Below are 124,181 nucleotides of genomic sequence, written 5' to 3' on the forward strand. Positions count from 1 at the left end.
CTCTAGCTGGTTTAAGCAAAAGAGGTTTTTGTTTTGTTTTAATAGAGCAGTAAAAGGCTTACAGATTAATTGAGAAACAGTCTTGAGGTTGAGAAATTTCCAAAGCCACACCACACAACTGGGCCACCTGGGAGCAGGGCCACGATAGGAAGTCCGATTATGGCTGCTGACTACACACCCAGCACCTGCTACAACTGCGTCTTATGCCTCCCGCCCCATTTCCTTCAGTCCTGAATTCAAGTTTTTCATGAGTGCGTCTTTTTGGCACAACCTGAATCATAGCCAGAAAGCTGCTTTGGAGTCTGAAAAGTGTTACTTTTAGCTTTCCAGCCTCTGCAGTTTAGGAAGGAGGTTGAAAAGATTATTAAATAGTTAAAACCATAGTATCAGCCATAATAAGCAAAACAAAATGGGCAAAAGTCTCAAACTCACTTAAATCAACTTATGAAATTCTAGCTTTTGGCCCTTCAGGGAATGTCACCCTAATGACACACTAAATTACCCATTTGCCTAGGACCCATTCCCTCTAAACAGGCTTGGTTTTTCACCATCCGTTTTCATCCCTGTACCAGACCTACCTCCTAAGTCTCCTCACATCCTCGTGGCCTCATCTGTTCCCTACCTGAGTGCTGCTTGCCCTGATTCCTGATTAAGAGCAGGCCAGCAATGGCTGACTGGCTCATCCCATTCCAGTAGTTATAAAACCTTGAAGATTCACCATTTAACACTGGTTAACTCAGCCTCCACTGCAAATTCTGGGGAGAAAAGGCCAGGCTCTGATATGGCCTCCATCACTTTTATCATGGCAGAAACCACAGATGCTCCAGTAGCTGGTGGTCCAATTCTACCAGCTGTCCGGAGAGAAGATGGGAAAGTTAACACTGGCAAACCAGAGGTGAGAAACAGGATACAGAAAGAAGTCTGTAGATAGCCTGTTCACCCTTCTTTCCATGGAGGCCTGTTCTGAGACGCTGGGAATTCATGAGTTCTCTCTGGAGGTGTTCTGTATAACTGAGCAACCATTTGAATGTCCTATAACTAGATCTCCCTAACATGATTTTTAAAATTAATTTCTAGCCTGCCTTTTTGCCTTGCTCCCCTAGGACTGCACTCCACAAGAAAACATGTGCTCATGAGATGAACCTCAGACACTTTTCTCAGGAACCCAGGCTAAGATAACACCTTTGCATATAGCAGTCTCTCAGTATAGAAAGACATTTTCTTTTTGCTAACCACATCCAACTTCTTAAAATCTGGCTCAAAATATTCCCCTCTAGAGAAACCCATACTTCACTAATCATTTCATTACTTCCTTTTTTTTTTTTTTTTTGCCTTACACGGGCCTCTCACTGTTGTGGCCTCTCCCGTTGCAGAGCACAGGCTCCGGACGCGCAGGCTCAGCGCCCATGGCTCACGAGCCCAGCCGCTCCGCGGCATGTGGGATCTTCCCAGACCGGGGCACGAACCCGTGTCCCCTGCATCAGCAGGCGGACTCTCAACCCCTGCGCCACCAGGGAAGCCCCAATTCGTTACTTCTTATCCAACTTCATTTACTCTTAATTTTTTCCTGAATGTTTCCTATGATTATATTAATTTGTGCATATCTTCACTTCATTTGTATATACGGTCACCGGCAAAGCCCACTGGGGTCCCAGAAAAAAATAAGACAGAATCTCGGTGGTAAAGTCTAACCTCCTCTTTCACGCTTCGTCTAGTTTCACGTACAGAGGCCTCAAACTCGGCGCTTCATACCACAGTTTCTCACGAGAAATGACGAGCGGACACCTCAGCTCCTGGGTCCTGTGCGGAAGCGCTGTGCAGCGCACTGCAATTTAAGATGGCGGCGGCAGGCCGCGTGCAGAGAAGCTGCGCCCAGCACTTGTGATCTCGCGCAGCGAGCACAGCTGCGCCCACCTCTGAGAACTCCGCCCCCTCCCCCGCTGACAAGATCCCTGTAAAGCAGACCCACCCACCGTGGCCTGTCCCGGGGGGCATGTGTTCTAGGGGCAAGCTTGCACCTCTTCTTTCTTTGATCGAAGAGTAAAAAGCTTTTCTTTGCTCCTGATCCAAATCGGGTCTCGTTCTGTTGGCCCCAATGACACAGAGCAGGAGGACGCCTGTTGGAGGCAGACTTGGGAGGGTCAATAACAGTATTGGGTCTGATTTTCTCTTTTCCTCAAGCTAAGAGCATGGACTGTCACTTTCTTAAGATACATTTTCTCAGTAATGCTTAATACAAGGGCTCGGCCACTAAGTGTGCCCAGTGTAAACGTGGTTTGAGGTTTAGAGTGGAGGTGTCCGTCCACCCTCTGGTGCTTCCCTGCCTGCATCAGCATTTCTTCTAAGCCCACTTTGTCTTCCTAAGGCAGCCCCAGGCTTTCCAGGGCCAATCTGCTGCACCTCCCCTTGGGTCCGACCCTCCAATAGGAATTATCTTCCTCCTGCATGCAGTTCTCTGTCCACTGCTCAGCCTTGAAAAACAACAGACTTGGTCTGGGTCCCATTCTTGACTACTCGGCTGATTTATGCCAAGTCATTAATGACTAAAGGGAGGACACCTGAGGTGAATTCATGTCTTTAAGGATATACCGTAAACAGCTGCCTTAAATCGATGTGGACTTACTCTAAAAATGAAATTTAGACACTAAAGTAGCTTAATGAAGGAAAATTTTCTGAGCAAGATGATTTAAATTCAGTGATTGCAGTGTTGGATTGCAATATTCTAAAACTCCAGTATATCATGCTATTGATTGTTAAGAACCACTCTTTTAGTCGGTGATACCATTATTTCAGTAGTTAAAAAATCTGAAATCTGAATTATTTATGTCTTGAGAAGTACCTAGAGAGTTAAACCCAGCATTGAAAGGGAGGCTTTACGATTTCTCAAGGTGTCTGGGCTAGTGAGTGAAAAAGATCGGAAGTCTTAACACAGATTTTCCCAGATCAAATTCTTTCTAGTTCTACTTCTTGAAAGAAGCATTTTTAGAAATTATTTTTTAGCATTAACCTGAGTATATAAAGAAGGAGAGTCTCCCTAAAAGAGAATTATAAAGAACAAAGACTCAGTCTTACCCTCAAAATAGCTGCACTTCGAATGGGGTCAGGTTGATAGCAAAAACAGTCAGTGTTCAGTGGTGGAAACTCCTTATCTGTTTGATGGATTTGTTTTGTTTGTTTGAACAAAGGCTGTTTCATAGCAGAAATTAAGAACCAGGCAACTTGCAAATCGACCGCTGGGCCTTAGTAACAAAAACTACAGCTCACTGTCAATAAAAATATTGAAGTCTTCAATAAAAAATAAAAATTTCTAAAATATATTAGCACATAAAGATAAGATTACTTGTAGGTAAAAGATGAGAGAAAGAAATTTGGATTTAGTTTATATTCAATCTCTTAACTATTCCTCCAGCTAGTATAAAATATGAAAAATCATTCCTAGGGGCTAGAAAAATTTGCCCCAAAATAGGCTCACCATCAAAGATGTCACCATTGATACACATGGTTCTTAAGATCAGACCTGCAAAAAAAATCAAATAATTTAATTCATTTTCAATTTTCAGGATTTATTTTTTCACTTTTTGTAATGTTAGTTTATTTGGTATAAGTACTTTTTTATTGCATTTCCCCTGCTATTAATTCAAATTAGAATGGTAATGTATGTTTAATATTTATATTTTTGAAATTTAAGTTTCATTTAATGTTATATGTTTATACATTTTATAGGTGACATCTGCCAAATATTTAGTTTCAATGATTTTTTAAAAATTTTCTGAATTCTGAACAGTTTTTAAATAAACAACAGGTATTAATACCAGGTTATCAATACATTATGAAAGAGACTTCCCTGGTGGTACAGTGGTGAAGACTTTGTTTGCCAATGCAGGGGCTGCAGGTTTGATCCCTGGTCAGGGAGCTAAGATCCCACATGCCTTGCGGGCAAAAAAAAACCCAAAACATAAAACAGAAGCAATATTGTAACAAATTCAATAAAAGCTTTAAAAATTGTCCACATCAAAAAAAATCTTAAAAAAATACATTATGAAATAAACATGAAATATCAGTATGTCATTCTGCTCCAATAGTGTCATCATGATTTTCTGTGGCTCTTCTTATTAATGCCACTTAAATGACCACCAGTTCTAGTCGGCTGAATGTACAAGTGAATGTTCAGTGTATTTTTTCTGATACTCCTCTCCCCAATGCCTCTCTCTCCTCTGAACAACTCATTATTTCTTCTTCCCAGGGGTGTCTTCTGACCCTGCAAACTCGGAAAGGGGAAAACAGTTATTTCTTGAGCATCAACTCTGTGCCTAGCACTGTGTTCCATGCTTTCCATAATCATCTCATTTAATCATCACAATTACTCAGTGTGTTCCTTGTCAAAATCTCCATTTTATAGCTGAGGAAATGGACGCTAAGTGGTGTTGAATAGCACATGAGCTGTCACATTTCTGAGAAGTTGTCTGGCTCCTCTGTGCTGAGCCCAGTGTCCTCTTCCTTTTGCTTCACTACATCAGGACTCTCGGTCTCCGCTTTGTGTACTAAGTCTGCAGAAATTGCTTTATTGCACACCTACACAAGACACTTTGTTTTTAAAAACTTGAAGTACTTTTTCAATAATTAAATAGTATTTTATCTTCAACTAAGTTGGAGGTGGGAATAGATGGCCTTTGTGGTCTTCTCATTCCCTGAGGGGGTCTATGAAATGACAAAGAAGGCAAATGCCTAAAATAGCAAAAGGAATGTGGTGAAACAATCCAGAAAACATCCTGAGAAAGCCTTCATGAGGAAAACAGAAACTTGAAGACATAATGAACATATTATACTTTCTCCTAAAGCAAAAATACAAATTGAGCATCTTACTTGCTCTTCGATATTGAAACATGTAGAGATTTTCTTCATATTTATTCTCTTTAGGTGATTAGGATTAATGATATCTTCCATTTGTGAAGCACTGACTGTTTGCTAAGCACTTCAAATTTGTCAGCAGTTTACTGAACATTGTGAACTCAGCAGGATTCAAACTCCATAGGGTTTTATTTTTCTTCAATCACTGCTTTAAAACATGCTCCATCCAATCTCCCCTTCCCAAGACTTTATGGCGTCTCCGGCAGATGCCAGTTTTCTGAACTTTTCAGGTTGTAAAAGATATACTCCAGTGCCATCCACTTCCAAGGAGAGGGGGCATCTCTTGATGATCTCCCCCCTTCCCCACCCCACACATCTTCTGAGCCCTTTGCTGTGTTGAAGACAGGGAGACAGAATTCTCAAAGGGAGCGGAAATGTTTTTACTTACCGGTTGCCACTCTGCTCTCTCCCAGGGCAACCATCCGAATCTGTACCTCTTGGGAGACACCTGATGATTCTCTGGAAGGCTCTTCTGCCGCCTCTTCACTGAGTTGCCACCTCTCACGGGAAATTAGCTCCAGTGGACCTTTTCCAATCTCCCCCAGCTCCCATCCCTATAAATCCATTCTACAAGCTTTTGCTGCTGGGGTCTCTTCTTAGTCACACGTTCTGGTGGGGTTCCAGTAATTCAAGATTTCCATGGTATCCGCTTGACCTAGAGAAGTCTCATGCATCTTTTTCCTGCCAGATAATGGAAATATGCCCTATTCCCCTACTGCTCATTTTCCCTACCCTGAGTTTTTTCCCTAATTCTCTTTCCCGTTGCTTACGTAGGCACAAAGTGCAGTTTAGCAAGTCCATTCATTGCATAAGTAGGTATCCAACTGAAAAATGAGATTCCAGGCTCAACTTCTTGCCAGCACCCCTGTCCCCAATCTCTACAAATCATTCTCCTGGGGAAACCCGTTGGTTTATTTTAGAAGGAGCACCCTCCAAGGGTGGAAGGAAAAGACATGGAACTCTTTCTGAAGCTGGAGATTACAATTCAGTAGTTCCCTCAAGATTAGATTAGTGAGTAGAGAGTGATAACTGAGGCAGCAGAATGAATTTGCCTCTTAATAAATCTCAATCATCTCTTTGTCCTCTAATTATCATCTATTTTCCCCAAGTTTGGAGCCAAGATGCCAGTTCTGAGACAATAAGAAAAGTCCCACTCAGTACCTTATCACAAATGCAATGTATACGAACTCCACACAATTCTGAATGATAGGTATTATTATGACTTAGAGTGAAGCTCAAAAAATAATCAGTGTTATGCTGTGAGGGGAAGAGAATTTCCATCATCTCATACCATGCTTGGCACTAGGGCTCAATAAATACTTATTGAATAAATAAATAATGTGACTGAATAGCCAAGGTCATGCTTAGGAAGTGGAGAAATGACATTCAAACTCAGTTCTTTTTGACTATCAACATCTCCCTAAATAAAGTGTCATCCTCACACCAACACTGATCATAACCACAGTCCAGTGTTATAACATCTCCTTCTGTCTGACTCAGATGTATCTTTCAGAGAAATTATCTCATTTCTCTCCTCTTATTGGAATCTAGCCCCAGGAGGGTTCCATCTACATACATGTGAAACCAATTAGCAGGTCCTAAGAACAGAATGAGTTTATCCAGCCTGAGCTTGGCTTTCTACATTTTGCAGTTGCATATGGTTGGTGAAATCACTCCATGGCAGAATCTTTAACTTTCACACAGATCATTCTCCCCTGAGCTTTTCTGTTTTCAGTTGCTTAATAAGCAATAAGAACACACCATTGTAAAGCAATTATACCCCAATAAAGATGTTTAAAAAAAAAAGCAATAAGGATCTGTGTGATATTTATCATCTCTTAATTACTATAGGTTCTCAACTTCAGTGTCTTTATAAGGCTGGTGAGTTACTTATAGGGACTTTAAACTGAAAAAGTATGGGGTGGGTGAATGAGTGAATGGATGGATGGATGGATGAATTGGGTGAATGCCTACATTTCAGGTAGTTGACACCACGTAAATGTATCTGGATTAATCGGCATTCTGTAAACCAAAAAACAGCTGAATCTTAGAAACTTAGAGAACTATGCAAACAAGGAGCTATACCCTATACAAATATAGGAAATATATGAAAAACTCACTTTAAAATACTTACTCAAAAATTGACACTTGCCAATTATAGAGGAAAAAATAGTTTAAAATATTTGGTTATAGAGCTGAACCAAATGGAAACACTGAAGATTTGGCAAGAGTACCTCTGAAAGAAGATAAACGTTTTCTTATCACTTTACCAGCACTGGTTGAATTTCAAGTAATCTTTGTGTTCCTTGCCAAAGCTACAGCAGAGGGCTAGCTTGGGAGGGCAGCAACTCAAACCCTGCCTGTACCTGTATGAAATGGGACAGGTTGGTGGTTATTCTCCTCGGGCACTGCTTCTAAGGTCCAGGGCCCAAGGCTATGAGATGCAAAATGAATGAAAGTCCAAGGAATGTATTTGCATTTGGCTTTGAATAGCATGATTACGGTGGCCCAAAGGTATGTAGTGGTCTCTAACAATCATTTAAAAAACAGCAGAAACTAACACAACATCCTAAAGAAATTATACTCCAAAAAAGATGTTAAAAAAGATTTAAAAACCTAACCAAGGTGTTGAGAAGTGCAGGGAAACAGTTTGTAGGCTTGGTTTGGAAGGCTAGAGGATCAGGGAGGGGTGGTGGCCACCCAGCACCACACAGGATCCCCTTCTGAGAGGGGAGAGAAGCCTTGGTGTCTGTTCTTGGCATTGATCTGACTCTCTCATAAGTTTCTGGCAACCTCCCAGAGAGAACAGCGTGTTCCCTGCTGAGCGTATACAGCGCTTCAAAAACATGTTTGTGTGTGCAGCCCAGTAGGCAGGGCCTGGCTTAGTCACTCCTTGCCAACTACTGCCTCTCTGGACTGTCAGGAGGAAGACTTGGGCTCAGACCTGCTGTGCAAGTCCTGGTGTTTCTGAGATGCCCAAATAATCGTTGCAGAGATCAATTTTTAGGGAACCTGAATGTTCCTGTAGACCATGGTCCAATAAATATTCTGTTGCAAGGAGTAAATATAGACTGAGTTTCAGCTAACATCCTATTATGGTCACAAAGGCCTCCTTTGGATACTTGCACCTGTTTTCCAGGGTTAGATCTTCCCGCTCGGCATGATTACTCACCCTGTGGAGGCTAAGATAATGCAGATTAGTTCCATCCCTGGGTACTGCCAGCCTGAAGGGACTGACTCATTCCCTGCTCCTCACACGGCCTTTTCAGGAGAGTGAAATCTGAGCAGAAGAAGGGATTAGTCAGCCTGACCTAAGGGATCCCTGAGGGGGTGTTTGGGGTTTCCAGTAAACAGAAAAGGGGTTATCAGAATGACATTGGGCTCCTGGGCCCTGTGGGCAGACAACACAGGTCCACTTGTCTTGGACTCTTAACAGCAAACAGCAGCCAAAATATTGTGGAATATCTTAGGGACAAACTACTGCAGATCAAAAGACATCATTATTATAGACCTATTCTTTTTTTTTTTTTTTTTTCTTTTTGCGGTACGCGGGCCTGTCACTGCTGTGGCCTCTCCCGTTGCGGAGCACAGGCTCCGGACGCGCAGGCTCAGCGGCCATGGCTCACGGGCCCAGCCGTTCCGCGGCATGTGGGATCCTCCCGGACCGGGGCACGAACCCGTGTCCCCTGCATCGGCAGGCGGACTCTCAACCACTGCGCCACCAGGGAAGCCCTATAGACCTATTCTTGTAAACAAGGTAGGTCTATAAAAAAATGGGGGCCACCATAGAACTTTCTGAAATCAACTGCTGGAATTTCTTCATCTTTGAATATAGCCAGCACTTTCTTTAACTACTCCTAACACATCTTTCCTAGTATGGTCTTGCACTGTAGTTTACTGAACATCCAGTCTTACCACACTCCCCTCTTCCCCTTCCCCTGCCCCCACCTCCACCAGGAACTCTCTCCTAAGTGTCATGACTCTATTGGACTTCTCCATCCCGCTGTTTCATTAGCCCCTCAAATTCAACTTGTCCAAAATTATTCTTGTCGTAAGAAACAGTATAGTATAGTGGTTAGGAAGCAAAACAAATCATATAGGTATTGGTATGGGACCAACTGAACTCAAATCCTACCTCTACCTCTTAATTAGCTATGTGATCTTAGGTAACTGCATAACCTCTCTGTACTGCAGTTTAACTGTCTAAAATAAACACAGCAGTACTTTTGTCACAGGGTTGTAGTGAGAATTAAATAAGTTAAAACAAGTAAAATGATTAGCACCATTAACTTTGCCATATTAGATTTGCCATAAGTAATAGTTAAAAGAATCAATGAAGTAACACATTCAATGGTGAGTCCAATATTTAAATGCTCAAGGTATTAATAACAAAAAAAAGTCAAAAAGTGAAATTACAGAATTTGAGAAGCCCAGAGTGGAGCAGCGATTTTGACAGTTAGTAACCAGGTAATCTTGGTTAAGTCACATAACTTTTCTGATCCCCAATTCCACACATATAAAATAGGGATGGTACTAGCAGCTGACAAATGCTGGCTGCTGACTATGTGTCAGGCATTACTGAAGCACTTTAGAAGCATTATAAATAACTAGACAAAGATTTAATAATCATTTCAGAATAATCACTGATGATAGAGAATGTAACATTCTTCTCTTCATTCATTCAATAGTTATGTTAACTCCTACTAAACGCTAGGAGTTGAGATTCAAAAGGAACAAATTGCAAAATATTGGAACAGGCAGTCCACCAAAGAAGATACACAGCCAGTAAGCACGTGAGAAGCTGTTTAACATGATTAGCTCTCAGAGAAATGCAAATTAAAACTGCAAATACATATCACTGCACACCCATTGAAACAGCTAAAATTAAAAAGGCTGACACCACTAAATGTTGACAAGAATGTGCAGCAACTAGAGCTCTCATATATTGCTGATGGGAGTGAAAAAAATGTCCATCACTTTGGAAAACCGTTTGGCACTTTCTTATAAAGTTAAATATATGCCCACTGACTGACCTTTCGATTCCACTCCTAGATATTTACCCAAGGGAAATGGAAACATGTCCACAAAAAGACTTGAGCAAGAATGTTTACAGTAAGTTTGTCTATTGAGTTAGTCAAGGTTCCCCAGAGACACAGAACCACTAGGCTGTGTGTATATATACAGAGAGAGAAAGATTTATTTTAAGGAATTGGCTCATGTGACTATAGGGACTCTCGAGTCTGAAATCTGCAGGGCAGGCTGGAGACCCAGAGAAGAGTTAATGTTTCAGTCCTGAATCTGAAGGCAGTCTGGAAGCAGGATCCCTTCTTCCTCTGAGGACCTCCGTCTTTTTCTTGTAGGCCTTCAACTGACTGGATGAGGCCCACACATATTATGGAGGGTAATCTGCCTCCATAATATGGAGTAAAATGAGTTTGAGTACACTCAAAGTCTGATTTAAATGTTAATCACTTCTAAAAAACACCTTCACAGCACCATCTAGATTGGTGTTTGACCAAATATCTAGGTACCATAGTCTAACCAAGTTGACGCATATAATTAACCATCATCCATCATTACCCCAAACTGGAAATAACCCAAATGTCTGTCAACAGGAGAATGGATAAACATATGGTGGTACGTTCATACAATGGAATTATTACTAAGCAATAAAGTACTTCTGTACTAATAAAGAGGTACAAACTATTGATACATGGAAAAACATGGATGAATCTCCAAAATATTATGTTGAGAGAAAGAAGCCAGACCACAAAGAGCATGTACTATATAATTTTATTTCTATGAAGTTCAAAAGCATGTAAATCTAACCTCTGGTGATAGAAACAGCACAGTGTTGCTTTTGGGAGGTGAAGATTTACTGAAAAGAAGCAGAAAGGAACATTCTGGGGTAATACATGTGCTCTTTATCTTGATTAGAGTACTGATTACACAGGTAGATATGTTTATAAAAATTCATCCAGTTATATATTTAAAGATTGTGCATTTTGCTATATGTAAATTTTACCTTAATCTTTTGAAAAACTGAAGAGATTACAGTTCTTTCCTTTAAGAAGGTTATAGCCTAGTTGGGGAGACAGTAGGCAGACTGATGATACAACATGGCATGATGAATGAGGCACTTAACCTAATTAGCTTACTAAGGTTTTCAAAAGAGTCAGTGGGGAGTGAGCACAAGTATTTCTTAAAGTGCCCCATGAGGGCTTCCCTGGCGGCACAGTGGTTAAGAAACCACCTGCCAATGCAGGGGACACGGGTTCGAGCCCTGGTGTAGGAAGACCCCACATGCCGCAGAGCAACTAAGTCCATGCACAACAACTACTGAGCCTGCGGTCTAGAGCCCACGAGCCACAACTACTGAAGCCCGCGCACCACAACTACTCAGCCTGCACTCTATAGCCTGCACGCCACAACTACTGAAGCCTGCACGCCTAGAGCCCCACGCTCTGCAACAAGAGAAGCTACCGTGATGAGAAGCCAGTGCACAGCAATGAAGAGTAGCCTCCGCTCGCCGCAACTAGAGAAAGCCTGCGAGCAGCTACAAAGACCCAACGCAGCCAAAAATAAATAAATAAATAAGTTAAAAAATAATAATAATAATTAAAAAATAAAGTGCCCCATGAGGTCTGGGACTTTGACTACCATTATTCACCTTTGAATCTCCAGCACCTGGTACAGGATCCAGCTCAACAAATACTTGTTGAATAAATTCTATACTCACACACACACACACACACACACACAAATACACGCACACACACACAAATACACGCACACAAATGAAAAAAACAAACACCTGTGCCAGTAATTATCACCTGTTTTCTACTTCTTCCAGGTTTTATTTACATAATGTATGACCATGAATCTGTGAGAACCTTGAGAATAGAACCCAGAGATGACAAAAAGTTTCCCTTTGTCTATAAACTCAAAGCACTTGGCAGTGGCAGTCTACACACCATGTTGAGGAGGATTCAGAGGCTGAGTCTGGGTTAAACAGGAGAGAATAACTTGATTGGTTAGAATTTCCTGCCACAGATGTGAAAAGTGATATGCCACACTTTTGCCATCTCAAGAGAGCTCAGACTTAAGCACCATGTAATATCTAAATAAGAAAGGTAAACTATACATATAGAGGAAGAACATGTTCAGTGAATTAGCCCTGTCCCAAGGCAGAAAAAAAATGTAAGGACTACTGAAAACCAACTCAAATATCAACGCATTGCAAGAGGGCCTATCTTGACTTATTAAGTTGTGTCCTGTGTTTAGAAATGGGCAGATTTCCTCCTGTGGGCTGCAACCCATACTGATGGCATATTCTTGAATAGATATATTCATACATTCTATTCATTTCTGTTTGCTAGATGTGTGTGTGTGTGTGTGTGTGTAAACTTTTCCAGCATGTGTGGGGTCTGCGAGTTACTTATAAACATCTAGAATTCAGCTGGAAAAGGCAAGTAGGGTATGAGTATAATAATAATCACCATTTCTTAAAAGTTAACTATGTGGGCTTCCCTGGTGGCACAGTGGTTAAGAATCCGCCTGCCGATGCTGGGGACACGGGTTCGAGCTCTGATGTGGGAAGATCCCACATTCCACGGAGCAACAACTACTGAGCCTGCGCTCTAGAGCCCACGAGCCACAACTACTGAGCCTGCGTGCTGCAACTACTAAAGCCCGCGTGCCTAGAGCCCGTGCTCCACAACAAGGGAAGCCACCGCAATGAGAAGCCTGTGCACTGCAACGAAGAGTAGCCCCCGCTCACTGCAACTAGAGAAAGCCTGCGCACAGCAATGAAGACCCAACACAGCCAAAAGAAAAAAAAAAAAAAGTTAACCATGTGCCTGGCATTGTACTAAACATGCTCATTTTATTTACTTTCCCATCAACTCTACAATGAGGTAATTACTGCCCCTAGTTGCAAAGAGAGAAATTGTCTCAGAGGGAGTGGGTGGCAGAGGAATTCTAATCCAATGTGGATGACTTTGTTTGTTAGTCTGTGTGGCCAGCAATTCGGCTACATGATCTCCAGAAACAACTCCTGTGCTTTTCCAAAAGAGAGTATCTTGAGACCTCACTGGTAGAGTTGTCTGATACTGCAGCAATACGTGGGATGCTAGGAACCCAGATTGCGTGATCAGGCCCCCTCTCTGGCATTGCCAGGGCAGACGGACCAGAATTGTGCAGGTCTTGTTTTAGAAATTTTCTCATTACCTCTCTGGTAGTTTTTGCTTCTAGCTTGACCCTGATCTCTAACCTGTAATGTATTGTTAAAAAGAAAACAAATTCTTCCATAATTGTGGCTTTCAGACTGGGCACAAAAAATCAAAGAATGAGAGAGTGAGAAAGAAGTACAAATTGTCCGTTTCTGGATGACTTATGTGTCACTTTCATGCATCCAAAGCAAAGTTACAGAAGACACTGGTCTCATCATGGTTGACAGTCCCTAGGAATACACTAGCATGGCCTCTGCATGGCTCACACTGAGATCCTGGCCAAGCAGAGGCAAAAAATACACTCAAAAATGAGGAAGAGGGCTTCCCTGGTGGCGCAGTGGTTGAGAGTCCGCCTGCCGATGCAGGGGACACGGGTTCGTGCCCCGGTCCGGGAAGATCCCACATGCCGCGGAGCGACTGGGCCCGTGAGCCATGGCCGCTGAGCCTGCGCGTCCGGAGCCTGTGCTCCTCAACGGGAGAGGCCACAACAGTGAGAGGCCCGCGTACCGCAAAAAAGAAAAAAAAAAAAAAATGAGGAAGAGAGATAAGAAGGGAAGGGAGAAGAAGACAGGAAGGGAGAAAGAGAGAAAGGGAAGTAGGACAGAAAGAAATGAAATCAAATGAATGGAATTACTAATGGAACTGTCCGTTTCCTTGCTACACAGAGAGAAACTGCAATTTTATTTTTCTTCCAGGTTATGTAAACACAGGATAGAAACTGTGGTTCTAAGACCTCTTCCTGATTCCCAGGTCTCTCTCCTATGAAGGGCAGAGTAGGTTTGTTTGAAACTGTAACCAGGAGATTAATGAAAGTTGCCACAGACCTTTTTGTCTTCCTTGAGCTTTCCGGTTTAGTTTTCTTCAGAGCTGCATTTTTTTTAAATTTTACTTTTTTTAAATTGAAGTACAGTTGATTTATAATGTTGTGTTAGTTTTTGGTATAGAGGAAAGTGATTCAGTTATTCATATAAATATATTCTTTTTCAGATTCTTTTACATTATAGTTTATTGCAAGATATTGAATATAGTTCCCTGTGCTATACAGTAGGACCTTGTTGTTTATATATTTTATATATAGTAGTGTGTATCTGCTAATTCCAAACTCCTAATTTATCCCTCCTTACCTTTCCACTTTAGTAACCGTAAGTTCTTTTTCTATGTCTGTGAGTCCATTTCTGTTTTGTAAATATGTTCATTTGTAGCATTTTTTAAGATTCCACATATAAGTGATATCATGTGGTATTTGTCTTTTTCTGTCTGATTTACTTCACTTACTATGGTAATCTCTAGGTCCATCCATGTTGCTGCAAATGGCATTATTTCATTCTTTTTCATGGCTGAGTAGTATTCCATTGTGTGTGTGTGTGTGTGTGTGTGTGTGTGTGTGTGTATACACCACATCTTCTTTATCCATTCATCTGTCGACGGACACCTAGGTTGCTTCCATATCTTGGCTACTGTAAATAGTGCTGCTCTGAACATTGGTGTGCATGTATCTTTTCAAAATAGAGTTTTCTCTGGATATATGCCCAGGAGTAGGATTGTTGGATAGTATGTTAACTCTATTTTTAGTTTTTTAAGGAAACTTCACACTGTTCTCCATAGTGGCTGCACCAATTTACATTCCCACCAACAGTGTAGGAAGGTTCCCTTTTCTCCACATCCGCTCCAGCATTTATTATTTGTAGTCTTTTTGATGATGGCCATTCTGACTGGTGTGAAGTGATACCTCATCATAGTTTTGATTTGCATTTCTCTAATAATTAGCGACCCTGAGCATCTTTTCATGTGCCTGCTGGCCATCTGTATGTCTTCTTTGGAGAAATGTCTATTTAGGTCTTCTGTCCATTTTTTGATTTTTTTTTTTTTGATATCGAGCTGTTTGTATATTTTGGAAACTAATCCCTTGTTGGTTGCATCATTTATAAATATTTTCTCCCAGTCTGTAGGTTGTCTTTTTGTTTTGTTTATGGTTTCCTTTGCTGTACAAAAGTTTACAAGTTTGATTAGGTCCCATTTGTTTATTTTTGCTTTTATTTCTTTCATTTTGTGAGAGTGACCTAAGAACACATTGCTACAATTTACGTCAGAGAATATTTTGCCTATGTTCTCTCCTAGGAGTTTTATGGTGTCATGTCTTGTATTTAAGTCTTCAAGTCATTTTGAATTTATTTTTAGAATTGAGAGCTGCTGGTAGTTCCACTGCTCTGATTCATGGCAGGGAGAAAATTCTCCTACACTGCCTCCTTCAGGCCAAACTGCCAAGAGCAGAGGACCATTAACGAAGTCAGCCTGGAACAGTTTGCCTCAGAGAGTTGGTACCACAGGAAAAAAACATTGCAGTTAAAATGCAGTAAAAAGCCCGTGGTCCGTGCCATGCATGTCTTAGAAACTCTATATGTCCTCAGATGTATTCCACCCAATGTGTCCCACCCAGAAGATGCATGTACCATCTGAGCATTTATTAAGGCTCAGCTATACACAAGACACTTTAGATGCTTTACATGCATCATTTCATTTAGTTCCCAAATCAGGTAGTTAATCACTACTATCCAAATAAAGAAATTGACACGTGGGTTAAGAAACTGGCCCAAGGTCACACAGTTATTAAGTGGCACAATCAAGATTAAAACCCAACTACTGAATTCCAAAATTCAGATTTCCCCCCCCGTGTCACACTGTATTGCTAATGCACAGAAGCAAAACTTTGCAGTTTCTTTGTATGTATCTTTATCACAGAACCAGCCAAAGTTACTTAGAAACAACGCTGCTGCCTAAGCTTTTCTCTGATGGATCATCCTAAGAAGAGGCCTTTCATTGTCCCTCTGACTTCAGCAATCCTGGGAGCTCTGGGGCTCCTGAAGGACTGTAATTATGTCAATGCTTCTGTAAACAATTTATCACTTGAACACTGCTGTGGCGAGAATTATAAACGGCGCTCGAACTCCAAATGTTGCCTCTATCCCTTCATCCTCTTTTGCCCTGGAAGAAAGGTTTCCTCTTTTTTCTTTCATGCAATTAAAAAAATTCTTTAGCTTTTTGATATTAAAAAATGCAAGGCTATCATTCCTTTTTGCTCAAGTAAATTATTCCATTTGATTGGAGTGTTTTACATGGTAAGAAAAGGGATTATTCATCTTTTGTTTAGATTTTTTTCACATCTAAATCTTCAGAATTGTATATATATATTTTGCCATGGAAGGAGAGTTGAGGTTAATGGTAAAGGCAGTTATCTGCATTAAGCCTCATAAGATGCTCTGAAAATCATATCATATAAATGTTATGTAGTTGTATCATAATTATTATTACTATAAAAGTTATAGGGTTGCAAAAGAATAATTATGGTAATAATAATATTCCATTGGTTTCCCATGCTGCTTCCCCATGGCTCAAGATGTTTCATAATTTGATCCCACCCAGTCCTGCCAACCTTATTCTCTACTCTCTACAACAAATGTTCATCTTCTACTTGTGTCCAACTTGTCTACTCAGTGACAGTGAATGCTCATTGTATGTTATAGCGTTAACCCTTCACTGAGGCTACTCACCTTAAACTCCACCCCTTCCGCTGTGCTACTTTTACTCAAATTATTACCCAACCCCACCCTTCTTCAGTTCACAGCTCAAGTCCACCTGCCTGACCACTGGTCCACAGTGACCCCTCTCTTCCCTCAACACTGACAGCACTTACTATGACCACCAACTGAGCTCTCACTGACTTATCACAGTCTTATGTGTGTTTGTGCATTTGTCAAGATCCCTATAGGAAATAAACTGCTTACTCAATAGGGGTGATTGAAGAGAATTTCACCAAGGAATATTTATAGAAATGTAGATAGCAAGGAATGATGAAGCACCTGGGACAGAGGCAACAAGAGGAAGCCTTGACTACCCTAGGTCTGAAGGAAAAAAGTGGAGAACGGTAGCTTAGGAGAAGGGCTCATAACAGGAGCTGTGGCCTTGAGGAAGGAATTCAGCCACCATCAAGAGAAGGCTCAGCAGGGAAGGAGCCTGAAGTGTCCCCATCTCTGTCTCCTTCTGCTCTTCAGTCTCCAGCTGGTTTTCCCACTGAACCCACCAAGAAGCCAGGGGAAAGGAGTTCGGCTCATGCAGCCCATGAAAGTCGTCCTGCCAGGACCCTGAACAGGGGAGAGAGAGAGTTTGCGTTTTGAAAGGCAGCTATGTGTTTTTGTCTTTCTTCCTGAATTAAATTGATTATAATCTCCATTTGTTCCCACCTCTTCTCAATTAAACAGGTTCAGATTCCCTGAAATCTGATATGGGGCAGCGAATAAACGTCTTCCCTTGTGACTCTGGGCAATGTCTGGGCTCCTGGACCTTAGGAAGACCCCTGGTACCTAACTTCTACTTCAAAATCACCTTAAACGCCCCACGATGATAGTTCTGTTTTGTCAATTCTTCTGTGCTTGATTAAGCACTAAGAACGAATCCACTGGTGTCTTTAATTTAAAAAGCACAAGGTAGCATCATTATTACATTTCCTTGGCTGGATTAGCATATATTTGCATAGTTGTTATACAATATCATTGAGGCATACCTCTATCTGAGAAAACCAATTACTAAAGAAGAAATTTCAGCACACCTAATCTACTTAGTGTCACTAAAATTTAAAAGAAAGAAAGAAAAAGGAAAAAATAAGAAAAGAAAAAATAATCAACTGCCTCTTGAAGGATGTTTTTGCATATTTCATGCATTGATTCTCATCAGTGACAAGTGTGACCAAACATAGGAAGAAGGCAATTTATCAATGAAATATAAATTCTGAAAATCATTTCTAATCAACCATTTTATGGCAGGCTGACAGAAAAATAGCTCAGTTAGATAGCATCTAGTTTTAAAAACCCACTGTATACCTTTTTTTTAACATCTTTTTTGGAGTATGACTGCTTTACAATGTTGTGTTAGTTTCTGCTGTAAAACAAAGTGAATCAGCTATACATATACATATATCCCCATATCCCCTCCCTCTTGTGTCTCCCTACCACCCTCCCTAACCCACCCCTCTAGGTGGTCACAAAGCACCAAACTGATCTCCCTGTGCTATGCAGCTGCTTCCCACTAGCTATCTATTTTACATTTCATAGTGTATATATGTCCATGCCACTCTTTCACTTCGTCCCAGCTTACCCTTCTTCCTCCCTGTGTCCTCAAGTCCATTCTCTATGTCTGTGTCTTTATTCCTGTCTTGCCCCTAGGTTCTTCAGAACCATTTTTTTTTTTTTTTAGATTCCATACATATGTGTTAGCATATGGTATTTGTTTTTCTCTTTCTGACTTACTTCACTCTGTATGACAGACTCTAGGGTCCATCCACCTCACTACAAATAACTCAATTTCGTTTCTTTTTATGGCTGAGTAATATTCCATTGTATATATGTGCCACATCTTCTTTATCCATTCATCTGTCGATGGACACTTAGGTTGCCTCCATGTCCTGGCTATTGTAAATAGAGCTGCAATGAACATTTTGGTACATGACTCTTTTTGAATTATGGTTTTCTCAGGGTATATGCCCAGTAGTGGGATTGCTGGGTCATATGGTAGTTCTATTTGTAGTTTTTTAAGGAACCTCCATACTGTTCTCCATAGTAGCTGTATAAATTTACATTCCCACCAACAGTGCAAGAGGGTTCCCTTCTCTCCACACCCTATCCAGCATTTATTGTTTGTAGATTTTTTGATGATGGTCATTGTGACTGGTGTGAGGTGATACCTCATTGTAGTTTTGATTTGCATTTCTCTAATGATTAGTGATGTTGAGCATCCTTTCATGTGTTTGTTGGCAATCTGTATGTCTTCTTTGGAGAAATGTCTATTTAGCTCTTCTGCCCATTTTTGGGTTGGGTTGTTTGTGTTTTTGATATTGAGCTGCATGAGCTGCTTGTAAATTTTGGAGATTAATCCTTTGTCAGTTGCTTCATTTGCAAATATTTTCTCCCATTCTTGGGGTTGTCTTTTGGTCTTGTTTATGGTTTCCTTTGCTGTGCAAAAGCTTTTACGTTTCATTAGGTCCCATTTGTTTATTTTTGTTTTTATTTCCATTTCTCTAGGAGGTGGGTCAAAAAGGATCTTGCTGTAACTTATGTCAAAGAGTGTTCTTCCTGTGTTTTCCACTGTATACCTTTTATTCTTACTACATAGTAAACAACAAACAAGCGAACAAAAACTTTGAGCTACTGCAAGTGAATCTTGCAGTGAATTGGTACCAACACTCCCCTCTTCCTTCCACATTTCGCACAGAACCACACACATATTAGTACTGAATAAATTCTTGAAAGTGAAAGAATAATTAAATGAAATCCGCCAATCCTCCCTGTTCATTCATTCTGATATGCAGTAACCCTCACTGCTGGGAATCTCATTGCCAATCTATACTCCTCTGGCTACAAAGTTAACCTTCACCTACTCTTCCCTCCATGAAGATGGAAACAGCTGATCAACCCTCTTTATCCACAGGATACATTTTCAAGTGACTCCACAGCCTTCATTAAATAGTAAAAGGAGTGATTGCATCCTTGATAAACCCACTTACAAAAGGGCAAAGTTTCACAAATTAATCAATTTGCCTCTTTGCTAATCCTCCACATCAATGTTATTTCCGTCTCCATCCTCCACCTCAAAAAAGCCCAGGAAGGTCAGGGACCTGGTTTGCCTTGTTCCCCCTTTGATTCCCAGCAGCCAACAAAGCGCCTGGCACATAGAAGAAGCTCAAAAAGTATTTCCCAAAGTGAACAGAAATCTACCACACATCACCTTCAGCTGTAGCTTCACTCTAAGAAAATATTACTCACTGGTAGAAAGTTCTCCCTAAATAATAACGATTATGACAATAACAAAATTAAAACGCTAACTGGATGTCATGCTCTGTTCTGTGTGCTTTAATGTACTAACAATTTAACCCTCTGATGGGGCTCCAGACACACTGTTCCCATAGAAAGCACCTTGGCATAGTGTCTAATTTAAGCTGAAGGAGTTTAAGAAAACAGCAGAAGCAGGAAGATCACTCTGACCATCCCCTCCCCTTCTTCCCTGAAACAAATCATAAAACCCTCCTGTGGGAGGTGCCCTCCCTAAATCTGGAGGAAAGGAGCATCCTTATCTTCTAAGACAAAGGGACACCAAGAGGAATCCTAACGAACAGGTCCCGGTTTCCCCCAGTTTACCACACTGACCTCATCCTCCTTAACCTATCATATTGCTACACAACTGTCCACTCATCATCAAACCTCGCATAAAAATACTCAAGTCTGTTTCTTCAGGGTCTTCATTTCCTTATGAAGGCTCCCATGTCATGTGAAACTTACATTAAGTAAATTTGTATGCTTCCCTCCTGTTAATCTGTCTTTGACCCAGCCAAGGACCCTAAAAGAGTCAGGTTAAACTTTTTCCTCCCCTGCACCTCAAAACAATCATATAAAAGTTTTATGAAGTAGGTACCATTATCATTCCCAAAATGAGGAAATTGAGGCATGCAGCAAGCATGTCATTTTCTCTAGATAATGGGTCAAATAAGGATGAGAATCAGGATATAAACCCGGATAGACAGGCACCAGAGCCAAAATTCTTAACATCTAACTGTAATGAATCTGTTTATACTCCAAAGGAAGTGACAATGAATTCCTTCCATATATTAGCTATGGTGTCTGTGTTTCAAAGAAAATAAGTGAGTAACTGGATTTTTCAAAAATCCACACTTTTTGAAAGTGTGCCGTTCAAAATTTCAAGAGTTCTTCATAAACAATCAGATGTGTAACAAAAATATAAGGCTCAGCTGATTTTTCCAACATTGATAAGCCACTGCAAATGGTTTGTTACTTTTCTCATCCTTACAATCAGCTTTTTACTGCTGTGTTTTTTATTAGAAGCCGCTGGGTTCAGGATGGAAGGACAAAGTGACAATGTAACACTAGGTGATTAAAAAATAGAACTCAAGTGTGTCTACCTCCTGAAAAGGGAGAAAACTGGACGGGTGGTCTTTCCCTCATATCAAAGATTCTTCTTCCTATGTAATCTACAGTCATTAAGTGACTATTTACAAAAAGTAACAATGGTATCATCGGGATATAATTTCCTCTGTTTCTCCTGCCCATGGTTGCTTGAATGGTGAGAATGAAAAGAAATTAGAAACCCAGGAGGACAGAGATAGTGACAGATGGAAGAGTATGATTCAGTACAATTTATTATTATTAAAATACTCTTGTTCCTATAGCAATAGCCTGTGTTTTATTTGTGTTTACCCTTTACTTTCCTTTGAAAGTATTATTTATTTACAGGCACATTTCCTCATTCTCTTTTTCTTTCCCAATGTTGAATAAAGCAATGGATCATGTAGAGTTCTTCAGTCTAACTGCTGAAAAGTCAGCTAGGAAAACGTCTTATCGGCAAATAACTCACAAAGATGAAAGGAAAGAGAAGAGCTTTATTTAAGTCCTCTAAATGAAAGTTCAAAGATGAGGAGAAATAACTTTAAATCCACAAATAAACCATTCAAAGCAAGTAGTCCTGTATCATATGCTAGATTAACACAGAATGTTTAAGCACAGCAGGCCAACTGAGATATGTTACTTCCCCATGCAAGGAACATCCTCTCCCAGCACCTCTGACTGGCATTCTAGAATGTGTTCTAACACCACTTGCTGTAAGCAAACTGTTTTTTGAAGGATCATATTTTATATGAATTGTTCATACAAATACAGTATTCTATTCCATAATACAAATCTTATTTTAGTATAAAATATTTCTCCCAAAATATCTGAGTAGAACTGATACTTCAGAAAGATTATTGTATCCACTTATGATTTTTCCTACATGGCACCAGGAATATGCAAATCCCAGTATGCGAAGCAGAGTCTAGGTGTCAGGCTAGTGGAATATTTGACATCATCTCTACTGCAAACTCAAGCATCTAAGGTTAAACAAGATGGAGAACCACAAAAAAACAACCACCACCACAAAAACAACAACAACAACAACCAAAAAAAAAACCCTGCTCATAACTGGCAAATAGATTTGTTTGTGCTTAATTACTTCTGCTGTAACCTCTAAAAGGCAATGCTAAGAGTCAATGAGCTTATCTAAAAGTGATTAGCAAGAACAAAAAGTGACCTCATAAACCATGAGGTCCAGAGGTTAATCATCTACGTTTCTCTTTCTGCAAACTGCTAATAAACCTGATTAACACACTAGTCTTTCCAAGTTTCTCAAACTTTTACCATTTTCAAAGTCTTTCCATGTGCTTTCTGCAGCTGGCCATCGCCAGCAAAGTGCCCCTTATCTTCTAGCTAAAATGCTCTGAAATGTCAGTCTGTTACATAAAAAGACCAAAGTAATCAACCTAAGTCTTTCCCTTCGCACGTTTCCTTGCACACATTTTCCTAAACTTCCTTGTCACACACACATGGGAGCCACTGAGTGTGCAATATTTTCCCCAGGGAGTCTGGGAAAGCACTATGCATGAAATCATCCTAAAATAAAAATAAGTACATGTGCCTGGAAACTTAAAGTGAATCCATTTACATTTACACTCATAGCAGCCGGAGATCTCTCTACTACACACAATCCCTTCACTCTTTATCATCATGCTTCAAAGAAAACCGCACTTCATGTCAGAAACATGACTTTGAAAGGCAAGCATTAAGAATGAATCTGCACCTCTACTCTTGCCTCTGACATTTGACACTGCAGTTCCCTGCTTATATGTCCGGATCCTCTGCTCAATGGTGAGATCCTGGAGGGCAGGAGTCCTCGCTTCGGACTCATCTTTGCATCTCCAGTCTTTGGTTCAATGAGAGTGCTCAAATGTCCATTTTGACTTTCAAGTGGACTGATCTTTGTTTTTCATTTCTAATTTGACTCAAAGATTTCTTTGTTTTGAGTATGCTCGTGCTTTCTTCACTAAAAGTAAGTTGAGGAGCTTAGTATATGGAAAGGAGTTTGCAAAACTAGCCATAGTAATTTCTGCTAAGTGGGAGTGGGTGGAGGACACCAAGATTAAGAGGCCCATCCTAAAGCCTAACATTTTGCCAACTGAACGGTAATGTAAACTTATTACTGATAAGGGAGAGGATGAAATTGGTTGTAAGAAAACCTGGGTCCCATTTCAAATGAGATAACATATGAAAAATCTTATAAAATTATATAAAATTATAGCAGGCACCAAGTAAGAGCACTATACATATTATTATTGTTATGTCAGGACCTTCTGGATACGCTCTTGTTTTTGAGACTACCTTAACTTTACCTCTTGTTTATTTCCCCTCACCGTGATACTCTAGGATTAATGACATAGTGTTTGTAAAGTGTTTTTAAATCCCTGAAGTGTTATAATCAACCCAAGTACCATTTTATTTATGCAAACTACTCAGCGAGTCCACTTAAACATCTAGGATTGGGATCTTCTGTCTCATAAGGCTTAATAAATGATTCCCTCTGGCTCTAAAAGCAAGTACTTTTTCAATGACAATGGGAGGGAAAGCAAAGGAATTACTCTGTGACATCTGCTGTGCAACGTTCTTCGAATGGCACATCTTGATAAATGCATGAGAGTCCTTGGAGAGTTACTGCACACAGTGAAGAGAGAGTGGTAAAAATCCCAGTATCTCTGAAAAGGAAGGCAACACATGTTAAAGTCAGAAAAGCCTCAGAGTTTACGTCAATAGAAATCAATAGTGATGTGTTTAGTCCCTACTTTATACATAATGGCAGCTTTCCACGGTCTCTGATGGGGAGGCAAAATTAAACATGAATAATGAAGCTAAGGCAGGTTAAGTAACTTTTTAAAGCTAAGATAGCTAATAAGTAGCAGAATAAGATTGCATCTAAGCCATTAGCCTCTAGGCCCAGTGAGCTTTGTACTCTGTGCCCAACATCTCTCCCGTGCTGGGGACAGCCTGTGACAGCTAAAACCAAGAACATGAGGCTAGGTGGAAGGGCTGGTTCACAAAGGCAGCAAAGTCCACATGCAGCATGAGGACTCAGCTTTGCCAATGGCTTTCTGCATGACTCATCACAAAGTTGTTGATACTCTGTTACCTGCCTATTACAGACTTCAGGTTATTTAAAAGTGAATGAAATAATCTATATAATTAATTAATCTATATAATTATTAATATTAATTAATCTATATAAATAATAATAGAGCAATTTTTTAAAGTGAGTGACATAATCTACACAAACAATTTAAACTTCTGATAAAAATGCTATATGAACAATCCTAAATATTCTTCTTCTTATTATTAAATTCATCTAAATTGATGGGAAGAAAGTAAAACTGTCACCTTTATATAACTGTTCAACTTGCCCTTAGATGGAGAAACTCCCAAGATGCTCCTAAGCACTACCTACTTATTTATTTATTTATTTATTTATTTATTTATTTATTCTCACACCTGCATTTTATAACCCTTTGTCTTGCTGTATTTGTGTAGCATCCTCAAATTCTTAAAAGCATTCTCAAAACCCATTTTTTGAATTAGAATTTCCTGCACTCCCATTGCACTATGGAAGTACTTTAGAGCAAAACCCACAGGAAGTGAATTGATGCTTTACCTCCAAGTCATCATCAGGGATAGCTCTTTTCCACTTTACGTTCCACCTGATATGTTCATAGGCATTGACGACAACTTCGATTGCTTTGGGACAAGAATGGCAAGCCTGTATCACCTGCAGAGACACCACAGAGTTTCATCTGTTCGATGCACATATATGATTCATCTTTTCCACGCACAGAGACATCAAGACTTCATGGACCGATAAGCCTCTTTGGAGCCCTGAAATGCTTTTGAGAAGTCTCATGCCTTTAAGTATTCAAACACACTGTCAGCCCCCATTGTGGATGGGAGGATTAATAACATAAGACTAATTTCCTTCATCATCCAGGAGCAAGTGAAAAAGAGGTGCTAACAAAGAGGGTGGGGGCCTGACGAAATGCATCCCCTGCTCGTAAAAGCAATTTTGAGAGAGGCCGGTCCCAAAATACACTTCCAGCTGTCTAGGAAATTCTCCTAGTTCTACAGAAAATTTTATTAGCAAAAAGCTGAATGTTAGTAATCCAAGAACTCAAGCCTACTGGTGACTATGAGGTAAAACAAACTATAGAGTAACATGAAAGTTAACCAAAGCTGTCTTCCCAGTGCAGTGCTTGAAGAGGACTAATGTCACGTACCAAATCACCCTCACTGGTATTTTAGCCTTCATCAGCAATAAAAGATCACATGAAGATTAGTTATTTCATTAGCACACTCTGTTCAACAGTTGACCAACCAAATAAAACTGGAAAGCCGAGTCGAGGTGGCCAGCATTTCCATCAGGAGGCAGAAAGATTTAGCTTTAGGTTTTAGACTAAACTGGATATTTAGCCAACCTTTGATGTTACCATGAAATTTGGACATATCTGATTAATCAATCATGCAGCCTTTATTAAGTGACAATGGAGGAATATATGAGACATATCCCAAAGTAAAACACACTGGTTTCTGGTGAGAGGCTTACTGTAAGAATGAGAAGCAAAAACATGTAAATGAAACAAGAGAAGATCAATGGAGATGTATGGTTGGTTCACATACATAAGTGTTAGATTATAGGGTTTGAAAAAGAGGAATTATAGAAATTCCAAGAGAGAGAGCTGAGTGAGTTGCGCTAACCAGGAATGATTTCTTGGAGGAGATGAGTTCAACTGTAGATCCTAAATGGTAGAAAGGTGCATGCGTGTGTGTGTGTGTGTGTTGTGTGCCTGCCTGCATACACTTACAGGCCTGTCTACATGTGCAGTATCAGCAAATGTAACAGTCGTGTTGAAAGAGAGGTACTTCAAAGGGTAAAACAAAAACACAGCTTCATTATCGCTTTCTCCTGCTCACACAAACCCACTGCCTGGAACCCTTCTCCACTCCTGGCATGATACCTCAGGCAGGACTCACACCTGTTTCTACTTAATTTTTCTTCTTTCTTTTTCTTTTTGCTGTACTCGGGCCTCTCACTGTTGTGGCCTCTCCCGTTGCGGAGCACAGGCTCCGGACGCGCAGGCTCAGCGGCCATGGCTCACGGGCCCAGCCGCTCTGCGGCATGTGGGATCTTCCCGGACCGGGGCACGAACCCGTGTCCCCTGCATCGGCAGGCAGACTCTCAACCATTGCGCCACCAAGCAAGCCCTCTACTTAATTTTTAATAATAAAAAGTACTCCAGTCACTCTAGATAGGAGAAAAATGTCATTTCAGCAATAAAAATGTCCATTTTAGTTGAATAATTGAAACTCCAAATTTTATTTAAAAGTTTCTCCTCTCCCATAGCCTAGGCTTGTTTCAAGCTGCAGTTGGAAAGGAGGTATTTGTGGGTGTGGTATAATAAAAAATACATGTTTGGTCTTTGCCTCTGGTTCTTGACAAAGGGCTCCTTTCCACCATTTCAATTATGCTAATGAAGTGAGTCTTAATGGGGCTCCTAGAGAGCTTCATTAGGTGGACTGGTTACTGGAAAGACCAATCCTTCATTAGAGGATTGGAACTTTTACGCACCTTGTCTCCTACCTCCAGGGAAAGAGTTTGACTGAACTCAAACTCCAACATCCAGGGTGGTCTAGCATTGCATTTTTCAATGTGAGTGGTAAGTACCCAATGTCTTGGGACTTCAGGCAAAACTGAGACAGAAGGATGAGTATTTTAATACCCAGTTGTGTGTATGTGTGTGTGTGTGTGTACCAAGGTCACCTGAATGAAGGGCCCATGTCAGGAAAGAACTAAAGTTAAGAGCAGGTAAGATGGAGTCAGCTGACAGTACACCTGGAAGGCCAGTCTGAAGAGCTTGGGATTGACTTAATAGGCAATAGGAAGCTATTATGCATTCTTAATAAGAAAGGGTTATATTCAATCAATTCATTCCATTGGGAAACCTTTATTGAGCACTGTGTTTAGCACTGTGACAGTAATTCTGAGTTTATGCCCTGCTTCTGTCTTCAAGGAATTTACAACCCAGTTGAAGATAAAAGACATAGGTATTTCAGAGTTCAGAGCAATATAATTCAGTAAATAATAAGAGGCTAACTTAAAGATCATCAGTGTCCCTTGAGTACCATGAGCAAAAGCACAAAGGGAAAAACAAGGATATCAAGGGCAGGGAGCCCTGAGGAGGCTGAATGGGAGTGCACCAAACGGCTTCTCAGCTAGCTTCACCATTAGTCACGAGAACTGAAGCTGCGAGAAAGAATAAGTAGGGTTTAATGACTAATCAGATATAGGGAGTAAAGACTGCAACTCTGAAGCCTAAGATCAAGTACAAATAGGGGTACCACCGATGGAAGTGAGGAAATAGGAAGGGCATACTAATTTGAGGATGGTCAGATAATGAGCAGGAGGATATTTCCTATGTTATGTCCTAATGTCAGTTAAAAATGTGCATGATGGATGCTCTAATGAGAAGGTCAAGATGGAGAGGGAGATCTGTGCATCATCAAGGAATGTGCTGGTTAGGTCAATCATACGCTAAATGGATATAAACAGAAAAGGCAGAGAACCATGGTCTGAAGCTTGATGCATCCTAATAGGCAGGAGAGAGGATGAAGGAAAAAAATTACAGCTACCATTTTTTGAGGACTTATCATGTGCCAGGGCCTATGTTAAATCTTTGCATGTTTAGCTTGCTAAATCTTCAGACAACCTATGAGGTTAGTCCTATAATTATCTCCACTTTACAGATTTAAAATCAAAGGGTGAGAGAATTTAAACAAGGGTATTTAGCTAGTAAATGACAGAGATAGGATTCAAACTCAGGTCTGTGTGACTCCAAAAGTCAAAAACATGTTGAATAAAAATGGTGAGGGGCTTTCCTGGTGGCGCAGTGGTTAAGAAGCCACCTGCCAATGCAGGGGACACGGGTTTGAGCCCTGGTCCGGGAAGATCCCACATGCCGCGGAGCAACTAAGCCCATGCGCTACAACTACTGAGCCTGTGCTCTAGAGCCCACCAGCCACAACTACTGAAGCCCATGTGCCTAGCGCCCATGCTCCGCAACAAGAGAAGCCACCACAATGAGAAGCCCGCGCACCACAACAAAGAGTAGCCCCCGCTCGCCACAGCTAGAGAAAGCCCGCTCACAGCAACGAAGACCCAACACAGCCAAAAATAAATAAATAAATAAAATAAAATTTAAAAAAATGGTGAGAGTGGGCATCCTTCTCTTGTTCCTGATCTTATAGGAAATGCTTTCAGCTTTTTACTGTTGAGTATGATATTAGCTGTGGGCTTGCTGTATATGGCCTTTATTATGTTGTGGTATGTTCCCACTATGCCCTATTTCTGGAGAGTTTTTACCATAAATGGATGTTGAATTTTATCAAAGGGTTTTCCTGCATCTATTGAGATGATCATATGGCCTGGCCTCAGGAGGCATGGCCTCACCTGAGGACTGTGTCAGCCCCAACAAATAGAGCAACCAGAAGGGGCTCTACCGAATAGAGGTTTGAGTCAATGGTGTACTAGAAAATGTTCAACAACAGGCATTTTGTAAAACAAACAAACAAAAAAAGACTGTATGTATATATGTTTATAAGTTTATTATAAGTTTTGCTAATATAAAGAATGTGAAGCCCTCAATTTACAAATAATAAAATACCCAATATAATTTATTTCCTATTCCATATAGCCAGTTGGTACTCTAAGAATGCTATCACTGATTTTTATATCAATTTTGTATAGATATGAGTTGTACTCATAGCCAACCTGTGTCTGCAATTGAAGCGTGCATGTGGTTCCTATGTTTACGTTGGTTGACATTTTTATTACATTAAGGAGTAACTGTTTCACAAATGTGAAACAATGAAGACATATATTGGAAGCTCACTCACTCATCAATGACATAAGCCACTTCTATGTGGAAGCGCTTAATAGTTTTTTGAATATTGGAAGCATATTTCTCAATTTTTTGTACTATTCACAATGTAATAGCTACAGACACCACACACTACAAATTTTTAAGTTTAATCTACATTCGTAACATTCTCTCCATCAATTTCTGAAGTCTAGACATCGACAAAGCCATAAGTTATGGTCTGATTGGTAGCATTTGCTGATTTCTGTGGTGTAAACAGTTGCATCATGGCCTATTTGAGGTCCCTGAATGTATGGTGGGGAAGATATGTATAGTAACATCATTATATAGTGTTTCCACCATATAGATCCAATATAGGCAAATAATATCAGGAGCATAGATATGTAGAGTAAAATAATTGGCAGGTAGTGTGTTTTGAATATTTATTACCTTTGTTTTTAGTATACTTTGTTGTAGGTTTTTTTTTTTTTTTGTGGTACTCGGGCCTCTCACTGTTGTGGCCTCTCCCGTTGCGGAGCACAGGCTCCGGACACACAGGCTCAGCGGCCATGGCTCACGGCATGTGGGATCTTCCCAGACCGGGGCACGAACCCATGTCCCCTGCATCGGCAGGCGGACTCTCAACCACTGCACCACCAGGGAAGCCCCATGTTGTAGGTTTATATGACTTAATTTTTAAAAATCGTTGCATTTAACAATCAGCTCACAAAATTCCTGATAATTTAACAATCAGCTCTCGTGAGCTACAGTGAGCCAAACTCTAGCACACAACTCTTTTTAATTGTCCCCGAATTTAAAAAGTGCAGTCATAAGCCATTGCAGACTAATTGTGTATATGGAAGCTCCAAACCAGTGAAGGCATCAGAACCATCCTGCCCAGTGGCTAGGTCCAAATGGGCACAACATAAATACTTGTTTAATGAGACGATCCATTCACATACATAGTCTGGGTACAGTGCACAAAGCTGACCTGCTGACAATGGCTTTTTCAGCCAGGTCTACTTAAATAAAGAGTAATCCCTAAGGGGATAAACAGGTGGGCTGGAGTTAGACATCCATTGCTGTGGGACCTCTGAAGAGTTAGAGTCAGCATTTCTGAGTATATGGAAAGTATAACTAGAAGGATTTCTCCATGGGTACAAGATGGGCAGGTAATTTTTCTAGAACCTTGGTCTTGGGAAATTGAGGCAAATGGGGCTGCTCTTTTCTCTGCAGTTGGGATGAGGATGGCAGATATGTAGCTCTATGCAAAAGAGACAGACAAAACCTGAGGCTGACTAATTGCTTTGAACACTAGTTTATAAACTACCATAAGAGCATCATAGACTGTTAGAGTTGCAAAGGTCCCTAGGAATTATCTAATCCCCCTAACTTGGAGATGAGGAAATTGAAACCCAAAGAGGCACACAGTAAGAAAAAGCATGGTTTTAGGTCTTCATCTGAGTTTAGTGCTCTTTCAAATATATTCTGATGATCTTATTTTAATCCTTAAGTAAGGACCAGTGAAATGAATGGTTTAAAGACACAGATCCTATTGTACAGGTATTTAGAACAAGAAACACTCTTTACGAAGATATACAGATTGCCAACAAACACATGAAAGAATGCTCAACATCATTAATCATTAGAGAAATGCAAATCAAAACTACATTGAGATATCATCTCACACTGGTCAGAATGGCCATCGTCAAAAAATCTAGAAACAGGGGCTTCCCTGGTGGCGCAGTGGTTGAGAGTCCGCCTGCTGATGCAGGGGACGCAGGTTCGTGCCCCAGTCTGGGAGGATCCCACGTGCCGCAGAGCGGCTGGGCCCGTGAGCCATGGCCGCTGAGCCTGCGCGTCCGGAGCCTGTGCTCCACAACGGGAGAGGCCACAACAGTGAGAGGCCCGTGTACCAAAAAAAAAAAAAAAAAAATCTAGAAACAATAAATGCTGGAGAGGGTGTGGAGAAAAGGGAACACTCTTGCACTGTTGGTGGGAATGTAAATTGACACAGCCACTGTGGAGAACAGTATGGAGGTTCCTTAAAAAACTACAAATAGAACTACCATATGACCCAGCAATCCCACTACTGGGCGTATACCCTGAGAAAACCATAATTCAAAAAGAGTCATGTACCAAAATGTTCATTGCAGCACTATTTACAATAGCCAGGACATGGAAGCAACCTAACTGTCCATCAACAGATGAATGGATAAAGAAGATGTGGTACATATATACAATGAAATATTACTCAGCCATAAAAAGAAACGAAATTGAGTTATTTGTAGTGAGGTGGATGGACCTAGAGTCTGTCATACAGAGTGAAGTAAGTCAGAAAGAGAAAAACAAATACCGTATGCTAACACATATATATATGGAATCTAAGAAGAAAAAAAAAAAAGGTCATGAAGAACCTAGGGGTAAGACAGGAATAAAGACTCAGACCTACTAGAGCATGGACTTGAGGATACGGGGAGGGGGAAGGGTAAGCTGTGACAAAGTGAGAGAGTAGCATGGACATATATACACTACCAAACGTAAAATAGATAGCTAGTGGAAAGTAGCCACATAGCACAGGGAGATCAGCTAGGTGGTTTGTGACCACCTAGAGGGGTGTGATAAGGAGGGTGGGAGGGAGACACAAGAGGGAAGAGATATGGGAACATATGTATATGTATAACTGATTCACTTTGTTATAAAGCAGAAACTAACACACCATTGTAAAGCAATTATACTCCAATAAAGATGTTAAAAAAACCCCACTCTTTACTATTATCATTATAGTAATTATAGGCTGGATTTTGTTGAAAGTTCGAAATAATTTCCTTTCTAATGCAAAGATGTTGCTAATTGTATGAAAATAGCATCCATCAGACCTCTATACACATCCTTCTCTAAGGACCTCCAGATATATTCTTTCTAGAAGGATGAGCCATGTTGAAAAGTATGCTGGAAATCAGATGAGTAATCCAAAATGAAGATTTAAATTTAAGAGTTACCAGGACAGAGATGACAGCTGAAATTAATCCAAGGCCTGAATCAAGAATATACTTGTACTGGAATTTTGAAAACAGAGAGCATGGGGAAGTCAGAAGCTTGTAATGAGGCTCTGCACATGGTTTAAGTGTCCACTCAGAAAACTGACCTGTGCTCTGCATTAATTCCCGGGCTACACTCACTCTTCATGGAAACCACACTGGTTATGTTTAGAGACACACTGCCCACTTACCCAATACAGGTAATCTGTCCCTAGGTATTCCTTACCTCCCCCTTCCTGCCAAAACCTTGTACACAGAGGAGGTGTGGCTAAAAGTTACTCTCCTCCTGTAACACATTATTTACTTCTCAACTAGGGTTTCCAGGTTTAGCAAATAATAATAATGTAGGTTACCAGGTAAATTCGAATTTCAGACAGACAACAAATAATTTTTCGTATAAATATGGCCCCAATATTGCATGGGACATATTTATACTAAAAATTACTTATTAGTGATGCATTTCAAATTTAATAGAGCATCCATATTTTGTTTGGCAACCCTATTCCCAGCCCCTATTCAGAAACAGTTCAAACCAAGTTATGTATACAGGAATATAATTCATTCATAGTTCAGGAGCCCAACTTCACACATCTAGTGCTTCAATTTGCACCTGGCACACTCCCATATATCACCTGGAGATAACCTTTCATTAGGATAAAAAAAATTGAGTAGTTCTTAACCTTCAGTCTTTAGATGCATGAAGTCCAAAGCTCCCACTGCCACATTAGGTTTTGCTGACACTGACTAGCAAATTTTCTGCTGACAGAAGACAGTTCTCACAGCAGGAAAGGCTCCTTTTAGCCTGACGCTCCCAGCTCTCTTAACCGACACGCCTAGCTTCCAGAACGAAGACAGCTGATCATGCCTTCTTCAGGCCTCAGCAATTATTTCACCAGGCAACAACAAAAAGAGACCCTTAAGAGAGAGCAAACTCTAAATAATCACTCTATGATGACTCCCAGGAACCTTGACCATCAAATGAGGAAGGACTGGTGGACCCAGAAGGCAGAAGCTTCTGCTTCTTCTTTGTAAACCTGGGAAACAGAAAAGGCTCAATGACCTTCGCCTTCTGTGCGTCTCTGGGGTCTCTATTCTTCCTTCCTAGAAGAACAATTGGACAAAAGGTAGTGGTGGCAACTGGAGAGACCTTAAGACCCTTCCCCTCATCATCTGACCCCTAAAAACATAAATTAGAAAACAGATTCAAGATAAATCTCCCTGCCACCCTTCCAGTACAAGTGCCACCTGTAAGCCACTTCACCAGAGAAAATCTAAAGCTACCTCTGCCCTTTTATATTGAGATATTTGTGTGCAGAAAGGTACTTAATGATCAAAGAGACTGCTTATACCTTGGGCTTCATATACAGAACTGTTCAACGGCAGAAATCATCTTTACCTCCCCCAGACTTTCACATACCTTTCCCTCCCCTAGAAAAGTGTCTTTCTTGCCCTACAAGAAAACCCAATCTTGGCTCCCTGGGGTGTCACTTCCTTCTGAATTATGCTGAGAGAAAAAAAAAAAAAATGTCCTTTTGTACCTTGGAAAGCAATTGCAGACCCTATAATTCTTTTTTTCCCCTTATGTAATTTATACATCAGCTTTCAGTGAAATACACCCTCTACAAATTTGCTTTGTATTTGGAAGACAGCATCTTCAGCTCTGACCTTGTTCCTTGTAAATAAGGAAACTGAATTCCCCATCCACAAGAGAACAAATCACTTTACCTTCTGGATAAATGAGTCAGTCATTTACTTGTGTAAAGATGACTTTCTCATTGGAAAGTCGGGTTGTGAAGTAGCTGTTCTAAGTCACTTTATAGCATCTGCATAGTAAATTGAATAGTTTTTCTTTAGTTTTCCTTTGGAAGGAGGCCAGTTCTGTTATATAGTCTATTGTGTAGCAACAAAAATGTTTAAAGTACCAACCATCCACCAGTAGCCAACTGAATCTTAAATCTCTTTAGCATACAGCCAACCTAGAGGAGCTCAGAGGAGCAAAACAGAACTGAATAAGAAGATGGTAACTGTGGAGAGAGTGTTCCCTGGAACACGTAATTGTATACTATTCTACAGGAGAGTAGAGCCACCAAAGTAAGGCTGGTAGGAAAGACTCCTACAATGGACCAAGAGTACATTTTGGGAGGAGGAGGAAAGGAAATGATTTTGTTGAGCACCTACTAGTCTCAGTGATTTACATGTCTTACTCACTCCTCAGACAATCCTGAAAAGTTGATATTTTTCTCTTCATTTTCTCTTGGATCTGAGAGATTAAGGGACTTCAAAATCACACAGCAAGTAAATGGCCAAGCTAGAATTCAGATCCATGGCTACTAAGCCCCCGTTCCTACCCCTCCTCGCTGTTATCTCTCAGACAACTGCCTTTGTGAACAGGACCTGGGACCTTCCTCACATTTGCAAGACTTCTTGCAGGAGAACAGAAAATCCATTTAAAGGCCTATTGCCCCTAGTCTGGCACTTCTTTAAAAAGCACTAACTTCACTTTCAATGCAGTTTTTCATCATAATTGTCCTACAAACCTCAAGAACTTGCATCTCCAGGGGAGGGGTGTTCTGCTGCCCAGAGCCACAGGGAGGCCAGAATAGCTACCAATCCTTTATGTACAGTAAGCTGCAGGGGTTCACGAAGGCAATGTCTCTAGTTCAGTGCTTTTATGCAGTTACATTCCCCAGCTCCACAGATAACATGGTGATAGGATTTCTTTCTAAAAGTAAAGTTTTCAAATGCTTGTGCTCTCCAATCCCAGAAGGAAGTGCTTTCATTCTATTATACCAGAGGTATAGCCAAGTAAGTTTGGCAAGGAAGTGAAAGAAATCTTTAGGAATCAGGCAGAGGGCATGTCTTTGAAGAAGCAATTGTTTGAGGTTGGGAACTTTAAAGATCCTTCCTTATTGGTGAAGACCACGTTGACTCTAAAATTGACGAGGAAGAAACGATGAACACCCTTGGGAACGTCTTCGGAAGGGGAGGCAGGTGTGCTCTTAGCTTGACCACTGCTGCTCTCCAGGTCAGCAGCCCCATGCGGAGCCTTGTAGGAGCCACTTCCCTTCACCTGTGAGCCAGGAGGAAGCAATCCTCCAGGACCAGGCTTACCCTCCACAGTCCAGAGTCACCTGTGGCTCCACCCCACCAGCACCACGCTCCTGGGGAAGATAGCAGCAGCCCAAACCCTTAAGTGGCTCTTACAGGGGAATGGGGAGAGGGTCTTTTACTTACTTTTGCAGAGACCTGTTTCATCCATAGTCAAGCACCAGGGGGTTTCAGAGTAAAACTCAACATTTAATCTCTGGGCATTCTCACACATTGTCTCTCCTGGTTGGAAAGGCCCCTGTGGGTAAACCAGGCCCAGGAGCACAGATTCTACTGCTCAACAGATATGTAATGATAACAGTTATAGTCATCTTTTGTTTAAAGGTTGCCATGACCAGAAATGATAAACACTTTCTTTTTTTTTTAAAGATTTTTTTGATGTGGACCATTTTTAAAGTCTTTATTGAATTTGTTACAATATTGCTTCTGTTTTATGTTTTGGTTTTTTGGCCGTGAGGCATGTGGGATCTTAGCTCCCCAACCACGGATTGAATCCGCACCCCCAGTATTGGAAGGTGAAGTCTTAACAACTGGACAGCCAGGGAAGTCATGGTAAACACTTCTTAAATATTATCTTGTTTCATTCTCAAAACAACCTTAGGAGAAGGATATTATTATCCATGCCCTCTGTCCGTCTCTATCCTCTTCCCTGGAAGGAAGATAGCCTTACAGCATAAATATACACAAAATTATGCATTATGAAGTGAGCTGTATTAGAAAGAGATCGATTGTTTGTCTCCTAGAAGTCCCACTATGAAGAATGACCCCTGTAGTGAGATGTGGGTAGAGAAAAAAGTGGGAGGTAGTCCAAGGAAGAGATATTTATAGATGCAGGACGAAGGCTGGGGTGAGGAATTGGGGGAGACACTTTGTGAGGACTGACAGTGACTCCAGAAAGAAAGAGTAAGAAAATGTTTGGCACCATCCTCTGGGCTCTGAGTATATTTGTGGTGTGCTATGAGTAATTAATTTCTTTCTAGTGAAGGACCTGGTCTGCATATTATTGCCAAGGCATAAGAGTATATCCATTTCACAGGGAAGGAAATTTAGGCTCAAGAAGCAAGTAATTTATTCAAAATCACACTCTTAGGTGAGTGGCAGGACCCAAATTTGTTTGACATCCCCCTCCAAATTCCATGCTTCTTTATTCTTGACATGCATAGCATGGCAAGTCTAGAATGAATGAGTTATGAGTGATAAAGCAGAGGTAAAATTTTTAAATAGGAACCATTTCATATGTAATTTATTTTTATTTTTTATTATTTTATTTTTTTTGTGGTACGTAGGCCTCTCACTGCCATGGCCTCTCCCGTTGCGGAGCACAGGTTCCGGACGCGCAGGCCCAGTGGCCATGGCTCACGGGCCCAGCCGCTCCACGGCATGTGGGATTCCCCCCAGACCAGGGCACGAACCCGCGTCCCCTAGCATCAGCAGGCGGACTCCCAACCACTGCACCACCAGGGAAGCCCTTCATATGTAATTTAAAATGCTGGGTTGTATACTCACTCTAGAGGTTGTTAATATCTATTGTTTTAGCCAAATCTAGATACCAGTATGTATGATCCAGAAAATGGATGCAAACTAAGCAGTAGATATTCATAGCTAAAAGCTACGGATCACTGTACTTTAAATAAAAGTTGCTTAATTTTTCATAGAATATAACCATTTGATTTTATTTCTAAGGCTGAAATATGTATAACAGTTCAAGTAAGAAAATATTCCTTCGATCCAACCTTAGCATGAAAAAGTATTTTAAAATTCCAAAGCCTACTGATCAATGAGAAAATTGCAAGGAAGGTGAGAATTAACAACTGAGGTCAAACAACTACCTTCAACAGTAGATTTCATGAATATTTTTTCAGGCCATTTAGGTAGCAGTCTTTCCTCAAAATTTATAGAGAAAATATAAGGGTTAAGCGTTGTCCTAATTCTTGACCTTTTCAGGCATACCTTGACCAAGATCCAGAGGCAAAACAAGTAACAGCTAAAAACTTGGGAGAAATATAAAATTTGGTTTGGGAAAAAAGAGAAGCCTTAGGTACAAACTGATACAGAGATTTAAGGATTTAATAGGATGCATATGAGTTATTCCAGGTCAGGAATGAGAAGCAGAGGATTAGTTTCTAATATTTACCGAAAAGAAAAAAAAGTGGGAGGGACTCAGGGGTGGGAGGGGGCGGTGTTCCAAAATCAAAGAGACATCCAAGGAAGGGAGTGCTGTAGAATCTGCCTTCATGGAGATTTGCAAATACAAGAGCACTATTTCTGCCTAGAGCCTTGAGAATTAAACAAAATGACCTCTTTAGGTCTTTTCTTGTGTTGTGATCCTTTAGGTTTAAATACATTTCCTGGGCAATGTCATAAAACACAAAAGAAACTGCTAAATCTAAGGGCTTAGGTTCAGGAGTCAGACAGACCACATTCTGAATCAAACATATGACTATTAACTTTTAATGGGCTTGAGCCACCCAGCAATCCTATTACATTTCCCAAGTCCATTTGCTCCCCAAGGTAAACATCTCACACCTTCACCTTTGCCCTTAAGTCTTCAAACCTCTTCTCCAACCACTTCTCATTCTTTACTGAGAAAATAGAAGCAATCATAAGAGTACTTATATAAACTCTTATTAACATATCTACCAACATCCCTGCATCTGGGCACACAGGCGCTGCCTTCCCTCCTGCTATGATGGATGAACTGCCTGTGTTACTAAGACCAACACCTCCATTTGTGCACCAGATCCCATCTTCAAGATGGTGCTCCAATAATTACCTGCAGCAAATTTTCTCCCCTTCCTAGAACACTCCCATCAGCCAACAAACATATCAGTCATCATTCCCTTCTAGCTACTCTTGCATTACAAGAAAATGCCTCAAACCCCTCACTGTTTTCACTTCCTTTTATCCCTTTTTCCTTTGAATCCACTTTAATTAACCTTTTCTCACCAGTGATCCACCAAAATAACTCTTGTTGAGGTCCCCAATAAAATCCATGTTGTCTAGTCCAATGGCAACTTCTTAGCCCTCATCTTATTTGAAATGCCACCTATATTCAACCCAGCTGATTCCATATCTTCCTTCCTCATGTTCTACCTTGGATTCCAGGAAAACATTCCATCTTGATTCTCCTCCTAGCTCAAGGACTTTCTACAGTTTCCTTCACTGATTCTTTTTCATCTACCCAAACTCTAGTTGGAATGCCCCATAGCCCAGTCCTCTGGTCACTTCTCCTCTCTCTCTAGCCCCATGCTCTGGTTGACCTCATCTGTCCTCATGGGTTTATACATCATATTCACGATGAAGACTCCCAAATTTGTATCTCTGGCCAGGACCTCTCCCTGAACACCAGGGTTATGTATCAAACTGCCTACTTGACATCTCCACCTGGATGACTAATAGGCATCTGAAGCACAGCAGAACCCCTGATCTTCTCTTCAAAAGCAGCTCCACCTGCACAGTTACTTTCTCAAGAAATGGCTCCTGGGCTTCCCTGGTGGCGCAGTGGTTGAGAGTCTGTCTGCCGATGCAGGAGACTCGGGTTCGTGCCCCGGTCTAGGAAGATCCCACATGCCGCGGAGCGGCTGGGCCCGTGAGCCATGGCCGCTGAGCCTGCGCGTCCGGAGCCTGTGCTCCGCAACGGGAGAGGCCACAAAAGTGAGAGGCCCGCGCACTGCAAAAAAAAAAAAAAAAAAAAGAAATGGCTCCTTTATTCTTTCTATTCCCTGGGCAGAAATCCTCGAAGTTATCCTTGATTCCTCTCTTCTTCTCACAGGTCACAAATAATCCATCAGGAAACCTATGGACTCCCTTTTCAGAGGTTACCCCAAATCTCACCACTTTTCACTACTTTCTCCACTTCCACTGTGGGTCTAAGCCACCCTTATCTCTTATCTAGATAACTGTACTACCTTTGCCCCTCTCCCCTGTGGAGTTATTCTCCAAAAGGCGGTCAAAGGGAACTTTTTGGAACATAAATCAGACTTTTTTTCCCTCACTCAAAATCCTTCAGTGACTTACTCTCTCATTCAGAATAAAAAACCAAGGATATCAGCAGAGTCTACAGGGTCATATATATGGTCTGCAAATCACCCGCATGCTTCTCTGACTTCTCCTCCTTTCTCACCCCACTTCAGGCACTCTGGCTTCCTCAGACATGTTTAGTCCTCTCCTACCTCAGGACCTTTGCACCTGGTTTTCCTTATATCTAGAATGCTCCCCCCACCACCACCCCTGCCCACCCCCAGCTATTCACATGAGTTGCTCCTTCACATCCTCGTTTTCTCTAATCAGCCTTTGTAAAACAGCACATACATAAACACCAAAGAAAGCCCACATTCTATTATTATCTTTACCTTGCTTTACTTGTCTCCATAGCACTTAACATATCAGAGTATATTTATTAGTTTGTTGTTTTGTTTTTTTTCCTGTCTCCCACTAGAAAGTGTCTTCCATGAAGGTCTTTGTTTGGTTCATTGCTCTATCTCCAACTCCTAGAACAGTTCCTGCACAAAGTAGTGCTCAGTGAATACTTGTTAAATAAATGAATGAATGAGCTTGACCACTTACTCTGTGTAACTTTAGGAAAATATCTGAATTCTATCACCTTTTAAATGAGGATAATGCCAGCGCCTACCTCAGAGATTATTATAAAATAAAATTAAATAATATGTATAAGCCTATTTAGAGCTCAACAAATGACATTATTGTAACATTATTATTTGTTATCCTATTCCTAATCAACATAATCTTTTGAAATTTCTTATAAAATTAAAGTTCCAGGACATTATGAGTACTACATAAAATTTTAAGGAAGAAAATTACTGAATCTTCCATTAAAACACTGACAACCAAGAGAAAATTCCTTACTGAGATCACATAAATCATTGAACTCATCATGTCTACATTGGAACTTTCTGTGGGTTGTCTATCTGGAATTTTCTGAGTGCACTACCCTTAAATTCTTTAGTGGAACTTTTCTTTCAACTAAACTTCACACTGCAGGACTTCAGACAAGTCTCTGACATTTTACCAAGGTAGGAGGTAGAACTTGGCTGTGAATTTAGTAAAACTTCTATCAACTAGCTTTCTGTGACCCTACATTAGTTAGCTGGTTTATACATAAAACTCCTCTACTGCATGTTAATTAATTTTTTTTAAATGAGTGAAATCCTAGGTAAATTATCATTTGATTTCTTTATTTAAGGTGAAATGCATTTTGGTTTCCAAATTCATGACTGTCATCAACCTAATGCAAGGCTCTCTCTCTTCCGTGTGCCTAGAGAACCCTTTATTCCTCTACCTTGTCATTTACCACGGAATATTAAAGTTATCTCTTTATGTGTTTGTCTCTCTCACTAGATCCTAAGCTAACTGAGGATAGTTACCATGTCTTAGTCATGCCAGTATTGGTAATATCTGGTCCCTGCTAGCCCATTAGAGAGTATCATTAAATACTGTGTAAAATAAAGGCTGTGCAGTGTCATACCATAAAGCTAAACACTAGCACCAAATGAACCAAGGTTGAATACTGGCACTGCCTCTGTGTGAGGTCAGACAAATTACTTAACTACTCTCAGTTTCCTCCTCTATAGAATAGGGATGATGATATTATTTACCTTATCAGATTGTTCCAGAATTAAATAAATTAAATTAAGAAGTGTAAAATGCTTATAACAGTGTGCTTAATAAATAGAATTCATTATAATAAATATGACTATTAGTTCTTAATAAATGTTAGCTTTCATTAAACTAGAAAACCGAGTGGCCCTTTCATGTCTACAAACTAATCCCAGAGCAGGCTCAATCATCTTTAGAGCAGACATTCTGCTTAAGAGACGGCAAGAGGGTGCCTGTGTCCACACCATTCACCTCTCCTGCAGACGTAAAGTGGCCTTCTGATCTTTTTCACTCAGTCCCCCAGGAAGCCATTACCAGTTCACTGGTGTTCACACAAGACATGGAAAATTATCTACTATCTTGCTCTCCTTCTTTGCTCTCAGCCCCAGATTTCAAACAAATCTGGACTAGGACGAGATAGCTAGGGTTATATGTGTAAATGGAATGTCAGATTGTGGATCAGAGGCAGCCCAAAGACTCAAGCCTCAAACAAGCTTGAGTTACTTGGAGATTTCAGACCAAGCCACCCTTTGCGTCCCCATTACCCTGCTGACGACCCAGTTCTCCACTTGGCACCCTAGGACACAGCCTCACCTTGTGGAATTGTGGAGGGTATATTCGAGCCGCCCCATGGTTCAACAGCAGCTGGTAGCAGATCTCAGGCTGGGCGGCAGGTCGCACGGAGGTGACTTTCAGCACATACTGGATGGCAGCACAGCCATTGATATCCATGAGATTGGCTTCTGCGCCAGCTTCCAGCATCATGTGCATGAGCACGTGGTCACAGTTCCAGGCTGCCTTGTGGAGCGGAGTTTTAAAGTCGTCATCCCGGGCGTTGACCTCGGCTTTGTAGTCCAACAGCATGCGGCAGATGAGGTGATGCTCCCTGCTGAACTCCTGCTCTTTAAAGCGGAGGGCCCAGTAGGTTGCGATAGCCAGTGGGGTCTCCATGTGGGCGTTCACACTGTCCACTATGGCCCCGTGCTCCACGTAGAAGGCCACCAGCTCCGGGAGGCCGAAGTGGGCAGCCGTGTGCAAAGGCGTCTCCTCATCCTGGTTGTTGGTCTTCATGTTCACGTTCGCCCCTAGAAAGGGAGAATGAGGAAGACAATTATTTAAGCATATTTTATCATTTTCCACAAGGTTCATTAAACAGGCCTTTTCTCGCTGCTTCCCTTTCAACCTCTTCCGCTGTATACCACCCATTTTTCCAAGTTCCATTTCTAGACCCCATGGAAGCCACTGCTTTGAAACAACAGCGCCACCTCCTGGATAACCAGCAAATGTACTGAGGTGATGGGAGAATGGGCCTGAGAGCAAACGATTTCGGCTGGGAGGCTGGAGCACTGTCAAGAGTTATAGTTCCTACCCCTAGGTGGATTTGGAAATACAAAGTGATTCCGATAACCAAGCAAATATCATTAAAAATGAAGGTTATATCACAATCTTTGAGGTTCATACATGTGGCTTTAAAAGTCTTCAGCCTCTTGATGAGATTTCTTCAAAATCATCTTTTTCTTTTCTTTCAAGGGAACTAAACCTAAATGTTTGGTCCAAGGGAACTTCAGTGGTATGGAAATTGCTCAGCCCTCTGACTGAACACTGACAATATTAAGCTGCCGAAGTCTGTGAGGCTCCTTTGGAATACAACTGGGGCAAAAACAAAAAACACAAAACACTTTGACCACCAAACTAGACTAAGGGTCATATTTTGAAAGGAAAGGGATAGAAGCTAGTAAAATAAAATACTCATTAAAAGAAAGACAATTAAAGACTGTATGTAACATGTCCAATTTATGGTTGACAAATGCTGTTTAGAAATACAGATTATTAGTGCTTGGAAATCTCCTTAGAAATTATTTAATCCAACCCACTTAACTAACAGACCAGGAAACTGAGTGAATTTTATTTTTTGATAGGGAAGTTAAGTACTAGAATGGTCAACTTAAGAAGCTGAAATTTTCCTTCTCAGCCCAGTTTAATTGGGGTGAGCTAAGTGACCCCAGGGGGCCTATTCTGTGATCAATTCTACTGGAAATTTTTATAGTTACTTCAAGTATAAATCTGGAAATACTTTTATTATTATCATTATTATTATTATGCCAGCAACTAATATTTATTAAGCACTTTCCATGTACAACATTCTGAGCTAAATGCTTTTCACATATTGCCTCATGGAATCTTCCTAGCAACTCTTTGCAGGAGGTGCATTTTTTCCCTAATTTTACAGATGAAGAAATTTGTTTTTAGACTAATAACTATACCAAGCTAAGAAGCAATAGAACAGAGGTTTGAAAGCAGACAGCCTGGCTTCAAAATCTCTCACCACTGTGCTATTCGACGTCATTATTTTCCTAAAAAATTTTTTTCTGTACTTTGCTCTCTTTGGATATCTGAAAACTTGAAAGTAACAGAGAAATAATGTTGCATTTTGTTAATTTAAAAAATCTGTTCTCTGTGTGTTGCTCCTTTATGCCCTTTTTTATGGCACCCTCTGATCATATGGAACACATTTAAGAAAGGCAATACTCCTACAAGCTTACTTGGTGTCATAAAAAAGCCACCCCTCAGTGAGGTTTCTGAAAGCACATTGCTCTGTAAACTCAGAGCCTATCTCTGCTCCTAACTTTCAGAAAGCAGAATTATAAGTAAAAATCATCCCTCACAACAATCTGCCATCTGTGTTCATCAGTATTCCGCCCTGGAGAAGTTCTGGGTCACATCTCCCTTCAGGTCAGCACTTCTTTGCTCTGGAGTGAAATGCGATGAATAAGAATGTCTTCCCAGAAGCTAATGCAGGGTCACTTCAGATGCTGGAGAATTTCCAGTAAGAAAGGGAATCAAAGGGTCAGGATGAAAATTTTATAGGCCAACTTGGAAGTAACCACGTCCTTTATTTTTTAATGTACTTGGACATTTACAATGGATCCCTGACCTCTTGCTACAAGTAGATATACTGCGTAGTTTCCTTTTCTGAATAGGAGAGCCTTATTTTTATATTTGAATTGTGGCTTTGAGTGTAACTTTTCCAGGGACTACATAAAGCAGGATGATTTGACTACTTTTCTATTTTAGATTTTGTGATTCATTCAAGAAATTAGAGAGCGTAAACATAAGTTCTTGGGAACTTAAAAAAATATTTTTTTTAATGTGAAAATGCAGTGTATTAGTTTCCTAGAGCTGACGTAACAAAGTACCGCAAAGTAGTACCGCAAACAACAGGAATTTGTTCACGGTTCTAGAGATTGGTAGTGAAATTACAGTGTTGATGACAGTGGCTACTTCTGAGGGTTTTAAAGGAGAATCTGTCTCATGCCTGCCTCCTAGCTTCTGGTGATGTCCATCAATCCTTGGTGTTCCTTGGCTTGTAGATGTATCACTCCAAGGACTGCCTCTATCTTCACATGGTTCTCTCTGTGTCTCTGTGTCTTCACATGGCTGCCTTCTTATGACATCAATCATACTGCATTAGGGGCCCATCCTGCTCTACTCATCTTAACTAATTACAGCTGCAACAACCCTCTATCCAAACAAGGTCACATGCTGAGTTGCAGGGGATTAGGACTTCAACATATCTTCTTTTGGGGGGAAGGGAGGCAATACAATTCAACCCATAATATATAACATGCATTACATAATATATAAAAATATATATGTGCAGTTTAGAAAATATTGTAAAGCTATCACTGATGTAATCACATCCCAGGTCCAGAAATCAAACACTCCCTGACCCGGAAAAGCCCTCTACTGTCCAATCTATCCTTCCACCTCACAACTCCACCATCCTGCTGGAGGTAATATTATTCTGACTTTTATGATAATCATGTCCTTGAATTTCTTTATAGTTTTACCACCCTTGTATACACCTCTAAACAAGATAGTTTAGTTTCACTTATTTTCCAACTTTATATAAATGTAATAATCAACACATATTCTTTCATGACTTGCTTCTTTCACTCAACACTGTTTGTGAAAATGATCTATGTTGTGATGTCTAGCTCTTGTTTGTTCATTTTATTGTGTTCTATCTCACAGTACAAGTAATACTACTAGTGACAGACATTTACAGTTTCAGACTATTCCAAACACTGCTGCCATGAGTATTCTTGTACATTCTTGTACCCTGGTGCTCATGGGCAGTGTTCACGGGGTTCTATACCTATGAGTGGAATTGCTGGGTCATTGGGTGTGCTTATCTTCAGCGTCATTAGATGGTATCAGATAGGTGTTGTACCAGTCTACACTCCCATAAGCCATGTGTGAGGGCTCTTATCAACATTTGGTATTTTCATTCTATTTAATTTTAGTCAGTCAGATGGGTGCAGAGTGATATCTCATTGTTTGAATATTTATTTCCCTAATTAACAATTAGGTTAGACATATTTTAATATTTTTATTAAACAAATATTGCTTTTTATTTACTATTATAAAGCATTTCCATATTGTTATATTATCATTTAAAATATCATTTAAAAATAATGACATAATATTCCATAGTGAGTCTACCCTCCTGATGGATGTGAAGACTTTTTTCCAAAGTTTTGATCTTATGACTAATGCTACAATTGATACATTTGTGTGTAAATCTTTGGATTATTTCCTTAGCATAAATTCCCCCAAAATAGAGTCATTAAGCTGAAATATCTGAGCTATTTTAAGGGTCTTTATCAATAATTGAGGAAAGTTATATTTATCTATATCTCTATATTTATATACATCTCTCATTGATGCATGAGTGCTATTTTACTCACCAGTATGTAGTTACACAATTTAAAAAATATGTTTGCTATTTGGAAGTAAAAAATGTTCTCTCTTTTTCTTTTCATTTGAATTGATTTGTTTATTAGAGTTTGAACACTTTCTAATTATTAACTAGTAGCATTTCTTCTTTAGTTATTGTCCAAATTTTTGTCCTTTTATACTCTGAAGCCTTTCTGCTTTGTTTACATTTATATGTGTCATTCATTAAAATAATATTTAAGCCTATGCTCTCATAATTGGTATACATTTTTTATCCAGTTTATTTTGATTTTTCTTTAATACAATAATGTAAACTTTATATGGTCAAATTCTCCCTTTGTTTTTGCTTTTGTTTTTGGTATTAGAATGTCCTACTCCTCTCAGAGGTTTCCTAACTTATCCAGATTGATTATAATTGGATTTTTAGTAGATTTTAAAAAATGTTTAACATTTAATTCATGTGGAACTTATTGTGGTGTACTTACCGATTTAGGAAGAATTGATATTCCTATAGCATAGAGAGTCTTTTCATGTAGGAACACGGTCTGTTTCTCTAAAAAGTTTTCTTTACATTTCTGTAAACTATGCCCCCACAAAATTTGTAGCAATTTTCATTTTAGGGAAGATGGGTAAATTATTTCTGGGGTAAAGTAAATTTTAGTGAGAGAAGGCCCTTCATGAACCTTCTAATTTATGCAAGATGGACTCCAGAACTAGTCTGAAATGGTTGCAAATTAGATGGAGAAAAATTTTCATTTTCATTGCCTGATAAAGAACAAGAACTTTTCAGATTTAATCTGTGGGCAAAGGAGACAGAGATTTGGTTGCACTGAGAATATGATGAAAAGGGGACATAGGATAAGAATTGCACAGAAAGAGTGGATGCTGGCCACAGAAATGGTACTGTGATACTCCTGAAGCCAGGAATATAGGGACACAGTGCCAGTCAACATTCAATTTTTTCTGTTCTTCTGTACTGTATGATAGTATCCATTCATTACCCTCCAACAGAGAGAATCAATTTCATGAATCCTAGTTATGAGACCTCATATTTCCTTACTTCTTTTCCCAAATAAAATTAAACTGCTTCCAAGTGCCCATTTGTTGGCTTGGCTGATCATCTGAGATCAGTCATCATGTGGCTCCCTCTGCTGGGCTTTGCTATTCCCTACATTCTAAGAGTTGGCCCTCAGAGGCATCCTCTTCAAAGTATCTACATTCCCTCACAGTTCTGTCACCTCAAAAGCTACGTGAGAGTGGGGGCAGGTCTCTGTAGAAACTGTCACCTCTCCATCTTCCCAGACTCAGGGAATCCACAACTTTACTTCATCCCTAAGCCCGCCCTGCCTCCCTCCCTATCCTAATTAACTTGATTTCTCACAGAGCCTGTGTGTAAGTGGGGAGGTCAGTGGGGAGATGGAGGACGAGCCCAGACCAGTGCTCTCAACCCTTTCAGGCATGCCTTTCCTATTCCGCGATGAAGTCGAGAAATAATATCATCTACCTTCATACATAATCTTTTAAAAATAAACCCAATGCCTAGCTAACATGTAAAGGCAGAATGAAAGTAGTTTCTAATAATTTTAGCTACATAGTTATGATTGCCACAAATAATATAAATTGCAATGATATAGTGTAAATTTTAATGTGTTATTGACTATACTAGATGACACAATGAAATGCTTATTTGCTTGAATCCATATGTAGACTCCTAGCAGCTACATCACTGAACTGACACAGGTGTTTTGTATTGTAATTCAAATACCACAGATGTCATTGCTGTAATGAATGGTATTCCAAAATGAGAAAATAAATCTTGGTCTGGTTTTGCCTTGATTTGTAGCATAGTTGCATTTCTGGAAATTTCCGTATTTATTTACAATTCAAAAGTATTTTGCGTTTATATGTAAAATGCAGTTAGGTTAGAAATCTACTGTGTTACTACATCTAAATATCTGTTATTACATCAGCACTAAATCTAAGATTTTTTACAAATTATGAAAGAATTTAAAAAATACAGAAAATCTTAGAAAATATAACAGACATCTATATACGAGTACCCATATTTGACAGATATTAATCTTTGACATATTCTCTTTGGTTTTCCAAGATAAAATTTTACAGGAAAAAACCAGCCCATTTCTCTTTTATTCCCTCCCTTTCTTTCTCCTCAGAGATAATTATTATTCTAAAGTTGACTCTGTCATTCCCTTTAAATTTTTGTTCTTTTATTAGTCACTTATGCATCCATAAGTAACGTATATACCATTATTTTGTGTTCTTAAAAACCATGTAAGTTGTACTCACTTTTGCAACCTGTTTTTACCAGCCACATTATGTTTTTGAGCAGAGAGCTGATTTTTTCATTTCAACTGCTGAACAGAATTACATTGCATAATTAAACTACAGTTTAGCCATTCCTCTACTAAAGACAGTTAAGTTGTTTTAGCTTTTTCATAATAAGAAATACCTTTCAAATCATGCAGGAGTTTCTTTAGAGAGAGAAACCGAATTAGTGGGTAGTAGTATACAAACATTTTCAATTATATTAAATTATACTCATCAGTGGTTGTGTCAATTCAAATGTCAATCGGTACAGTTTAAAGGTTCAGCATCATTTCCAACACTTTGTATTGTCACACTGTTTAATGTTTGCCAATTAGATGGTATGAAGTGATATTTTGATTTAATCTGCATTCCCCTGGTGATCAGTAGTGTTTTCTCATATGTCTATAGGGGCAACAAGATTTCCACTTGTATGAATTGACTATTCATAGCCTCTGCCCATTTTTCATTGAATTGTTTGTGTTTTCCATATTTATTTTTTAGGATATAAACAAGATCTTTATGGAGAAAATGATAAAAACTTTACTGAAGGCAAAGGACTTAAATGGAAAGTTCTGCTACGTTTGTGGATAGAAAGATTCAATAGTATAAGGATGGAAATTCTTCCTGAATTAACCTATAAATACAATGTAATTCAAACATTTTTTACATAATTTTCAAAGAGTAAAGAACAAATCAATTTTGTAAAAAAAAAAAAGTAAAAGAATGAGAAGGAAAGAAGAATGATGAAGAAGGTGTACTTATCTTACCCAATATCCAAGCAAACTATAATTAACACCATTGGCGGGAATGTAAATTGGTTCAGACTTTATGGAAAACAGTATGGAGGTTCCTCAAAAAAGTAAAAATAGAACTACCATATGATCCAGTAATTCCACTCCTGGGTATATATCCAAAGAAAATGAAAACACTAATTTGAAAAGATACATGTGCTCCAATATTCATAGCAGCACTATTTACAATAGCCAGGACATGGAAACAACCTAAATGTCCAACAACAGATGAATGGATAAAGACGACGTGGTACATATATACAATGGAATATTACTCAGCCAAAAAAAGGAACAAAACTGGGTCATTTGTAGAGATGTGGATAGACCCAGCATCTGTCATACAGAGTGAAGTAAGCCAGAAAGAGAAAAACAAATATCGTATATTAATGCACATATGTGGAATCTAGAAAAATGGTACAGATGAACCTATTTGCAGGGCAGGAATAGAGATGTAGACGTAGAGAATGGACATATGGACACAGGGAGGGGGAAAGGGAGGGTGGGATGAATTGGGAGATTAGGATTGACATATATACGCTACCATGTGTAAAATAGATAGCTAGTGGGAACCTGCTATAAAGCACAGGAAGCTTAGGTTGGTGCTCTGTGACGACCTAGATGGGTGGGATGGGGTGGGGGAGGGAGGTCCAAGAGGGAGGGGATACAGGTATACAGACAGCTGATTGACTTCACTGTACAGCAGAAACTAACACAACATTTTAAAGCAATTATACTCCAATAAAAAAAAAAGTTTGAATTATTAGCCCTGAATGTTCAACTTTTGAATTGAGACTGACTTGTGAGACTTAAAGTGACTATGTAACTTTTTTGTACCTAAGAGTTACCAGAGAAGACACAGACCCACCTGAGTTTTCCTCCCACAGTAGGGGAGAAACTAGACCCTCTGAATAATTTAAAAAGACACTGGAAAACAAAAATAACATTGTTTTATGAATACATACCATGACCCAGTTAATAGTCATGTGTCTAGTAAATTTTTTAGACAGGGCACGTTTTAGCATATTTTCTAAGAACTCAAATATTGGATACTATTTTTAATTGTCATCACACATTAAAAATAATATTCTTGGGTAATTTTCTCCAAAATATTCCATAAGTCTTTTTCTAATACTGAACATCATGGAGAAATGGGAGCCCACCAAGTTTTCTGTTCCTTTATAAGCAATCTACTTTTTGTTTGTTTTTGTTATAGTGTTAAGTGATAGTGTTAAGTGATAGTGTTAAGTTTCCTTCCTTCCTTTATTTATTGAGGTATAATTGACTTACTATATTAGTTTCAGGTGTACAACTGTGATTCGATATTTCCATAGATTACACACCATACAAAGTTATTATAAAATATTGACTATATTCCCTTTGGTAAACATTACATCTCTGTGACTTATTTATTTTATAACCGCTAGCTTGCACCTCTTAATCCCCTTCACCTATTTCACCCCTTCTCCCCTCCCTCCCCTGTGGTAACCACAAGCTTGTTCTCTGTATCTGTGAGTCTGTTTCTATTTTGTTATATTTGTTTGTTTTGTTTTTTAGATTCCACATGTAAGTGAAAGCATACAGTATTTGTCCTTCTCTGTCTGACTTATTTCACTAAGCATCTCTCTCTCTCTCTCTCTCACACACACACACACACACACACACACACACACAAACACACACACACACACAATAGAATACTAGTCTGCCATAAAAATTAATGAAATCTTGCCATTTGTGAAACCATGAATGGACCTGGAGGGTATTATGCTTAGTAAAACAAGCAATCTACTTTATATTTATTCACCTATTTGTATACTTTTACTATTTTTATTGTTGAAAGTTGATGTCTTATTAAAGATATATCTAGGCTCAGTTTTTTTTTATTGATTTTACCAGGAACCAAACCTACCAATTTCATCTCCACATAATTATCTGTTTTCATACAAGAAATTTTTTCTTTATCCTGTTTTTAAGTTTTGGTCATATTCAAAAAGGAAACATTTCTTTATGTATTGAAAGCTATAAAATATTTTTTTGCTTAAAATTTTCATCACCCACTAACTATCAAGTTACAGTCATTGATAAGAAAGCCCCACCTCACAATTTTTTAAACCCCAATCCTCAAATGCATGAGTGAAAAAGTGGTAAATTACTCATGGCATTCTTTTTAACATTGCCTTTAAAAATTACACTTCTCAGGCTTCCCTGGTGGCGCTGTGGTTGGGAGTCCGCCTGCCGATGCAGGGGAACACGGGTTCGTGCCCCGGTCCAGGAAGATCCCACGTGTCGCGGAGCGACTGGGCCGGTGAGCCATGGCCACTGAGCCTGCGCGTCCGGAGCCTGTGCTCCGCAACGGGAGAGGCCACAGCAGGGAGAGGCCCGCGTACCGCAAAAAAAAAAAAAAAAAAAAATTACACTTTTCTTAGAAAAAGTGCTAAAAAAGGGTGAACAGTAGTTAGTCTCACTGATTATAGTGGCCTGCAATATGCATGAGAACAGAAGGAAACTTGGAGAAAACATTATCATGGGTTATAATAGTAAGGATTTGAGAAGGAATTTTCTTCAGTTTCTTAACTTCAGGTAGAAATTTAGAATCCTCAGTAGCTACTTGTTTTGTCTGAAATTCCATCATCTCCATCAGCTTGAACTTCACCTGCCTCAGTTCAAAATCATGCTAAGGTTTGCACAGGCTTTTGTGCAGTAAAATCACAGTTGTTCAGTGTTCTTTTATGAAAATATTAATAATGCCTGCTATTTTTCAAGCACTCACTAGGAGTTTTACATATGTCTCACTTATGATTCAGTAAGCATTCTTTAGAAACATCTGTTATTCAAAGATTAGACTTCTTTTTTCATATTCAGGACTTTTTTTTCCTGCAAGTTCTGCAATTGTTTCTCGTCTGCTTCTTTGTCAAGGATGCAATTTTGTGCAGTGTCAAGTTTGTTATTAACTGTCACCAAAGTAGCCTGCTTTGTTCTAGTTTCAATTTTGCCCTTTCAATCTACAATCTTTGGCAAATATATTTTCCTGTATCTTTCACAGTCTTATCTTAAATGAAATCTTAAAGGAAACACCATTTCCCCTAAGGCCCCATCCCTATATACCCACATTCTCCAAGGTCTGGAGTTGAGGACTACCTTCTTCTAGATCAACAGCGGTGCTTCTGAACCATTACTCTCTTAGCCTTGTGTACAACTCCTCATCGGTTAAGGTTTATGTCACCCAATGAAGTTACTCTTTATCCCTTTTCATCTGCGATCTCACAAATTCCCAGTCACTCTTCCATTTTCAACAAAGACATAGGTATCAGTCTTTATCTCTGTCCTGACATCACCCTGCAATACCGTTGCAGATGACGCATTCAACACATTTGCACTCACAATTCCTAAAATCTTCTGGGGCAGATTGCATTACCGTTACCAAATATCTTATTGGTCCTTCTTGCAGTGGCTTCCCTGTTGAAGGTTCATACACCTCTACCCTGTTGAACTCAGTTTGAAATACTGGTTCTTGTTGCCCAGTTGCATCTCTATCCTTCCCTTAGTGAAGTTTTTCAACTTTTTCTTGATTGCCAATATATTCTAAATTTTCCTTAGGCTAGGATTTAATCAGGATAGACTAAATTATGGTGTTGTAACAACACAGATCTCAGTGGCTGAACGCAATAAAAGTTTATTTCTCACTCTCACACTGTCTACTGTCGTTCCAGAACCAATGTCCTCTATTTGACCTCTCAGAATCCAAGCTACCTTGATCTTCTGGCTTCACCATCTCTACCTGAGGTTTCCTCCAGTATCACAACATCATGGGGAGAAACAGGTTTTAAATATGCTATGTGGGCTTTACATTGCCTAAACCTGGAAGTGGCTCATTTCTTCTGTTCACACTACATTAGGCAGAAAGGATATATGATCCTGCTGAACTGCAAGGGGACTAGACTAGAAAGTCTTCCATGAGCCCGGAGGGGAAGAAAACTAGATATTGATGAGCACTGCTTATTTCTACCGCTGCTGAATTGAGTTTCCATGAGTAACAGTAAGACAAACAAACAACAGTTCTGACTGATTCAATAGCGACGTTTACCTTCTCCCTTTCACATTAGGGAAGAGGGGTCTCTCCTCCAGTATAAGACAAATAACTCCATCTTTGCGACTGATCATCTTCCCAACAGTCAAATGTTGCTCCACAAATAATATCTCTTTACTCCATATCAAACAGCTCTCTCTCCACCAACTTTTTGTCCTCCTCTTATAAGCATACTTAAGTTTCTCCCAATCCTTTTCTCCTGTTTACCTACCTTCCAATTTCTTTTGATCTCTTTTTAGCCAGACTTCTTGAAAGTGTGGTCTCTGCTTCCTGCACCCACTTCCTTACCACCTATGATCCCCTCGGTCCATCACAACCTGCCTTCTGTCCTCACCACTACAGTGCTCTGACAAAGGTCACCAGCAGCTTCCAATTGATCATTCCCATCTACAGTTTTCAATCTTCATCTTACTACACTCCTTTGCTGCATCCAATGGTGCTGACAACTCACTTCTTAAATTCTATTTTTTCAACTTCCCTGGGATGCTTTCTCCTCCCTCTCTGGCTATTCCTTCATTATGTTTCTATGATTTCTCTTCTCCTCAATTCCTAAATTGTGTTGTTTCACCTGGGTATCATTCAGTTTCTGCACTTCTTACTGTATGTAACTTCCTTGAGCAGTCATAACTACTCTTTTCACTTTATTTATGAACAGATGGCTCTCAAAATTATATGAACAATCATATATATAACGGAGTTGTATCTGGAATATATAACTTACACCTCAATAGTAAAAAGAGAAATAACCCAATTTAAAAATGGGCAAAGTATATACATAGTCATCTCTACAAAGAAGATATATAAATGGTCAATAACCACATGAAAAGATGCTCAGTGTCATTAGCCATCAGGGAAATGCAAATCAAAACCATAGTTTGGGGGCTTCCCTGGTGGCACAGTGGTTGAGAATCTGCCTGCTAATGCAGGGGACAGGGGTTCGAGCCCTGGTCTGGGAGGATCCCACATACCGCAGAGCAACTAGGCCCATGAGCCACAACTACTGAGCCTGCACATCTGGAGCCTGTGCTCTACAATAAGAGAGGCCGCGACAGTGAGAGGCCCGCGCACCGCGATGAAGAGTGGCCCCCGCTTGCCACAACTAGAGAAAGCCCTCACACAGAAACAAAGACCAAACACAGCCCAAAATAAATAAATAAATTCTAAAATAAATAAATAAATACTCCTGTTCTCTGTTTAAAAAAACAAACAACCAAACAAAAAACCATAGTTTGATACCACCTTATGCCCACCAGGATGGCTATGATCAAAAAAACAGATAGTATAAGGGGGAGGGGCAATATAAGAGTAGGGGAGTAAGAGGTACAAACTATTAGGTGTAAAATAAGCTACGAGGATATACTGTACAGTATAGGGAATATAGCCAATATTTTATAATAACTATAAAAGAAGTATAACTTTAATAAACTGTGAATCACTATATTATACACCTGTAACATATAATATTGTATATCAACTATACGTCAATGAAACAAGCAAAAAAGATAGTACCAAGTGTTTGCCAGGATGTGGAGAAATGGGAATTCTCATACACTGATGGTAGGAATGTAAAATGGTACAGCCACTTTGGAAAACAGTATGGCAGTTCCTCAAAAAGTTAAACACAGAGTTACCACATGACACTGCAATTGCATTCCTGGGTATTTACTCAAAGGAAATGAAAACATATGTCCACACAAACATTTGTATGTAACTGTTCATAGCAGCATTATTCATAATGACCAAAATATGGAAACAATCCACATGTCCAGCAACTGCTAAATGGATGAACAAAATGTGGTATATAAATACAATGTAATATCATTCAGCAATAAAAAGGAACAAAGTACTAATACATTGTTTCATTTCATCACTTCAAAAATCATTGAAAACACTACGCTAAGTGAAAGAAGCCAGATATAGAAGACCACATATTGCATGATTCCATTTATATGAAAAGTCTAGAATAGGCAAGTTCATAGAAACAGAAAGTAAATTAGTGGTTGCCTAGGACTGAGGTGGCGGGGAATGCGAGTTGAAGGAAAACGGAGGGTGATTGCTAATGTACAGTTTTCTTGTTGGGTGATGAAATGTTCTAAAACTGTGGTGGTGGTTGCATAATTCTGTGAAAATACTAAAAGCCACTGAATTGCACACTTTAAAATGGATAAATTTTATGTAAGCGAATTATACCACAATAAAGCTGCTAAAAAATATATGACCAGTCTTGGGCTGACCCCTGAGTTTCAGATCTATATCTACAACTGCATTCTGAACAAATTCAGTTGGAAGTCCATTGAGCGCTAAAACTCACCATGTCTTAAACTAAACTCTTTTCCTTCTTATTCCTGTTACTCATATAAGCTATATTTCAATAAATAGCAATGCTATGGCTCCAGCAAATCAAACTGAAAGTCAGAAATTCACCTTCCAACCCTCCTCCTTTCTCACTCCCCTGCCCCTTTTCATCAGTCACCAAGTGTTGACACGATAAATTCCTATCCTATTACTACTGCCTAGTTTGTACATTTGCATTTCCCCCATAGGCAACCACGTGCTCAGATTCATCTTCCATAATTCTGACAGTAATTTATTTATTTATTTTGACAGTAATGTATTTAAAATGCATACCTGACCATATTGCTCTATCTCTTAAAATCCTGTAATGGCTTTCCATTTTCTATATGATACAGTCTAAGCTTTTCGCCATGAGAGATAAAGCCATTCAAAATCCAGCTCCTACCTCTCCAGCCTTCTATCCTGCTGTCCTCTGTCTCACACTTTGCTTTAATTACTGAGCATCCTGTAGTTCTGTGCAAACACCTACATGCCTTTGCTTATGTTGTTTCCTTGACCTGAAATGACTTGAATTTCTTCTTTGACTAATTAACTTTACTCCTCCTTCAAGGTCCTGTGCCATGTCTTCTAGAAAACTTTCCCTTACCCCCGGGCTGTGCTACTTGTCCCTCCTCTGTAAAAAATTTTATCTAGAGTGCTAAGGAACAACAGGTTTGGGTGTCTTGTTCCTCGATTTAAGATCCTTGAGAACTGATGCAATTTTTATTTGTCTTTGTGTTCCTAGAGCTTGGTACATTAATTCATTCAGCAAATATTTGTTGAGACACTACTATGTACCAGCTTCTGTTAGAGGCTCTGGGAAGACCATAGTAAATAAGACAGTGTCCCTAACTTCATGTACTTTACATGCTAGCGAAGAAGATAGACAAAAAAGTTAACTCATATATATATATATATATATATATATATATATGATAAAATTATACGTAGTGATATGTTGTGAAGAAAAGTAAAGCTGGGTAAAGTGATGGAGGATGATGAGGGAAGAAGGTGAAGCTTTTCACGGAAAGGCTCTGACTTGCGCGCAGCAAAGAAGTAAGCCACCTGAAGATCATGAAGAAAAGCTTTCCCGGCAAAGGGAAAACAGCAAGGGAAAAGGCTCTGAGGTAGGTAACAACAACCTTGATTTGTTCAGAAAATGCAAAGACAAGCATCAAAAGAGGTGAGTAACAGAGGGAGCGGTAGGAACTAGCATTGGTGAGGCAAGCAGGCACAGAAGGTCACAGGAAAGAGTTTAACTTACATTCTAAATGTGGGAGGAAGCACTGGGGGGTGAAATGATCTGATTCACCTTTTGTAAAGATTACTCAAGCAGGCTGTGCGGAGGGTAGACTATAAAAAAGGAAAATGTAAAAGCACGAAAATTACTGGAAGTCTGCTATTGTAGCCAAGAAGAAATAATGTGGCTTGGGTTAAGGTACTCCCATCGTGGGTGGTTTGAAGTGGAGATACCACTTCCAGTGGTCAGACCAGAGATACATTTTGATAGCATCAACAGGTCTTCTGGGATGTGAGGTGTGAGGGAAAGTGAGGCAACACAGATCCCTTCTAGGTTTTTGGCTTGAGCAACTGACAGAACAGAGTTGCCATTTATTAAGACAGAGAGCATTAAGGTGGACTGGAAACACAGTTACAGTCTGGACATGGTCAGCTTGAGATGCTTATTCAATATCCAGTGGAGGTGGATTATATATAGTCAGATAGGTGAGCTGACGTTCAGAGGAGCGGGTCAGGCTGGGAGATACAAGCCTGGGAGTGAGCACCGTTTGAGGATATTTGAAGTTGTGAGACTAGATAAGATCACCAAGGCGAGTTTTGATGGGAAAAGCGTGTCTGACTGAGCCCTGGGGCCCCCCAGCTTTTTAAACGTGGAAAGGAGAAACAAATCCAGGAAACAAGACTGAAGAAAGGGCAATGAAGGAGTAGAAAAACAGCCTGACTTTATAAATGGTCATTAAACCAAGCTATTTATCACACAGTCTGTTCTCATAACCAGTTTCTTCTTCTTTAACAGCTACCTGTATTTTTTTTAAAACATACTGAAAACAGGAAGCAAATATCACAAACTATTTCCCTCTATCTCCTGAAGCGAATCTTTTTCATATCAAAGCTTATCAGCCAACTCCTCCGATTATTGCTTCTCATCCCTTGGGATGCAGACTTCTTTTCATAGAGCCCATGTTTATTTATTCTTCTGTTTATTTTTAATTTACTCAGCCTTAAGGAAAAGACACCTTTCTAGATGTGAACAATCCACATGCAGGCACTGAGCTCAGTCACCTTATTTTTGTTTTTTATCTTTTTGATTCCAAGAAAAACATTGATTAAAATTTAGCAAAGTAACCATAGATAAGACTGAATAACTCAGACTTTGGAAAACATACTATTATCATATTATTTTGCTCTCATCTTGTTGTGCTCATGAAATCAGACCATATCTTGTGATTGGGATAGTGTTTTCACCGAAGGAAATGAATGCTGCTATTGTCATTCAGCTGACAAAGAGGTTAATCTTGGGGAAGACTGTTGAGCTTTTGCGGGTTTCTTTTTTTTTTTAAAAGGAGAACGTGAACAATGACTTCTTCCTCTGTCCAAGGACAAAATTCTGTTTGCTCTGGCCTCAGAACAAGGCGAGGCCTGGATCAGCCTCAGGGGTGGAGGTGAATGGCCCTGGCTACATGGAGGCAGGACTGGAATGAGAAAGGGAGATGGTGATGTATTGATGGGAGTGGTACCCCCACTCCCGAGGCAGAATAAGGTTGGCGGGGGGCAGCAAGTGGTGGGTTAGGTTAGCAGAAACCAACTGCATGAGAAAGAATTAGTCAAGAACAATGGGCCTTCCCTTTGCGGTGGCTGCAGGGCGACAAAGCACTGGTGATGAAGCCCTCTCTGGAGCAGCCAGCATACTGGACCATGAGTGAGGATTCCCTTAGTCCAGAGGGAACACCTTTCTACATCCAGTGGCTTACAGAAAGAACAATTGCTTGAACAGAGGTAAGTCACTGCTGGGGAGTCGTACCAGGAGAGGGTATTCAAGGGAGAGACTTCCTGCTAATACAGTCTCTAATGGATTAGAGTTGTTTTACCCTGGAGTACATATGTGTGATATCGTCTGTATCCAAGCTGGTGAAACTAGAGTTATGACTACATAAAGGTTTGGAACAGCCCCTGGGGTTGATGGATGGGGGAAATTATTGCCCCGAGCTCGCTTTGCATTTCTGCCTTTATCTCTGCTTAGGTTTCTTAGAGGCCATGTCCCCTTCAAACTTTGGATGGAATTAAGCAGAGGGCTTCAATCTTTCTGTTTCTTGCAGAATTATCTTTTCCTGAGTTGTCAGGGTAACGTTCCTTCCCTGTGGGGCAGTGTAGTTTTCAAAGACCCCCAGTTGGACTTCTTGTTACCATCTTCACACTTGAGAGCTCTGTAAGACAGGTAGTGACTAATCATCTGAGAATACAAGATCTTCTCTAATTCCTGGCATGTTACGTGCTGTGAGTTGTATTCTCAATGGACATAGACTGATGAAGAAGTTAAGGGGGAGAGGAATTTGTGAAGCCAGATAGTGAACATTAGAGTCAACTTCTTTCCCTAACTCTTGGGGGGCCACCTATCCTATTTTGTTTAAGAAGGTATACTATGTAGCATCTCCACAAAAATGTATATCCCAATCCAGTCCCTCTGATGATGTAATTAGTAGAAATTTCATTCATTCTTTGGTTTATAGTTTGCTGATATATTTAATTTACATAGCTGTGGCTAAATGGTTTTTTGTTGTTTGTTTGCTTTTCTGATAAAAATCTCGATTTATTTTACAATCATAGCCCATGAAAGGAAGACAATAGATGTATTTTTCCTAACTCCAAGAGAATCTGAAGAGTCCTTTATACTTGCTGAATTAATTACAATAAGATCAGTTACAGTTTGATGAGTTAATTCAAATTGAACTTCCTGTAACAAACAATGAGGAAATAAAATTTCTCAAAGCAAACAAGTAAAGCAAGCAGCATTGTCTCAAAATTAAGGATAATATAACAATAAACTATTGTAGTTAAAAATCAAGATGTAACCGGTGGGGACTTCTCTGGTGGTCCAGTGGTTAAGACTTCACCTTCCAATGCAGGGGGTATGGGTTTGATCCCTGGTCGGGGAGCTAAGATTCCCACATGGCTCACGGCCAAAAAATCAAGACATTAAAAAAAAAAAAACAGAAGCAATATTGTAACAAATTCAGTAGAGACTTTAAAAATGGTCCACATCAAAAAGAAATCTTTAAAAAAATGATATAACTGGTGAACTTTTTTTTTAAACACCTTTATTGGAGTATAATTGCTTTACAATGGTGTGTTAGTTTCTTCTTTATAACAAAGTGAATCAGCTATACATATACATATGTTCCCATATCTCTTCCCTCTTGCATCTCCCTCCCACCCTCCCTATCCCACCCCTCTAGGTGGTCACAAAGCCCCGAGCTGATTTCCCTGTGCTATGCAGCTGCTTCCCACTAGCTATCTATTTTACATTTGGTAGTGTATATATGTCCATGCCACTCTCTGTTTTTTTTTTAACTTTATATTTTTGTAGATAGTTACCAGTAAGCAGGGACTAGGTGTATTAGCTCAGGTGTGTGTTAGCTCAGAAGAACCCTGCTGTGTCAAAGAAGTAATAACATTGGTGATACAGTAGTACCAGTCATCAACCAGGACGCCCAGGGTGAGGAGGGGAAAAAATGAAGTGAGGAGGGGTTGGGACATCTGGATTGAGAGAGGTGCAAGGACCTGGAGTCACTATGTCAATGAAGATCTGGTAAGGTGTAAGTGAGGGGGTGACGGCTGAAAAGATAGGAAGTGAAAATAATGGAGCAATGTCAAGAGCCAGGATGCAATAATGTGAGTGGATGGCTGAATCGGAATGGGATGAAGGTTGTTAGTGTTGAGGAGGTCCAGGAGCTGTGGCTGAGTTTGGGTTGGTAATCTATGTCAGAATTGGAATCCATCCCTGATGATGGAACTAGGGAAATACACCAAAACTGCGGGACAGATGACCAAGTCCTCAATAGGAAATGACTAGCATTACAGTTGATGGCAATCCTTATAATGGGTAGAAGGTGAATGTATTAGTTCCTGATTGCTACAGTAACAAATTATCACAAATTTAGTGGCCTAAAACAACACAAATTTATTATCTATGGCTCTGTATGTCAGAAATCTAACATAGGTCTTAGTGGGTATGATGGTTAATTTTATGTGACAACTTGGTTGGGCCACAGTGCTCAGATATTTGATCAAACATTAGTCTGGATGTTTCTGTGAAGGTGTTTTTTGGGTGAGATTAACATGTAGATCAGTAGACTTTGAGTAAAGCAGGTTACTCTCCACAATGTAGGTGGGCCTCATCCAATCAGCAGAAGGCTTAAGAGAAAGGACTGCAATCCCTAAAGAAGGAATTCTGCTCCAGACTGTCTTTGTCTCAAACTGCAACTTTCCTGTACCTCTGCAATCTCATGAGCCAATTCCTTAAAACAAATCTCTCCTCTCCCTCTCTCTCTCTGTTGGTTCAGTTTTTTGGAAAACCAATAAAAGTGTGCAAAGATCAGGAGTCATTGTGATTCTCTGTAGGAGAATCTGTTTTCTTGGGTTTTCCAGCTTCTAGAGCCCACCCATTCTAGCAATGGTGGGTATAATCTTTTTCACATGAAATCTTTCTGACCTTCCTACCATAGTCACATTTCCTCGGACCACAGCCAAAAAAGATTCTCCAGTTTTAAGGAGTTGGGCTGACTCAGACAGTCCAATACCATCTCCCCATTTCAAGGTTTTTAATTTAATCACATCTTCAAAATCCCTTTTGCCATATAAGGTAACATATTCATAGATTCCAGGGATTAGCACGTGGACCTCTTTGGAGGGTCATTATTCTGCCTACTGTAGTGAAATAGAATTTGCCCTCAGATGGGAAACTAGAGGGAAGACTGATGTACACAAGGTTAAGTGCAATGCCTGATGCACCAAATGTGAGCTCCCCTTCTAGCTACAGACCCCAATCTCATTCTTCTAAGCCATTATTTGCCAAAGCCTGTGCTGTGGCATATTAGTACTGTAATATTCATTAAAAATAAAAGCACTGTAGTTAAATAAATTTGTAAAATTTGTGTCCCTTGGTGTAGTCACAATTCACGTTAGCATATGAAGGATTCAAAAGTCCTGTGGTGAGGAAATCTGTCTAATTTAACATGCATTTTCCCAAACTTATTTGACCTAGAATCAGCTTGGATTATTATCAATATCCCCATTTGGTAAATGAGGGCTGAGATTCAAAGAGGTTAAATCTTGCCCTCCCTCGCGTAGGTAGTGAATGGGGAAGGGGGTCAGAATTTGAACCCAGGTGATCTTACGCAAGAACCTACACTCTTAAGACTATACTTGAGTTCATATTTTCATATCAAGTCATATTTGAGCTCCTTGGCTTGAATACCACCTCTGGTCTAATGGGCTGTGGTGGGGAAGGATCCAGTGCTACAGAACTTAACAACTTAAGCCTTCCCTTCATCAGGGGCTGTGAACAAGGCAGTTCTAGAAGGAGCTGAGGAAGCAGCTGGTTTATTGACTGACATGTCCAGCCTACAGCGGAGACAGATTCACAGAACAGGGCAACTGGGCAGTCTCAAGATTAAGTTACATTATTGGCAGGATTCTGAGTAGCAAAGGAGAGGCAGCCCCACCTAGTGGAAAAAGCAGGTGCTCTGCATTGAGGTCAACCTGCATTCAAAACCTGGTCTTACCATTAAGCAACTTGCCTAAAGCTCAGTGCTTTAACCTGAAAATGGAAATAACAGTATTGCTCTCATAGGATAGTTGTGAGGATTAAATGAGAATATGATAAAATGCCAGGCATGCAACAGAAATGCCATATCCAGTTGTTGTTACTATTATTATTAAGCTCAAGCGGACCTTTCCCCAGGGCTCTTATTCAGTCTTTTCCTCCTGTCCCAACCCAGGTTAATTCAACTCTGCTTGCAAGAAGTGGATTTACTTCCTGCCTTTACCACTTGGTTCTTTGCTTGGCATGGCCCTCTTAACTGAAGAGAGTTTCAGAGGGCTGCCGGTACTTCTAAGGCACGAGGAACCAAGGCAAAGGATGCTCTAGGGGCCTCCCCACAAGTATTCAGCCCTCAGTGGCTCTCAGTGGGGGTTGGCTAATACCTCTTCTGACTGCCAGGGAGATGTTTTATCTCAGAAAAGAGGGGATCCACTTTATTCTCTTCCCATTAGCTTTCTAATTAGTAGAAACTTTTTCAGGAAGCTGGCGTATGCTAGAATCTTAGCCTCCAGTTCTGATGCTTTTGCCACTTCCTCTATTTGGGTGTTTTCTTCGTTAATTTAATAGAAAACTGAGATGGAAGCCCCAGGCTCTTGTTTGATTTAACCATTTTACCTCCAAATCGGCCCTGGGAGTCTCCTATTAAAATTGTTTAGATTATCTTCTATAAATTATTACTTATGGAGATTACAAAGAAAACACATTTCTGTTTATAAAGCTGATATCTTTTGCTAAATGGTGTTTAAACTGTTCAGAAGATAATAAGATCCAGCCTCCTCTAAGTAAGAACAAATTAGAGAAGTGATGATAGAAAAAAATAAAGCACTGCAAGCCCAAGGAAATTTCATCCTTCAATTCCTGGTTTCAGATGCTGCTAGTTATAAAACAAAGATAAAATATCCAGATGGAAAACTTACAACTCAGGTCACATATGGCCTTTGATAGGAGAATTTAAAGTAGAGAGAGCCAGTCGGAGAAGGAAACCTATACTACTAATGGGAGAGAGGGCTGGAATTAACACTTTCCTGCTGAAGAAACACTTGGGAATTGTCTGGGGCAGCAGTAAGCAGCCCAAATTTAAGAAAATAGACTTAGGATATTCATATAGTTGAGACCAAAACAATTAGTATTTGAATTAAAAGAAATGGCTAACAGCTAAGTTTAGGGACAGGGATATTCAACTTGTACCCAGTTGTTTCCATATATTTTAAACCTTGCTATATTAGAAGCAGGAATTAGAAATTGATCAAATTAGAAATTGATCAAATTGCTGTATTAGAAGCAGGAATTAGAAATTTATCTTTTTAATGAAAGAATTTAATTTTAAGGAAAATGAATTAATGGATTTTTAATATATCTTTTTCTATCACTTATCTACACCTTTGTTGGAGCAAAGCCAGAAAACCCAAATAAAGGCATTATACTTAGAAGAAAAATATCAGCTTCTGTGTAAAGGATCTGCTTTGCAACTCTAGACCTTCTTTTTTTAATTTATTTTTTAGCATATATGGAAACATGTATATGTACATGTACCTATACTTGGAAATGGCGAGTTTTCTTCTTCACGTCTTTTTTTTTTTTTTTTTTTGTACGCAGGCCTCTCACTGTTGTGGCCTCTCCCATTGTGGAGCACAGGCTCCGGACGCGCAGGCTCAGCGGCCATGACTCACGGGCCCAGCCGCTCCACGGCATGTGGGATCGTCCCGGACCGGGGCACGAACCCGTGTCCCCTACATCGGCAGGCAGACTCTCAACCACTGCGCCACCAGGGAAGCCCTCTTCACATCTTTCAATTAAACACACGTTTAATATACCCAGCTATCTTCTCGGGGTTTTTCTTCCAAGAAGAGCCTTTAAAATCATCTTATGATGGTGAAATTTTTTAAGCTAATGGAATTCTAATACAGCATTTAAACTGCTCTTTTATATAGATAGTATCACCTTAGCACAAATTTTTCTCCTAATTTTTCAATTAGCCAAAAGTCCCAGAAGAATAAGCAGTATGCAATTTTCAGCAAGACATTGTAGGACCACCCTGGAGCCCAATTGGTTAGAACGGAGCCTGGTTAAATTCTACCAATTGTGTTAGCTGGGGCCTTATTTAACTACTCTGAGCTTCCAATTCCTCATCTATAAAATGAAGAGAATAATATGAATAATAAGAACAATCTCACATGGTGGTTGTGAGGATTAAATGAGACACTTTATTTTGAAGTACCTGACATTCCACATCACAGACACTTATATGTTTCTTTCCTTTCCATTTTCCCCTTCATATGCATATATACCAGCAACATCAATTTCCTTTATATGTAAAGCCAATGCTGTTAACTTTATTAGGCTAGATTTTCCATTAAGCATTTATCCTTATTCATTAGCTAGGAGGACTGATGCACAAAGATATTAAATTATTTACTCAAGTTTAATGAATGAAATTTAAAACCTTTCTCCCCTGCTTAACATGAATGTGCCCTTTTCAGTATGCAGAGCTTTGTTGCGTTTATTCAGAAGCTATTGCTAAGTGCTTAGTTTGGAACACAGGATTAATGAGCCCAGAGACAGGGCGCTGGTCACCATGGCAACCAAACTAGCTTTGCCCTATTCCTAGCCGAAAGAAGTGATGCGGGATGCTTAACTCTGGCCTGCAGTATATAGCTGGGTATTCTTTTTTATATCTCTGACTCCCCATTGATGCTTCCAATTTTTCCCTAATTCTCTTGAAAAAAAGAAAAAATAAAAAGAATATCACTGCTTCTTTGGGGCTCTGTTTTTTCATCGATACCACCTACCTTCCTTCCTGAATACATTTACCTCCCCATCAGTTTCTGAAGACTTCGGCACCTGACTCACATGATCCCTCTCCACACAAATTCTGGGTGGCTTTAACAATCACTTGGATGACCACTTACTGCCCTGTCTCTCAGTTTCTCGATCTCATTCTCTCCTGTGACTTTCTCCTCCTTTCTGATCTGGTGGCTCCCACCTATAGACATACCTGGACTGAGTCATTACCCTGAAACTGATCAGTCTCCAGAAATCACGAATTCCCAAATCCAATTCTCTGACCAAAACTGCCTATCTTTGTACCTTGGTTTCATTAGAACCCCTCTCTGTGATCTCTTTGTCCATTAGACGGTCCTTATACTCCTTCCCTCCCCTTCCTATCCAGCTGAGTTCCATTCTCCATCATTTCAATCACTCTTTTGCCAAAACTTTAAACTACCTCCAACTCTTCATAGCGCCTGCCTAGTGCTATGAATGAACTTAATCCTGAGTGAACCCAATTATCTACTGTCTCAGCACCTGCACCCAAGCAGCTGCGAGCTATATGGCAAAAATCACTACAGATGCAGTGCCACCTGTACAAGACCGGTACCACCATAAAGTCAAACATAAAAACTCCACTGGGTCCTTGAGACTGCTCAGCAAGCCAATGTTTCTCTACTCAACTTATTTCCCCACTCTCCACCATAGTAACTTAAAACCTTTTTAACTTCCTCAATCTTTTAACCCTTTTCCCTCTCTTTTCACTCTCAGATCTCCTCACCTCTACTTTACATAGAAAATACCTTTCAGAGGGAAACTTCCTTAAAGTCTGACTACCCAGTGTCAACTCCCATCCTCTCTCATTTTTTGCCTCCAGCTACAATAGAACAGGTGTTCTTCTCTCTAGAGTCAATCCCTCTGCCTCGTTCTAGATCTCATTTCCCAAACTTCTCAGAATCCTCACACCATAAACTATCTCTCCTCTACACTCTGTCCTCATTATCTGCCTCACTAGTGAATTCTGTCATCAGTTTCTGAAATGCTCAGGTTTCTGTTATCAAGAAAACATTTCTCAGCACCTTTCCCTCTTCATCTGCCTTCTTGCCTCCTCTTCACAAACTCTTTAAAAGTCTTGTTCACACTCAGACTATCTCTTTTTCATTATCAGTCCCCTCTGTTCTGATTTCTGCATCTGCACTCAATTGATTGCTACAGTCTCCTTCCACGTCACTGAATCCAATGGAAAATTTTTAACTCTCAATGTACTAGATTTCTCAGTACTATTTGACACTTCTGACTTCTCCCTCCATCCCAGCTTGCTCTCTTCATATGGGAAAAGAATAACCCAGAGTTATTTTGACAGTAACAGTCATGGAATTGCCCTGGTTCAAGCACACTTGTCCTCCCTAGTTCTAGTACTTGTTCTTTATTGAACATTCAATAAACATTCAACAATCAACAACCAATATGTATTATGCATGGGCTATGCTGAGCAAAACTCTGTTCTTATGAAACAGAGTTTAGTGAGGGGTGTAGCACTAATAAAAGGATTAAGCAAATAAAATATAGGTGCCACAAAGGAAAATTACAATGTGCTATGAGAATACAGAATAACATAGGGACCTAACTTAGTTTAAGGGAATTCAGGAAGAATGATCTTTGGAACTGATATCTGAACTAAAGCCTTAAGTAGGAGTAGAAGTTAGCTCAGCCAGGCAGAGCATTCTAGAATGCATGTATACCACATTTGCATTCCAAGTCCTCTTCCCCACCTGGGAGCCTAGAATACTGGCAACCAGGCCTTGGCCCTCCAGAAAGAAGACAGGTAGAGATTTCTTTGGAGAATCTGACCAGCCTAAGAAAAAATATCTAAAGATACTATGTCACCAAGTCCTCAAATTACAGGTCCCATTAGATCCTCTAGAGTGAAGTCAACAGTCAACTAACCCCACTCATACACGTAGATTCCAAATCAGTGTTTAGTCACTCAATTTTAAATATCAGCAGACAGCCAAAGATTATAAAACATCTAAGGAAAGCCTTTAAGATGGTAGAGACAACATGAAACTAAGAAAAATAATCGGGAGTAAATCTCCTAGAAAGTAGAGCATTAAGATAAAGCAATGTAAAACAGGAGAGACAATATAAGACAATTAGAAGAACAGTCCAGATGGTACAATAACCAAATAATAGCAACTCAAGGAAGAGAGCATACAGGAAACAAAAGAAAAGAATTCAGGTAAGAAATAATTATGGAAGATTTCTCAAAACTGAGAGACATGCACGTTTTGGGGTTGAAAGAACCCAGTACAACAGGTGAAAATCAACCCATCAAGGCACATCATCATGGAATTTCAGAATGTCAAAAAACAAAAAGAAAATCCTAAACCTCTCAGAGAGGAAGATAAGTCACAAAGAAACCATGAGGAAATAAAATGGCCATGGAGAAATGCCTTCATCATTCTAAAGGAAAATGATTATCAATCTAGAATTCTGTGCCAAGTCAGGGTAAAATAAATGCATGAGCAGTTTCTTGCACCCTTTCTCAGAAATCAACTAACGGAGGCCCAAACAGGCAACAAACCAACACCTAGAAAGACCCAGGATCCAGGAACAGGAAATCTAACATAGGGAGAGGCAAAGGGACTCTCCAGGATGATGAGAGAATGGAGATTTCAGGATGACAGTGGTTGGAATAGATCTGAAGTCTCCAGAAGGGACTTTTTTCAAGAAAATAAAACTGATTAGATACCTGTTGAAATATTTTCAGAAAAGATTAAAACTATTGGCAAAAGTTTTGGGGTTAAGAGAGTGGTGATTCATTAAAAAAATAAGCAAATGAATAAAATAAGACAATTAGCTCCAGGGAACACAAAATGTTGTACAAAGAAGGAATGGTTATCCTAGTTTAGTACAAGCCTCACAGTTATAATGTCATTATATTGTGAGGATGGAGGATAGGAAAGATACTTGTATGGGGAGGGCAGGGAGGAAAAGGAGCCAGATCCTCATCTTCCATTATGATAAATCAATAGATTATCAGAAAACTGTTTATGTTGCTACTTATTCTTTTCAATTTTATGCATAAATAAATGGTATTTATTTAGCAATATGGAGATAAATGTCAAACTAATCAGCTAAAAGAAATGAATGTGGTTGCCTCTGAGGAGCAAGTAATCAAGAAACACATTTTTTGTAATAAACCTTGAATGTGGTATCCTCTTAATGTCTTTTAATCAAGTTTTATATTTCTTCCACCCTTTGCTGAATACATTTTCTAAGTCCCTTAAATTTCTTGTGGTTTGGTAAATACATCTTTTCTTATTATAATTTCTCACTGCTTCTTTCTGGTATATAAAAATACAATTGATTTTTGTATATTGATCTCAAATGCAGTACCTCTTCTGAATTCAGTTATGAATTCTAACCATTTGACCTTAAATTTTGTTTTTTTTTTTCAGTCTAGACAAACATATAGTGTGAAATAATGGCTGTTTTGCTTCCTGTTTTCTAATCTTCTTACATCTTATTTATTTTTCTTTTCTCTTTGTGTCAGCTAGGACCTCCAGGACAAAGGTGTGAGATGTGAGAGCAGCAAACTTATTCCACTCCTGATTCTCAAGGGCAGGCTTCTAAAATTCACTACTAAATAGACCATCAACTTTACAAAGCCCTGCTTAAGGCAATGCCTTCCCAAGTGTGCTATGATTTTACATGGGACCTTCTTTACTGGGCTGGAGCACCTGCTGCTTGCCTGGACGTGAGAAATGACCTGCAAACAAATTTCAAGTTCATTCATTCAGAGCAGAGGAATTGAAGATAATGCTTCTAGAAAAAATAGCAACCAAAAGACGAGGATTTTTAAAGTCATTCTCTGCCATTTGAGAAAAGAAGGTCTCTGGGTTGACAGAGGTCAAGAATTTGATTGCCCATTATTTACTGTTACTATTACCTTCTATGTACAGCAAGGGATTTTGGCATATTTTTTATAGTGACAAATTAATTTTTATAGTGATACAGAAGTTCCTTTAAAATTAAATAAGTAATGTCAATTTAAAGAAAATATTAAATTCTTATTGTACAGGTGTATGTCCCATACAGCATATGGGACAAAAATCCCCAAGGTTATTTGCAACTGACTAGGAGGGTCAGATTTGTGCTATTACAATATATAACCTAAGAGATGGAAAGACAGAAGGTGATGGACTGGTGGGAGAGGTGTCTGTCAAGCAGGCATATCTATTTCTTGGCTAAAGTGAAGTCCAATGACATCTTGCCTTACTGTGTTCACATCATTGAATAGGGAATTTCCTAACGTGCAGGTAACTCATGCCACTGTCACACCAAGTAGCAGGGGACAATCTTTTAAAAAGGCACGGTCTCCTTTACATTGCCCTCATGCTACATTCTGCTAGGAAACATTTGAATTTTTATGGCTTTCCTGCAGTAACAAATTTTCCTCCAACTGTCAGGATTTGCTTCATGCAGAGAAAAGCAAGCAGCTTTCATTTTCCTCTTACGAAAGGGAATAGGTAGAAATAATATGCTGCTTTTCAGCCAGCTAAACCTGACCTGACTCTCTTTATTTGTAGGGAAATGCAGGATTCACAGAAAGGACATTTTCACTGAGGTAAATAAGCCTTCTCAACTGATGAACACTATTATACTAATACCAAAGGAAACAAAGGCCAGAAGATGGGGGGCATTAAGTAGAAAGGCAAACAAAAAAATAGCAGACAAAATCCAGCCTGAGGACAAAGCAGGCTCTGCAACATTGAAAAAATAGGGGAAAATCCTTTAAGAGAAAATTGCATGCAATTTTTTGGCCTCAATTAGCCTTTTCCACAAAGAGCACTTTTCCACAAAAAGCCCATTAAATAGCAAATGAAATTACATCGGTTTTCAGTTGCCATGGCATTGGTTTTCCTCTAATGGACTTCTCTGGTCCTGAGTTTAATGTTTAGCCTGACTTATTTTCCTTGTCTGTGTGCTGTCTCAATTCCCTCTGTCCAGCTACAAAGTGATGTATGTGACTTCTCAAAGTGCCTACCACATAATCCTGGAGAGAGAAAATTCATCCTTCAACTATCTCCCTAGAGACTGAGAGAGTAAAACTGACCAACAGCAGCATTTAATTAACTGTGAACATAACAGTTTCCATTTACTAGATGGCAGTAGTTCCCTTCCACGCACTCAAGGCTCCTGGAGCCATTCCCAGATCAGTCAGAGACCATTTATTGAGTACTTCCTATGTGCCAAGCACTGTCCAAGAAACTGAAGACATAAAAATGCAAAAGAAAGGCTGCAAGATGCTGACAGTCTTCTAGAATTTCCAGACTAGAAGATTACCCCCAAGCACTTCTCTTCTCCTTTCCTCCATTCATAAAATGGGTGAAATTTTACCCAATTACCTGATTTACAGTTTTATTTTGTTTTGAAAAATTTTCCAGGTACCACACTTAAAAAAAACATTTATTCTAAGAGTAAGGATCTGACATAACAAATTTGCTTTTTTCTGATATGCATAATCATATATAATTTTTAGAAAAATAAGTTTATGCAGTTCATACACTCCTATGAACTTATTTTTAAATCTTTCTATGTCAATAAACATTCTTTTACAATATCATTTTTAACGTCTGTATGGTATGGAGGTAACAGCTTAAATTTTTCTATTATATATAAAAATATTTTTAAGTATTTCAGTAATATAAATGACTCTCTGAGTGCAAAAAGAAATCAAGCAACATTTTTGAGACTCTAAGTACATTAAAAATTAAAAATGCCAATATATATCTTTTAAAATTGTGGTACATTTTAAATGTATTTCTTAACCAATCAAAGCTTTTATTGCAAAAATATAAAACAAAACACACTATAACTCCACTATTTTGAAGATTCTCATAGAATTAGGAGAAGTCTCAATTTCTAGTGTACTACAGATCACGTGACCAAGCAAAATTCTGTTACATGATAAATGTCTTTCTTTCTCATCAGTTATCTCTGACTCAGTGTATAACCTTGTTTAGAGATATATCCAAAGTCTGAATTTGAGGCCCTACATCAATGAGAACCCTGAGTCAAAAGGTGCTGAATTACTCCCTAATCCTAGAGGCAGAATTTCTGAGTTTAAAAAGGTTTTAAGCTTTTGATATTCCCCTCAATCGTATGCATTTTCACTCCATTAAGCCTGTGTGAGAGCACTGCCCCACGTGTTTGTCAACATATGTATTATCATCTTTGATATCTTCGTTAATGTAATAAACACAACAAAACATCTAATTCTTATTTTTAATTGACATTTTACTGATTACAATACAAGTGATCATTATGTTACCTTTATTTGTCGTTTATATGCTTGCCTGTTTTTTTTCTGAAATACCTATTCCTGTTCTTGGTCCCTTTGTGCTTTTTTTTTTTTCTCTTAGTTGTTACCCTCCTAACTTTAATTTTTAAAGTTTCTTTACATAGTAAGGATAGGAGCCCTTTGTCATATAGTCCCAAATATTTTTCCCAGTTTTATGACTGCTTTTTAATTTTATAATCTGTTTGCCACACAGATGTTGAAACAAACATTTTTGTGTTCTCTAATTTATCTTTCTTGTTATGACTTCAGCCTTTGATGACATGGTGCTAAAGGGTCAGTTATCTTTAACAGACTTCCTTCTGCTCTTCCTCTTGGGTTATCAGTCCAATTCCTTGTGTCAGCCTACAGGGGGCGTTGCTCAGTCTCCTCCTACCTCTTTACTCCTCCCTCTCTAGGTAGGCCTCCCTCTGTCGGCAGGGATAAAGCACATGGGGAATAACTGTGTCCTCTGGGAAAGCTGTGTGGTAACACCTCTGAGAAAAGATGAGGTCGGGAGCTCACTGTTACTCCGTGGTTGATGAAAAGGTAGTGATATAAAAGATCAATAACTAAACAAATATATAATTTAACTTTCCAAAAATTTTGAAGATAAACAGCTTAAAAGTTTAAATTAATTAGTTAAAATGTAGATTAAAAAAACTAAATCTAAAAATAAATGTATAAGTAAATGTGAAAGGTGGTGATGGCCCCATGTGGGAAGGTAAAGTGGATCAGCTCCAATCGATGCCTGTCCTTCTCCAAGCATCTCTGCACTGGGCCCTTCCTCCCAGGGCAGGCAAGAAGGAGAATAAGCTGGGTTGATTTTTTTTCCCCTTTAGTTCTCACAGGTTGAGAAGACCATAGCATCTTCAAGCATGTCCTCCCATTCTTTCCCCATGACCTTTCCATATCTTCCCCTCTCTCATCCAATTTCCAGTCTTTCTGCTCTCATTTTGGCTGATGACTTTGTACCACATAGGGACTCCCTCATCTTACCACAACCAAATCTACAAGTGCTCTGGCATTAAAACCATCTTTTACTTTGGCTCACCTGCTGAAAAGGAGGATGTGTCTCAAGGTCTCTGGATTTCATCCCATCTCAACTTCTCTAAGATGTGGACCTTTCAGTTATCCTGTTTCATGCATCTTCAACTGTTTGCTTTCTATAGATCATTTCCTTCAGCGTACAAACATTTCCTTTTTTTTTTTTTTGGTTGCATTGGGTCTTCGTTGCTGCGCAGGGGCCTTCTCTAGTTGCGGCAGGTGGGGGCTACTCTTCGTCGCGGTGCACAGGCTTCTCATTGCGGTGGCTTCTCTTGTTGCAGAGCACAGGCTCTAGGTGCGCGGGCTTCAGTAGTTGTGGCACACGGGCTCAGTAGTTGTGGCTTACGGGCTCTAGAGCGCGGGCTCAGTAGTTGTGGCGCACGGGCTTAGTTGCTTCGCGGCACGTGGGATCTTCCTGGACCAGGGCTCGAACCCATGTTCCCTGCATTGGCAGGCGGATTCTTAACCACTGCGCCACCAGGGAAGTCCCCAAACATTTCCTTTTATCTTCAACTGTAGATAATAGTCTCCTGTGACAAACGCCCCTGCCCCAAATCCCCTTCAGCAATCATGCTACTCCTATGCTCACATTTGCAGCCAAATTTCTTTTACCAGTTGTCAGCATATGCCATCTCTAGTTTCTAACCTCCCATTCACATCTTCTGATCTGGCTTCTGCACCTACCATTTCACCAAAACTATTTTTGTCAGTGATAACTCTGTCACTTAATCTAATGAACATCTGATTAAACCTCTCAGTAGCTATCAATACAGCTGACCACTCCCCCATTCTTGAACCTGCCTTTTTCTTAGTTTCTCTGATGCCAAAAATGCTCTTGGATTTTCTCCAACTTCATTTATCAATCCATTTCACTCTTTCTTTTTTTTTTAGTGTGGAATATTTTAACACATTCTTAGAAATAAAGAATTATAGAGGAAAGTGGTTATCACAAGGAAGAGAAATCAAAACCATAGAATAATTTCACTCTCTTTTATTGCCTCCTCTCCATCCTGCTAACCTCGAAACATAAGAATTTGTCAGAGCTTGGTCCTAAGTTCTCTTTTATCTCTCTACACTGTTTATCCAGGTGAGTTCATTGATTTCCTTGGCTTCAAATACAATCTATAGGCCAATGGCTCCTAAACTTACTGCTTTAGTTCAGAGCTCTTTTCTGAAATATATACTTTTATATCAAGTGCATCCTTGACTTATTCACTTTGATGTCCCAAAGAGGTCTGAAACCTCTCATGATTAAAACTAACCTAGAAGGACTCACTCTATGTGCTTTTGAGACTTGATATAAAGCAACCAAGTCAGTGGAGGATTAGCAAAAAATAGATATATAGATCAATGGACCCATACATATTTGGCCAATTGACTTTTTTTTAAAGATTTTTTTTACGTAGACCATTTTAAAAGTATTTATTGAATTTGTTACAATACTGCTTCTGTTTTATGTTTTGGTTATTTGGCTGTGAGGCATGTGGGATCTTAGCTCCCCAACCAGGGATTGAACCTGCACCCTTGGAAGGTGAAGTCTCAACCACTGGACCACCAGGGAAGTCCCAGCCAATTGACTTTTGAGAAAAATATCAAAACAATTCAATGGTGAAAGAATAATCTTTTCAACAAATGATGTTGAAACAATTGGCCATCCATACACAAAAAAGATGGACTTCAACCCATACCTCACACCATATGCAAAAAATAACTCAAAATGAATCAAAGACATAAAAGTAAAACCTGAAATTATAAAACTTCTAGAAGAAAAATGTAGGAGAAAGCCTTTGTTACTTGGGTTAATCAAACATTTCTTAGCTAGAACACAGAAAGCGCAAACCATAAGAGGTAAAAATTGATAAACTGAATTTGTCAAAATTAAATACTCCTGCTCTTTTAAAAACACCATTAGAAAAATGAAAATCCAAAGAATGAATTAAAATATTTGCAAAACACATATTTGACAAAGGGCTAGTATCCAAAATATATTAAGAACTCTCACAGATCAATAACAAGAAAACAAACAACCATTTAAAAACAAAAAAAAAAAGTGGGCTTCTCTGGTGGCACAGTGGTTGAGAGTCTGCCTGCCGATTCAGGGGACACGGGTTCGTGCCCCGGTCCGGGAAGATCCCACATGCCGCAGAGCGGCTGGGCCCGTGAGCCATGGCTGCTGAGCCTGCACGTCCGGAGCCTGTGCTCCGCAACGGGAGAGGCCACAACAGTGAGAGGCCTGCGTACCGCAAAAAAAAAAAAAAAGCAGCAAAAGAAATGAACAGATATTTCACCAAAGTGAACACACAGCTGGCAGACAAATACATGAAAACAGACTCAATGTCTTTGGTCATTAGACGAATTCAAATTAAAAGCATAATGAGATGCTATTAATACTTATTATAATGGCTAAAACAATTTTTAAAAATCTGACATTACGAAGTTCTGACAAGGATGGAGGATAACAGGAACTCTTACACACTGCTGGAGGAAATGCAAAAGGGTACAAGCACTTTGGAAAACAGTTTGGCAGTTTCTTATAAACTTACCATACAACCCATCTTCCCACTCCTAGGTGTTTACCCAAGTGAAATGAAACATGTCCATACAAGAACGTGTATGCAAATGTTTATAGCAGCTTTTTTCTAAATTGTCAAAAACTAGAAGCAATCCAAATGCCCCTCTACTAGGGAGTGAATAAACTGTGTTACATCTATACACGGAATACTATTCAGCAATAAAAAGGTCTGATTTACTGGTGAGTGCAGTCACATTGATGAATCTCAAATGCATTATGCTACACTGGAGAAACCAGCCTCAAAAGGTTACATATTGTATAATTTAATTAATATGACATTCTGAAAAGATGAAACTAAAGGGACAGAAAACAGATCAACAGTTGCCAGGGGTCGGGGGAGAGTGAGGGAATTAACTACCAAGGGCATCGGGGGATTTTTTGAGATAATTGTGGTGAATGGTTTCACGACTATCTATGACTCAAAAACAGTGAATTTACGGTATATAAATTATACCTCTGTAAACCCAACTTAAAAAAAATGGTATAACGATCTTCCCCACATACATGCTTCTTCCCCAAGTTTTCCCATCTTAAAAAATGGCATCACTATCCAGCCATTTTCTAAAACCAGAAACCTGGCAATGATTCTTGAAACTTCCTTTTCTGTCACCCAGCCCCACCCCCACCTATATCAAATCCATCTCCAAGTCCCACCAATTCTGCTTCTAAAACATATTGCAAACCCATTTTCTAATTTTCCTATCCAAGCTTTCCCCTTAGTGCAAATCATCATCCCCCCCACCTACACTATTGCAAGAGTTTCCCTGCTGGTCTCCCTGCTTCCATTCTTGGCCTTCTCCAACCCAGGTTATGAATGACCCCATACTGATGATCTTAAGTGAAAATTAAACCGTGTCATTGCCTTGCTTTAAACTTTTCAGTGGCTCCATTTCTAAACCCCACACTTGGCACCCATCAGGCCATATATGATCTGACACATCCAATGTCATCTGGCAGCACTACCCTCTACCCTCTTATCCCTCCCACCCCCCCCATGATACTCTGGCCATACTGGCCTTCTTCCATGTGTTGGATATTCCAAGTTTTTTGCTCCCCTAGCAACTTTGCACATGCTATTCCCTATCCCTAGACTTTTCTTCTTTGCTCTTGTTTTTAATGGCCAGCTCCTTCTCATTATAAAGTTTCAGCTTAAATATTGTATCTTTAGAGAAGTTTTATACATTTTATAATAGTTTACTCCTGACGTTCTCTTTCATAGCACCTTATTTTGCTCCTTTCCCAATTTACAGTTATGTATTTATAATTTATTTCATCAATATTCATCTCCCCTACTAGAATATAAGCTCCTAGAAGTCAGAAACTATTTTCTCTTTTTACTTTCTTAGCACATTACCTGACATCATAGAAGCTAATAAATATTTGTTAAATAAATGTGTTAATTAACGAGACTCCTACAATTAAAACAGTAATAAGAATTCAATGTGATCATCACTGAATGACTGGGGCCAACATAACTATCTCTCTACATATTTTTAGGGCCCCCTGAATTAGGCTTAATGAATAGAGATATGTACTACATTGCTAGAGGTAAGTAAGGGTCACCAATTTTCAAAACCATGACTGGGCAAGTAGATGACAATGTCAGCCACCCAGAAAGGCTTACCTCTCCAAACCAATTGCTTGGCACAGAGGATGGAGCTTGGAGTTGTACAGAAGTGTAAAGCTGTGTGTCCACTTAAGGAGTAGCAATTGAGCTTTGCTCCACGGTCACAGAGAATCTTAACACAATCCAAGTTGGCCATTTCACAAGCCACATGAAGAGGGGTTTTCCCATTAGGTCTACAGTTGATTGTAGCATTGTGGTCCAGTAGCACCAGAAGACATTCCACGTGACCAAACAAGACAGAGAGATGCAGGCCCGTGGCCCAGGAAGACTTTAATTTGTAACTAGGCAACCAATAACCTGAAAAAAGAAAGGGAGAGAAAGTTTAACTTCTTGGCCTAGGATTTCTCCCTGTGAGAATTAGTGAGGATTTTTACAAAGTATTTTACTTTCGTCACATTTATAAAATTGGGGGATGATTTGGAAGTTGTAAACTAGTGGCTGATGAATCCGCAAATGTTTAGCTTAGTAGTGTGTTTGGATTACTTAAATGGGACAGGGGCTTTCTACTACTCCCTATTATCTTGGTCCTTCATTTACTTTACCTTCCTGGCTGTCCAAGGCATTTGTGTTTGAGACCTTTATTTATGTGACTGCATGTTATTTTACGTGATGATTTACATGACATTCTTATTAAAGATTTTTTTTAACTCCCAATCATTGTCTTGAATGATTCCAAAGCTGTTACTTACAAGCTTATAATTTTCATTCCATCACAGCTCTTTTTCCCTCTAGTTGTTGCTATTGTCAAGCTAAGGTATGAATGTATTTGATGTCTTTAGAAAATTTGTCACACCAAGATTTTATTTGCTTGTCTATCAGTTTATACAACACCTCTTTCCGAAGAAGAATTAAGAAGAATTTATAGCAGCTTGCAAATTTTACACAAGATTTTTATTTTAATGATCTAGAAAATAAGGGCAAAGGAAAAAATAAGGAAGGCAAAATAAGGAAGGAAAATAAAAAGAGGTCCAGGGTCAGATAGGTACCCAAAATATAAACTGTGTTGTATATATGCTAGAACCACACTGTAAATTTGCCTTTGAACTTCCCAGCAGCCAAAATAAACAGGAAAACATGATGTGTTGCACAATTAACTATGCCCACAAGCTATACACAAATTAATTGGTCAGGAGAAGCATAGTTGTTCCTAGAACTGAGATCTTAAATAAAAATTTCCCATTAGCTGTTGGAAATCTCTCTCTCTCTCTCCTCCCACCCTCCCTCCCTCTCACCCTCTCTCTCTCTTTCCTTTTTCCCTCTTACCTCTGACTTCTAAACACTGAACTAGTCCCTTTTTCCCAAGTGTCCAATGATTGCCATTTTGACAAGCTATAAAAAAGATAACTTTATAAATCTTTTTTTCAATGTCAATACCCAGAGCCACGGCATTAAGCTCACTATGAGTGGAGAATGGAAAATAGGTACAGAAAGATGAAATATTTAATGGCAAGATGAAGATGTAGATATAGCTCAACAGCTTAGAAGAGACTCTAGGGTGGAAGCAACAATATAAATTTTAATATGGATAAATCAGAAGTTTGTTTTTACAATAGGTTGTAAAAATTCCACTATGCGAGTACAAAGTAAGCAGATTATGAGTTTCTTTATTTTTCTTAGATTTTTTTGGGAAAGATCGTCTTTATTTATTTATTTAATATTTTGGCTGCACCGCATGGGATATGGGATCTTCGTTCCCCAACCAGGTATTGAACACACGTCCCCTGCATTGGAAGTGCGGAGTCTTAACCACTGAACCACCGGGGAAGTCCCAGCAGATTATGATTTAATGGTAATTTATTTGAGGAAAAACCTAAGTATTTGAGTTGACAATAATCTAGAAATGAGCCAACAGTAAGATGAAGCCGCCCAAATGCTGATACAATCTTTAGCTACATTAATAGGGTACAGCACCCAGAACAAGAGAAGTACAAGTTGTATTCTTCACTGATTAGATGAGGTCAGAAAAATCTAAAATATTGTGAATACTTCTGGGCAACAAAAATGAGCATCTGGAGGGCACTCAGAGGATGATGACCACGTTAAAGGTGGGCCTGGTGATTAGGTATTAAAAGTCTCTCAATTAAGTGAAAAGAACTACCTATGCACCACTCCTGGGTATTTATCCTACAAGTACACTCACTCATGTGTGAAATGCCATATAAGGGCCACTGTATTACACAACTCCCAGGAACACTACTTGCATTGAACTCTTTATGAAGAGTATGAAGTTCCTGGGAGTTATAAATCCTGGTAACCTGGCCCAGGACAACAACATGCACTACACTACAGCATTGTTCTTAATGGTTAGTGATTGGAAACAACCTCAATCTTCATCAACAGGAGACTGTTTAAATAAAGTATGTACATCCGTACAGTGGAACACTATACAGCCATTACAAAGAAGGGGGCGGTTCTGTGTATACTGGTATGGAAAAAATCTCAAGATATATTATTGAATGAGAGAAGCAGGGAGCCAAAGAGTGTGCATAAAGGCTAACAGGTAAGAAAATATTTATAAACACCTAACACAAGAAACTGGTTGCACTGGTGGGGACTGGGGGACAAGAACATAGATTTACTTATCCTTCAATGGTCCCCTTGAGCTTTTAAATTTAGTACCTTGTGCGTGTATTACTATTTATAAAAATAAATAAAATTAAAATAAACTGTTGTGCTCCTGGCCAGGAGGAAAAATAATTTAGTTTAAAAAGGCCATTTAGGGCTACCCTGGTGGTGCAGTGGTTGAGAATGTGTCTGCCAGTGCAGGGGACACGGGTTCAAGCCCTGGTCCAGGAAGATGCCACATGCTGTGGAGCAACTAAGCCCGTGAGCCACAACTGCTGAACCTGCACTCTAGAGCCCATAAGCCGCAACTACTGAAGCCCACGGGTCTAGAGCCCGTGCTCCGCAACAAGAGAAACCACTGCAATGAGAAACCCGTGCACTGCCAACGAAAAGTAGCCCCTGCTCGCCACAATTAGAGAAAGCCCATGCACAGCAATGAAGACCAAACGCAGCGAAAAATAAATAAATTTATATTTTTTAAAAAAGAGGTTATTTATAGGGTTATGCACAATGCTGATTAATCCTGAGGGAATGAATGCTCCCAACCAGAATTTTGTTTTTCTATGGCCCACCCTCCAACCTAGACAGACAGAAAGACAGACAGACAGACACACACACACACACACACTTTAGTCTCTTTTCATCTCACTCAGAATTCTAGAGCCATTTTGCTTTCTCGTCCTCCCAACTCTCCCCTTATCCAAAGTTGTTCTTTAAAAAGAAATCCAAAGTTAATTTACACTAAGGTCTAATAGACTGAGGATTGTTTAAAGTGTGACCCTCTTAGGATTATCTGAATTTATGTAGGAATCTGTATTCATACAATAGAATTAAGTTCTAAGATACTAATTCCAGATTTCAAACACTGAAAGGTATTTGGTGATATGGATTTTCCCTGGTAGGGACAAATAGTTTCACAGACAGTCTGGACTGGGGAGGATCAACCCTGTGCCTGTGTGTGTGTGTGTGTGTGTAAATAGATATGCACACACAATACATTTGTATATATCCATATATACATTTCCATTTAGCTGTGCACATTGAATCTGTGTTCCAAGCATAGTTTTTAAGCTATATGGTATGCAACCTGCTTTTGATAAGGAAGGAATCACTTAACACCAATACTTAGTCATCTTAATACTCAAGTTTCCTCTACAAGCAATTTGCAAAGACAGCCTCTTCTAACTCTCTTGCAAAGAAGCTGGTTCCAGATCTGAAAACTGGAGTGTGTTTTGCTTGCCAATTAACGGCAAAGATTAGGCAGCTCTATGCAACAACTGATTGGAAACTCAAGTCTGCTTCTGTAGTGGTAAGAAAAATGATCTCAGAAAGGAAGCAGCAGAGAGCTGATTAAGAAAACACCATTTTGATGTAAAATCAAAGAAACACAGAATGTTAGCGCTGGAGGGAAGATTATCCAGTCCAAACCTTTCATTTTCCAGATAAGAAAACTGCCACTTTTTCAGCCTGCTAGAGCCATAAGTCGTCTGCCTCAGTCCAAGCTAATGGACTCAGAATATCTGCAATGCAGGGTTTCCATCTGTCTTTGTCTTTGTGGAAGTAGAATAGGTTTAGCGCCAAGCCTGCTTCACAAATCATAAAGAAAGAAAGAAGATCCCGAATTCATCTATATGTCACATCTCTGATATGGAGATACATTTGTTGATTTTTTTTTTCTTCCTCCTAAATTCCCAGCAGAACTTAGAGAATCTATCCTGCCTGTTTATTACATGAATCGGTCATCCTTGACCTCTCAATCAGTTTCATCTCCGTGTCCTATAATCATAATCATTAACCAGTAAATTGGGCTCAGAGATGGCCAGGTGCTGGAATTCAGCTAACCTCATAAATGAAATTGTGCCTACAACTCACCTCTCCTAGAAAGGAATGTGGGTGGTAGGAACGTAGATGGGTGGGTGGCAGCAAGACCCCTTAGCTGGTGCCCCTAGGGAGCTGAGTGGAGAGATAGGAAGAGAGTAGATAGTCGGATACAGATCAGGGTCTGTCGCAATGTATCTTGAAGCTACATTGCAGAACTTTGGTGGGGGGTAGTGGGGAGGAGTTTCTGGATAATTCAAGCCCTTGCAAAGCAGGAAAGCCCACTGAAGAGACAGAAGCAGTCCACAGCAAACAGGCCACACACATAGAGTCACCACCTTTTTTTTTTTTTTTTTTTTTTGCTGTACGCGGGTCTCTCACTATTGTGGCCTCTCCTGTTGCGGAGCACAGGCTCCGGACACGCAGGCTCAGCGGCCATGGCTCACGGACCCAGCCGCTCCGCGGCATGTGGGATCTTCCCGGACCAGGGCACAAACCTGAGTCCCCTGCATCGGCAGGCAGACTCTCAACCACTGCGCCACCAGGAAAGCCCCAGTCACAACCTTTAAATGACGATACGGTCACAGGTCACTGTGTACCAAGTGTGGAAACAAGCAGGAGTGTCGTTTCCACCACACCTACCCTCACTGAGGACCAAACCTGAGGTAATGCCATTGCCAAAAAACCACAGTGATGCAGCACCCATTAACACATTTGTGTCGAGGCTGGTATGTCAAGAGATCAAAATTTGTCCTGCAAAATGTAACCCCCAATGGTCACAGCATGACAGAAATACAGTTAACTAATCAGGCAGATTCATTTTGTACACTCTCCCTTCTTTCCACAGCAATATTGTCCCAGGGCTTCAGAACTCAAAATGTGATTTATTCTTCGCATTTGTCTTTCAAAGGGCCCCCCTCTGCTCACTTCTGCAGAGACCAGGATGCCCTTTGACTGTGTGCTCAGATTGCACAAAGGACTGTGAGGAGGGAGTAAAACCCAGGAACAAAGCCCCTGATGGGGCCAGAGGTGAGGAAGGCACTGCTTCCCCTAATGTAAACTACTTGGTTCTCACCCTGGGTCTGCAGTCTGTGGGCAGTGATGCCTTCTGCTTGAGCTCTGCTTGAGCAATGAGCTTAACTGAGAAGAAAATACAGATTCTCCTAGGAAAACATCCCAGAGAGAACTCTCAAATATAGGCCACACCCATGTGGATTTATAGCATCTACCATTACTTTTTACCTTCCCCAGACCATGACACTTAATCTGTTTATATAATTTCCCCTTCGAAACACTGAAGATTATCAGCATGCAGGAGATCTAGAGGGGGTCTTGACAAAGCCTCCACTTTACAAATGAGGATAAATATCTTGTAGAGATTAAGTAGCAGGAAGTGCCCATGTTTGTATACCTAGTCTCCCCCAAATCTGAAAGCTACACGCAGTCCACCTCCAAACCAGTATCAATTCTCGGCAAAGTTCTAAAGGAATTTAGGAGTTATGCCCCTACAAAAATACATAGACCAATCCTTTGTGTGTGTGTGTGTGTGTGTGTGTGTGTGTGTGTGTGTATGTGTGTGTGTGTGTGTGTTTAATTTAAATCTGAATCCAGAGATATGCCTGAGTCACTGAGTAGAAAACCCCCGGCTCAGGAAATACAGTAAGGAGCGAAGTGTTTGGGCCACCTTTTGGAAGAAGGGTTGATTCTGCTCCAGTGTTTGGGGGGATATACACATCTCTGGTAAATCTTCAGCTAAGCTCGGCTCTGCCACAGTTATCAGCTGTAATGTTATCTGAGTCCAAAGAACCCCCCACACAAGAAGCCTCTGTTATTACAGCCAAAGGTTACACACACTGCTCGTGGCTGGATAAGCAGACATTTGCTCTGCTGTGTCCACGTATTTACACAGTCCTGAAGGATTACAGGCTGGAGCACAATTCTTACCTATTTTTTAATAGCTAATATTTTCAAGATAAATCTCAGAGTTTCCCCAGGAGAGAAAAAAAACATAAGCTTGAAATGTAAAATTTAAAAGAAAAAAATCTGAACATCTAGGAAAGGAAAAGAACACTGGGATGGCAATAGGAAAGTAGGAGAGTGAATTTCTGGCAAAGAGGAAAATCAGGTGATAAGAAGATGACTCATTAAGAGAGTGAAAATAAGAGCTTTCAAGATATTTGGAAGGCAGTTGCTACTTAGTAAAGTAGATAGAGTACCTGCCAGAAAGTTTTCCAGTGAAATCATTCGTTGGTTATTTTAATTAAAAATATGACTATCAACCAAGGAACCTGCGGCTTTGGGCCATAAACGAAGTACTTAAAGTGCATTAAGCTGATTAATAAAAGGACTCTGATTAACCTTGCTGACTAGGGAATTCCATACCAAAGAGAGAAGTATGATATTCTGCCTGTAACATTAATGAGCCAAGGCTCATGCATCTGAAGGAGAATCAAATGTGTGGTTGAAAAACCTTTGGAAACAGCTTCATGGATATTCACGTTTCCTGTATGGAGATGGCCTAGCGAGAACCAATATGAATAGCTTTGCGTTTTCTTAGAGACCCACTTTCACTATAAATACTGTGCGCTTGGCTCATAACAAACTTTATATCATTGACATCCCTTGACTATTCAACTGCTAATTGCATTTGGCAGTTAAAAGTTGTTCGTGTATTTAACTTTTCTTCACTTCATTCCCATTTTAAAGTGGTCAGCTGGTAGATGTAATTTTGCTTACTTGTTTTTACTTTTCAGACCCATGTATCTGCCATTCTCTAGGAGATAATGCAAATGCCAACCAGAATGCTTCTTTTTTTTAAAGAATGGCTTTTCTTAAAAATTTTATTTTATTATTATTTGGCTGCGTCGGGTCTTAGTTGCAGCACATGGGCTTCTCTCTAGTTGTGGCTCGAGGGCTCTATAGTGCGCTGGTTTCGTTCCCCACGGCATGTGGGATCTTAGTTCCCCCACCAGGGACCATACCTGCGTCGCCTGCATTGGAAGGTGGATTCTTAACCACTGGACCACCAGGGAAGTCCCAACCAGAATGTTTTTAATGTTTGCTTTACAAAGTGTGAGAGAAATATTTTTAATTGATAAAACATAATTTTATCTGAAGATTTGATTATGAAGTTTAAAATAACTTGAAAAAATAGAATGAGATGTCTCAAACTTTAAGAATCATTATTAGGTGCTGGGGCTAGGCAGGGCTCACCATCTGAACCTGGATGCTGGCTTCTAAATCTGTTCTCTGTCTCACAGGTGAGAGAAGTTACTCAATGAGATGGGGAAGCAGAAGTGAATTTCCAGACACTTTGTTCTACCTTCCTCACAAAGTCCATATTTTATATTTGCTTAGGAGGTCAACTTTTGATTATTAGTATACCATTTAGATTGTGGATTGGGAGGTGCAAGGTTTAGATTCCAAGCTGATTTCTTCACCAACAGACTTCTGAGTTGCCTTTACAAAAAGTATAAACTTGCATTCATACTGGCTTAAACATACCATAATTAGGGGAGAAAATGTGGTCACTTTTAAAAATCCTATGTCCTAAAAGAAACAAAAATTATTTGGGATTAAATGTACCACTGTTGATCTTCCACAGGACAATCAAATGATGAATACAGATTACATTACTAATTACACAAGCAAATTTAAAGGTACCATAGTATGTTCTAGATTTTACACATTGTCTTGCTTAGTAGGCCCCAAATTACTAAAACCTGAAGATTCCCACACTTTAAAAGTAAATAGGTAGGGCTTCCTTGGTGGCGCAGTGGTTGAGAATCTGCCTGCCAAAGCAGGGGACATGGGTTCGAGCCCTGGTCTGGGAAGACCCCACATGCTGCGGAGCAACTGGGCCCTTGAGCCACAATTACTGAGCCTGCACGTGCGATGAAGAGTGGCCCCCGCTTGCCACAACTAGAGAAAGCCCTTGCACAGAAACGAAAACCCAACACAGACATAAATAAATAAAAATTAAAAAAAAAAAAGTAAATAGGTAATGTTCTATTTCTTCTTCTGGATGCTGGTTGCATATGTTTGTTTATTTTGTGAAAATTAACCAAGCTTCACACTTATGAATTGTGCACTTTTCTGTTGTAGAGATTTTGAAAAGTGCTTAAAAAAATCAAAAACTAATGCATAGCAAATCTACAGCATTCAACATCCAAAAAGTCTGCTGTGATTTAATAAAGTCTCACAAAGTTTAATCTAGTCACATACCCTTCAAGGCCACAAAGCGTCTCATTCCTTAGAATTATTCAGAAAGGAACTAATTCTAACTACAAATGACCAGTGTAGCCTGCTCAGCTCTACACTAGTCCCTGGGAATTCCTCTGTGACTTAGAAACTGATATAACCACTTAGGTCTACTTTGCTTGGCTAGCAACTAAGATTCTATGCATCACTTCCATTCCTGACTAAAATAAAAAGTTTGATAATTAGGCTGGAAGCCATGTGAAAATATCTGAAGAAACTGAAGAAAATGAGGCTTCAGTCTGGGATTAAGATTGAAGAGACAGATTATTATACCCATATTCATATTAAACAGAGAGTAAGTGTATCTCTTTCTATACGCACACGTGTACGTGCGCGCACACACACACACACACACACACACATGATTTCCTGCATAAACCCCGAAGATATGGCCACAAATCCTAACATTTCTTGCATTCATCCACCTGGCATGCATAAGAATGTTACTGTTCTCTTTTTTTTCCCCCCAAATCCAGAGAGTGTAATTTGCTTTCTCCCTAATTGAAAGTCCCATCCCACAGTCCTATGAAAACACCCATTTGCATGAATGAAAATTTAGCTCTATGAAGACCATAGGGAGTCGGCTCATATTGACAGAAAGATTTTAAAATGCATTTTTTTCTCGTTCAGGGACGATAGCACCATTGGAAGCAAGAGAAACAGCATCCTTCTTCTCCAGAAACTGCCACTAAAACTTCCTTTCTCACAACCTCTGAACCTTCGCATGATCTACGCAATTTGGCATGCTCAGATGAGAAAAGGCAGTCTTCACAGCTCAGGGTCAAATAAATTACCTGCTGACTTGGACATAAGTATTTTAAGCTAGGCACGAATATAAGTTTTAAAAAATACCTTAAAAATGTATTAAGCATTCAGGCAGTCTTTCACTGAACAAATCCATAAGATGAAAGTAATCTGATCATATAGTATACATTCTTTCTTCTTAACAGAATCTCCATCAACCACTTTTTAAAAAACAGACCTCTTCTTTATTTTCCAATCAAGATAGCAATGCCAATTTATAATAAAACCCTCAAGTAAAAATCATAAACACAGTAACTGGCCTCAACTATTCCATCCTTCCTTCAGAACTGATAGTAAATTAATGTAGAAATATATACCATTAAGTATTCATTTCTGAAAATTGATGGTGCTGATGATTTATATACAAATGGAAAGTATTTTAAACATAAGAATAGATCTCTCTTTCTCAATGCTGTACACAAGACCTTATCACCTATTTTGTTTAAACAGAAGTGATGTTGAACATGGTGTTTGTTTGCAGTCCGCTTACCAGATGGCCTCGCTACTCAAATTTCCCATTAACTAGCTGATTTGGGAAATCAGAATCTGCTCACTTCTAATTTATTTCTGACTTATTAAGCATGGGTTCCAGAAAATCCCGTGATAAAAAAAAAATTCAGTTCTAATTTTTGCTATCCTTAGTTCTTCATAAGGCAGATACTCCATGTTAGGTAGATCTACAATTTTGATCTATCACTGTAGTCATGGAAAAAAGTTAACTTTTTGGCTTTTCTGGTTTCAGCTTTTCTGCCTGAACTGAAAACTCATTAAAATGACAAGGATCATAAAGGTGTATCACGGTACAGCCTTACCCATTTATTAACCCTTCAAATAGGGGCAAAAATCCTCTTCTTCCTCCAGGTGGATGTAGAGATGATATATCTTTAAGTAGCCCTGTTAACAGAGGGCTGGCAGCCTGTTCCCAAGCCAGTCATACTGTCTGGATTAGATCTCAGCAATCTGTTTAGCCATAATCTAGAGACGGTTTCTTTATTCTATGTACTTACAAGAAGAAATAAAGTTAGAAATAGAGGAAAATTGCATTACTAAATATGATTATCCAGGATTTCAAATTCTAGGCACAGGATACAGAAAGAAAAGACAAGGAAAGTAAAGAGAAGAAAAAATATATTTATATATATACCAGCTCATGATTTTGTCTAGTTTAAAAAGAAAGAAATGATTACATTAGAAATATTTTTTAAGTATATATTTAAAGAAATAGTAAGAGCTACCGGTTTAGATTGGGTGACTAATGCTGTGCATTAAAAAAACAAATCCATTTTCTATCGATTTTACAAATACACCTATAATTTTTACCTTGTTTATAAGATGCCAAAACCATATTCTCATCTTCAACTTCAAAAACTGTGTCCACATCTATTTGCCTTTGGATTAAAATGGCCTTCAATTTTCCGAAGTCATTTGACTTTACAGCGTCAAGGAAATTTCTCTTAACTAACTTGGCAGCTGCAGATTTAGTGACAGGGGCAGCCGTGCTGTCCATCCTTCCTCTCTCTCTGGAAGCTGTATTGTGATTTATCAGGAGAGCGGCACCAAGCTAACAGGCACATGCTAGAGAGCCCACAAACTGTCAGCTAATTTTATCCCAAAGTTATGCTGATCCGTTCTATTTATATAGGGACCATTTTAAACTTCAAAATATCCTTCTTGGCTGTCACTGCACTCTCAGGTCTTTTAAACTGGTTCTATACTAACTAATTCATTGAATAACATAGTGTATCAATATGAAGGAAAACCCTCACAATACATTTCAGAGAATGAAATATCACTATTATTTCTTATACAATCAAAGTAATAATGTAAGATTTAAAAGCTCTTAACTTTTCTTTTTTTTCCCCTCAGTAAAAACATCTGGTGCTCAACTGGAGATCCAATGTCTTGCTCTGATTAACCAATAGCCACAAATGAAAATCTGTTACAGTTGCTGATACATGTGCTTCTGAAAACCTATAAAATTCTGTAATAAGAGCCTGCAAAATCAAGCATGGTCATACACATTTGAAAACAAACAGAAGGTTATCAAGTGGCTTAGACTTGAAAAATTTCAACATCATGAAAGAAAGCAGGGTAGGGTGATGGTGGTAGGGGATTATTTTAGGTAAAAAGAGACTAAAGAGACAAAACAGCTAAATGCAATGACTGAGTAAACTTTATTTAATCTTGTATTTTAAAAAATCAGTTAGAAAAGACTATATTGGTACAGTTGTGGAAATATGAATATGGACTAGATATTACTTGATAATATAGAGTTATTGTTAATTTCTTAAGGTATGGTAAAAGTATTGTGGTTATATAGAATAATATTCTTATTCTTAAGGGGTAAACTGTCATGATGCCTAAAGCTTCTTTTCAAATAATTCAGAAATACAAAAGTAAATGTGTATATATATGTATACATATATACGTGTATAGATATGTGAGTGTGTGTGTGTATGTAAATAGAGACAGAGAGAGAAAGCAAATGTGCCAAAAAATTAAAAGTTGGCAAATCTAATGAGGGATTTATGGATGACCATGATATTATTTTTTCAGCTTTTCTGTAAGTTTGAAATTTTCCAAGAGAGAAAAATACTCAATTTTTAAATGTACAAATCATTACAAATTAGAAAAATTGTGATAGTAAATGTTAATTTGAACATAAAGAAATTACACTTTATGTATTTTCTGTGGGAGTCAAAACCGGTGCAAACTTTCTGCAGAATAATTAGCAACATGAATTTTAAAAAACTAAAAATGATAATAGTATTCAATTCTTAGAATTTACATAAGCATATAGACACTGATGCAAATTGTAACATAGTATTTTAACTTATTTCATTGATGTGTAACACAAATACAAGAAAGTAGAAAGTGACAAGTCATAAGTATACGGCTTGTCCAATTTTTACAAAGTGAACACACCCCTGTAACCAACCCCCAGGTCAAACCACAGAGTCGTTCAGGTACACTTGAAACTCCCTTTATGTCACTTTTCAATCCAAACACTCACCTGACCCCCAATGACAACGACTATCTTGACTTCTAATATGGTAGATTAACTTTTTTTAATGTTTAAGATTTTTGTTAATATTCTTAATTTTAAATCTTCAAGAAGATAACATTTCAAGCTTAACATAGTGTAAAGTATTTGTCCTGAAATAATGGATGGATAAATGAATAAAAATGTATATATAGATGATTATATTGTTCACAATAGTAAAAAACATGGAAGCAATCTAAGTGACTGACAGTAAAAAATGTGATAAACAAATTATGTCATATCCATGTGATGAAACACCCTTCAGTCATTATGACTAGGTAGATATATACTGATTTTAAAATATCTATGAGATAAGTAATTTATAAAATAGTATATGTAGCATAAATATTCTTTTAAAATATCTATACTTATATAATGTACAAATATATGTATATATTTACATAATTTGTCTCTATCTATATAATGTATAAATATGTGTACTAAATGCACACGTAGGAAGAGAACTCTGTACGCATGCATCAATTCCCAAATATCATCAGCTTTTATCTCCTAATGCTAAGATTACATCTGATTTCTTCTTTATCTCTTTCTTATTTTCTGAAGTCATCTACAATGAGCACAAATTACATTTGTGATAAAAATGTATTTCTGCACTGAACGTATTAATAACGATAACTTGGTAACGCAGCATAAGCACAGAATTGTAGATTCCATAAAGTAAGGAGCTAAATCATTCTCCTGCCCTCAGTGCTCAGTATGAACGAATAAATGAATAATGAATGAATAAAGAATTATTGATTATTTACAACGTCCTTAGCACTATGCTTGGTTGAGAATGAGATACTGTTCCTTTTATGTCCACATGCGTGACTCAAGTATAGCAATTATTGATTGATATGTTTTGGTCCTTTTTGACAAACTTAAGAGAAAGAAAAGCATTCCCGGTAGAGGAAACAGAGACATAGAGTTTTACTTTATTGGAGGATAATTAGTCCTGGAAAAGGTAACGAAAATTCACACTACCTAAAATTAAGACTGAATTTCACAGTTGGGGGGTGGAGGTGGGGTTCTCTTAATTCATCTTGAAAAAGAAAAGCAAAAATTATAGGGAACATATTTTCATCTAATATTTAACTTGTAGGCTGACAGTTACTTGTATAATTCATAGAACCACAAAATACAATGTTTACTATTTTCGGAGAAAGATATTTAATTCTTCTGATTCAATTTCATAATGACATGAAGCAATATACTTTACCTTTTGAATGGTTTTTGTCAAACTAATATATAAAAAGAATCATATTTACAAACGTACTCAAGAGCTTCAACAGATTTGCCAAGGGCCTTTCTTCATCCTTTGATATTCCAATGACATACAAACTCAATGGCTGGAGTTCCCTCTAAAACACCAATCAAATCCTCACGCTCTCAAACTTTTCTTATGCCATTATTAACAGAAATAACACTGACAAATTGCCATTAGTAAATGGTTTTGTATGTGATTTGGGCAGTTCTCCAACGTTTTCATCAACCTCATGAAATCTTAGCTGATTTACAAAATTTGCAATTTCACTTTGTGATGGACATCAGAAAACCCAAGTGAGATATAGACCCAACAGTCAAGGGTATGTTCTCATATTTGAGTTTGCCACCTTGTGACCCGAGGGACTAAGATAATGGGTGATCAGTTAATAGGCTCCATAATTCTTAACAGTAATAAAGTTTTTAATCTAACCTTACCATTCCAAATTTTACATATTCTGCTTTCAAGGATAAACAATAAGTTGAGAGGGAGGGAGGCAAATACCAATGAATATTGAAAAGGAAATATCAGATAATACATAATTAAATCTCACATTGTGGTTCACAAAGCAATTCATTCCATTATTGGAAAGTTAAAGTCAGAGCTTCTTTGTTATATTGAGTCAATATCTGTCTATTCATAATTTCTTCCCATTAAGTCTAATTATGAACATGCAATTATACATTTACAATTACACTCTTTCTAACATTTGAAAATAGGATTCTCTCTCATTAATCACTTTTTTCCTCAGGTAGTGTCAACTGTTTCTTTTTGGGGTGATTTTCAGAATTCTCTTATCCTGCCTGTTCTCTTCCGGATCCTCTTTAGTTGATTGATAAGTGCCCCTCTTAAATTTTGGTGCCTAACATGGAACATAATATTCCTAGAGGGAGCTGAAAACAAAGGATTCTGATGGATGACACCAGGGACACTCTGTTTTTGTTGAAATTGTATTGGGATTCTTAGAGGGCACTTTGCAAGCTTGCCTCGTGTTACAGTTGTAATTCCTTCAACAAATACCTACTCAGACCTTCAATATGCCAGACACTTATTCAGAGCACTGCAATGGACAACAACAACAAAAATCCCTGCCCATGTGGAATTAAGCTAATGGATTTAAGTAGTAATGAAGTCCCCAGATCTTTCCAATCACCTGTACACTAGAAACTGTCACAAAGTTGTAATTCACTGAATTTCATACAGAAATAATACAGTTTGTTTATATGCAATTAATTGATCTGGTCCCCCTTATGGGTTTTCTACATAACTTAGTGGCAAAGGGAAGGACAACTTAATTTTAGTCCAACCGGATATGCTTAGTCTGATCCAAATATTTAGCAGTCTCTTTAGGTAAATCCTCAGTCTCTTTGGATAAAAGTCTCTATCTTTGAGAATTTTGAATTTCCCCCTAATATGGTCATTTCTAATCTGGATTTCCCTCTGAAAATATGGGATATGTATAGGAGCAATACTAATTCAAAATACTAACTCAATATACTAATACTTAGCATCCAGAATCAATTAGAAGAGAATTTAGCCATAAATAACCAGTATGGCTAGACCAGTGTACACCAGGGGTAGGAATGCAGCTTATATGACCTCATGAGAGGAGAGGCAGTCCTAAGACGAACTCATTGTCCTCTAGACCCTCCCTGATCTTCATAGCAGAGTGGCTCCACTAAATTGGTCTTGTCTGGGTGTATTCAGGTTTCTGGCGTCCACCACTGGAGAATGTGATCCTAGTCATTTGCCTCCAATCTTGATGTCCTCAAATACCACAGCCTCTGGCTATGTTAGTCCAATGTATGCTCTGAAACTCTGTGTCCTCTCTCCAGGCACACTGCCACTCTCTCACACTTCATACAGAGACCATGAAGAACCAGCAGCTTTCTATAGCCACCTTCTTGCCATCTTTTGGGGGCCAGAATGGACATGGACCTAAGCTGAGGGCTGGGGTTCTCCAGGGGGTCTACATTCTCCCTGATGCTGAGCCACTGCTCTCAGCGTCTTCAGACTTCCTCAGGCATATCTTGTTACCAAGTCCCCTCCCCTCTCCGTGGCTCTACCAACGTTCAACTCTGAAACAAGTGTGTGACTAGGGATGAGAACGTGGCATCTAACCCCTCAATCAACCTATATCTCTTCTCATAATCCCTCAAGACTTCCAGGCTTCCTGACTAAAAGGGTCCAGTTTTAGACTTCTTACTTCCTCTTTAACTTTTTCTTTGTCTCCCTAGGTCAGCAAGCTTGTTGACCGCCCTCCATAGGTGGAAGAGCTGTCATTGCATTGTGGAAGAAACTTTGGATCCTGAATCCTTTGAGCATGGTTCTTGATATACTAAAGAAGGAGATACAATGATTTAGAAAAAAAATCCTCATTTTCTTAAAGCCTGATTTTCACAACTATTGTATTTCTAAAAGTCAGCATTGAGATTTAAACCTTATCAAAGGCCAATATATCCTAGGGTGTTCTCATACTTTCTTTCCTTGGGTTGATAAACATCAAGACTTGGCCCTGAAGGCTGAGGGCTACAAAGTACACGATTTAAGAATGAAAATTAAAAGCATTGATTTAATGTTTGTAAACAAATTTATAATTTTGACCTAAAGAAAGGACTTTAAGTTTTCCCACAGAAGCTATTTCGGTCCCATCTCATAACTATAAAAATAAATAAATATAAATTCTGCAGAATATTTTGAGAAAACAAAGCAAATTTCCATGAAGAAATGCAGGATATTGAGAAAGTCATCTGGATTATTGTGCTAAAAAATCAATTATTGACCAATTTATCTGAGCGGCAGAGGATAAAACCAAGAGATTATTATTTGCGCTTAGAAAACAAATAGCAGCTTAATTAAAATGCCCCTCAAGGTCATTCTAATATATAGGAAGTAAAGTGACCAATGCTAATAAAACACATTTGAGAGCTTTCCACATTATCCAGACCACTGCTTCAAGCCACCATCTCTCTAGGCCTCAAGAGGCAAAATTACACAGAGACTATATTTCACTCTGTCTGTTCAGGCCCATCAGAAATTCCTGTCTCCTCTGATCTTAAAAATAAAAACTCCCCATCCTGTAAGAAGAGTTTTTTATTAGTGTTTCACAACATGCTCAGGACAGTGTCCTCTCCTCTCGGAGCAAAGTGAAGAACATTCTAACAAGGTGATGATATTGTGCAAGGGGCCTGGAAGACCCTCTTGTACTCTCTGAGGACCTATAGGGGAGGCAGCAGGCACAGAAGCCCGGCTGCTTGTTTTCTTGATGTCTGTGTACAACATAATCTGACCACTTGGAGTATCTTCTCTGAAACACAAATAGCTCCTTGGTCCCTGAAGGCATTTAAACATGAATTTGATGCTACTAAGCCAGCAACTACCTATCAAAGGCAACCACAGAGAAGAAATCAGAAGCCAAGGCTTCTAAGATATACCTACAGAAACCAAAACTTCTGTGAAAACAGAACCCCTTGGGCCTCCCTGACTTTCCTAGGCAGATGAATTAGGATGTCCTTGCCATCAGCCCACAGAAATTGTTGATAAGGTGGTCTGATATCTTTTTCTTCTTAGCTGCTATACTTAAGTCTACCATGCAGCATCTTACTGATTACATGTCATCTTGTTTTGTTTGTTATTGTGTCATATATGTTAGTGTTAATGTTTTGTATAAAGATTGCTTTTGGTTATAGGTAACACCAACAACTGAAACTGACAAATAATAAAAAAGATTTATCGGTTTACAGAATGGACAATTCCAGTTAAAGCATGGGTTTCAGGAGAGCTCTGATCCAGGGATTTATAAAGTCATCAGGGCACTTTCAGGTTGCTGGTACTGTTAGTGGTGTAATTACAATTGTCATCGTTATTTCTAGTTTACAGATTAGGAAAACTAAGAACGCAAAGACTGTAAGTGAATTATACAAGGTTAAATGACAAATAAATGACAGATCCAAGGTTCAAGCCTACTCCTTGAGACTCCAAACCAATGTTGCTATTGGAGCAGAGGCTTTTTATAGAGTTTTGTGAGGCATTGTATTATGATCACTAAGTAACCTAGGAAAAAATCTGCTTAATTTACCTCTTCATTCAATAAACATTGATTAGGAACTTACTACGGGCCAGGCACTATATTAGTCATCTTTTGCTACATAACAAGTAACCCCAAAATGCATGACCTTAAAGCAATAATAATCACTTATTATCTCTCATGGTTTCTGTGGGTCAAGAATTCAGACAGGACACTATGGGAAAGGGAAAGGCTTGTCTCTGCTACATGATATTTGAGTCCTCTGCTGAAAGACTCAAAGGCTAGGTGTTAAAAGATCCCCTTTCAAAATGGTTTGGTCACTTAGCTAACAAGTTGGTGCACACAGTTTGGTTCCTGTCCGTGTACTCCACGGGGCCGCTTCAATGTCCTCACGACATGGCAGCTGGCTTCCTCCAGAATGAAGAACCCGTGAGAGAAAGTTGGAAGCTGCAATGCCTTTTCTTACCTGACTGAGGAAGTTATACACCACCACTTCCACCATATTCTTTTGGCCATACTGAGCTGCCCTGATTTGATGTGAGATGAAGATAAAAGAAAGGCATGGGGGACTTCCCTGGTGGCCTACCGGTTAGGATTCGGGCTTTCACTTCAGGGGCCCGGGTTATATCCCTGGTCAGGGAAGATCCCACAAGCCACACAGTGTGGCCAAAAAAATAAAAGAGAAAGAAAAAGAAAGGCATGAATACCAGGAAATGAGAGTCATTGGGGGTTCATCTTAGCCACTGCTGGGGCTCTTCTTAAGCACTGTAAACACATGAAGAAAATCCCTACCTTTATGGAGCCTGTGTACACGTGAAGGGATCATAGGGGAATCAGACAATTAAAAAAACATAGTTTGTCAGGTGGTAATACATGCCATAGAGAATAATAAACTAGGGAAAGTCTAGGATCCCAGCCAGCTCATAAGTCACCCATGTATAGATCAGAAAAATGTATGTTCCTTTGGGCCAATAAGTGAAAAAAAGCACCCTCCACTTCCAGGCTAGTCCTGGGAAGGTGTTATGGCCTTGGAAAGCACGGCAATTTCAAATATATGATCAGAGAAGTCCTCACTTTCCCTGAGCAAAAACCTGAAAGAAGTGTGAGAGCAAGGCATGCTGATATCTAGGGGAAGAGCTTTCTAGGTCACGGAAGCAGGAGATGCTAGTGCCCTGAGATAAGGAAAAGGAGGTGACCCTAAAAGGCCATCCTGATTCAGATACCTCTACCTCTTTTCAGGTATTTCTGAAGCTCAATAAAGCTTAACAGTGGAACTGATGTATGTCATTTATTTCATTTCTTATACTTCTTGAACCCAAGTCCAATTCTCTAAGTTAAACTTAGAACAGCATTTTTGTATTTGCTGTGTGTCTGGCCTGGTAGTTAAGTTCTCAAAAATGGCTTATCATTGATGATAGTTTTATATGTTCCATAAATAAGCAGAAAAGTACACACTTCATTTTATTTGTGGATATTCAGTATTGAAGTGGAGCAAACACAAAAATTTCTCAAACTATATTAGGGTTTCAATTCCCTGTTCTCCAAGGTCCCTGTATCACCCTTCATGTCGGGGCATGGCAGACGATTTATAACAGAGACCTCGCAAACTAGTACCATTACAGCTATACTTTTGTAACAATGCAGATCAAGTCTGTGTGCTAAGCATACTATTTCATAAGAACAATTTCCATGGTTGAAAGAATCAAACCAAACAATGTATATAAATGTGATTTGTACGTTGTAAAGCATTCCAGAAGCATTACAGGATTACTGTTGCTGCCGTTCATATCAGTGAGAGCTAACAGAACATCACAACTCTCCTGAGAAAGAAAACTCTCCTGAGTAGCTCCTGGTGTTACTGTAAAAGAGCACTGGACTGGGAAACCTGGTTGTGTTCCCAGCTCTGGTGATAATTAGCTGTGTGTGTTTCAAATAATTCAAAATACCTCTCAATGACTCAGTTTCCTCTAAATCAAAATGAGACCTACTAGACCCACTCCTCAGCCTTTAGTTTTTCTTTTTATCTCTCATTGAATTCGGGGTCTCCTGGATATTGGCAAAGCTTGACAGTGTTTTACAAGGGCAGACGTCCGTGCCCCATTCTCTGAATGGGCTGCCCATTGCCCTTGCCCGCAGACAGGGTCAGTTTCTGTCTTCAACCAGTTGGGGGCGCTGGAAGAACTCTTAATACCGTCTCAATTCTAAAGTTCTTGGTGGAATTACAAACTGGAAGCGTGTGTTTAGCATAAAATCTGTTTTTAAAAATCCCACAAATGACTGAAATGATTGCTTTGTAAGCAATAGGGCTCAAAATCCTTCTCAAGCACATCCTCACTTAGAACTCTATTTGTGGCCTGGCATCCTTCTCTGGAATGCTGAAGCCATTCTTTAGCCACTACTACACACTTGGAATTAATATCAGCGAACAAACCAGCTGTCTTCCATGTGAGAGTATTTAGACTGAATTTGTAGTGCATCACTCGGAGCTTTTCTAGAGCTTCTTGGTCGCTGGCACCATGTTACATTGTTCTCTTTCATTTGCTCCCTTAATGAGTGGTGGATGACAGAATGGCTGGATTGACACAAGCAATAACCAAGCTCTGGTCCACCTGAATTTTGACAGACTACATTTAATGTCATCGTTGACTGTGAAAGACAAGGTTTCTTGAGATTAAACATCCCTGCGCACACAGGGGGGCACTGACTCTGTGCTCCAGGTCTCCTAGCAACTGGCCTGCATTTACATGCCCTTCCAGCATGGTTCAAACGCCCAGCACAGCTTGTATTTCCATCCCCGACCCCGTTACACACATCACAAAATCAACTCGAGGGAATCATTTACCACAATTTTGTCTCATCAGAACATACACAGCATTTGCATCCGCTTTTTAATTTTGACAAATTTACAAAGCAAGAGGGAAGAAAACTGCCCTTCCCTTTCAGGTGTCAAAGACATCAGACTGTTCTGAGTTGTCTTTTCTAACATTCTGGAACGTCTGTTAAGACGTACAGCTCTGGGCTTCCCTGGTGGCGCAGTGGTTGAGAGTCCGTCTGCCGATACAGGGGACACGGGTTCATACCCCGGTCCGGGAAGATCCCACATGCCGCGGAGCGGCTGGGCCCGTGGGCCACGGCCGCTGAGCCTGTGCGTCCGGAGCCTGTGCTCCGCAACGGGAGAGGCCACAACAGTGAGAGGTCCGCGTACCGCAAAAAAAAAAAAAAACAACCTACAGCTCTCAGAAGCCAGTAAGCTTTTTACCAATTAGAAAGATTCCTCAACTTGATTTTATGTTTGTGGAGATACTAAGCTGTGAATGCCCACAAAATGCATGAAAGCTGTTTGTTCTGGCGCACTGCTGAACATAACACATAATCTCTGGGTTCTTACAGAGAAAATTTTGCATGAGAAAATTTTGCATGATGAGTCATGCAGACAAAGCTTCAGTTACAGGAAAACCATAGGAAAATAATCTACCTAAAGAAAAACAGCATTCTTGCTTTTTCAAGAACTTATTTACTTGTCAAGTAGAATCACAGAATTTTAAACTAGAAAACAGTTTTGACTTAAGTGTATCAAACCTACTTATTTAAGGAAAAAAAGTACTGAGACCAGGTAGCTTGTGTGACTTACTCAAGATTCCACAGTTATTCAGTGGCAAAGTGGAGGCTCAGACTTAGGGTCAAGCTTCATACTTTAGTTTTTGATGCTGCCTCCCTACAGTTCTCAAAATAGGCAGCCACTTTAGTGCACACGAGAAAGTCATCCTACTCTCTTTAAAGTGGATAAATTTATGAAAACTTTACAAATTTGTAAAACAAGCAGTGTTCAATTATTATTTTATATATGTGATATTCTGTTGTGGTTGCTACGTATTCAGGGGATTCAAAAGCTGACACAGAGTTCATCCTTCGGCAGATATTTAAGAATGCTCTCTTAGAAAGAAATCCACAAATATAGCTTCTAACAACAAAGCACATTTAAAAGCTGCAAACATTTTTCTGGAGAGAATTAAAGCCATGCTGTTAGTTGTCATTTATGTGCTGTCTTTAACACACCAGGCCACATGATGGCAGTGTTCCTCGGTAAATGAACCTGGAAAAACAACTGCAGTATCCCCTGGAAAAAAAAAACCTACACCAATGCAGATAAAACTTGATCCAGATTAAATCATAAATATGGGTTAAAAATTTGGGGGTTTTATCCACTTAAACCATATCTTTTATGATCATATTTTCCTACAATGAATTTCTCTGTTCAGAATTTGCCATGGGTCTATGATGTTACAGAATGAATTTCAAGATGTGAGTGGTTAGCAAATACATAAATATAAGTTAAACGTTGTTTGGAGGGGGAGGGTGGTTGTCGGTCTACTGTTTGTTTTCACTGCGATGGTATTAAGAAGAGCACTTAAAATAATAAACTAAATATGTTTTGTACCGTGTGTCTTTAGATTCTTTCCAGACCGTTATTGTCTTATGAGTCTCTGTCTTTGGGTGTGGGAAAGCAAGGCAAGCTTGCTTCTCATGCTCAGAATTTTCCTCTTAGGCTGAAAATATTCCCTCTAAGACGAGAAGGAGATTTCCTGAGTCTCCTCTAAAAAGGCGTGAAGCCACAGATGGAGGTGAAAGCAGCAGCTACTGTCAGTCAAGGCCTCAGGCAAGACTGTGAAATCAAAGATTTGTTCCCGTTTCCCAGCCCCAGCCCTTTCTAGTGTCTCTTAGGCTGCCCCTTGACAGCGCCAGGGGGTAAAAGAGCTAGGCTTGTCCTCTAGATCTTTATTTCTTGATCCTTCCTAGGTGGATTTTGTATTTGAAACACGGGTTGTGAACTTTCTATAAATCTTACAAGAATGAATGTCAGTTACCTGCAAGGGAATATCTGGGGACAGGCATGCAATGTACATCCAACTCATACAGTGAACAGACTTGGCCGGAAGCTGTCAGAGGACTCTCTGGGCTTGCCTGGCAGTCCTGCCACCGCATACCACAATTCAACAACTATTGACAGAGTTATTATTTATGTGTCTGACACTGGTAGGACTGGCAGCAGGATGAGTAGCAGGATGCAGCCCCTGATCTCAAGAACTTACAGTAGAATCAAAGAAATGAGAAATACAGACTACACAACAGGGCAGAACAGAATATACTGTGAGAGTATTATGGAAGGAAGAGCTCACACCTTCTGATTGAAGGCTCAAGAAAGACTTCATAGAGGAAATGATATTTTACATAGGATTTTGATAGAAACCAAAAAACATTAGGTGTTTGGTTACACTGTGGCACCGCCTAGGAATGCGCTCTCCCCTATATCTCCACTCACTGAAGGCCCTTCCCAGTCTTAACCTATGTCAACTATCCCTCATGGCAGGGAGTGAGGGCATAGGGAGAGAATGGTAATCCAATTTTACTAAAATAAAAAGAATCTCGGGGCTTCCCTGGTGGTGCAATGGTTGAGAATCTGCCTGCCAATGCAAGGGACACGGGTTTGAGCCCTGGTCTGGGAAGATCCCACATGCCGCAGAGCAACTAGGCCCGTGAGCCACAACTACTGAGCCTGCGCGTCTGGAGCCTGTGCTCCACAACAAGAGAGACCAAGATAGTGAGAGGCCCGCGCACCGCGATGAAGAGTAGCCCCCGCTCGCCGCAACTAGAGAAAGCTCTCGCACAGAAACAAAGACCCAACACAGCCAAAAATAAATAAATAAATAGATAAATTTATAAAAAAAGAATCTCAACCGGAGAAATAGAAGATAACACTGGACACCTGATTTGGGTCTATAACCACAGGAGGCCTTGAATGCAAATAGAGCAGTTCATGTTAAACCCCACCAATAATGGGAATCACTGAGGAATGCCAATACTCTGGGTTGTAATTTTACGTCCAAATTCTGTATCCAGCTGGGCATAGGGAGAACTATGTAAGTAAAGATAGTCATTAAATATAACTGATGACTTATTCTATTCTATTGGCAGCCTGAATTATGATAAGGGTTCTCAAACTTTAAGGTACTTCAGAATCATCTGGAAAGCTTGTTACATTGCAGACTGCTGGGCTCCAACTCTCAAAGTTCTGATTAAGTTTGGGTGAGACCTGAGAATTTGTTCAGTGCCAATGCTGCTGGTCTGGGGACCACACTTAAAGAACAATTAGTTTATGGGCTCTATAGAATACTTGTCAGGTTAGAGAAAGCTACCTCGTCCTAAGGATCATACCACAAAAAAACCTCCTAAGCCCTTCCCTGATTATGGTTTCTACATTTCAATGATTGGGAACATCAGATAATTTTTATCTTAACCACATGCCTGTTCTGAATTTAAAAAAAAAAATTTGCTGTTGAAAACATGGTATGCATATAATATAAAAATGAGTTTTTAGAATTTGTTTTATTTCCATCACAGACCTCATTGATTTGAAACTGTATGTTAAGTGATCATAACCAGCTATTGGGGGCTACAGTAACTTAGAATGTTGAAAGAAATATACAAAACCAAAGACCCAAGAAAAGAAATTTAAATGATAATGAGTGAGATGACTGACTATCCCATGTGATAACTTTTATTTCTTTAAAATATCAAAACATATAAGATATTATTAAGTGCTATAGTCTACGTATATCCTATTTTTATATTTTGGCCAAAAAAACAGAGAAAAATACAAATGGCCGTTTATATATATAAACGGCTGGGGTAATCATTCAATTGAATAGCCAAGAAAAGCTAATGGGCTACAGTTCAGGACACGTATGCTCTTGGGAGCTAACGTGAGGTCAGGAAACTGTATCAACCTGATCATGTGATGTACAGTCTGGGCCCTATCTGTTATAGGTGTGCCTCTGCTTTTAGCAAATACCACACATAAAAAGCCAGCTTTACAGAAAAGGTCAGGATTCATTGAAAAATCCTAGAAGAGTCTTTGAGATAATTTATGGCTTTATTTTACCGTTGCTGAAGGTGAAGTATAAAGAGGAAATGTGTCCAAAGCCACCCAGTTTCTTCTTTCCATCCCCCATCCCATCTAACCTGATAGTCAGTGAGTAAACACCTTCCCTTCTCTGATTTCCCACACCCTTCGCTTCCACCAGCCCTTGAGTCTCTCACTATTGTTCCCCATCTGTTGGCTCTGTCTCTCCAACGATGATTGCAAATGCCTCAAAAACAGGAGCCGCTTCTTCACCCCTCTCCTGAATTCCCTATGGATACATTAAGGGGCTGATTATTCCATTTATTACAAAAAAAAAGAAGAAACCTCCAAATTACAAAAGCATTCACAATAGGATCTGTATTCTATAGGCTCTTTCAGGTTGCGAGAGCAATGGAGACCAATCGTGCTTCCCTCATTAATGGGGGTTTATTGTGAGGACAAACAGGACGCAGACTCAGCAGCTGCACACACAGCCGGCCCCACCAGGAACTCCTCGCTGCCTGTTATTGTCCTGGATGAACCTGTAGCTCCTACGGCCGAGGCCGCGCAGCTGCTCTCCTGACTTAACTGCTTGCCCTCTCTGTGCCTCGGGTCCTTCACCTTCAAAATGGACATCATCATAATACCTACCTCGTTGGCTTGTTGGGAGGATTAACTGGGTTGACATATGTAAAGCTCTTACAAGGGTATCTGGGGCATAGTAAATGCTAGAAGATGTTGGCCATCACTATTAATTCAGCCCCTCCCCAATATCTCCTTGAATATGAGGGTTCTGGCTCCTCTGAAAGATACAGGCACAAAATTCCCTTTTTGTCTTCTGTGAGAAGTTGGCTTCCCCCCCCCCCCCACATAGTTTCTGCTCACTGGTATCATTACTGCCCTGGTGCAGAGAATCAGCTCACTGCCCTTCACTTCAGAAAAGGCCTCAGGAGCGACTGATTCCATGGAAACTCGCCACTGGTGAGCCATCATTTATTCTAGTGCCAGACTGCTGGAGGGTTGAGAGAGGAAATGGAGGATTTATCAGATTAGCTTCCTTGTACTGAGGCAGTTTGAATTTTCTCTACAAGTTCTGGCAAATCTTGACTTAACTATAGCATGGCTAAATTCTACAAACACTGTGAGGTGGGAAATAGAAATTTCCAGGAGGACCTGAGCTGAAATTGTACAGTTGGACCCGTGTGAGTCTGCAGGAGCACTGCTTGGGGCCGGCTGCAAATCTAGCTGAGGTGTTAATGTTTTATCATTCTGCAAAGAGGCTCTCTTGTAGTTAGCCCCGCTGTTGAATCTGGAGTCTGTCCTGAGCCTTTTTGCTCAAGGCTATGCACGTGGACCTAGGCAGAACATCCTTAAAGCCCCTATTAGTGAGAGCTGACTGCTTTCCCCTGTGAAGACAAGCATTACATTGCAGTAAAATGCAAATCCACTAACAGGCAACTGCAGATTTATAGCACTGCAGTTCCAGAGGAATCACAGGAAATAGAACCTTGTCTCTCCTGGTAAATCGGAGGTACAGACTTCTCCAGATTGCTCAGGACTCCACGCAGGAATGGCTACATAATTTGCAAGGCCCAGTGCAAAGTGAAAATATGGGATCTCCTGTTTAGAAATTACTACAACTTTCAAGATGGTGACAACAGAGGATTAACACAAGTGCTGGATCTTTCAGAGCACAGGGCTCTGGGCAGCTGCCCAAGTCACACGCCTATGAAGCTAGATCTGATTCCAGGTGTCACTGAAAAGTGGCACTTACGGTTTAAACACATCATATGGCCTATGGGGAGAGAATATGAGTGCAGGGGTCAACCTTGTTTCCCCACCTCCTGCAGCCCTGGGGACAACCACCCCATCATTTGATTGACGGGGGTAGAATCAAAACGGACCGCATTGCTGAGCCCCGCCTAGTTTTACTACTGATATTGTGTCATGCTCCTACCACCACACACCACACATCACCCTTTGCTGTGAGTCTGAGGACACTCACACTCCCCCTCTGGTCCTTGTGGTTTCTGCTTTGCATTCAGTAAGAGATCGAGTAGCACAGTGCTTGAAAGTACAGACTCTGTACCATGGCTAGTTGTGCAACCTTGGGCAAGTTATTTAATCTTTCTGTGCCTCAGTTTCTTCATGTATAAAAATGTGGACAACAGTAGTAGCTGTCTAAGAAAGCAAACTATGTTAGCACACATAAAATACTTAGAATTGTCCTGGGTACACAGTAAATGCTCTACGGTATTAGCTGTTATTAACCTGCCACCTTTGTCCCAGTTGAAATCTTCTGTTGCTACCATCACTGTCCTCTGGACTCCTGAAGTTCATGTTGGGGGTTGGGGCATTCCTCCACTGAGGCAAGAGGGTACTGGGCCAGGACTTCAAATTCATTACAGGCCAAAAATTCAGACATTTGTTTATATTTCCAAATGAGGTTAGATACATATGTTTACAGAGATACACTAACAGCATTGGAGGGCCTCTGTTCCTCCTACAAAAGTAATTGCTAAGTGTAAATATTTTAAGTTCAGTACAACCCTACTTTGGCATGTCTTCATTTTTAAGTATACCGGAGGCTGTGGAAATAGAGGGGGCCTCCTCAGCGTGTCAAGGGTCCTTGACACGGCCACTCCTGACCTTCCTCCTCTTTCCAGTAGTTAGAAAAGCAGAAACTGGAATCCACATTGTTCTGCAAAGGAGGAAGCCCACAGGAAAGAGAAGGGAAAATAACATGGGCCCTGAAGCAGGAGCTCTGGGGATCAAAACTGACTCAAACTCCAGCCCCGTTTTCTGTGAGGCCAGCCACGTTCGTTGAAGGGAGCATCTGTTCCTCTGTAGAATGGATTAAATGTACCTTCTTCCCTAAGTCACAGGGCTGCTGGCATTCGGGCAGGATAGATACTTCAGAAAACACAGTAAGAATGGAGCCAAAGGGGAAAGGAAAAAAGGAGACATTTCAAAGAGGTCATCAAGAACCAAGTCACTCTGGTATCAATGATGGCTGAAAGTGGAAATATGGCATAAAATAGGAGTTGAATTTAAAGCTCTAGAAGAAAACAAACAAAAGGTTGAGCTTACTTTGTAAACAGGGTCATATACTATGAGTTATGTGTGAATTTCTTTCTCTTGTTTGGTGATAGATGAGAAAGGAATTTTAAATAAAACATAAATATCTTTCCTAATTGGTGGGGGGGGGGCGGTAGAGAGGGAAGAAAACCCTACCTTTAGTTTCAAATGAATTAATGGATGGGGAAGTGCGAAAATTATCATCAGCCTTTCTTCTTACCGTCAGTCACCACAGCTGCAATGTCTGTCCACACAGCAAACAAGAAATGAGAAAGTAGCTGCTGATGTAGCCTCTGCAAGGCTTTACTGTCCTCCTGGCGGTGCAGGGGTAGACAGGGAATCTTGAGCAAATCTGTGTACTCTCTGCTTGATAGATAAAAAGAAAATTTTATTGCACAAGGTTTATAAATGTGGCCCTTGCTACATGTGTTTGTTCATTTTTTTTAATTTTAATGGAAAAACAGTATTTTATTTGCTTAGATCTATGCATTTTAAGAGTCTTAAAAATAAGCGTAAAAGAGCTTTTACTGCAACATAAAGATCAAAGAGAGTCAATTTCCTCCCACAGCTATTTCTTCAGGTGTTTTTTATTCTGAAATGTTATCTTCTTCTTTTCAAAATCGTGCCCAGAATGAAAAAGCAATCTGTATTTAAATACCTGCATTATATTTCCTTCGCTTTTCAAGAAACTGTGTGCCCAGACATTTAATGGTCAGATTACACTTATAACGAAACTAGAACAAAAATTCAGAAATTGTATACCTGTAATTTGGGGGCATGTGTTTAAAATTAAAAACAAAAACCAAAAACTTTTTCCAAGAAGAAGCTCTGTGCACTGTATTAGGATGGGCTACTCTGATTCAGAATCTGTTGCCATGGCGACCAATCTGGGTGCCTTGTGGGCTCTGTAAGACAGGCTAGTGTGGTAATTATATAAGCTGAAGTGCTGCTGAATAACCCCAGGAAGGCAGGACTGCCTCAGTGCAATTTCTAGGAAACCACTATTTTAAAATTCATACATCATAATGCCTTCTTCTTTTATATGGAAATCTACCATTTTGTATTTTTTGTATATAAATCTGATAAGACTGATAGAGTAGAAAATAAAATTTACTAACTTCTGAACATCAGAAATATGCCAAATTAACTGTATTTTATACTAATGAATTTATTTCCAACAATCCTATTTTTTTATGACTGGACAATGAACCAGCAATTAAACGGCCTACTGTTTGTCATAATATGCCACGTGTGACTTAGTTTTTTTTTAAATATGTAATATATAATAATTATAAAAGTATAAGTAGGTAATTGATTAGAACAATAAATCAATGCCATTTTTAACCTAAATAGACAAGTTAAATTAGTTAAGTGTGAAGTGCAATTAATACATAGATTTCAATAATTTCAATGAAAAATATATTTAAGAAGAAGATACATACAGATCTTATCAATCTTTTTCATATTTTACATTCCACATTGTCACACGCGGTCATAGGCCATGCTTGTAAGAGATAGATCATTACTTGGCACACAGGAAATTGGTTTCTGATGATGATGTAATGTTATTCCTTCATTCAGCAAACAGTTACTTAATGAGAAAGCTAGATATTTCACCTTAAACAAGTCTTTTCACCTCCTCGGGTCTTCAGTTTCCTCATCTGTAAAGTAAAAGTTCGTATTCAGGGCCTTTCCAGATCAAAAATTCCACAGTTCTAGAACTCACAAGATAAAATAGTCTTCATTATCAGTTGTCTAGTACTTTTACTTTGAAGAAAACTACTATTTATTCAATACTGACCATATCTTGACACTGTGTTTGACATTTTACTTATATTACCTGTGGTACTATAAGGTAGGTACTGTAATCCCACTTAACAAATGAAGAAACAGGGTATATAATTTGAATCTAACTCAAATTTCATATACTTTGTATTACACCATGCACATTAGTGAAGGATCTTCAGCTATCTCTATGGATGGATGATATTTTTGTGATGATAAAAAAATGTAAAGTACGATTGTATAACATGTCAGAACTCTGAAAGCATTGATTTTTTTAATTATTAAAGAACTCTGAAATCAATGTGACAAAAGATTAAACTGAACTATCATGAAATAGGGACTTGCAGATTCTTCCAAAGGCAATGGGATGTAAGAAGTGGACACTACTTAGTGCAAGAACAATGCTAAAAATGGGACTTAGACATTCTCTTACTGTTTATTAGTACCCATTTTTGTCTAGTCATACTTAGGTGATTAATCATGGATCTAGGTCTGATGAATTGAATTTTATAAAAATTAAATGCTGGTAAAAATAACCATTGTAATGAGCACTTAAAATGACAGATATGACTTTCATTAACCTGAGTGTTTTTCCTATTACTCCTCAGAAAGCACTTTCTCTCCCCCTGTATTTGAAGATGAGGCTGATAATGAAGCGGCTATTCAGGTGTCCACATTTATTTGCAAAATCATCGTGTATTCCACAAACTCCCTCCATTACGTACATGGTCTTCTGTTCAGTAGTTTTACATACTTTTTACTGAATCAATACTGGCCCTTTCCTGTTCTGTCCAAAGAAGAGCCCCCCCCCGCCCCAACCAAATGCTTTATAACTCAATGAATGCAGTTCTGGCTCTTTATCTTGGAGACTTTTTTGCCTCAAGTCCCAATGTTATACCCCATCTTGTTTTCTGTTGTGTGAAAGAGGGGTCTGATGACAGATTTCATTTCCCAGAATTTATTACCTATTGTGTATATTGCGGTTCAGTCACAATGACCCCATCTGCATTTAGGTTGAATGGGGGGCCCCCACCCTGACCCAATTTAATAAAAAAATAATGAGGCCACTCAAAGCTCATAGATGTGTCAGCACTATGAAAAGGGTCTATAATCAATGCAAATGTGATGTTTTCCTGCTTTGTGGAGCACAGAGGTTTGACACCCATCTCTTTTACTGGATCAAATCAGACTCCCTCTTTGCTTTGAGAATCTAATGAAAGGTATGGACTTTCTTCTCCCCTCAAAAAAAAAAAAAATGCATGTGGCTGGATAATTTATTGAAATGTTAATTGGTGGGTTGTTTCATGCTCTGTTTTTTCCTCCCTCCTGTTTCAGGAATGTGGTCAAGCCTCTTGAGATGCGAATTGTCCCCCTGAGGTTGTACAGAGCACAACCTGCCAATCCATTCATGGTAGGCCTCCCGGAAAGTTCAGGAAGCTTTGTATTGTCCAAGGATGGGGCTGGAAGAGTATCAGTAATGACTGAGCTCGGATTTCCTGCCATCCAAGGCAGAATGGGGGCTTGAGGTCAAGTTTAACTTGATTTAAAGTTTATTGCATAATATGATGTTTTTGCACACTTGTGTGTAGATATAGGTTCCCATCCTCTCTATAATTCTATGTACCCACACATAATTTTACACAATATTTCTGAGGGTTTGTGACCTCCATCCCCCAATTCATCCTACCCCACTCTCTGAGGTCAATAATAAGAATTTTAACGTTTATTAAGCGGTTACTATTGAGTTTTAACACAGAATAATTCATGTATTTTTAATGAAGAGGAGTAAGGGTTAAGAGGTTAAATAACTTTCTTAAGGTCACACAAGCCGTATTGATGGAGGCAGGATTTGAATCCAGACACACATGGGGTAGTAGTAAGCTATACTGTTGCACAAAAGCCATTGCTCTAGGATGCTATCCTCAGGACTGACTTTTATTTCTTTTATCTTCCTTAGTTTCCTAAAGACACCCTTTAGTAATCCACGCCCCTGAACCTGGTCATAATGTAACAAATCCCCATACAGAGATCAGTCACCATTCACACTCTGACATATTAAATGAGGCCCCTGCTATATGCCATTACCTGTTGGACCCAGGTCCCCACTATGCCATCCCCACATCTTAGAAGAACTCTGTGGCTTTGACTGGCTATTTCACCTCTCCAAACTTCAGGTTCCTTATCAACGAAATGGGGATGATAAAAATACCTATGACATGAGATTGTGTGAATTATATCAAAAGCAGGGCACATTAATTACTTGGCATAGGATAGGGCCTAGTACATAAGAGTTCAATAAACGGCAGCTCATTGTTATAATTAAACTGCATTATTCTAATCATGAAGAATTGCCCTCAGTTGATACTTCTTTGAAAGCAGACAAGGCCTGGGATCTGGAAGGTCTTCTGTGACTCCTTCAGGCTTATAAATTATTCCTTTGCACTACCATAGTATTATTATTATTTTTTTTTTTGCAGTACGCGGGCCTCTCACCATTGTGGCCTCTCCCATTGCGGAGCACAGGCTCCGGACGCGCAGGCTCAGCGGCCATGGCTCACGGGCCCAGCCGCTCCGCGGCATGTGGGATCTTCCCGGACCGGGGCACGAACCCGCGTCCCCTGCATCGGCAGGCGGACTTTCAACCACTGTGCCACCAGGGAAGCCCTACCATAGTATTTTGAACATACTTCATTGTTGCTTTTTGGATTCCATAAAAATTATGTTTTCACATATCTGTTTTCCATCACTGGACTGATAGCATCATATTGATTGTTGACATCTCAGTATCTAGCACAGTATCAAGCACTTAGGCTAGGAACTCCAGGAGTCCACCCCAGTTGTGCCTGGCTGTGACCTGGGTATGGCCAGAATAAAATATATCTATAATAATAATGATTTTGTATGTAGGAATACTAGGTATGAAATAATATTTGAAATGGAACAGAAAAGAATGAAGTACTATAGTTTCACATATTTTACCATTAGCATTTTCCCCCAGCTTTATTAGATATATAATTGACACATACATACTACTATTTTTCTTATTCTTCTCAGGGACTGTTTAATTTTTTTACTGTAACAGAAAACATAGAATATAGCAATATTTTAAAGGTAACACACATCCAGCCTTCAAGTGAACTAAAGATTTTGTTAGATCTTCTTTATAGAATTTAAGTTAGAATTTAATATTGGAAAAAATAACTTATCATTGACAATAAATATACAACTTCTTACCTTTCCCTAGTTTGTGTAAATTGAGATCATTTTAAGTCAAGATTGGTAGCATAAAATGTCTTCAAAGCTGGTGCACAGAACTCCTGTACCAGTCATTTAAATGAGTTCTCAAAGAGTTAAAAAGAATCCTGATTTCATTCGATTTACTACTGATGTGTCTCATGGAGAGAAAGGTTGACTATTAACAAAACAGTTAGACTTGAGGAAAGGTTTTGAAGAAAGAAAATGAAAAGCATTTAAAATTTAAAATGTAAATCAAGTTTCTAGCTTTAGAATAGAATATTAATTCAGGCCAGACTAATTTCAAATTTATGATAATTTCATTAGCTGCATTGAAGCTTTCCTTGATCCAATCTGTAAAAGAGTAGTTTGCTAATTAATAATTACAAAATATGGGAGATATTTAAGGCATTGTTTTCAAGCACTATTTGCATTTGTTGTTTTCAAGCACCATTTGCTCACAAGCTACTAATTATAATTTTAATTCATTTATTAACTTAGATCCAACAGAATCTTTGGTAATGTTTTACTATTCATTACTAATATTATTGTAATTACTTAAAAGTTATATAAATGCATTTATGTTCCAATAATATAATTCAGAATTTTTAAAGTAATTAAACTTCATTTTCTGGTATAGGTTACGTGTTACCTTTTAATTTACTAAAAAAGACTTAATAGACAACCTCTAAATTAATACTTTCAACTATATAGTGAAGGACTGAACTGCTATGGAGAAGTAAATAAATAAAACATTCTTACAAGTATGGTGAAACCTGTCAATGTTTTTTTTTTTTAACTAAGCTACAAACTTTTTATCAATCTGTCTTAAACTCACACTAACCAGATAAAATAATTTGTATAAACTCTTTAATGCAATAGGGCATCTTTCCACTTTAATTAATATCCTTACAAGCCTACAACGGTCATAGTTTACCTTTGTTTCTCAAATAGTCCATGTTAATTTCTGTGGTAAAATTGTAAGTAATAGTAATTATTATAATGGATGATTAAGTTGAAGACAAATATCAATCCATGGTTCTTTTCAAAATGGTACTATTTTTTTTTCCATCTCAGTAGTTATATAGAGCTCACTGATCCTCCAGTCTTCCTCTTAAACCTGTGACAAATCTTTTTAGAAGTCCCCCTGAGACCCTTCTTCTTTCTCTTTTCTCTGGGTTTTACTTGGGATTCTCACCTAAGTTCTTTCTCTTCCCCCTTTGTAGTCACCTTTCATCTCAACTGTTGCCATGGAGTCAACCATAGCAACGATTGCCCAATCAATAGCTGTCTGATTTCTCAAAAGCAGCTCAATCCAATTTGTCTCTGTGGTATTTCTTTATATATATAAAGCTAGAAAAAAATCCCAGTTTTAATCATTTAAATGCTTTATTAATTGATGCATATATTTTTGCTGAAATTAGTATTTCTTTGCATGTAATTTTGTTATTCTCAATAAGCAGGATTTATTAAGAGAGTTTTAAATAATTTAAATTTTATATTTTATAAGCCCTTTACATAAAATAAATTCACAGAAACAAATGTTCTTTATACTCTTGTTCTAGAGGACAAACTGATCCCATGTGGAAGCTCTCCCTTCCATAGTGATTAACTAGAAATAACAGAAAAGATGTGTGATTTTAAAATCCATTACCACAGAGGGAAACATAAATGGGTAACTTCAGGGGAATCCTAGAAAAATTTTTAAAATGGAATTAAATATGAGGAAAAAAACCAAAGGGTGCTGCTCTGGAGACTGCTGGTTCCAGACAAAATGGTGTAAACACATTCCATTTTATTTCTCCCACTAATCACAGCAACAACAACCACAAAAATCTTGGGAAAAAAATGTAAGACACTTATAGAAGACTCTAAAGGGAGGATAAAATAAAGTGGAATGGCTAGGGACCTTGGAACTTGAGGAACAACCTGGCAGTAAATTCTCTGAGTTTTTTCTTGCCTCATAAATACCTCAGCCTGAATGCTAGAGAACCTAGAAACATCAACAGTCACAGACAGAAAACAGCCCCAAGAAAAGTCTGCTTTCTCTAGCCAGAGGACCAGGAAAAGGTGATCCAACAAGACACAAACTCCTTAACCATACCTGCCTGTTCTGGGTGGGGGTGAACATTAGGAAAAGCACCACTCCTCTCCCCTACCACACTGGGCACTGCAGTGGCAGACCAAGGGGGCAGAGCTCTGTTTTCTACTCTGCCCACTGTAGTAACAAGGAGATGACCTTCGCCACATGAGTCAGAGGGTGAAACCCTGTCTTCAAAACTTGCCATGAAACAAAGAGGTGGTACCCTTCCATATACCCAGACAGTGCTGAGAGATTGTGGGATGCAGTACAGTCATCTGGGTAACCGAAGCAGAGCAGATCAGAATAGCATGGCAGAGTCTTGATAAACTAAACTGATATTTGAACTATAGTACACCAAAAGAGTAACAGGATATGCATTCTGAACCTCAATAGGTTGCTAAAGAAGATGACTTAATAGGAACCAAAGTCTCATAACACAATACTCAAAATGTCCAGGGTACAGTACACAATTGTCATACCAAGAACCAGGAAAGTCTAAACCAAATGAGAAAAGACAATCAATAGATGACAACATCTACATAACACAGATGTTGGAATTGTCTGAGCAGGATTTGCAAAAAGCTGTCTAAAATGCTTTAACAAGCAATTGTGAACAATTTTGAAACAAATTTTAAAAAACAGAAAATATTGCAAAGAAATAGAAGATGTAAAGAAAAATTAAATGGAAATTCTAGAACTGAAAAATACAATAATCTAAATAAAAACCTCGCTGGACAGTCTCAATAACAGAATGGAGATACAAGATAAGAATCAGTGAACTTTAAGGTAGTTTAACAGAAATTATTTAATCAAAAATACATAGGGAAAATGTTTTTTGAATAACTGAGCCCTAGGGACCTATAGGATAATAACAAGAGATCTTAGATTCATGTTATCAAAGTCCCAGAAAGAAAGAAAAAAAATGCAGTATTGAAAACAATTCAAAGAAATAATGGCTAAAAACTTCACAACTTTGATGAAAGATATAAACCTACAGATTCAGGAAGCTGAGCAAATCACAAACAGAATAAACTCTCCAAAATCTATACCTAAATACATCACAGTCACAGACAAGAGAAAAACTTTTGAAAGCAGTTAGGTAAAAATCAACACGTTACCTACAGAGGAACAATGATTCAAATAACAGCTGGTTACTCATTAAAAATCATGAAGGTCAGAAGAAGTGATACAAAATTTTTCAAGTGCTGAAACAAAAGAACTGTCAACCCAGAATTATATATCCAGTAAAAATATGCTTCAGGAGTAAGAAGAATTAGAGGATAAAAAAAAATTAAGAGAAATTATCCCCAGCAGAATGAAAGAATAGCTAAAGCAAATTCTTCATACTGAAAGAAAATGATAACAGAAGGAAACAAAGAACATCAAAAATGAAGAAAGAACAACTTAAAGGATAAAATATATGGGCAAGTCCAATAGATTATTTTTCCTTGCAATTTAAAAAAGTCATGTTTAACAGTTATAACAGTGTCTGATATGGTTCTCAGTGTATGTAGAAGTAATATTTTAAGACAACTATATTATAAAGAGGGAGAATAAAGTGACCTAAATAATGGTGATGCATCCACATTACACTTGAAGTGGTAAAATACTGATGATAATAGACTACAATAAGCTGCATATACTTATTGTAACACCTAGAACAACCACTTAAAAAAACTGAATGAAGAGACAGACTCAAGAGATAATACTGTAGATAAATCAAAATGGAATACAAAAAAAAAAAAAAAATGCTCAAGCAACACCGAGAAAGACAAGAAAGGAAAAATCAGAAGAATGAAAAATAAAGAGAATAAACAAAGCACATAATAAATGGCAGACATGAATTCTGAAATATCAATAATTACCTTAAGTATAAATAGCCTAAAACACATGAAAAAGGGAGCTGCAAAGCACATGAAGCAAAAACTTACAGAAATGAAAGAAGAAATAGAGAAATCCATAATCACAGTTGGGGACTTCAATATCCCTTTGTTAAAAGCTAGTAGAAATAGTAGAAAAAAATGTTAGGAAGGATTTAAGAGAATTAAACAATACCCAGCCAAAGAAATCTAATTGATATTTATAAGAACATTCTACCCAACAGCAGCAGAACACACATTCTTTTTAAGTGTGCTTGGGACATCCACAAAAGACTATTTCTTAGATCATAAAATGAACCTTAAGAAATTAAAAGAATTAAGATCACATAAAGTATGTTCTCTGATCATAATGGAGTCAAACTAGAATTCAATAACAGAAAGAAAGGAAAAAAATCACTAAACACTTAGAAATCAAACAATCTACTTCTATATAATCCATGTGTCAAATAAGTAGTCCCAAGGAAAGACTTTTTAAATCAACTGAATTAAAATGAAAATACAGAACATCAGAACTGTAGAAAACCACAATGAGATATCTATCACTACATATTAACCAGAATGGCTAAAATAAAAAAAAAAAAAATAATGACAACACCATATCCTGGTGAGGATCTGGAGAAACTGGATTTTTTCATACATTTCTGGTAGGGATGTAAAATAGTACAGCTACTTCAAGAAGCAGTTTGGCAGTTTCTCAAAAAACTAAACATGCAACTATCACGTGACCCAGCAATTGCATTCCTGGGCATTTATCTTAGAGAAATGAAAACTTATGCTCACACAAAGACCTATAGATGAGTGTTCGTGGAAGCTTTTTTGTTATAATCAAAAACTGGAATCAGTCCAGATGTTCTTCAACAGGTGAATGGTTTAACAAACTTTTACACTGTTACAGTTACACTGACCATGGAAAACTACTCAGCAATTAATTTAAAATGAACTATTGATATATACAACAATTTGGATAAATCTCCAGGGAATTGTGCTAAAAAGCCAATCCCCCAAAATTGCATACTGTATGATTCCACTTATGTGACATTTTTGAAATTGCAAAATTTTAGAAAATGAAGACAGAATAGTGGTTGTGAGGAGGTGGGGAAAGGAAGGATGAGAAGGAGAGAGGTATGGCTGTAAAAGGGCAACATAAGGGACCCTTGTGGTGGTGGTAATGGAACTGCTCAGTGGTGGAGGATACATGAACCTACAAAGGTGATAAAATTGTATAGTACTTAATACACACACACATACAAATGAGTACAAGTAAAATTGGGGAAACCTGAATAAAATCAATGGGTTTCATCAATGTCAATAACCTAGTTGTGATATTATACTATAACTTTTCAAAATATTACCATTGAGGGAAACTGGGCAAGGTGTATGAGGGATCTCTCTGTATTATTCTTACCACTGCATGTGAGTCTATAATTATCTCAATAAAAATTTCAATTAAAAAATCTGTGGTATGTAGCTCAAGCAGTGATACAGGGAAATGTATGGGAATAAAATGCTTAAACTTTAGCATATGTTGCTAGTAATTTTTGCTCAGAAAGTCCTGATTATGCAGAAAGATGAAAATATTAGTTGCTTCTGGACAAATATATCACAGATTTAAATGTAAAATATAATACTATAAAACTTTTAGAAGAAAACATGAAGAAAATCTTTGTGACCTAGAGTTGGGTAAAGAGTTCTTAGATATGACTCCAAAGGCATGATTCATAAAAGAAATAATCACTGAATTGGAGCTCATCAAAATTTGAAATGCTTGCTCTGCAAAATACCCTATTAAGAATATAAAAACACAAAACAAAAACTGGGAGAAAATATTTGCAAATCATGTATTCAATGAAACATTCATATCCAGAACATGTAAAGAGTATTTTACCTCAACAGTAAAGCAAACAATCCAATTAGAAATGGGCAAAAGATTTGAACATACACTTTACCAAAGGGAATAGAAAATATGTACACTCAAAAATTTTCAATACCATTAATGTGGTAGGGCCTCCAAATGGTGTCCACCTTCTAATTTCTGGAACCTGTGAATATATGATCTTACTTGGTGGAAGGGACTTTGCAGATGTGATTAAAGTTAAGGGCCTTGGGACTGCCCTGGCAGTCCAGTGGTTAAGACTTTGCCTTCCAGTGAACGGGGTTCAGGTGCAATCCCTGGTCGGGGAGGTAAGATCCCACATGCCTCGGGGCCAAAAAAACTAAAGCATGAAACAGAAGCAACATTGTAACAAACTCAATAAAGACTTTAAAAATTGTCCATGTCAAAAAAAAAAATCTAAAAAAAAAAAAGTTAAGGACCTTGAGATAGGGAGATTATCCTGGGTTATCCAGGTAGGCCCAGTTTTATCATATGAGTCCTTAAAAGGTGAAAATCTTTTCTGGCTATGGTCAGAGATACACAGCAACAGAAGGGTCAAAGATATGTGATATTGCTGGCTTTGAAGATGCAAGGAGGGCCAGGAGCCTCTGGTGGCCTCTAGAAGCTAGAAAAGTCAAGGAAATAAATCTTCCAAAAAGGAATGAAGCCCTACCTACACCACAATTTTAGCCTCATGGGACCTGTGTCAGACTTATGAACTACAGAACTATAAAACAATAAACTTGTGCTGTTTTAAACTGCTAAAGTGGTGGTAAGTTGTTAGGGCAGCAATACAAAACTAATACAATCAGTCATTACAGAAACGCAAATTAAAACCATGATGAGATACCAATACATGCCCATTAAAACAGCTAAAATAAAAATTACTGACAGTAGCAAACACTGGAGAGGATGTGGAGAAACTGAATCCTCATTAATTGCTAGTGGGAATGTAAAATGATACAGCTACTCTGGGAAGCAGTTTGGAATTTTCCTTAAAACATAAACGTGCAACTATCACGTGAGCCAGAAATTGTACTCCTGGACGTTTATCTTAGAGAAATGAAAACTAATGTTTACACAAAAACCTATAAAGTAATGTTCATAGAAGCTTTATTTGTAATAGCCCAAAACAGGAAACAATCCAAACGTCCTTCAATAGATGAATCAATAAACAAACAGTGATATACCCATACTATGAAATAATTCTCAGCAATAAATAGAAACAAACTACAGACACATGCAACAACTTGGATGGATCTCAAGAGTATTATCTGAGTGAAAAAAAAAAGTCAGTCTCAAGGAGTTGAATACTGTATGATTCCATTTGCACAACATTCTCAAAGTGACAAACTACAGTGATGGAGAACAGGTCAGTGGTAGCCAGGGGTTAGGGCTGGGGAAAGTGTGTGACTATTAAGAGATAAAATGAAGGACTTTATCTGCAATGATGGAACATTGCTGTATCCTGGTTGTGATGATAGTTATCTGAATCTATGTCATAAAATTTTATAGAACTACCCCCCCAAAAAAACCCCACAGTATACAACAGCATCATTCATAAAACCCAGAGAGTGGAAACAACCCAAATGTCCAACAACTGATGAATGGATACACAAAATGTGGTACATCAATATAATGAAATGGTTTTTGGCAATAAAAAAGAATAAAGTACTGATACATGCTACAAAATGGATGAAAACATTAGGCAAATATACAGAGACAGAAGGTAAATTAGTGATTGCCTAGGACTGGAGGATAGAGAATCAAGAGTGACTGCTAATGGGTATGGGTTTTCTTTTTGGATGTAATGAAAATGTTCTAAAATTAGATTATATTGATGGTTTTACAACTCTGAATTTACGACAAATCAGTGAATTGTACACTTTAAATGGGTGAATTTGTGGTATATGAATTGTATGGCATATGGTATAAGAATCATAATTTCAGTAAAGCTGTTTTTTTAAAAAAAGGAGTGCATGTCAAAACTGATGAAATCTGAATGAGGCCTGCACCTGAGCTAATGGTATTGTGCCAAAATGAGTTTCTTGGCTTTGACAACGTATTACATACATTGTACTGAGTGAAGGGTACATGGGAATCCTCTGTACTATTTGGCAACTTCTTGTGAGTCATAAATTATTTCAAAATTAAAAAATTATTTTTAAGGAAAGTGTGCTGCTTCATGAACTTGGTTGAAAGACCTTTGAAGTAGGAGGGAGCCCTGGGGCAATGGACAGAAAGATGACAGGGTTACTACAGCGGGAGCAGTCAAGTATGTCAAGCACTCCATGGTTCTCCCTGTGTAAAGAAACAAGCAAGAGTGGTGCCCACCTTCAGGCAGCAACAACACATGTAGAGGCCTCCACTGGAAAGGAAGGACTAGGATCTTGGAATAATGGTCACAAACAGGAGGAATGAAGAGTGTCCATCCCTCCTGTAGCTATAGGTACACCCCAATCAATAGTCTATTCTGCCTCTCCCACAAGTGACTGCAAGCAGTCTGCCAGTCCACTCCCAGCATCATTTCATGAATCTCCCCCATATGTAGGCTGGAGTAAATTGATGGAGATTTCCCAGGATGGCCAAACAGGGCAACACAAATACAAAGATACACACACGACCACTTAACAGTTGAGATTAGCCAGCATCATGAGAAAGAGGTACCATGCATGAAAGAATGCACACGTGAAGAAATAGTTAATAGAGCTGGCAGCACTGGACTTTAGACACCATCACTACTTTATTTAACACATATTTCCCGAGCTTCCCTGTTATGTACCAGGTACTTTAACTTCTGGAGATACCACAGTAAACACAACAGGCAAGGTTGCTACCATCATGGACATTTCAATTTTTACTGGTCGAGACAGACAACAAAAAATATAAACAAAAGAAAATATCAGAGCACAAAATGTGTTTTGGACAAAAATAAAGCAGGGTGGACCTTCCCTGGTGGTGCAGTTGTTAAGAATCTGCCTGCCAATGCAGGGGACATGGGTTCAAGCCCTGTTCCGGGAAGATCCCGCATGCCGCAGAGCAACTAAGCCCGTGCACCACAACTACTGAGCCTGTGCTCTAGAGCCCGCGTACCACAACTACTGAGCCCACGTGCCACAACTACTGAAGCCCGCGCACCTAGAGCCCGTGCTCTGCAACAAGAGAAGCCACCGCAATGAGAAGCCTGTGCACTGCACGAAGAGTAGCCCCACTCACTGCAAATAGAGGAAGGCTGCACGCATCAACAAAGACCCAATGCAGCCAAAACTAAATAAATAAATTAATTAATTAAAAAAAAAAAAGCAGAGTAAGAAAGGAGTAGGGGGGGAGAGAGAATATGTCTTTGAAGGTATTAGGTGCTGCTTTGGATAAGGTAGTCAGGGATTATCTCTCTGATGGGGAGGTAACCTTTGAGTGGAGATCTGAATAGTGGTGAGAGCAAGTCTTATAACGTCCGGCGGGGTGGAAATAGGGCTAGCAGGGGAGGGGAACAGGTATATGTGTGTGGAGGGTTTGAAATTTTGACAATAGCAGGGAAACCAAAGTGTTTGGAGTAGAATGGGCAAGGGGGGGGGGAGAGTTCAGAGAATCCACAGGAGCCTGATCATCTAGGACAATCTAGGCCATTTTAAGGACTTGTAATTTTATTCTAAGCTTAATTGATACAGTATATTCCAAGAGTATTTTAACCAGCAATTCTTTAAAAAGAATCAGCCAGCAATCGTGTAAATTAAAGGCTTCATCTTTGAAATGAATCATTCAATAGATGAGTAGAATAGCAGATGGGACACACAAAAAGAGCAAATTAGTGAGCTGGAGGAAAAACCCAAATATTTTTTTTCCAGAATACAGGACACACACACAATAAAAAGATGTAAAGTAAGAAGAGGAAGACAGAATCTCAAACAATCCATCCAGAAGATCCAAATTTTACCTAATAGAAGTTTTGGAAGATACTATTAGAAAAGTCCTTTTAGGAAAAATGGAGAAGAGACAATGTTCAGAGCAATACAAATATAAATATACGCTTAAATAATACCATTAAGAAGTTTCAATTTATATGAAACAGAGCAAATTCTGCACCTAATAAAGACACAAATATTTATCCAAAATCCATGGATCATTACAAAATATGACCATATACTACACAACAAAAGAAGAAGACAGTTATTTTATAAGACTATTACAATCTCTAAATGTAAACAGGGCAAATCCTGCCCAAGAATAAAATTAGAGGTCAATTTCACTTAAGAACATAGAGGTAGAGTCCTAAATAAATATTAGCAAATCAAATCTGGCAGTGTATTTTTAAAAAATGATGAAGTAGAGTTCACTGTTTTTTAAAAAACTCTATATGTAATTTATTATGTTAACACATTAAAAGTTAAAGCAATATGATTATGTCAAATGACATAAGTAAAACTTTAGGTAGATTTCAACATTCATTTAAACTTTAATTTTTATTTTTTCAGCTACAAGAGATTTATTAAAGAAAGGCTTCCTAGGGACATTAAGCGAATGGCAGAAGGACAGGGAAAGGGAAGAAGCCAAAAAAGGATGTGATTTCATGTGAAGTCCCAGCCTGATTCCAAGGTGAACTCTGGAGCATAAATTACTCCTTAGACCATGTCCTTCCTTGAAGCAGGGGAAGAGGGCTTGGTATTCTCTGCACTTCCTGCAACTGTGGTTTGGTGTCTGACATTAATTTGGGGTAAATCTTCAGTCATTATTACTTCAAATATTGCTTTTGTTCCTTTCTCTCTTTCTTCTCCTGGTATTCCCATTATGCATGTTAGATCTCTTGTAGATGTCTCACAGTTTCTGGTTATTCTGTTGTTTTCTTCAGTCTTTTTTTTCTTTTTTTTGCTTTGCTTCTCAGTTTTAGAAGTTTCCATTAAGATATCAAGTTCAGAGATTCTTCCCTGAGCTGTGTCTAGTCTACTAATGAGCCCATCAAAGCCATTCTTCATTTCTGTTATGGTGATTTTGATCACTAGCAATTCTTTTTGATTCTTTCTTAGGATTGCCATCCCTCTGCTTACATTATCTGTCTGTTCATGCATGTTGTCTAGTTGTTCCATTAGATTCTTTAATATATTAGTCATAGTTGTTTTAAATTTCTGGTCTGATAATTCCAATACTCCTGCCATATCTGACTCTGGTTCTGATGCTTGTTCAGTCTCTTTAAACTGTGTTTTTGCCTTTTAGTATGCCTTCCAGCCTCTCTGGGAACCAGTGAAATGGTAGGAAAATTTGAACTGTAATCATTAAAGACTTGCTAGAGGATTAGTATGGACAAGTATGAAAGTTAAAAACTCCAAGGGGACCCAGTCATGGGGGGCTGTCCCACACTTGTGAATTTTATCACTAGGAGCTCCAATAGGTCCTCACAGTGAATATCAGAGAAAAATCCCTTTGTGCTTCTAGCAGCGAGAGGGGAAAAGTAACCTTTTTGAAATGTGTCATTGCATTCTATTCTTCTTAACAAAGGCTGCCCTTGGAATAAACTATTTTACCAGAGAGTAACCTGGGGAAGGGAAACACTCAACTCCAGACTCCTGTAGCCATCCTCTCCCAGCTAAGAGCGGGGAGTGGGGGGGGTACTTAGAAGCACTGGTGAGGTTCACAGTGCAGAGGCAGAGGCTCACCAAAAGACTGAGACCTAATCACAGGACTATAGAACACCTCCTTTCTTCCCACACCTCACCACCACATCACTAAAGGCCTACTTACAACTGTTCCTTTTACTCAGTATACCTAAATTAGTGGATAAATACCAAGTTCACGGAGGGTAATATTTGCCATTTTAAAGATGTCAATTCTCCAAAAATGAATCTATAAATTCAGTATATCCCATATCTAAGGTCAATAGGATTTTTCATAAACTTTTACATGCTAACTATAAAATTTATATCTTTATTTTTGCTTTAAAAAGGTAACTGGGCTGGGGCAATAGAATTCATTCAATCTAATATGCAATTGTATTATAAATATATAGTGATTTATTAAATTTTTTTAAAATTAATTAATTTATTTTAGGCTGCATTGGGTCTTTGTTGCTGCACGCAGGCTTTCTCTAGTTGTGGCGAGCAGGGGCTGCTCTTTGTTGCGGTGTGTGGGCTTCTCATTGCGGTGGCTTCTCCTGTTGCAGAGCACAGGCTCTAGGCGCGCAGGCTTCAGTAGTTGTGGCACACGGGCTCAGTAGTTGTGGCTTGTGGGCTCTAGAGCTCAGGCTCAGTAGTTGTGGTGCACGGGCTTAGTTGCTCCGCAGCACGTGGGATCTTCCCGGAACAGGGCTCAAACCCGTGTCCCCTGCATTGGCAGGCGGATTCTTAACCACTGCGCCACCAGGGAAGCCCCTATAGTGATTTAAATAGCATTATTGGCACAATAAGAAAAAGAGATCAATTTTTTAAAGAATAAAAATTCTAGAAACAGACCCATGAATACATAAGAAAGTCAAATTGCAGAAGAATTACAAAGATAAATGAATATCCAAAAAGATACTTGGTCTCACAAAGATTCAGAAGCATACAAATAAAAAGGAAAATGAAATACTTTTTTTTATGCAACAGTCAGGCAAAAAATAAAATGTCCAATAACATCAATTGATTGGTAAGGATTAGAGGGAAAGCTATTTTCATATTGCTATTGTGTTAACTTAGTATAGCCACTCTGGAGGACAATTAGGCAGTGTAGTAATTGATTAAAACTGAATAGATGCATACTCTAAGACTCAGCAAATCTATTTCTAGGCATTTACCCTGTAGAAACACTTATACTTATGCACAAGAAATCACATGCAAGATTATTTATTGCATAATTATTTGTGATAGCAAAAAATCTGAATATCTATCAATTAGGGTCAGTTAAATAAACTAAAGCACATTCGTGCAGAGGAATATTATGTATCAAAGAATAAAGTACTCCTGTGAGAACTAGTAACATGGAAAATATACGTAGGTGACCTCAAGTTCAGAGATATAATTTAAATATTTATAAGAGTTTTATGGGGCCTAATGATAAGCAATATTGATAGACAGCATATGAAAAGAATTCAGGTAGGATTCATGTAAGCTCAAAGATCTTTAGAGTTAAATGGAACTGCATTTACTTATTTTAGCCTTAGGAATGCAAGCTTTAATCAAGTCATGTTGCCCCCTGTGTAGGATTTCACAGTCTAATCTGATTTAAATGATGAGTAATTAAAAGGTTAATTTTGTGTCAATTTGGCTGGCCCACAGTGCCCAAATATTTGGTCAAACATTATTCTGGATGTTTCTGTGAAGGTGCTTTTGTAGTTTTTTTTCTTTTCTTTAGTTAATTTTTATTGGAGTATAGTTGATTTACAATGCGTTAGTTTCTGCTGTACAGCAAAGTGAATCAGTTAAACATATACATATATCCACTCTTTTTTAGATTCTGTTCCCATATAGGTCATTACGGAGTATTGAGTAGAGTTCCCTGTGCTATACAGTAGGTTCTTACTAGTTATCTATTTTATATATAGTAGTATGTATATGTCAATCCCAATTTCTCAATTTATCCCTCTCCACCTTTCCCCCTTGGTAACCGTAAGTTTGTTTTCTACATCTGTGACTCCATTTCTGTTTTGTAAATAGGTTCATTTGTACTAATTTTTTAGATTCCACATATAAGCGATATCATATGATATTTGTCTTTCTCTGTCTGACTTAACTTCACTCAGTATGACAATCTCTAGGTCCAACCATGTCACTGCAAATGGCATTATTTCTGTGAAGGTGTTTTTGAAATGAAACTAACTTGGTGGACTTTGAGTAAAGAAGATTACTCTCCATAATGTAGGTGGGCCTCATCCTATTAGTTTGAGGCCTTAATAAAACAAAGACTGACATCCCCTGAGCAAGAAGGAATTCTGTCTGCAGACTGCCTTTGCACTCAAACTGCCCCTCTTTCCTGGGTCTCCAGCCTGCTGGCCCACTCTGCAGATTTTTGGACTTACCAAGCCTCCACAATCACATGGGCCATTTCCTTAAAATAAATCTCTCTCTATGTAACTATGTATAGCCTATTGGCTCTGCTTCTCTGGAGAACCCTGACTAATCCAGTAATGACAGGACTCAAATCCAGGCATGTAAGCTATGTCTGTGGCCAGCTTACTCTTGAAGTTTTGGAGTCATTGGCTTTACAGTTTTTCATATAAGTAAGGACCAATGCATATCATCATTGCCACAGTGATCCAATTATGCAAGTCTATAACCTCTGTTTGTTGCAAAACTCTATCAAGCAAAGAAAACAACCCCAAAATTATATAATAAAGTAACCCCCAAAAATCATGTGAAATAACATAATTTTTCTTTAGTAGTAAGCATCTTTCAACCCTAAGAAAATTTGAAGGTAAATATATAAATGTCAAGATAAACAAATCTGTGTTTTCAATAATTTAGTGTTCAGAATTTTGCATAATTTTATATTTCATATACCTGTAATATTCAAAATTTGGTCTGATAGAATAATAGCTTATTAGAACAGCAATCTTGTGATTCTAATTTAAAATGTATTATACAATTTATTTAGGCTTGTGATTTTAATTTAATGTCTGTGCTTCATAAATATTAATGGAACATTAAGAGAATTTAAGAATCATCTATTTATAAGTTTAATTTATTTCACATACGAGCTATTTAACTACTCGGGAAAATTTTGTTTGTTAAATCAGACAATGTAGAACTTTAAAAGGAAACAGAATATTAGTTTCATGAATACAGTTTGGATAAAGAAGTTTAAATACCTAACTCTATAAATTGGTCTTAATATTAATCAAAGACCTCTTAAAGGGATTGTTGAAATTTGCTATGAATAGAATAATAAGATTTGTAATCTCTTCTTCAAGCATAAGATATAGGTTTCATAATCTATAACTAATAAATTACCAATTTTTAAAAACAAACATCACCTCTGAAGAGTGTTTTCTGTGCTAAAAAAGTCATCCTCAAGGCACCAGAAAAACTAGTTGACAATATTGCTTCATGAACACACACTCACACAATAATACCATATGTTTCTATAGGTACATATATAAGAAAATAATAGACAAAGAAAAGAATACATATGAAACTAAGAAAAGTATTTTCCCATGGACAAAGGGTAGGGAGATTTTAATTTTATCAATAACATCTGAATATTCTGCAGTGTGAAAGCATACATGTGTTGCTTGTGTAAGAAAAAATAAATTAAAGAAAATCCTTTGTCAGATCATGTATACCCATTCCGGGTTCAATAATCAGGGGTCGATATACTTCTGACTCTCTATGTTGTCTCAAAACGAGTCTGTGTCAGGAGTTAACCTTGCTCCTTCCATACTAACACAAAGCCATTCTCCTAACA

General features: G+C 39.0%; 1 protein-coding gene across 2 annotated transcripts; it reads right to left on the reverse strand.

Moving 5' to 3' along the window:
• Positions 1-23,458: 23,458 nt before the first annotated feature.
• ASB4 (ankyrin repeat and SOCS box containing 4) lies at positions 23,459-105,618 on the reverse strand. 2 transcript variants are annotated; one of them, XM_029233557.1, is made up of 6 exons: positions 105,575-105,618; positions 104,178-104,320; positions 76,195-76,494; positions 41,319-41,809; positions 24,708-24,821; positions 23,459-23,760 (listed from the first exon to the last, which is right to left on the reverse strand). In XM_029233557.1, the coding sequence occupies exons 1-6, from the start codon at positions 105,616-105,618 to the stop codon at positions 23,572-23,574; spliced, it is 1,281 nt and encodes a 426-aa protein (XP_029089390.1). In that variant the 3' UTR covers positions 23,459-23,571. The 2 variants fall into 2 exon arrangements, with proteins under 2 accessions (XP_029089390.1, XP_029089391.1); XM_029233558.1 differs by lacking the exons at positions 104,178-104,320; positions 105,575-105,618 and adding an exon at positions 86,965-87,221.
• Between the last annotated feature and the right edge of the window lie 18,563 nt (positions 105,619-124,181).

The sequence above is a fragment of the Monodon monoceros genome, unplaced genomic scaffold (genome assembly GCF_005190385.1).
Source record: "Monodon monoceros isolate NGI ecotype Baffin Bay Population unplaced genomic scaffold, NGI_Narwhal_1 Super_Scaffold_2, whole genome shotgun sequence".
NCBI lineage: Eukaryota > Metazoa > Chordata > Mammalia > Artiodactyla > Monodontidae > Monodon > Monodon monoceros.

Bases quoted from the DNA above. Each gene is read 5' to 3' on its own strand.
- ASB4 (XM_029233557.1), bottom strand. From the start codon at position 105,618: ATGAGGAAACTGAAGACCCGAGGAGGTGAAAAGACTTGTTTAAG. The intron at 104,321-105,574 runs GTGAAATATCTA...TCTATCAAGCAG, and splicing joins GGTGAAAAGACTTGTTTAAG to AGAGTACACAGATTTGCTCA. The intron at 24,822-41,318 runs GTGAGGCTGTGT...GTGTCTCTGCAG, and splicing joins ACCCTCCACAATTCCACAAG to GTGATACAGGCTTGCCATTC.